This window comes from Natrix helvetica (genome assembly GCF_964273705.1).
Source record: "Natrix helvetica genome assembly, chromosome: Z".
Lineage (NCBI taxonomy): Eukaryota > Metazoa > Chordata > Lepidosauria > Squamata > Natricidae > Natrix > Natrix helvetica.
Genome location: NC_138554.1, coordinates 25,402,845 through 25,509,181, shown reverse-complemented (window position 1 = coordinate 25,509,181; position 106,337 = coordinate 25,402,845). Strand labels below are relative to the sequence as shown.

Below are 106,337 nucleotides of genomic sequence, written 5' to 3'. Positions count from 1 at the left end.
AGTTGTGGGTGTTTCATCCCTGGAGGTTTTTAAGAAAAGATTGGAGAGCCATTTGTCTGGAATAGAATAGGGTAGCGATGGCGAACCTTTTTTGGCTCGCGTGCCACAAGTGGGGGGAGCGCAGGGGGTCATGTGCAGGCGTGCCACACCCGTAATGCAATGTGTGACCCCCCCAGTGCGCATGCGCGCACAACAGGCACGACCCCCATTTTTACATGCTTTTTTCACCCTCCCCAGGCTCCAGAGGATTTATAGGAGCCTGGGGAGGGCGAAAAGAGCCTCCCCCACCCCCCAGAGGCCCCCCAGAGGCTTCAGGTACTGTTTGGAGGCTTCCCTGAAGCCTACAGAACGCTTAAAATGACCCTCCAAGCAAACCGGAAGTGACCCCCATTTTTACATGCTTTTTTCACCCTCCCCAGGCTCCAGAGGCTTTATAGGAGCCTGGGAAGGGCGAAAAGAGCCTCCCCCAAACCGGAAGTGACTTCCGGTTTGCTCGGAGGGTCGTTTTGAGCGCTCCGAAGGCTTCAGGGAAGCCTCCGGACGGTCCCTGAAGCCTCTGGAGGGCCTCTGGGGGGTGGGGGAGGCTCTTTTCACCCTCCCCAGGCTCCTATAAAGCCTCTGGAGCCTGGTGAGGGGGTAAAAATGGCTTTTAAAAATGGTGAACTCAGCTGGCCAACGCCTCGCGTGCCCTGACAAATGGCTCCGTGTGCCACCTGTGGCATGCGTGCCATAGGTTCGCCATCACTGGAATAGGGTCTGCTGCTTGAATTAGAAGACATTGAGGATCCCTTCCAACTCTGTTATTCTATGTTCTATAAAAAGTAAGGATTCAAATTAAGATCAACTCTTGGTGGAAACACAGTTTTCTTGACAAAAAGTGCTGTTTTTCACCTCTAAATGCTTGGTCCTTCTATATTTATTTATTTTATTTATTTAGTTTGGCGAACATGTACAAGATATCAGGTATTAGTATGAACATGGCTATGAACAAGGAAATGAGTACAAATAAATGGGGACAGTAGGATAGGGATGGTAGGCACGGTGGTGCACTTATGCACTCCTCCTTTACGGACCTCTTAGGAAAAGGGTGAGGTCCCAGGCATTTGCAAGGCAACCTACTTCGGAAAGAGATTGTCCTTCTGGTGCATGAGACCCAGGAGGGTCAATTAAATATCACCCACACCGCGTGGGCTATGATATGAAAGGAGGGGAGCTGGAGATGTAGTTTCTTCAAATCAGTCTCCTGTTCCCATCACGGTAGCACCTCTTGTCCCAGAAAACATTCAAGAACTTTTTCAATTCATGTAGAAGCATTTAAGTATGCTCTGACATCAGTTCTGGGTCTTTGTTTTTTCAAACAAATGTTTTATGGATTTCACACATTGCTAAATGCCCTGAATCTGTTGGAGTAGGCAATCTACGAGAATGACCAAAGAATGGACAGATGGACAGCTTGTCTTTGTTATTGTCTTGCAGGATTTTGCCACTTTCCAGTTGAGAGTACAACCCTGGATTTCCTAGTGGTGTACCATCAAAGTACTAATAGAGTGCATGCTGCTTTAGCTTACCAAGCTTGGCTAGACGAAGTTACCTGAGCTGAAAAGTGGCTTTCTATGCCAACCTTCTAACACTGTAATTGGTTTCTTTTTCTATTGCTTTCCTAACCCCATTCTGCCTTCTGCCTTTGCATGCCCTTCCCATCAATCGAAATAGCTCGCTGGTGGAATCTGCCTTGTAAAAGTGAAGGGGCCAATACGGACAGCTCGATTTGACACATGAGGAGGAGGAGAGTATGGCAAGAGACCATTTGGAATGGAGAAATTCACCTGGTGGCCACATGGGAAGCTTGTGGGTGCCATTATTGGATCCGCAAGGAAAATACAAAGGTTTTCAAGAAATAACTTCATGGGAAAGAAAGCATCATTTGAGAGGTATTTGAATGGATAATAATAGGATAGGAAGGAAGGGCCAAGCCTGAGGAAGAAAGCCCTGAGAGTTAGTTCTGACCAGGAGAAGGAAGTGCATAACGAGACCTATCTGTTCTGATCCAGGCTTCCCAAGAGCATGAAGCAACCTCCTTGTCTCAACAAAAATCCTTTTTATTAATTTACCATGAATTCTGCTCATTCACATCCAGCAAAGTCTTTCAAGGGAGGATTTACAGACACAGACCTCATCTGGCTTGGAGAGCTGACAGGTCGATATCTGCAAAACTTGGCAAGGGGTCTCAGAGAGTCACGAACCAATTAAGCGAAGTAATTGCCTCCTGCAAACTCCACTCCCCTTTTGCTCCTCTTTTATGTCCTCTGGGAGGGGTCATTCATCGTCCATCTATGGCCTTACTCCCAAGTCGACCCCTGTTCTTTAGCTGTTCCCTTCGTTTGGCAACTGTGCAGGCGTACACTGATAACAGATGTTTGTCTGCCTCACTGATGTCTGACTCTGAAGGCAGCTGATAAATGGCATATGGCTCTGGCCCCCTCTCTGCCTCCGACACAGAGCTCTCATCAGCCTTCCCCAGACTCCAGGACTGGCCCATGTTCCTACCCAAACTCCTCATTGTCCGAATCTGCTGCCAGCTCCATTGGCCACAACACTCTTTTATTCACACAATGCACCCAACTGCCTGGGCTGCTTTAACTGCGAAACAAAATGGTTTTTTTTAAAAATAGCAAACATGTCCTTTAAATAAAATAAATACTTCATAATTCTTTTTGTCATTAGCTCTTTTATTATTAGATTATTGACATCATGACTCCCAGGAAGAAAATTGTGAAATAACAATGAAGATGGGAAATGTGGAAGACACGGCAGCTGTTCTTAGAACCATCTGGACTCAGAACCCGGACTTCTGAAAGGAATCTGACCTGAGCTTCTTCTAACGTGGTGTCCTCCATGAAGATAGGCCTACAATTCTTGAGAATCCACAAAGTCCCTACTGGCTGGGGACTATGGAGATAGCTGCTGCTGATTACTCATAGCTGTTGGCCCATCCTACCTGGGAATCCTGGGAGTTGTCGTTTCAACCCATCCAGAAGTTAACTGAAGTGTGAATTTGAGAATTCCAGAATGCCTGGGGAACTTTTGATGCCAAAGCACCACCCAGAGGTCCAACTCAAGACTCAGTTCTCCTTTGGGGAAAATTTTGGTGACTCTACTGAGAGGGCAATCAAGGTTTGGGCGAGGTAGTAAGTGCTCATGTACAGGACACGGGAAAGAGGATGGGGGGTGCAGAATTTGTAATGGCCAACCAACAGATCAGACACGATGAAGATCAAGCTGCCCGCCGAAGCCATCCCTTTGGAGCAAGACAGTGCACGCCAGGTCATGACCCCGAGGAGGCCAGAATAAAACAGCACGGCCCACATGTAGAAACCTGACAAACAGGGCAGCAGGATCACCACGTAACCCACAGCCGCGAGTCCCTGGATGACCAGGAAGGTGAGAGGTTGAAGGGGAGCCAGACCAAAGGCTGCGATGTAGCAGAGGTGGCAGATGGCAAAGGCACCCATTCCTGTAAAGGGGACAAAAGGCAAACCAATAACAACAGCCACATGGGCCACCTTGCTCCATCAAGATCAGCCACTGCCAGTTCAGTCATTCTGGCAGCCTCCTCTGGCTTATGACTTCAGATGCACTGGATTATTCTATAATTGCAGCTTGCTAAGCCAAGAAAAGGCACTCTGAATATGACCTACAAAATTGCCTCGTTCAGTCCTGGCCTATTGTCTACCTTCTGTCCCTAATTTGGTGCCTAAGTGCTCTTTTCAACAGGGAAAGAAAAGATACAGGCACAGCAGGGCTAAAAGGTAGCTACGTTTATTCCTGATAAATATTTAATGTCTTACTCTCTAATGCATGCTCCGAAAAAGAAGAGCATGACATAGGCGGCCCTGTTTCTTGACGGCTGTATTATTACATGTGTTTTGGGGGTCTCACTTTCTTCTTCCCCCTTGAATGAAAGCTGCCGGACAAAATGGAGTATTGTGGCAAAATCCTAAGACAATCGACTCATCTTTCATTTACATTCATTTTTTGATCAACAGAAGCTGTTTGTGGCCTCTTCAAACCCTCAGTTTACCCTGTTAATATTTTAGGGGTGGGACTGGCCAGGGGGCACATTTCCAAAGAATTAGATTGCAACCCACCTGTCATATTTATCTCTAAGACTGTTCAGAGGTATTCTTGGCAATAAAGATGATATTTTAGGCGTAGGAATGCTTTTAACGGTACAGGTAGTCCTCAACTTATGACCATTCATTTTACAACTGTTCATGGCGCTAAAGTGACTTGCAATTAGGACTTGGACCTGCAAGCAGTACTCACACTTACAACCATCATGGCATCCCTGCAGTTGTGTGATTACAATTCTGGTAATTTAACAGAACAGAACAGAGTTGGAGGGGAACTTGGAGGTCTTCTAATCCAACCTGTTGCTTAGGAAACCCCAATTTGCAACCGGGTTGTATTTATGAGAGTTGGCACATCCCAGGGTCATCTGGTTGCCATTTGTGACCCTCCCAAGGGGCTTCTATCAAGCAAATTCAATGGGGGAATCTATTTGCTTAACAACTGTGGCATAAAAGTTATAAAATCAAGTGCAATTGAATGGACTGCATTGCTTAGGGATGGAAGTTCACAGCTGTAGTCATAAGATGAGGACTACCTCTATCCTTTTAACATCAGGTGGGGCAGAGAGTTTAGTGGTAACCAAGGGAGTTATCTGTGGCACCGGATTAAAACCCATAAACTCCCTTGGACAGTATTAAAAGTATCCATCAGAAAGTACCCTTGATGTCCTTCTCGATCTATTAATATAGAGCAAACAATGCCAAAGAGCTACTACTGAGAATTTATACATTTCCCTTCCATTAATGAGATATTCATCTCTAAAGGAAAGTAGGCCTGGCTTTACCATAATTTCAATAGATGAAATTCATGTACAATATTTATTTCTATGTGTGTTCATAATTTGTTTTTGTTTTTTTAAACTGATGATTTCTTGTTTCATCTTAATCCACAGATTGGGATTTTTCAAGGTATAGATAAAGGTTTCCCTCGCACATATGTGCTAGTTGTTCCCGACTTTAGGGGACGGTGCTCATCTTCATTTCAAAGCCAAAGAGCCAGCACCATTCGAAGACCTCTCCATTGTCATATGCTGGCATGACTAAATGCCAAAGGCACACAGAACGCTGTTACCTTCCCACCAAAGGTGCTTCCTATTTTTCTACTTGCATTTTTATGTGCTTTCGAACTGCTAGGTTGGCAGAAGCTGGGACAAATAACAGGAGATCACTCTGTTACACAGTGCTAGGGATTTGAACCGCCAAACTTCCGACCTTCTGATCGACAAGCTCGGCGATTTAGCCACTAAGCCACCGCATCCCTATCTCAAGGTATAAGGCAAGCTAAATCCCCTTGCTTGTTTCTGCAAGAATGAGATCACCGTTTCCCAATCTGGTACTTTCCAGCTCTGCCAGATCCCAGGATCCATAATGTTCAACCACTTCAAAGATAATCAAGCCTCAAATTGTGAGAGCTGGATTGGATGTGCTACTGTATTAACGTTGTCTTCCAGTTTAGGTGATTGTAAAGAACAACGAGGAGATATACAACTATTCAAACCTGTCCTGGGCATTGTCACCCTCCAAATTTCCTCCCAGATGTTTTATTTATTTATTTTGGAAAATTTTTATAGCTACCTACTTGCTCATGGGGACTGTGTTGCAATAAATATATCTTTAGATTTTTATCCCTTCTCACGGTACTTGTGATATGCATTTAGCTGGCTCCCTCGTGTGACGGGAATTGGTATTAGACATGACAAAATGCAAATTACAGGTAGCCCTTTACTTATGACAGCAACTGAGCCCAAAATTTTCATTACTAAATAAGACAGCTGTTAAATTAATTTTACCCCATTTTACGACCTTGCTTGCCAGAGTTGTTAAGTGAATCAGTGCAGGTGTTAAGTTAGTAACTGGGTTATTAAGCGAATCTGGCTTCCCCATTGATTTTGCTTGCCAGAACGTCGCAAAAGGTGATCACATGACCCCGGGACACTGTAGCCATCATAAATGCACCCAGTTGTGAAGTGTTTGCAGCGATCTTTAGCTTTCTTTTTAAAGTGGTATTTCTCATCTTCTTCCAACACAACTGTTGCTCTGGAAATTTTCTAGACATGCTTCCCTAAGGATGTTGTTGACAGTGGGTTCAAGAGTTGGAACCCAGTGGGGCTTGACGTCGCAACGACATGACATGCAAACTTGGGGCTCCAGGATTGCTGTCGATATCTCTGTTGCTGGACGATCCTTTTGGATCTAAACCGTTCTGAAGGAACGGTGATAGAGAAGAGCATGTCCCGCTGATCTCAGGGACATCGCAAAGTCCCTGATCGATCCAGGAGAAAGCTCTTTTTGCTGGCTACAAGAGAAGCAGTCAAAATGGCTGCAGAAGGTTGGGACAGTCCCCTGAAATGGAAGCAGAACAGGAGAAACAGTGTGTCAAAATGGTGAGAAAAATCCTTATTATTAGAGAAGAGAAAACCCAAAAGACTTAGTTAAAATAAAATTGAAGACAGAAGGAAGTAAACGGCGAATTAATACTGGTTTAAAACTATCATGTTACCTTTTTCACTTTAATTTTGTTTGTTTTCTATGGATGGACTTTTTACAAATGCCTTTTACTTTTAAACTGGACTGGTCTTTTTTTCCCCTTCTTCCTCTATACTTCTTCCATTTTTTATATTTGTGGATTAAAAGTTTCTTTACTCGCAAGGCTCAGCTGGATCGTAATCTTTAAACATTTTTTTCTTCTGTTCTAGAGTTTGGAGTTTAGAAAGAGAGGCAAAAATAGAGGGAAAGAATGTAACACTGCCATCTAGAGGCTAGAGGCTTGGTAATATCTGATAATACAAAGCTATTGGCTTTGTTTACTGAAAGGGCCAGTGGCTATACAGGTGTTTCTTTGAAGGAAAGAGAAAGCTTTGACCTGAAAAACTTTACTGAATTTGTTTGAAACCCAGCAAAAGACTTGGATGTTTTAGTGGCAGTGTCTTTAACCTGGAAAAATGGCCCAATATGAAGAAGAAAGGGGACTAACATTGCAAAGAATTATGCTAGAAATTCAAAAAGTCTTAATAATCACAGAGAGAGTAGAAAAGAGACTTGAAATTATAGATCAAAATACAGAAAGTACGGAGGGAAGAGTTGAGAATACTTATAAAACAACGATGAAATTTGAGGACAGAGTTCAAAAAACCACAGAGACATATGAAAGTGATAAGAAAATTATTGAAACTGACAGCAAATCGAGAGTGGAGGGAAATGATAAGTGCGAAATACGGAAAGAAGAGATCGATGAACTGGAACTCTATCTCAGATGTCAAAATATAGATGAAGAAAGGGGGGGAAATTTGGCAGAAACAATAAGAGTAATTTCAGCAGAAGCATCAGCGATAACCAAAGTCAAGCTGATGAACGGAACAGATAGAAGGTTTCGAATCTTTATAAGATATGCAACGAATAACAAGTTGTCAAGAGAAGTCCACATAAGACTTACCAAGAAAACACTTAGAATACAGATTCTACATATGGCAAGAGATATTGGACTGCACTATTTCTGGAAGAATACAGGATGATGAAATGAAATGTTACAATAAAATTTAGTTAAATGTATTTAAATTTTGAGTACTATGTATAAGACAAAGTAATAATAGCTGTAGCCAAATAAATGATTAATAATGATAATAAAGCATCTACATATACTAGATTGATAATATGAAATTTTATACAAACTGTAAATGAGGATGATGGAGATGATGTTGAAAAACCTTTTTATAAAAGATAAATAATTCTATATAGAATAGAATATAAAGATGTAATATCATTGGATGATTTCAGGATGATGTAATGAAGTGCCATAATATAAATTTATTTCAAATTTAACATGTTTCATATAAAAAGGATGTGATAATAGCTATGCTTAATGGATGTTTAACAATTATAACAATTTGTATACATGTATATTGAATTGATGATACCAATAATGGAAAAAACATGGAATTGAAAATTATTAGAGAATGTTATCAATGCTAAAATAATAGAATGATTTAGAATAGGATATAAAAAATCTTTATTATTGGATATATTGAAGATGATATAATGAATCATTATAATATAAATGGATACATATTTAGAATACCTTGTTTAAAATGCAGAAACAATAGTGATAAGCAAACAAATGAAGTATAATAAGAATGTATACAAAGATATTTGATTGACAATATGTGAATTTTGATAAAGCTCAAGTGATGACTATGGAAAGGACGCAGAAAGACCTTGTAACCAATCGACACACTGTATGCTGTTGAAGAGGTTTTTATGTTATATGTGTTGTGTGTTTGTGTTTATTTGAAAATAAAAAAAATATTTAAAAAAAAGAGTTAGAACCTGACCAGCTCCTTTTGAACCCTTCAGTCTCCTGCAGATGTGCTCCTGCCCTGCATACTGCCCTCCATGACCATGTTGGCTTAGCTTGCAGGAGGGACCAGGCATCTTGACTTCCCCAGAGACATCTTCCCCCATAATGCCTGTCCGCCGTTTCCCAAAGCATCTGTCAGGCAGGCAACTTACATATCCTTCTTTAGCACAGTCAACATACTGAATCTGTGTTTAGAAATCAGTGTTTATGCTTTTGAGAGAACATTGGCCCTGGGCTGCATGGAAAGTCACTTCAAACTGGAAAAGAAATGTGCATTCTGCCCAGTGGTTTTTTTCTACCGGTTTTGTAGGCGTGGCTTTGTGGCTGTGGTTTTGTGGGCATGGTTTTGTGGGTGTGGCTTTGTGGGCAGGGCAGGGGAAGGTTACTGCAAAATCCCCATTCCCTCCCCACCCCACTAACCTGCTTTCCAGCTCCGTTCTCTTGTGCAGGGCAACAAAATAAGATCAGCTGGGAGCCAACGGGGCAGAGCCAGCCTATTTGCCGGTTCTCTGAACTACTCAAAATTTCCGCTACTGGTTCTCCAGAACTGTCAGAATTGGCTGAATACCACTTCTGATTCTGCCATTTCTATCCCCAGTGAGTGCATTAGATTTCCCCCCCTCTTCAGACAGGACCTTTACTGAGCCACATTGTACCTTTTGTTCTTTTCATCACTTTCTGGGATGTGTGTGTGTGTGGATATTGCCTTTGTGTCTAAGCACAGCTACGTGCATCTCTGCCAAAGTACAGCTGTGTATTTGTTTGCAATAGTTAATTCTGAGGTTCACTGTTCATTGATTGCTTCCTCCTCCAGATCTATGACCTGCTAATCAGGTTGCTTTAGGACCTGTGCTTAATGCACTTTGAGAAAAGCACTACACCCATGTTCAGAAATGGCCCAATGGACAGGTAATGGGGTGGAACAACTCCCCATCTGCAATCTGTTAGTTGGGGAATTTAAGCTGGCTAAGCATTCAGATAAATTCATCTGGCTCTGCTTCACCAGATTAAGGAGAGTGACAACTGACAGTTTTCCCTTTGAGCAGGGAAGTAAAACCAGGGAAAACCCACAATTCCTTTGCTTAACTTGTCCTGCATTAAAGCAGTACCTTTTGCTGTCCTAATTATCAAGATAAAAATGGCAATGAAGGCAACATTATTTATTATTAGATTTTTATCCTGCCCTTTTAATATATATATAAGTGAAGGCATGCCTAATATTCCTTCTTCCTCCATACCTTTGGGAGGGGTTGGGTTGAGTAAGTGAGTGGCTGGCCCAAAGTCCCCCAACCAGCTGGCTTTCATGCCTAAGGCAGGACTAGAATTCCCAGACTCCTGGTTTCTTGGCCAGGACCTTAACCGCTAGACTAAATTGGCTCTCTTGATGCCAGTATATCTTTTCTGCCAGATCATGGATTGGAGAAAAGCACTTGATTGTGTGTCTATGGCTGTTCTCTCAGTAGATCCAGGCTTTGAAGCTGGATATTTATGTTCTGGGTTGTCTTTGACAACTTTGACAACAATGCTAACAAACATAAATTATGTATAAGTACACACATAGACACATCTAAAATAAATACCAGCACCAACCAGCATACAGGAATGATGGTTCTCTAGATGTTATTGAATTGCAGTTCCCAGTGACCAGTATAGACTATGGCAGGGATATCCAAACTTGGGAACTTTAAGACTTGTGGACTTCAACTCCCAGAATTCCCAGACAGCACAGCTGGCTGGGGAATTCTGGGAGTTAAAGTCCACAAGTCTTAAAGTTCCCAGGTTTGGACACCCCTGGACTATGTGGAAAGGTGATGGAATCTATAGGTCAGCAATAGTATATCTACAGGACCATGGGTTGTCCATCTCTGAGGGAGATTATTCAAACAACAGGTAGAATGAAAAATAGCAGACAATCATCACAAGTGAGTAATAAATAAATAATAGGTGGACAAAATACCACATCCAGTCTAAACAACTGGCTCATAAACTATAATGCAATACTATGTGTGCTTACTTTTCAACTACCAACTTGGAAAATAAGGAATTGTACCCATACAAAGCAATGGCCGTTCTGATTTGGTGATTAAAGCTATTGAAATGATTAAAACCAGCCCCAAATTTTAGCCTAGATACTTCCCAACAGTGTCATCAACCTTCAAACACCATACCTGCAAGGAAGAACTCTGGCCATACCAAGCAGGCATCTCCCACACATGCGAACAAGAGACCAATGAAAATCCACCGGGAATACAGTTTGAGGTTGCCTCCATTTTTGGACTGAATGGCCACAAAGAACGCCAGGGAGAACGTGGGGAGGCACTTCACGGCAGTGCTCTTCAAGCTGGGCTCAGGGAGCGAAAGAACGAAATAGATGGTGCAGGAGACCACAAATGGCAGGAGCCTAAGCAGCATAGTTCTCTTCTAAGATAGGACAAATGGAAAGAGGGAGAAAGAAGAAAAAAGAAATGAAAAAAAAAAACACAACACATACTGTTTTGTTGCATTCTCAATTTGCTTTGCTGGAATGAGAAATGTCTGCAGTGCATGGTTAAAAAAGCATCAAGATGGCAGCTTCAACAGTGCGATAAGAGCTTCACCTGTTTGTAAATGCACATTGTGACACATATTCCAAATGGGTGACACTTTGATCCTACTGTCCTGTTGCCATCTTGACTTTTATCTACCATTCCCTGTAGACCAGTGGTGGGTTTCAATTTTTTTTAGAACCTCTTCTGTAGGTGTGGCTTGCTTTCTGGGAGTGGCTTGCTGGCCATGTGACCAGGTGGGAGTGGCTTGGCAGTCATGTGACTGGGTGGACATGGCCAACTTGTAAATTGTGGTGAAACTCACTTAACAATGCTCTTGCTTAGCAACCAAAATGTTGGCTCAGAAACTCTGGCACTTGAAGCACGCAAGTCTTAAAGCTGTCAAGTTACAAATCCTTGCACCCCTAACCCTTTCGAAAAAAAATTCCAGGGGTGTTCAAACTTGACAGCTTTAAGACTTGTGGACTTCAACTCCCAGAATTCCTTCTCCAGTCATGTTGGCTCAGGAACTCTGGCATTGAAGTGTGCAAGTCTTAAAGCTTTCAGGTTACAAGACCCTTGCACCCCTAATCCCCCCCAAAAAACCCCCAGGGGTGTTCAAATTTGACAGCTTTTAGATTTTAGATAGGACTCTTAAAGGTGGGCGGGGTGATTGGTGAGCCAGCCAATCAGTGAGTGGCGGGTGGGGCAAGCGTGGTGCGGACGGGCGGGGGGAGGGAGGGAGCTGGAACCTGTTCTAAATGGCACGGTAGATTTGTGGATATAGAAATAGAAGAGGTTAGAACTGGTAGGAACCCACCCCTGCTCTGGACAAGAAAAAGATTAAAACTAAGCAATGATACCCCAAAACTAGAATTTTGTGAGTGGTGGGCACCAGCCTAAATGGAATATTGTGGACATCATTATATTTCATAATGCTTTATAAAGATTGTTCTTAACAATTAATATTATTAATTATTCCCTCTCTTCTCTTTTTCTCTTCCACTATTTTTTTCCACAGCTGGAATCTCAACTAGCGGTGTGGAATTTCAACATACCTTGCCCTAAATTAGGCCACACTCATTATTCTGGGTGTTCACAAATTTTAAAGAAAAATCATGGGAATGGACCAGTTGTACTGGTTCATCTGCTTACTAGCATTTAGAAGCATCTACTCAAACATGCTAATAACCAAGCAGAAAGGGCAACTCAATTAATTGTATGATAAATTTGATACCATTACATATGTTATTTATCTTAATCAGACTCACAGTTGAGGTAATTATAGGATTTGTTCCCATTATTGTTATTTTAAAATTATTTGGATAACTGGTGAAATTAAATATAAGTTTTAATTAGTGTAGGCTGCTAGATGAACAAGAATTCACATCATGAGACAAAACATTGCATTTATTACACTAATTATGTTAATCCAAAATAAAGACATTCACATCTAACTAACTTGCCAAAACAAATTCCACCTTGGGTGCCATTACAAAGAATGGCTTGTCAATTGTAGTTACCCAATTTGCTTCATAATAGGAAAAAGATGTCTATTTTATCTGATGACCTGTTTGTTTATTTATAATTCATATTTCTTAATCTCCCATTTTCCTTGGATAGAATTCTGATCAACTCCATTCAGAAGGAAAGGTTAGTTCTGTGTCAGTAAATATTTCTAAATAAATGAAGGCAAATATAATGTTGCAAGATCCAGTCTAGATTGATTGACCCAAATGGGATCCTACAACATTTCTAAACTTTACTGATTACCCAAATGATTCTAAATAAATTTCTAGCTTAGTAGATCAGGAGAAGGCTGTGAACAGAATCTGTATGGACTTTTGAAAAAGTACCTTGTGACATTTTCCTTAGTAGAGTAGTAAAATATGGGCTAGATTGTATCACTGTTAAATGGACCCACAATTAGTTGGATGACCGCATCCGAAGAATTCCTTAATGACACCACTTAAACTGGAGGGTAGTGATGGGCAGAGTTTATGTTCAATGTTTTTATCAATGACTTGAATGAAAGAGTTCAGGGGACAGTTTCCATAGTAGCTAGTATTTTGCTACTAAGTTAGAAACTCTGCCTAAGGAGGAGATAAAGTTAGTGTGCAGTTTGTTTCTGAAAATGGAGTCTCCTATTAATTGCAGCATGCCTATTCAAGTGTCCATAAACAGCCTCTTTGATCATCCTTTTGAGAATTTCACCTTATGTGCTTTAGTCTTCGAGCTAGCAGTCCTGTGGTTCCCCCCCCCCTTTTTGAAAGCTGGGATAACTCTTGACCTTTCCATATCTTCAGTGATCTCATCAATCCTTCAGAAATTCTCAAAGATTACCAAAATTATTCTGTGATGATCTTTAATAGTTGCTTCTGAGATGTAATCCACCTGGCCCAGGAGACTTACGGAGACCTGGTTGGGCCATGAGGGGTGTGTGCCCCTTAGCGAACTATGCCCACCAGGCTTCCGGGCGTTTCACCAGCCGAGAGCCCAGGGCAGGGGCGGGGGGGCGGCGGTGGTTATCAGGGAAAGTCTCAGACCTCAGGAGGTCACTGTGCTTCAGATAGGCGGGTGTGAGTCCCTCTTTGTGAAGTGGGGCCTTGGAGCTCAGGTGGGCCTTTTTGTTACATACCTGTCTCCCTGCTATGTTTCATCGGCCCTGCCGGAGCTGCTGGATGTATTAGCTGGATTGGCGGTTGATTTCCCCAGGCTCATGGTCCTGGGGGATTTCAATCTGCCTTCCATTGGCGAGACATCCGAGTCAGCTTGGGAGTTCATAGCTTCCATGACAGCTATGGACCTAACTCAGTTAATTCAAGACCCCACCCATAACAGGGGACACACGCTCGACCTGATTTTTGTCTCTGGGCAGTGGATGAATGATCTAGATTTAGGGGATATTTCTATTCAACCCTTGTCATGGTCTGATCATTTCCTCATCAGGCTTGACTTCCATACTGCTACCCCTCGCTGCAGGGAGGCGGAACCGACTAGATGGTTCCGCCCCAGGCACCTGATGGACCCTGAAAAGTTCCTGATGGAGCTTGGGACTTTTCCTGAATCCCTTGCTCACAACCCGACCGAAGCCCTAGTGGAAGCCTGGGATAGGGCTACCGCTGGGGCTTTGGATCGTGTTGTGCCTTTGCGGCCTCTGACCCAGTGTCGATCCCGGATGGCTCCCTGGTTTACCGAGGAGCTCCGGGAGCTGAAATGCTGGAAAAGACGCCTAGAGAGTGGCTGGAGGGCCAGCCGGTCCGGATCTGATCGAACACTAGTAAGAATTCATATTAAATCCTACTTAGAAGCGGCGATAGAAGCGGCAAAACGGCAATATTTTTCCGCTCTTATCGCGTCTGCAGATAACTGCCCAGCCGCCCTATTTAGGGTGACCCGCTCCTTACTTAACCAAGGAACTGGGGAAGACCCCTTGCAGGGTAGGGCTGAAGAATTTGTTCAGTATCTGCAGGATAAAATCGCTCAGATCCGGACAGGCTTGGACTCTGACTGGGTATTTTCGGGCGAGCCGACGGGGATGAATCTTGAGGAGACAATCTGGGATGCGTTTGACCCTGCGACCCCCGAAGGCATGGACAGGATTATGGGGAGACTCAGTGCTGCCACTTGTGTGCTGGACCCGTGTCCCTCTTGGTTAGTTTCGGCTTCCCGGGAGGTGACACGAGGCTGGCTCCAGGCGATTACCAACGCTTCATTGAGAGAGGGGTTCTTTCCCAACACCTTGAAGCAGGCGGTGGTGAGGCCCCTCCTCAAGAAGCCTTCCCTGGACCCAGCTTCTTTAGCCAACTATCGTCCGGTCTCCAACCTTCTCTTTGTAGCAAAGGTTGTCGAGAGTGTGGTAGCACGTCAGCTTCCCCAGTACCTGGATGAAGCTGTCTACCTGGATCCGTTTCAGTCGGGTTTCAGGCCCGGGTACAGCACGGAGACGGCATTGGTCGCGTTGGTCGATGATCTCTGGTGGGCCCGGGACAGGGGCTGTTCCTCTGTCCTGGTCCTATTAGACCTCTCGGCGGCTTTCGATACCATCGACCATGGTATCCTACTGCGACAACTCGGGGGGTTGGGAGTGGGGGGCACCGTTTTACGGTGGTTCTCCTCCTACCTGTCAGATCGGTCGCAGTTTGTGTTGACTGGAGGGCAGAGATCGACCCCCAGGCACGTCACTTGTGGGGTGCCCCAGGGGTCGGTTCTCTCACCCCTCCTCTTCAACATATACATGAAACCGCTGGGCGAGATCATCCGTGGTTTTGGGGTACGGTATCTATCATCAATATGCTGATGATACCCAACTTTTCATCTCTACCCCAAACCACCCAAACGATGCCCTCGACGTGATGTCCCGATGCCTGGAGGCTGTGCAGATCTGGATGGGGAGGAACAGGCTCAAGCTCAATCTCTCCAAGACTGAGTGGCATCTTGTTCCATCTTTGACGATAGGGGGAGAAATTTTAGCCCCCTCAGAGAAGGCTCGCAATCTGGGAGTCCTCCTGGATATGCGGCTTAGTTTAGAAGAACACCTGACGGCCGTGATCAGGGGAGCCTTTTACCAGGTTCGCCTGGTACGTCAGTTGCGCCCCTTCCTGGATCGGGATGCTCTGTGCACAGTCACTCATGCCCTTGTCCTTTCTCGCCTGGACTACTGCAATGCTCTCTACATGGGGCTGCCCTTGAAGAGCACCCGGAGGCTTCAGCTGGTCCAGAATGCGGCCGCGCGGGTTGTCATGGGGGTACCTAGGTGCTCCCATGTTACAGCCCTTTTAGGCGGCCTGCACTGGTTGCCGGTTGTTTTCTGGGTGCAATTCAAGGTATCAATTATGACCTTTAAAGCACTCCATGGCTTAGGCCCAGGGTACCTGCGAGACCACCTACTGCCACCAGTAGCCTCCCACCGTCCAGTACGATCCCACAGAGTTGGCCTCCTCAGGGTGCCATCGGCCAGGCAGTGTCAGCTGGTGACCCCCAGGGGGAGAGCCTTCTCTGTGGGAGCGCCTTCCCTCTGGAATGAGCTCCCCCCGGAGCTTCGCATAATCCCTGACCTCCGGTCCTTCCGACGCGCCCTAAAAAGTTGGCTTTTCCAGCAAGCCGGCCTGGCCTGTTAATTTTAATTTTAACTTATTTTAAATGTATTGTTTTTTTAAAAAAAAATCGGTTTGTTTTTCTTGGATATGGATTTAATCTTTTTTAACTTTTGGGATGTGTGTTTTTTAATGTTGTACGCCGCCCTGAGTCCTTTTGGAGAAGGGCGGCATATAAATCCAAATAAACCAAACCAAACCAAACCAAACTTAAATTAACTAAATTCTTATCCCCTTCTTATAAGTTCCAAGCTGCAGTTCTTTTATTCTGCCAGTGGCATACTGATCATTGGTTTAGGGATTTCATTTATTTCCAGAGAAGTCCAACCCAAAAGAGGAGGTAATAAATTCTGCTTTTTTACCCATCACCCTGATTCACCATTTTTCTCCTTGAAAAAGGAACAATTCAAATGTTTAATCTACTTTAAGTCATTGTTCTTACTATATTATTTTAAAGTTTTGTTTCTGTTTAAACTTACTTTAAGGAGTTTGAGTATATAAGGTATGTTACTTGATTGGGATGGTCTTTCTACTCTATCCCATGAAATAAATAAAATTCAAATCTTATATGAACAAGAGGCAGTTTAGTAACTTCCCCTGCCTCCTTGTAGAAAAGTTGGCTTGCACCCAGGTCAAATAGATGAAAATCCATACTAAAGTTAGTTAGATGATATGACAGGCTCACTGAACTTTGCAGAATTTCAGACAAAACTACCCACTTAAGAAACACTACAGACTGAACCTAGGACTTCTTGAGCTTTTGCACACTGTACCCTTGTTCTATGATCCATTCAGATCAGAATTACAGAGGTGGAAGGGACCTTTGGAGGTCTTCTAGTTCCCCAATGTTTCCAGCTTTTCAGACCAGCGGTGTGTGTGTGTGTATGTTCGTGCAAGTGGCTGGCAAGCACATGCGTGTGTGCACGGCTCCATTTCCACAAGTAGCATGCATATGTGCCTGCCGATCATGCAAATGGAGTGCATTGCAAGTGCTTGCCCGCTGCTCGCACAAGTGAGGATGAGCACATGTGGACTTGCTGGCTTTTCCATGGCCTAGTTGCAAACCCCTCATGCCCACTAGCAGGCTGTGGCCCATAGGTGGGGACCCCTGTTCTAATCCAACCCCCTTTTCAAGCAGGAGACCCTACCATTCCAGACAAGTGGCTGTCTGGTCTCTTCTTAAATTCCTCCAGCGATGAAGCACCCAGAATTTATGAAGGCCACTTGTTCCACTGCTTAATTGTTCTCACTGTTAGGAAGTTTCTCCTTAGCTCTAGGTTGCTTCTTTCCTTGATTAGTTTCCATCCATTGTTTCATGTCTTTCTTTCAGGTGCTTTGGAAAAATAGGTTGATCCCCCTTTTCTTTGTGGCAGCCCTTCAAATATTGGAATATTGCTATTATGTTATTCCTAGTCCATATTTTCACTAGACTAGACATACCCAATTCCTACAACCATTCCTCATATGCTTTATCCTTCAGCCTCTTCATCATCTTTGATAATTAGAGGTGTGGCTGATGAAGACTTAAAGTCACTGGGTATAAGTTGTGTGTCTATATAAAGTTGTTAAATAAGTAAGTAAGTAAGTAAGTAAGTAAGTAAGTCAAGTCAAGTCAAGTCAAGTCAAGTCAGTCAGTCAGTTTCTTTTATGGAAAGTGGCTCCGAGATTCATACAGACTTCAACCTTTCTGCTTGGATGGAACTGATAACCAGATTATATATTAAAGAATGTTTTTTATGCTTAGATCATTCAGAGGCAATTCTATTATGCCAGCACAGAATATGGATACCCCACAGTCAGTGTTCAGTGAAGAATGCTAATTACTCATCTCCTTTATAATGTATTAATTCATTACATTGGGTAGAGCTGTTTCTGAAGTGGCATTATGAGAATAGGACTCTGGGAGGAAACAGTGGGCTCTGTTTATCAGCATTGGGGTCTATAGATGTGAGAGAGTTAGTTTTATCATATCTTGAAGAACAGAATTTTATTTTTTTCTTAATTCCTATAGCAACTCTTGTAAACTTCACACCCATCTCAACAAATGACCCAGGGTGGAATGCATCATGAAGAATACAATAAAAATACAATTAAAACAATACAAAATAAATCGATATGATCACTGAATAAAACTATTACTATGGATGTTAATATAGCCAAATAAACGAGGTCTTTAAGACACTCAGGACTCTGAGTTTAGGTCTGTAACTAGATCTTCACAGCCTTACAAAAAGCCATCAGGGTCATCCTATAATTTATTGAAAAGAGAGGGGAAAAGAGGGGAACATCTTCAGAAATCTGGGAAATCTAAAACTTAAAATGACTTAACTTCAATAAATTGCAGTTGCAAAACAACGTAATGTTTCAAAATTGAATTCTCTACTATAAGCTTGCATTGTTCTGCACCCATTTTCGGAATACTGCCTTTAGCAACAGAAAATGTTCCTCCCAGCCAAATAGGAAATGCACAGCAAGCGTCCACATTCATTCTCTGGATGTGGATCTCAGATGGATGCAAAGAGGTTTTTCCAGATCTTTCTGATCCAAACCAAGAGACCCCAATGTCCTGATTCTCCTTGAAGGAAAGTCCCGAAGGTGCTTTTTTCAAGGGGCAAATGGACTTTCTCGTCTTTTCTTTGAAGACATTTCGCTTCTCCTCCAAGAAGCTTCTTTAGCTCTGACTGGATGGTAGGGAATAGAAGGGTTTATATGGATGAAACGTGAGATGAGAAAGTCCAGTTGCCTCTGGGCCTTTGGGACAATCACGACTGGGATGATTGAGAATCTCCATAGACCTTAATCGAAAGATATGCAGGAGAAAAGCTACCTGAGATGAGAAAGGATTCCCAGCCTTCTCACAATCCCATGCAGACAACTACCTGGAATCATGTACCCCAGTTTCCCCTTCCTCCATGGTGAGATACAGAAAGAGCTTCTTACATTGCCAGCAACTTTCCTCCTGTATTGTGCATCTAACTCCAGGATATCCATGGCTTCCACGATATTCAGAAATGCCGCTGGGTTTCAGAGGCCTATTACAGTTGCACCTTGCACTGGTGGACTTTCATCTTCCACACGGCAAGGCCCCAAACGGATAGCAAGACGCTCAATTCTCCTCGCCCTCTCTGTGCTTGTTATGACATTGGCAAGGTCAATCTTTCTTTGGCACAGTGTAAACTTGATGGGGCTTTTTTGAGAGACTAAGGGGATAAAAGGAGTTTGCTGGAATATAACTGGGGTGTCCATAGCAATTTCTCTAGCTACAGAAGGGGTGGGTCTCGGTAAATAATATTCTGATGGTGTTTGGGTTCTTGATAATTTATCACTCTGCATGTATCTGAAAAGCTGAGCTTGCTTGTTTTCTTGCAGATGTTTCATTGCCAAACTAGGTAACATAAACAGGACAGAGAGACAGAGAGACAGTGTCAGAAGAATAGTTTGGGGTTCCAACTCGAGCCAGGGGTGCACAAGAATGAATAAAAATGAGATCCAGACAAGTTGTGAGGAAAGAAGTCATTTTTATTCCTAAAAGCAAATAGCAAAAGCAAAAGGTTTGCCTTTAGGAGCAGTTGCAGAAAAATGGAATACAGCAACAAAGTTTTATAGGGCTTGTCCAGGGTGTGGAAGTGTCTACGTCAGGGGCGACAAACTCGATTTCATTGAGGGCCTCATCAGGGTTGTGTTTGACCTTAGGGAAGTGTGGTAGGCCTGGCCAGGGTGGGCGTGGCCAGCTCAACGTCACTTGTGTTGGGAGTGCCTGTGGTGGCCCAAGCACTCTGCCAGCGAAAACATGATCCCAAGCTCCGTTTTCTGCTGCGATGCCCTCCTGCAATCCTCTGCCAGAGAAAACATGGCTTGGGAGGACTGCAAGCGACCGCAGGCCACATCTAAGTACCCCATGGGCCGGATCCAGCCCCCAGGCCTTGAGTTTAACACCCTGGTCTTCATGCTGACTTACTTGGGGGGTGTACTTTGAGTAAAATATTTCCCCATTTGGTATTTTTACTTGATTAATTTAATTTCAGCTTAACTGTCAATAATCGAGACTCTTGATTCTTAGCCCTTTGTGGATCCTGTTAATGTTTTAAGGGAAGATGGAAACAGTATAAACAATAAAAATATATTTTGATATAAACCTTATCACGATAGATAGATAGATAGAGATAGATAGAAAGAAAAAGAAAGAAGGAAAGAAAGAAAGAATAGTTTACTTGTTAATTATTTACTTACAAATGGAGAAAAGTTTTAGAGACCTTCCAAAGGATGGTCAGCACTGACGGGACTCAAGTGGGTCTTCCATGTTTCTCCTGATTTGTCTTCCATCCAGTTTCTGCTCAAACTCTCAGTTCTTTCTTTCTTTTAACTTTTCAAAGTGTTTGAATGAATTCCAGAGTTCAGTTGCTTTTGAACTCAGCATTTTATTTTCCCAGATGGAGGGAAAAAAAGGCCACAGCTTTTAAACAATGAAACCAGCATTAAATCTGGAGAGTCGTGGCCTCCAATCCCTGGATTTTTACCCAGAGGCCGAGTCTTAATAGCTTCTCTGTGTGTGCACCCGCAGAGCTCAACTATTAATCTCCAGGGGGAGACACACCTCAGGGCAGGGCGGCTTTTCAATCTCATACTCCCTGAGAATATTCCCTGAATTCTCAGCTCACCTGCTCCCTAAACAAATTCTCCAGGCCATTCTGGAAGATGAGCTCCCAACACTTCTGAAGAACACTAGGTGAAGAAACCTCATCTCAATGCAACAGTAGATGATGACTGAATGAGGTAGAGCCAAGGAGCTGAAATAACAAACAAATGAGTAATATTGGGTGGCAAATGCCATATCCCTTTGATCTAGTTGATTGCTTATTGCTTATGAAATATTATAATTAGTTTTTTTCAGGCCTTCATATTTGTGCTCTTGAATTTTACTTGATTGGTTAGTTTGTTAACTGTAATGAATGTTTACTGTTGCTATAAAAATAACCTTGTATCTTATCACTATTTATCTTGAAAAATACCTTTTAAGTCAAACCGCATGCAATGTTGTAAGTAAGCTTATTTCTACTTCTCATTTAAAGTGCTGAGTGGAGTGGAAACATCTTATAGCAACTTTTGGGGGGAACCAATATTTATTATAGTTTATGATCAATCATACCCCAAAGAGTTTATTATCTATCTGTCTTATCTGTCTGTCTGTCTGTCTGTCTGTCTGTCTGTCTGTCTGTCTGTCTGTCTATCTATCTATCTATCTATCTATCTATCTATCTATCTATCTATCTATCTATCTATCTATCTATCTATCATCTATCTATCTATCATCTATCTATCTATCATCTATCATCTATCTATCTATCTATCATCTATCTATCTATCTATCTATCTATCTATCTATCTATCTATCTATCTATCATCTATCTGTAGATAAAGACGTAGACAGACATAGATATGCAGAGATAGGGATATATAACTACACGTACACACACACACATACACACAAATAGAGATGGGATTTTATAATGCAAATAGCATGTGTTTAAATACAAGAAAACAGAAAGGAAACGTGAAGGAGGGAACTAAACTAATAATGCAAACAATAATTCAAAAATGGCAATTTCCCTTTTCTTTCCATTGCTAGTTACTTAAATCTCAATTATTCAAGTTAATTATTTACCCTTAATGAGCTTCTTTTTGTATGCTGAAAACTGCTAAACACAGTGCAGCAATGATATTTGAGATGTTGGAATTCCAATCTGTGAACAGCAGAATGACATTACAGGCAGTGGAAGGACACTTGGAATCCCACATTGGGCAAACAGTCGTAAGTGTGAAAAACGGTCATAAGTAACTTTTTAAAGTGCTGTTGTAACTTTGAATTGTTACTAAACAAACTGTAGTAAGTTGAGGATCATCTGTATTTGTATTTGCTTTTTACTTTTGTATTTTATATTTGGATAAACCAATAAAATACTTTAAAAAAGACTGCCTTTTATCATAACCATTGTGACAAAAGGGACCTTAGAGAAGCACACGATCAATTGTGTCTCCTGTTTCTCATGCCAAGAACATCAGCTTTAGGCACAGTAGTTGCAAAGAGAGACATTAATGCTTTTCTGTCAGCTTTGGGCATCAATTCCCAATAGTCCCAGCCTGAATGGACAATAGAAAGGAATTCTGGGACCTTTAGACCAAAATACCAGGCAATCTTTCTTTGATACCAGCTCCAGGCTGCCAAAATCTAGTGTCCATAGGTGACTGTTTAAATTGTTGATATTTTCAGTATCTCTTTATCATCCTTTGGATTTCTGCAATGCAAGAAATTATCACCACCGAGCTTCTTTTAATACTGCTCTGTAACTCCCAAAATAGGATACCTATCTCAAAAGATCTCACCCAAGCTTGGATTCACCATGAATACCTTTCTGATGCTTCAGATTCAAAGACCAGTTTAATTCCACACATGTGAGATTTCACACTGAGAACCAGTTTGGTCTAGTGGTTAAGGCACCAGGATCAAAGCCAGGAGAATACAATACAATACAATAGCAGAGTTGGAAGGGACCTTGGAGGTCTTCTAGTCCAACCCCCTGCCTAGGCAGAAAACCCTATACCAGTGATGGTGAACCTATGGCACGCGTGCCAGAGGTGGCACACGGAGCCATTTGTCAGGGCACGCAAGGCCAGCTGAGTCCACCGTTTTTAAAAGCCATTTTTTCGCCCTCCCCAGGCTCCAGAGGCTTTATAGGAGCCTGGGGAGGGCGAAAAGAGCCTCCCCCCCCCGAGGCTCTCTGGAGGCTTCAGGGATGGTCCGGAGGCTTCCCTGACGCCTTCGGAATGCTTAAAATGACCCTCCGAGCAAACCGGAACGCTCCGAAGGCATCAGGGAAGCCTCCGGACTGTCCCTGAAGCCTTCGGAACGCTTAAAACGACCCTCCGAGCAAACCGGAAGTGACTTCCGGTTTGCTCGGAGGGTCTTTTTGAGTGCTCCGAAGGCGTCAGGAAAGCCTCCAGACGGTCCCTGAAGCCTTCGGAACTCTTAAAACAACACTTGTGGCACGTGAGCCAAAAAAGGTTCGCCATCGCTGCCCTATACCATTTCAGACAAATGGCCAGTGGCGTAGCGTGGGTTGTCAGCACCCGGGGCAAGGCAAGTAATTTGCGCCCCCTAAAGCGAGGGCGGCCCAACTGCAGCTGCCCCTGGGTCGGCATCAGTCAAGTGAGGCTCTCCATGCTGGCCTCCTGCCTTCCTCCCGAGGAGGAGCTCGAAGGGCAGCGGGAAAAGGCTTGACTGAAGGGAAGCAGGTGCCGCGGGGGTGGGAGGCGCACCGGGGGCTTCGGGAAGGCGCCGGCTTCCCGGGGCGCTCCAGGCGGAGCGGGAGGACGCGGTGGTGTTGCAGCGGCGGGCAGACGGAGCGCAGCGCCGCTCTCCGGCTCCCGCGGGGGCGGCGCGGCGGGTCCGCTGGGAGGTAGGCGGTGCCCAGGAGGGGCCTGGGTGGGCCAGGGCCAGGGAGCTTAGTTCGCGGGCCGAGCCGGGCGTGGAAAGAGACGGCCACAGTCCGGCAAACGGCGGCGCAGGGCGAGTCAGGGCGCCCCCCCAGATGTTGCGCCCGGTGCGGCCGGCCCCCCCTGCACCCCCCACGCTACGCCACTGCAAATGGCTATCCAACATCTTCTTAAAGACTTCCAGGGTTGGGGCATTCACAACTTCTGGAGGCAAGCTGTTCCACTGATTAATTGTTCTAACTGTCAGGAAATTTCTCCTCAGTTCTAAGTTGCTTCTCTCCTTGATTAGTTTCCACCCATTTCTTCTTGTTCTACCCTCAGGTGCCTTGGAGAATAGTTTGACTCCCTCTTCTTTGTGGCAACCCCTGAGATATTAGAACACTGCTATCATGTCTCCCCTAGTCCTTCTTTTCATTAAACTAGACATACCCAGTTCCTGCAAGAGAATGTGAATTCTAGTCCTGCCTTAGGCATGAAAACCAGCTGGGTGACTATGGGCCACTTACTTTCTGTCAACCCACAATGCCAAAGTTGAGCAATGGGCAGGTTGGCCAATTCCTGTTGCAACCAATTTTATTAATCACATTTATATGGCTGCTCCTCCCCATGTAATGTGCAACAATTAAATCTTATTAGAAGACTCAGCCTTTGCTAACTATGATAGCTACAAGAACATTGCTGAAAGCAACAGAAAATTTAAATTAAAAGTCTGCTCTTATGGAAGAGAATATTTGTAGCTCAGGGTTGAATTGTGGGGTCTTTGATGCTCTCAGAGCTTGATGGTTTTCTTGCAGATGTTTTATTAGCCTCTTAGGCAACATTGTCAGAGTTAGAAGGGAGTGGGCTTTGTACTCAGTTTATGTACTATTGCGATTGCCCTGTCGGTGGCAGAGTTGGAATGTGGTTTTGATTAGACTTTAATTAATCAAGGAACTACCAACACAGATAACCAAGGTAACAATAAACAACAGCGTAATCAAGGAAACACTAAGACCCCTCCCATCAACACCAACAAGCCAAACCATTAGTATATAAAATGGGAGCAAATCCCTCTCCCTTCTAGCATTGATGATGTTACTCAGTTTGGTAATGAAACATCTGCAAGAAACACAACCAAGCTCAGAGAGCATCCAGAGAGCACCCACAATCTACTCTTAGCTAGAACAGAACATAGAACTTATATTTTGCCAGTTTTGGTCATTCAGGACCCTGTGAATCTCTGCACTTTGCCTGGCACCAACACTTTGTTAAATCGCTGCATCCTTCCAAATGTCAAGAAGCACCAAACCTTTGCTTGAATGCTGGGCCCTACTCAAAAATGAAAGGGAGCTTTTACATTCCCACTATACTGAAGGTAAGAGAAAAAAACAAGGGTGGCCCTTGCATTAAAAAATAGAGGAAAGATGCTAGAAGGGGCTCTCTAACATATCTCTCTCTCTCCTTTCAAGTAAATGCATCTTGAGACGTACCTTGAGCATTCTCCTGTTTGGTGAGTAGTGAGGGCACTTCTCCCATGAAAGTGCTCTCTTGGAAACATTATACACAGAAGAGGGGTGCACTATCTTCTTCTGTGGAAATGGTTCTTCTGTCCGTTTTCAACATACTGCAATGAGAAATTGCCTGAATGGAGACACTGTTCAAAACAGGATGCTAGTAGATCCCATTAGACAGAGGCAGCCTCGAGCATTTGGTCACAGGAAGCTTAGTTATTCAGATTGCAAGAGGTGTATGTCTGTTTCTTGCTGGAACAGTTGATGAAATATTTCTCATCAGGTTCCCATATAATTCAACCATCTCTGAACATGATGTTCTACTTAACAGGGTAGGAAAATGTTTTGTTTCGCCACATATAAACATGTGTCTTGGGCTACACCTATAATTTTCAGATCTGGGGAGGATGCTAGCCCGTTTTGTGGTGCAATGTTGGTCAAATAATCCCTAAAAGAGAACAGCCAAGACAACAACAACCACAATGACATTCTAAACCATAATCTATAGGTTAGCCAACCAATCATTGGCCACCATCGTTTATTAAAGAAGCAGTTTACATCAAACTGGTAGGAAAGGATTGGTTTTGTCCTGCCAAAGAGAAACAACACTCATTGCTCAACCAATATCGAGAAGGCGGCTAATGACCTCAATCAATAGAGCAGGCTGATCTCTGCTAAGGCAAACTTAGGAAATCCACTGAAAAACCAATTTTGTGTTTTATTTGCATTTAAAGGCTACGTCACAACTTTCCTTCAGCTTTTCAAACATTCAAAGTGCAAGTTCTTTTCATCAACTCCAGCCTTTTCCAAACTAGACCTTCCCAGCCTTCTTTGACCAACCCCACACAATCCCCCCCAAAAAACTAGTTTTGTAAGGGGGATATTAAATATTTATTAAAAGCAACCCTCCAAGCTCCATCTTGGCTTACCATCCATCTCTAAAAATAAATTAACTAACCCAAACATTGTAATAAAAAATCTTACCATTGTCCAAGTGGATCCTCACAGATAATGAATCAACAATTATACTCCTCACTGGCTGCCTAGACTTTGGTTGGTGTCTCAAAAACAAACAGGAATGGACTTCAGAACTGATGGTGTACATGTCAAATGCCTGCTTCTGGCACGAGCATAACTACATTACGTTGGATATTGTTGAGAAATTTCTGTCAAAACTTAAGTAATTCAAAGCAGACACAAAAACGTTCAACAAAAATCCAGGCACAATTCAGATGAATATTAATGCAAGACAGACATCAGTGAAAACTTTATTTTAAAAAAAAAGTGCTTTCAGCACCTTGAGGGTGAAATGTGTTTGAACCAACTGGTAATTTGTTTTGTAATTAAAGAAAATGTGCATTTTCATCAAAACTGCCTGAACTCCAACTGTCTGGGAAGATGGGTGCCTTTATTGATTTTACTTTATGCCAGTTCTGATGTCTGCTTCTCATTTCCTCGGTGTAAATATATGCATCTCTTTTAACCAAATAGTACGGAAAATCACATGTATTTCAATTTAAACACCTAATGAATGCACTACTGAATCCAAGCCTTTTCTCCCTTGATATAAATGTATTTATAAATACTTGTGCTGCAAAGGTGCTCAGATCTTAGAGAGGATCGTGGAATATAAATAAACACATTGTCTTTTCTTTTGGATCTTCAGAGCCTGCCACACTTAGTGCTGTGGGGAAGTGAGAGGGGGTGGATTGCATGAAGTTGGTAGAGGTATTTAGCCATAACATTCTTTTCTCTGAGAGTTAATGACCTTCAACCTGCACTTGGGAGGCATCTCCAATATAATATCGCTAATAAAATGGAACTTTGAAAAACTGCCTGCCTCGGAGTCTTTTTTTGGTTGGTGGTGTTACTTGGAACCCTGACACATATTTTTTTTAAAAAAATACAAGCTAAATAATTTAATCCATAGCTTTCTTCCTAGTTAATCTATTCGTTCACCTTCCAGGCGGTTATTCTTGCCTGGATTAAATCTCAGTTTATTAGATGGTGAATCGCTGTACTAATTTCAAATATCAATATTTCCATTATTCAATTTGCATCATGAAAACACAGGTGACACCGTATCTTAAATCCAAGATCCTTTCATTTGAAATTTAATGTTGAGATTAAATAATGTGAAAGCTTCATGGGGTATCTATAGAGTTCAACTGCAATGTGGAAAATCATAGCTTTCTGAAAATAGCTGTCCAGATATGTAGAACAATTGAAACATTGTAAACTTGAGCACAAAATTAGAGAAATGAGACTATGGAGAACACTAGACTTTTCCGGTCATACACTTTTGAGATGTGGTAGGACTACGGCAAACAAGGATTCGCACAATAAGGATTGTTGTAACTAAAAGATAATTAAATATAAGTTAACATATTTAAAATATTGGTAGGATGAAGCTAAGTATATATAGAACCTTTTAGAAGGAGAATATGTGAGGTGCATGTTGCCTGCCATTTTATGTAGTAGCTCAATTGAATAGCAGTAACTACTGAACAGCAAGGACTCTAATTACTTGATAGTCACCAACAGATGAATGGGAAATGAATATTTGATTATAAATAAGGATAAAAATCAAATGAGAAAATATAAAAAATGGAGGGGGAATTTGAAATATAATCTTAAGGAGGAAATAACTGAGACTATATGAAGAGAATTAAAAATTGGGGGGGTGTAATGATGTATAACTATGTAATATTATTATGAGGAAACCTGAATTTAGCCCACACTTTGGCCAAAAAAGTATAATTTGGAGAGGGGGGATAACAATGAAATTGCTAAATATGTATACCTTTAAAAGTAGAATGTATGTTTAAATCGTTAATATTAAAGATGTTTATTGAAATGTAATTATTAATACCATCAATATTAAATGAAGTTTGCCCAGACGCTGACATACACCATACAAACGAAGCAGAGAGAATGGAAGAAGAGAAAGGGAGAGGAGGAAGAGGGGGGTTGGGAGGGAGCAGGGGGGAGGAAAAGAGTAGGAGAGAGGGGAGGAGTGGAAAGAAGAGAGGGGAGAATGAGAGAGGAAGAAGTAGAGAAGAGAGGGACAGTAGAGGAAAGACAGGAGGTAGGGTGGAAGAGAGAGGGAGAGGAAGCAGGATGGCGGTGGATAAGGTATAATATGGTGTATGGAAAGCAGAAGAGCAAAATGATAGTTGCTGTGGGTTGATGGTAACAGGAACTGACATAATATGGAATAATACAAAATAATGCTGGTTAAAATGTAATGGTTACCCGTGGTTACTTGTATGATTTTTTTTAAACCCCCCCCCCCCAAAAAAAGTATTCTCACAATAGGATTTCCCAAAACCATGTTATCCAGAAATTTTAGACATCTGGAGAGCCAATACTTGGGAAAGGAACAGTTAACAATATTAGAAAACCAGATTTTGTATAATTCTAGCAACAGTAATCTCAATATTGCATTGAACTGCATCCAGTTGCAAAAATCAGGCCAATGGAAGTGGAAGGCTACACTCTTTGGAGATTAAGGGGTTAAGATAAATTCTTGACTTACTCTTAGCAATTGTTCAAAATTACGATCAATCCCAAAACAGGGACTTATAGCCCAGATTCTAAGTTCCAATGGTCACCCAACCCCCTCCTGCGGCCATGTGACTTCTACAACCATTGATTTGCCAGTGTTCATTTAACAACTAGGGCAGCCCTGTTACTATCACTGTTTGCTTAATGACTGCTGCATAAAAGGTTGTAAAACTGAGTCAGTCATATGACCGACCCATTTTATGACTGTTGTAATTTATAGTCGGCTTACAACTCAAGGACTACAGGTAATCCTCGTCTGATGACAAGTGAGCCCAAAATTTATGTTACTAAGTGAGAAATTTGATAGGTGAATTTTGCCCCCTTTGATGACTTTTCTTGCCACGTTAAGTGAATCACTGCAGTTGCTGAATTGGTAATATAGTTGTTAAGTGAATTTGGCTTCCCCACTGACTTCGCTTGTCAGGAGGTAGCAAAGATGGTCTCATGACTCCAGGACACTGCAACCGTCATAAATGTGAGTCAGTTATCAAGCATCTGAATGTAAATCATATGACCATGTGGGTGCTGCAACATTTAAAAATGTGAAAAATGGTCATCACTTTTTTCAGTGTCGTAACTTTGAATAGTCACTAAACGAACTGTGGTAAGTCGAGAACTACCTGTACTTGTACAAGAATAGCTGGGGGAAAAGGTGCCGACTAAACCGAAAACTGCAGACAACTGGTGTCTATAGGCGCCCAGCTACTAACCATTCCAAATACCTTGAAAGTTACTTTTCAGTATTCATTCATTATTTACAAGTTTCATTTACAACTTTTGATTTTCTGGATTTCTATTGATTAGACTTTGCATGCAACCGAATAAATTCTATTGTGGTTTGTGTCATTTGCACAAAGATATCATTATGCCAACGATATTTCCAAATATAATGAGATGGAAAGATAAAGACCAACCCAATAAATTAAGGGCGACAATGGTTAAATTGCCCAATCCTCTATCACAGGCATTTACTTCAAAAGCCACTGTTTGTTTCTGATAATGATACAGGCAAATAAGCCTTGTTGCATCACAGTTTCTGTTGCAAGTGCAGGAGAAACGTTTATCTCATAAATGTTCTTGGTAATAAAAATGATGACAGCCAGCCAACAAATGATAAGAACTGGAAAAACATGATGGCTCCATTATCATACAGAACAAGAAAAAGACATACAGCTTCCTGTACATTTAAGATATGCACACAATCTAGAAAGACATTTTTAAGAGGGAAATGCTGAATATAGATAGTTCATAACTCGGTAGATATTGATAGTATCTCTAAGCCCAGACTTCACCCCAGTCAAGCAATTTTAAATTCTTTCAAGTCCCAACTTGGTTCACAGTAAAAATGACTTCCGCTGAGCTGAACTAAGATGGCTTTCCAACACATCTTGCAGTTTATCTTTGGACTTGAGAAAGGGGAAGGAAGTCAAATTACTTAAATGGCATTTTTGTATGTTTAAAAACGGAATTTAAAAAATCTTGATTGACTGGAAAAAAGGATGCAGGATTGAACTCAGGCGAAGTGCTTCAAGCATATTAAGCCATAACTGCATCAAAATATCAGGGAAGAATGTCTCAAAGATAAAATTAAAAACCTTTCAACTGATACAAGGTAAACAATTGCTCTAATTCTGCTGCTGTTGTTTTTAAAACTAGTCTTTGTAATCTGCTGCATAATTTAATGCTGTCTATTTGGATTTTAAACAGAGTTTTAAAAAATGCGCCTTTTACATTTTGCATTATTTTCAGAGTTGCATTATTTTTGCCCAAGCCCTTAGCACAAGTGTGGCATAAATCTAAAACAGTGTTTCTCAAACTTGGCGACTTTAAGTCCTGTGGACTTCAACTCCCAGAATCCCCCAGCCAGCATAGCTGGCTGGGGAATTCTGGGAGTTGAAGTCCACAGGACTTAAAGTCGCCAAGTTTGAGAAACACTGATCTAAAACATCAAGAATATTCTGAGTGGAAAGGCAGAAATGTGTAAATTCTTTTACATTAAAATATTTCAAATTTAAACTTAGAAAACATTTGCCTGGTAGAAGTTGCCATTTTGTTTTCAATTACACAGAAATTAAACATTGATGTCACTTACCTTGCTATGTAATATAATACATCATTAATAACGTGATCCATAAATTTCCTAGAAGCTCTGCCCACAGTGCAAGACCTTAATTTCACCATAACTGCTCTTTCACTGCTTTCTGAAAACTATCCATATGGACAAAATAAATAAGATTCAATTTCATTTGTAAATGGAGGCTTTCCCATAGATTGGCAGTAGCAGACTTTTGAATCCGTGGCTAAAACATAAACAAAGTTTAATGAGGGTACACTCTAGACCCAGTTCATTCATTTAAGGTTCAACTTCAATATTTAACCGGACTGTTTTGCTCCAATTATTAAACAAATTATTATTTGTCTCCGTTTCAGGATGAATTGGGGGGAAATGGGGGGAGGGAGTCTATTGATTATGCAACAAAATGGGAAGAAACTATTTGATTTATTACAGTATTGCACATTATTTACTTGGAGATCATGGAGGCTGGTGGTTAGGGAGCTCATCCCCCTCCCTAGCATCTGAAGTCAGTTTTAGTGGTTGCTTACTGGTAGATAGTATTTTCCCCCTCCCTCAGTTGTCTCAATGTTGAGGTTCAGGAGACTTATCATGTCCCCAAATTGGGGAAAGCTGCTATTTACACAAATCCCATCCTATTCTTTTCCAGACAATCTGACAGAATTGACACAACCTTATCTAACCTACAATATCTCCACTTTATCCTCAATAATAGTTTTAGTTGAGGGAGATGGACCTGAAATGGGTAAAATGGAAGAATAGTAGTCTTGCCATAACTGCTCCAAATCTGAGTATTTTCTCTAAATATTCCCTCCAGGCTATAAAAACACTTGAAATTGGCCCAACACACTCTCCATCACTTTAGTAGAATTCTTCTAAATTTAAGTCTGGCTTCAATTCTGTTTCTAGCAACCAGATTTTTATAATAGACGTTTTTTAAAAAGCAGCTTTTATATGTTTGTGCACTATACGACTCCTTGCCACACCATACAGTTGGAGAGAACAATCTTCTCATTAAAGGAAGGTATTTTCTTGCATAGAGATCAAGATATTTTGGGAAAAGCTGCATACTGTAGGTAAAGACTTAATACAGTGGTACCTTGATACTCAACTTCTTTAAAAATCAAATTTGGTACTCAATGCATTTTGATGCAAACAGTTTATCCGGTACTTGTTTGGTACTCCATGACAAGCCAGAACTTGGGAGTCAGCTGCCATATAACTCATTATATTATTCCTTATCATAAAAAAAGTTTGATAGCCATCATTTTTGGTACTCATTGAGCCTCCCAAAATCAATTAACAATGAGTACCAAGGTACCACTGTAATCCTCAGCATCTCCAGACTCTTGTCCAAACTCTGTAAAGTTAGTGCTGAGCAGTTTTCTGGACTTGCCACCAACCAGATATTAGGGCTGAAATTCTTAAAATCCCAACACTTCCAGGAAGCATTATGTTGGGGAAGGTTGACCAAGGTCAAATAGAATGGAACAAAATGGACCATTTGCCAGTCTGCATAATCACTTCTATCCTTCAGAGACTACAACTTAAAAAAAGCGAAGCTTTCATAGTACAACATGTGACACCACCACTGAGTGCAAAGTGGTATAGCCATCATGTTGTAGTACACATAAAACACAAGAAAAATAAGAGAGGAAAAACTCAGGTGAGACAGTGGACTCAGAAGCCAAAAATGTGCTATGTAGGAAGAACAAAACTAAGAAACAATTATGGCCATAGAATCTCTTTATTCAAACAGAACACATACATACATACATACATACACACACACTCACGCACACAGGGAAAAAGAAAACAAAACAAAATGGCATGACGCAGACAACGCGAAAGGCCACTTCTCTCCTTTGTGATTTTAAGAGCTTCATGAAATATTGCCACTTATATTGAGGGATGAGAGAAGGGGGAGACAGGAGGGGGTACAAATCTACTATCTGCAAGTACAGAGAGGGCGGAAGAGTATTGTGTGTTTACTTCTTACACAAGAATATTTCCCATCACAACTTCTCATTCTACGCCAGATATTCAGACACTGGCCTCTGCAAAAGCCAGGTTCAATCTTTGTCTCACTTCCTTTCTCCCCTATCAAGAGAGCAGGCTGACATAAGATCCTCCTCCGTTTCTTGGTTGAGTTTTGTCATGCTCTTGGCCAACTTGGTAGGCAGGGGGCAAAGATGGCATAGTGATTTTGATTGTTTGATTGCTTTCAAAAGTTACAGAAAGTCCAGGAGATCAGAGATGGGAGGGGAAAAAACCAACATAATTCTGGGATTAGGGAGGAGATAATTCTGTTTTCTAGGAGTCACACAAGAGAATTATAATTTAATGGGGTAAGGACTGAAAATGGAGACTTTTGATCATCATCATTAAAAAATGGCATAACGAGGACACTTCGGAGCAAATCTTGCAGAAAGGAAGTCTGTAATTCAGGTCTACAAGGGCAGTTTGAGTCTTGCGTATTACAAAGTGTAGAATTCTCAGTAGGAACACAAGAAATGGCAGCAGTTTTTCAAGAATCAAAGAACTGCACCCACAATTCAGAACTTTCTTTTGTTTCTTAGTGGGGGAGAAAGAAGAGGAAGTTTAAATTACATTTTAGGAATGTGCTGTAGATATATAAGAAAACTCCTGTAAAATGGATTCTGGGCTGTGATGGGGAGATATGGTAGGCAATTACTTAAGTATGGACACAGAATAGGCCAATATTCAAAGATTAAGGCTTATCTGTTACAGCACGGCTGGTAATTTACCAACAACACTGAAATGGGGCAGGAGGGGGGCACTGTCAATAAGTACTAACAAAACAGTGGTACAGAATTCCCTGCTATGCCTCTTAAAAATGAATTCTCCAAGGACAAAATAAGTCACTTGGGGCCGACCTCTAAGATTCCCTCACTTCTTAACTGAAAGGAAGTGATGACAGAATCTAGCGGTTTCTCCTTCTACAAATGCAGCTGGTACTGTGGGAAAGATCTCCTTTTTCACTGGTTACAAAATGGTGTTTAAACACTACAGGAAAAAAATGGCTGGAAAGATCAGTATCCAATGTGAAGAGAATGAGAAGAGGACTGACAACCAAGTGAGTGGTGACTCTGCTTGGGAGGGGATGAAATAGGAAGAATCAAGATGAAAACTTTTAGAGGTTCCAATTCAGGATTCACAAATGGTCATAAAGAGGTTTGAAGTCCTACTGAGCAAATCGGTGGAAGATTCCAAGTTAACAATGGGCAGTTCTGGTGAGGTGTTGCTAATATTGTTTGGAAAACAGATCAGAAAAGTCTTCTCTGCTTTCTCATGTGGGCTACCCAGTAAGTTCTCTTGAGGGGATTAGCTAAAATGTCGTGGGGGTGGAGGTATGGGGGAGGCAGCGGATCTAGCACTAAAATGCAAAACAGGGTTCTATCCTAATAGGAAAACGAGACTGTGTGTCTCACTACTTCCATCTCACATGCTGCTGTCCTAACCTTTACAGTTAGCAAAGCCCATTATGCCTGTTTGAAGCAAGCCCATTTTGATTATCCTGTGTGATGCTTCCAGTAGTCACGCTTACCTCCCCTTGGATCAAATGTGTAGATGAAAAAAAATGTGCTCAGAAGCGGGACATTCAAGGGTCATGAGAAAGGGAGTTCCTTGATGGGTTTTCTCCCCGCCCACCTAGCACTACCCCCCATCAGAAGACTTCTGATATGATTCAAGCATCAATTTTAATTGCATCAAAGACAGGTTTACTCAGTGCAGCAGTGTGTATGAATGCATATTGAGGAGAGGGAATGCAGGGGGAGAGGCCTTGGGCCAAAGGTTGCTGCCCCTTGCCGAAGTAAGGGGGGGGGGAAACACCGTTGCTGGGATTCGCCAAACAATGTGTCAGAAGGGGGACGATGTTGCGGCCCTCGTACACACATCCATTTCTCTCACAGGTGCTTGTTGGAACCAGACTCTTCAGTGATTGCTTGGGGGGGTGGAGGGGGAGATAGGGAGAGAGGGCTGGGCCCTTTCGTTGCCCCTTGCTGCTTTCTCTTCTGCCCCCCGCCTGCCCATAGGGGTGAAGGCACCGGAAGGACTGAGGGCAGTCCCTGGCAAAATAGACTTGATTGAGCAAGCAGCCGTGGTTCTTTCCCAGTGACGAGACCCACTGAGTGCCTTTATCTGGGGAGGAATAAAAAGAGAGAAAAGTTAGTTTTTTTGCCTCTGATTTCATAGAAAGTCATACAAACAAAATAGGAGACTGTGACACAATCCGGACATTTTGCATCTGAATGTCAACCTGCATTCTCCAAAATAAGCTTCAAGTTCTAATAACCTCAGCATATTTTTGTAAAGCAAGCAGCAGCTATGGGCAGACCAGATGAGTGAACTAAGAGGACTGCCAAATCAACACAAAAGGAAAGATGGCCAAGGCTGGAGAACAGGGTCAAACGGCACAGAGAGCATTTTGCTTCAATTATTAGAAATTAAGATAAAGATTTATGTAGGGCAATGGAAATCCCATCTTGGTTAATGGAGTCTTTATGGAGTTTTCCTGCTTGACCTCAAAGACTCCACTAAGTGTGCCCAACCTAATGTAATTCACAATTGTTCATTATGACCTTTAATGGCTAGGGTCCCCCCCCCCTTTTTAAATCAAGTTAACAAACTGCTAAGAAAGATAGGTAGTCCTCAACTGGACCACTCATTTAGTGACTGTTTGAAGTTATGATAGTGCCAAAAAAAATGACTTACAACCAGTCGTTGTTTAGTGGTGGGATCCCAAATCTTTTGCTACCAATTCTATAAGAGTGCGCTGTGTGCGCACTCACGGTTTGCATGCACAGCACTCAAAGACCACCCTTGGTGTCAGCACTGGTGAGCCGAGCTGTTTTTTTAGCTCAGCTGAGGCGTGGCAATCTGCTCTGCTGCCTGAATCAGCTGAGCTAAAAACAAGGAAATTTATATGACAGGGAACAACAGGGGTGGGAGGTCGGGACTAACCAGAGGTGGTATTTGCCGGTTCTCCGAACTACTCAAAATTTCCACCAGCGGTTTACCTGAACAGGTCCAAATCAGCTGAATACCACCTCTGTCCTTGTTGCTTATGACTGTCACACCATCCTAGGGTCATGTGATTGCAATTTGTGACTTTTCCAGGTAGATTCTGACAAGCAAAGTCAATGGCGGGAAGCCAGATTCACTTAACAACCAGGGCAAAAAAGATTATAAAATTGGATACTGTCATAATAGCAGCTGTTTTATAACTAAGCAATAGTGCTTCGTGGCAGAGATTCTCATCCAAATTGTGGTTGTTAAGTTGAGGGCTATGCAACTGTACACAGTTGTGGAGGCAACTCATAAAAGAACTATAATGACCAGGAAGGGAATATTTCTCTAATAGATAAAAAGTCTTAATTTTATAATCATTATTTTAAGAAAAGTATAAACAAATGATGAGAACCATAACATCTTGGTCTTAAGGAGATCCAAAGTCTCAGAAGTATCATCCAATGAAATAATTTGTAGTAGGATTTTAAAAGATGGAAAGAAAAACACTTGGTTGTTTCCACAGGTAGTTTTTAAAAGGAAAATGGAAATTACTGGTTTCACCGCTAGTAAACACTGCTAGAAAAGAAATGCCATTAAAAATTACCTATCTCAATTATATAAACATGTGATTGTTTATCCTCCTCAGAGACTACTTTTTATGACTGAATTATTTTCTGACCAAATAAAGGTAGTCCTTGATTTATAACAGTTCACCTAGTGACCCTTCGAAGTTTCAACGGCACTGAAAAAAGTGACTTTCGGCCATTTCCCACACTTACGACCATTGTAGCATCCCCATGGTTATGTGATTTACATTAAGATGTTTGAAAACTGACTCACATTTATGACGGATGCCGTGTTCCTGGATTATGTGATCATCTTTTGCCATCTTTTGCCAAGCAAAGTCAATGGGGAAGCCAGAGTCATTTAACAACAGGATTACTAATTTAACTGCACTGATCCACTTAAGAAATGTGGCAAGAAAAGCTATAAAATGGGGCAAAACTCATTTAAAAAAATTCTCCCTTAGCAACATAAAGTTTGGGCTCAATTGTGGTCATAGGTTACCTGAGGACTACCTGTAGCAGTGACACAACCTCCAGAAGAAGAAGAAAAATGGGAATGTCACTCTCAGGGATTTAATACTAGGGATTTTCAAGATAATAGTAAGTCTTGTTATATATTGGTCATTTCCTACCAAAATGTCAATATTTGCATGCTTATGTTGGTACTGAATAATACTTTCGTATGCCTATCTTTGTAAAACTATTGTTTTATATTTGTCAAAACAAAAATCATAGATTGCACTTGGGCCCAACTTTATATAAAAAAAGGTTCTACTGCTGAGAAAATCCTATTTTCATCATTCTGCAGAACTATCAGATTTCAGACTCTGGCTCCAATTATGGAAGTGATTCTGCAGCTCATTGTAACATCATTAAATCAGACACTGATCTCTCTAATCCTCCTAGTTTTGCATTTCCCAATTTAATTACAGTGCCTCTGTAAGTGACTGAGAATACAATACTAAGAGCTTTGTATTTTTCAGTTTCTTTACCAGCTTGGTGATCTGAAATATGTTATGCAATGAATATTTCATGCAGAAATCTCTGTTGAGATCTCACAGAATTTGTTGGTTATTGGGCATGTGAAAGGACTGGCTTTCTCATCACTTGCTGTTTGCTGCAAAACCAGAACTAAAAGAAGCAGAATTTCTGATTCACAATAATTATTGTGGTTTTTTTTAAGCTTCAAAAGCAGTAGGGAAAAAAAATAAAAATTGTAGGATTAGGGGAAAGAGACAGGAGTGAGTTTGCATCCACATTATAGTATTCTGTGCTTAAAGACTTCCAGAAAACCTTGCCTAATAGCCTGTTTCCAACTACATCTAACCTTCACTCTCGCTGCCTTATAATGAATAATTTGAGATTTGTCTTCTTGCAACTATTAAATTCCTCTTATGTGACTTAATCCCAACCCCCTACAATATTTTACCTGGCTGCCGATTGCTGCTGTTGCTCTATCTGTGGGTTGCTGTGCTCAGGTTGTGGAGTTTCTGTTGTCCCTGGAAGTGGCTGGGTGGAATCAGAGGTAGATGGGGGAGGTTCTTTTGTGCTGTTGAAGAAGGTGGGGAAAAGACAGGGGGGAAAAATACTACTTTAGCACCTTGATGTGGATTACTTTTATATTCATAGTCCCAAACAGGGATTATAGGAAAACAATACAGAAAATCATAGGTCTGAGGAAGGCACCCCATCGAAAAGTGGCAGTTTTTCTTCTTTTCGTTTTAATGCCTGCAATTTCATGTTTTTAATTTTTTTTTAAATCAGTCTCTCTCAAGTTGCCTATTCCCCAGCTCTTCATTTTGCCATGGTCGTCGGTTCTGTGTTCCAGAGTTGTTTTTAGTCTAGTGTTTTCTCCCGCCGCCCCCCCAACATCTCAGCCTAACCTGCTTTCTTGTTTCTTGGATTTCCTGTTGATCCAAGATTGTTTCACAATCTTACCTGGCTACTGTTGTCATGATAGAAGAGTTTGGTGGGTTTCTCTCTTCTGGAGGCCCTGTGTCTGGGGTGGGAGGATCCTGTGGAACACTAGAGACTGCTATAAAAAAGAAAAAGAAAAAAAAGAAGAAGAGACCAACCAATCAGACCTAGATAAGAGGTGGGAAATACATGCTCTGTTATAGAGGAAAATGACAGTTCCAGAAGGAAAACCAAGCATTACCCAGCTATCATCTATCCCAAACCTTCATTTCCACAGTGTTAATATTTCTGAAGCTTTAAGGGTACAGTAATTGTTTGCCCTGTCCCCACTTGCTTCCTCCCTTATTCATATGGATTAGCCCAGGGGAGCTAATTGTGTGTTATGTCCTAGCCTCGGAGTCGTGGCTTCGTCTCCGAAGCTTGCCATTGGTTGAGACGTGTCTGTGTGCCAGAGTGGGAGAGTCTCTGTTCCCTGATTGGCTAACCGCAGGACTGCCTGCATATAAATTGCTGTCAAGCAGGAACTGTTCTTTATTTTGGGTTCTGAGTTGCTGTTGTGTTAGCTGTTTAATAAAGCCATGTTAGTCGGGTCTTGCCTCATCTCAGTCATTGCCACCCATCGAATATAATACTGGTGACAAGGGTGGGATCCTGCTGAGGCGTAGGAAGAGTCACGTAAGGCAGACTTTCATTGTTATACAAGGCTCCCTGCTAATCGCTGAGGCAATCTCCTCAGATCGTGTCTCCCTCAGAATGGCCACTTTGAGCAACTTCGCCCTGTTTGAGCCAGCGTTAGAGTCCTGGGAGGCTTACATTGATCGTTTTGAATGCTTCCTCAAGGCAAACCATCTGGCTAATTTGCCCAGTGAGGGAAAGAGGGCTCAGTGCCTGAACGCTTGTGGACGTGAGATGTTCGGAACAGCCAGGGCTTTGGCTGCCCCGCAATCAGTCCAGTCTCTTTCATGGGAGACCCTGTTGATGAAACTGCAGAACCATTATGCCGCAGCTCCGTCTCGCATAGCTAGGCGCTATGCGTTCCAGCAAAGGCTTCAGAAGGGGTGACCGATTCAAGGCTGCGCCATTGTTTGCTGGCCCGTTCTGAGCTCAACCTGCAAGCGGCGTTGGATGAGGCTCGCGCCTCTGAAATGTCCAACGAGTCCTCCGCCGAGATTGAGAGGGGTCAAGCCGCAGCGGGGCCCGCGTTATCATCTACTAAAACTGTGTCTATTCATCACGGGGAGGTGGATGACCATTCTTCGTCCGATGCCGATGAGGCTGAGGTTGACCGCCTCAAAACAGCAGGTGGCGGTGCGGTGCGATCACCGAAAAAATTACCTCAGAGCCATTGTGCTGGTTGTGGCGGCAACCATGCCCGTGCCTGGTGTCGTTTCAAATCAGCTATTTGCCACAAGTGTGGAAAGAAGGGACATTTAGCTAAGGTGTGCCGCGCATCCTCCTCCCCCCCTCAGGGTCAACCAGCTGACCGATCATATAACTGCAAGCTAAAGCCACAGTCTTATCACACGTCAGAGGACTGTTTCGCAATTTTCCGCGAACAGTGGCAGGCCGTTCTGCTGACCAGCCAGGCCTATGCAACGTCGGGAAAGATGATTTACCTCAGCGTCCAGCTCGAGGGCAAGCCCTGCCGCATGGAGGTGGACACCGGCTCCTCCAAGTCTATTGTCTCCTGGTTCACTAACAAGTGTTTGGTGCCTTCCTTAGCCAAGAAATGCTTGTCACCTTGTTTTATGAAGTTGCGGGACTATCAGGGAAACTATATCCCAGTAGTTGGCAGTGGCCAGTTCCAAGTGGTCACTCCAAGTTTTAAGGGCAGGCTTCCTCTCATCGTCGTCCAGGGCAACCTTCCCAGTCTACTAGGCTTAGACTGGTTTGATGCCCTGGGCCTCAGCATTGCTGGCGTACATGCAATGGCAGGCCATGATCAGTTCGAAGGCCTGATGAAGGAGTTTGCTGCAGTTTTTGATGGGTCATTAGGTAACTATAAGAGAACCCCCATTAGTTTTAATTTGGGCCCTCAGATCGTTCCCATCCGTCTCAAGCCCAGAAGGGTCCCCCTGGCCCTGGGGCTGAAAGTGGACGCTGAACTAGACAAATTGCTTGCCCAAGGAGTCTTAGAGCCCGTAGATTACTCCAAATGGGAAATCCCCATCATGATTCGGCTGAAATCCGATGGCTCTATTAGATTATGTGGAGATTTTAAATGTACCATAAATAGGGGTCTCCAATCCAATCCCTACCCCGTCCCTGTAGTACAGGAACTGCTAGTGACTCTTCAAAAATTTGTGGATTCCAATTGCTATTAGCTATAAAGATAGTGAATACAGAATGGTAGTCCAGCAACATGTGGGGAATTAAGGATGATCTAAATTTGCAGTAATTCACAGGTGGATGGGCTGTAGGTTGAAGATTCAAGGAAGCTTTTGGGAACACAAGGCTAAGAGACTTCTCCTGGTCATGCTTGTCAAGGCCATGGGAGTTGACCATTCAAAGATGCAGAAGAAGAGGTAAGCAGGAGCAGTGAGAGAGACAGGTAATAAAGGATCAGAATGATGGATTTGGATAAGGTAGGTGAACTCCCTACCAAGATACAAAACCAATTGTATTCCACAGGATAGGCATGTCATTCGTACAGCTTAATTAGCTTAACCAACTGTTGCAGCTCTGGGTTTCTCAAGAGCAAAATATTACACACAAACAACACAAATTTTTGGAATCTAAAGGTTATAAATTGCTTACAATAGAGAAAGCTACGTTTTATACATACATACATACATACATACATACATACATACATACATACATACATATATATATATGTGTATGTGTGTGTGTGTGTGTTGTAATTGTACTGATAAATAAATAAAGGGAGACTAGGATAGATCTATTTCGAGCTAATTAGCTCTCATCAGCTAGCCATTCCCTTACTGGGATTAGAATCCCAGTAAGGGTATGGCTAGCTGATGAGAGCTAATTAGCTCGAAATAGATCTATCCTAGTCTCCCTTTATTTATTTATCAGTACAATTACAACACAAATATAAAAAGGCAACAGTAAAAATAAAAATATGGTTTTCTGCCTGCATGGTCTTTGTGATAGGCCGAAGGACAGAAAGAGGGAGTAGTGACCTTCCTCCCATATTTAGTCATACCAGGGGTTGTAACATAAATACATACATACATACATACATACATACATACATACATACATACATTATATATATTATATATATATATATATTATATAATGAAATGGTCCTAGGAGTTTCTACAAAATGGATCCACTTGATGTGGCATGTTGCTGCTCCCTTACTTGTGAAGACCATTTTCAGAGGGAACAGATACTTGGCAGGGTTGAATATACAGTTGCAAGAAAAAGTATGTGAACCCCTTGGGATTACGTGAAGTTTTGCATGAATTGGTCATAAAATGTGCTCTGAACTTCATCTAAGTCACAACAATAGAAAAACACAGTCTGCTGAAAATAATACTACACAAACATTAGATGTTGCCATGGTTTAATTGAACATAACATGTAAACATTCACAGCGCAGGGAGGAAAAAGTATGTGAGCCCCTAGCCTAATGACCCCTCCAAGAGCTAATTGGAGCCAGGAGTGAGCCAACCTTGACTCCAGTCAGTGTGATGATATTGGATGTGTTGCTGACAGCTGTCCTGCCCTTTAAAAACACACACCTGTTTTGGGTTTATTGGTTTCAAGTAGCACTGTCTGATGTGAACCATGCCTCGCAGAAAAGAGCTCTCAGAAGACCTATGATCAAGAATTGTTGACTTGCATGAAGCTGGAAAGGGTTACAAAAGTATCTCCAAAAGCCTTGATGTTCATGTGTCCATGGTAAGACAGACTGTCTACAAATGGAGAAAGTTTAGCACTGTTGCTACTCTCCCTAGGCGTGGACGTCCTGTAAAAATGACTGCAAGAGCACAGCGCAGAATGCTCCAGGAGGTAAAGAAGAATCCTAGAATGTCAGCTAAAGACCTACAGAAATCTCTGGCACATGCTAACATTTTTGTTGACACATCTACAATAAGGAAAACATTAAACAAGAATGGAGTACATGGGAGGACACCACGGAGGAAGCCATTGCTGTCCAAAAAAAATATTGCAGCATGTTTGAAGTTTGCAAAAGAGCACCTGGATGTTCCACAGCACTACTGGCAAAATATACTGTGGATAGATAAAACCAAAATTGAGTTGTTTGGGAAAAACACACAACACTATGTGTGGAGAAAAAAAGGCACAGCACACCAACATCAAAACCTCATCCCCACTGTAAAACATGGCAGAGGGAGCATCATGGTTTGGGGCTCAGGGCCTGGACGGATTGTTGTCATTGATGGGAAAATGAATTCCAGAGTTTATCAAGACATTTTGCAGGAAAACCTACGACCATCTGTCTGCCAACTGAAGCTCCGCAGAGGATGGGTGATGCAACAGGATAATGACCCAAAGCATACAAGTAATTCAACAAAAAAAAAATGGCTTCAACAGCACAGAATACGCCTTCTGGAGTGGTCCAGTCAGAGTCCTGACCTCAACCCGAATGAAATGCTGTGGCATGACTTTAAGAGAGCGATTCACACCAGACATCCCAAGAATATTACTACACTGAAACAGTTTTGTGAAGAGGAGTTCCAAAATTACTCCAGATTGTTGTGCAAGACTGATCTGCAACTACAGGAAATGTTTGGTTGAGGTTATTGCTGCCAAAGGAGGGTCAACCAGTTATTAAGTCTAATGGTTCACATACTTTTTCCTCCCTGAACTGTGAATGTTTACATGTTATGTTCAATTAAACCATGGCAACATCTAATGTTTGTGTAGTATTATTTTCAGCAGACTGTGTTTTTCTATTGTTGTGACTTAGATGACGTTCAGAGCACATTTTATGACCAATTCATGCAAAACTCCACGTAATCCCAAGGGGTTCACATAGTTTTTCTTGCAACTGTAAATATGGGGGTCTATATGTGTGCAGGAAAAGAAATGGTGGAGCTGAAAGACTGGGAAAGGCCAAGATGGTCTTCAGGAAGGCAAAGCTATTGTCTTGCCCTCCTGTGGTAGCTGCCAGAATGGAAGGATGAACAAGGCAAAGAAGAAGGAGGAAGAAATAGTTCCCATGTTTTTGGGTCCAAGCCTTGTGGGGGGGAGGGCAAGGCTCCTTCTGATAGGCTGCTACATAGGAACTGTTCTGGATGCCACACCTTGTCCGTACCATTGCCAGGAAGCAAGGAATCCACTCAGCATTGGGGAGTATCAGCCCAGAGAAATGCCACCATTATGGCTGACACTCTATCAACAGAATGAGAAATTATAGGAGACATTTTATATTAAGACATCACCTCTGGGCCACCATACCTAGGGCTTAAGTGCATATGGTTCATTTCCATTATATTTGTATTAACTAACTTTCTGCATCAACTTGCAGAAATTACATGTGCAATTTTTATTAGAATGCACAAAGAGCTGTGCTGAATATAATCCAGGTTTCAGTTTACACAGCGATCAATGGAAGCCCACAAATCAGCCACAGACCACATCAGAAAATCAACTCTACAGGAAGGCTAAAGCTACTTTTTTTGAGATCAGTTATAACAAAAAAAATTTGAGTCTGATTGTGCTATACATCCCCTTCTTTGTTGTATGTCAGCGAAATAGGGAGGCATCTCCCGGATTGTTATCTTGCTGTTCTAGACTTAAAAATTGTTTCAGCCTAGATAACAGATCCTGAATATTTCTGACAAAATAGTTTTCCTTACTCTCTACACATTTTTATTCTCCACCACAACTAATATGCAAGGGCATATAGTATTTGATGCTGGAGGTAATATTATGATTAGCAACTGTTGGAAACTTTATACCCAGTAGCAGTCTAAATTGCCAACTAAGTTTACATTTGTGGTAACAAATTCCATGGTGTCATTATGCTGTATGTGAAGAAAACAATATTTGTTAACATCTGTTCAGATCTTCCCAACCTTTATCTTAGTTAGATTATTCCATAGTTTTAGTATTATGGAAGATGGCATCAATTTTCTCAAAACTTCTTAAGCACACCCTCCCTGGACTCACTACAACTTTTGCACACACACCCTGGAGGCAATTTTTCATAAACTGAAGTCTCTAAACGAAAATCTTCCTGAATATTTCTCTACTTTTGTGTTGTTGTTTTGCCTTTTCCAGCTCTGCTGACAGAAGAATTTAAAAAAGAAAACCCTGCAGTGTTGATTTGTACAAAAGCAATATGATAGGTTGAGTGAATATCACTGCTGCCTTTGCTCAGATTCTTATTCTCCTGAGATTGTTAGCTTTGACCACTTCAATTTCTGCCTTTATATTTATCCCTTTCAAAATATGAACTGAAAATTCATACACTCATTTCTGTCCCAGCATGTATGTACTTTTCAGTAGTTTTTTATAAATAAATCACATTGACTTTGGACACAATAAAACAGTTTCTGAAAATCAGTGATGCTCACCTTCTACTTGGGATCCATTATTCTGTGCCACTTCCTGAGAGAGGCTGGCTGGCTCTGTGAGCACTTTAGAAGAACTAGCAAAACAAAATAATAATTGACAAAATTACCATCAGTCAATTGCAAAATATTTTACTTGGAAGAGCTTATATCCTAAGATGATGCCTTTAATATTATTAACCAAAACATCTGTCTTATCCCTTCTCCTTGGGAAGGACTTGATGGGTAGATACAAATGTCGAATCTAAGTATCTAGCTGACTCTGTGACCAAACAACAATGTCCTGAAAACCGATCTGGTGAAGCTTCTTGTATGAGAAGCAAAACATCGTCAAAGGAAAACAAGAAAGTCCAGTTGCCTCTTGAAAAAGCACCTCTGGGACAACCATGACTCAGTTGACCGAGAATCCCCACAGACAACCAAATCAGTAAAAAGTCCAAAAATCCCTTCCTTGGCTGCTTTCAATTGACTGTGTAGACTGCAACGTGAGTTCCTGAATTTGTTATTTCTCCTCCAAGCTCCTCTTCTCATCACTTCCAATTCTGTTTGCCTTGGACCCTAACTCTACCCCCTACCTGTAGCAGAAAGAGCAAAATCTGATCAATGGCAACATTCAGCTTCCAGTGCACTTCTTGATTCTATCACCAAAACTTGATGGCAAAATGATGTTGCCCAGCATCTAGTGTGTGATGGTGGTGGTGGTGAAGAAATGGGATAATTTAAGCCCCTGTAAGATTTATCCATGTTACCCTTTAACATCAATTATGCTTCCAACATAGGTTCACAGAATTGCCTGAAAGCCCCATCCCTGAAAGATATGGCCCCAGAAGTCTAATTGATGTTCCCTTCAGTCCCCAAATGACTAAGCATTTAATCACCCCAAAGCCTCACCTCTCTTGCTGTTCAGAGGGTTCTGGAAAGGAGGCCCAATTCTCATCTTTGCCAGAGCAGGAGCCACCTGAGTTAGGTTGGTCCCACACTGCTGCTCCCGTATCAGCTGCCACCAGTTGTGAGGGTTTCGTAGACTTTGAGGACAGATCAGATCTGTCTGCCCAGCTAGGATCTAGGAAAGACCACATTTGCATAAGAGATACTTATCTGGTGCTAGAATGACTACAGAGATAACTAGCTCTATTTCATGTTCTCGTAACTGTTATAATAGTCTCTCCCAATCTATTGCTCACCAAATGTGCTGGGTTAACATAGCTCAATATCCAAAGTTATTAGGATTATTGGATGGAAATGTTGGGACTTGAAGTCTCAACACATCAGGGGAGCAGCTGGTTGAGGAAAGCTGGGTACAATCCTAGCATAACTGCTGGTTTCTCTTTGGCATAATGAAAATGAAGGTTTCCCCAATTGAGTTACATGTAAGTAAAAGTATATGGATACAGGTTAGGATGAAAGGCCAAATCAAACCAAGTTTGTTCTAAAATCCAGGTTTTGTCTTGAACGTGTAACCATGAATTTCTGTGCTTTAATAGTTTCTTGACTCTCAAGATGCCAAAAATAGAAGGCATATTTCAAAAGAAGAGTTTCAAATAACACAATTATGTGCAAATAACCAACAAACTAGGCTATTTGGCAAGATCTTGGTATAAATCAAATCTTGGTGCAATGTGGGAAAAGAGGCATTTTTTAAATTCAGCATTTCCTTACATTGTTATACATTCTTCGATTATACCAATAATGTCCAGAGATTGAGAAGAAGATAATCAGAACTAATCCAGCTCACCTTTTTTCAACAAAAGAATCAATTATTTTTACGCCAAGAGTTTTACTTTCAAGAAAATGATTTCCTAGCCATGAAATAAATAAAGGTGAAAAAAATGTGGTACTCTTGTTGCTAAATGTCAATTCCCAGCAATCCTGGGGAAACATGACCAAAGAGGAGGAAGCTGGGAGCTTAAGTTCAACAATATCTTTGGGGTTATTTGACAATAGGTACTATGGAGAAAACATCACTTTGGTAGTTTTTCAAGGAATGTTATGATTTTTCTTTTACTTCGCCATAATGTCATTTCTCCTCTAATACCACTGGTATTAGATCCAGTTGTCCCTCCTTTTTTCATTTGTATAATGTACTCATGAGTATTGCATAAGAAGCAGGTAGCTATAACTGGGTAAACTTGGAACTTTTGCTCCCAAGAATTTTAAACCAGAATTAAGTTACATTCCTGATGAAGGAGAAGACTAAAATAGAGAAAGCTACAGTTCTAAGGATTCAACTAGAAGACTGCAAATCAGCAGATCTGCATGGAAGAATATGTGAGAATGAAGCTCTCTGCCACTGCCAAGTATATGTCTTATGTCTTAAATAACAGCATCTACAGCCGAAGAAAGTCAGAGCTATTGACAGAAGAATCCCTGAAATTGTAAGAGCCAAGTAGCTTGTTTGGCTAGGACAATACTCCTTGAAAGTAATGTAAAATTGTAACTCTCAGCAAAAGTGAACTATTCAAAAAAACCAACAACAACCCAAACCTGGATATTTTCTACAAAATTATCTGGCAAAAATATTTCAAAACCTAGATTTATTTATTAAATTTTTATGCCACTCATATTTCCTATAAGTCTAATCCAAGTTGAAACACACTTTATTAATGACAAGCATGTTACTTTATTCAATGTAGAATAATGCTTATTTCAGAATCCATTTTTAAAGGCGATAAATGCTATTTCATTCTTGTTCCTACATATTACACCATGGACTGCTCCTGTTTAGTTTTTTCCCTCTATTCCATTAGGTCTCATTACCAAAATAAGCACCAGAGTTTCGAATCAGAAAAATGATTGTTGGTGGCAGCAACATCAGGAACAATCTTACCTTACTTCCTAGAGGAGTTTATGTCCCATTATTAAAGGATGCTCAAACAAGCAGATACCGGCTTGCCTCTGTTTCACCCCTTATTAACCAACCCCAACAACCCAATCTCTGAATTCTGACCTCCTAAAGTCCTTTCCGCTTCCATTTGTTCACCACAGCCATTACTGACAGGGACGGCCTCTCCATCTCCCCCACCAGGATCCTCTTCCTCACCCCCTTCACCTTCTGAGTCTTCACTATCTTCACTATCTGTGCTACCAAGTCTTCTGTAAAAGGGTGAGAAAATCAGATAAAATAAGTTATTTCATACTTGTGATAAGCTGAGGGCATATACCAATCCAGCATCTGATTTTAAAAAAATAAACAGTTTAATGGTTAGATGGCCTAGACATTGGTATTTGAACATAGATCTTTTAAACATTTATATTTTATTGTGTTCTACTAATCTAGGTGAAATGTTAATAATATATATTGCCAGTCCATGTATAAGATACCAAACGCTGAATAAATAAATTCCATACTTGCCTATAACCAGCCCTACTCCAGTGGACTCCCTTTTCTGCAGCTTCACATCACAATATAATGTGTTTAATTTGGTGTTGGATTAATATATGTGAGCCAGTCTGCTAAGGCTTGCTCAACAAATTGTGGCTTAATACAATGTATAAATATAGCCATAGAAGCAAACTACTGGTCCATTTAACGGAGTATAAGGTACCAATTTCCTCCTCCAAAGACCACAAAAAGAGGCTTTAAGCAATTAGAAGTGCTGATAATGGTAGTATCATTACATTATCAATCCCAATCTCAATCTCAATCTGTATTTTAAATATATTATCGTCCAGAAGATCGGCTTAAGATACAGAAGGATCTTGACAGACTTGAACATTGGGTGTTATCTAACGAAATGAAATTGAACGGTAAAAAAAGTAAGGTTCTCCATTTAGGCAAGAAAAACAAAATGCACAGGTACAGTATATGTGGTACCTCGCTCAATAGTAGTATCTGTGAGAGGGATCTTGGAGTCCTAGTGGACAACCACTTAAATATGAGCCAGCGGTGTGCAGCAGCTGCCAAAAAAGCCAACACAGTTCTAGGCTGCATAAACAGAGGAATAGAATCAAGATCACAGGAAGTGTTAATACCACTTTATAATGTCTTGGTAAGGCCACACCTGGAATACTGCATTCAGTTTTGGTCACCACAATGTAAAAAAGATGTTGAGACTCTAGAGTGCAGAGAAGAGGAATAAAAATGATTTGGGGACTGGAGGCTAAAACACATGAAGAACTATTGCAGGAACTGGGTATGTCTAGTCTAATGAAAAGAAAGACTAGGAGAGACATGATAGCAGTGTTCTAATATCTCAGGGGCTGCCACAAAGAAGAGTGAGTCAAGCTATTCTCCAAAGCACCTGAGGGTAGGACAAGAAGCAATGGGTGGAAATAATCAGAGAGAGAAGCAACCTAGAACTAAGGAGAAATTTCTTGGCAGAACAATTAATCAGAGGAACAACGTGCCTCCAGAGGTTGTAAATGCTCCAACACTGGAAGTTTTTAAGAAGAGATTAGATAACCATTTGTCTGAAGTGGTATAGGGTTTCCTGCCTGAGTAGGGGGTAAGACTAGAAGACCTCCAAGTCCCTTCCAACGTTGATTCTATTCTGTTCTACTCTACTCTACTCTACTCTACTCAACTCTACTCTAATGACCCTTGGAGCCCAAATTGATTCTGAAAATGCATTCCCTAGATATAAATATAAAATATATTTATTTATTAAACAAATTTATATGGCTGCCCAAACTCACAAACAGGTGACTCCGGCAGTGTACAACATTAAAAATAAACCCGCCCACCCCCACGGTAACAGCAGGTTGCATGTCACCGCTATAGCTAATAGAGAAGAAAGAATAATCTAACACAAAGATTTAAATGCTTCAGATTATTACAGAAGGTCTACAGGATTAACCAACACAATTCAAGAAAACAGCCATAATAGGAAATTCTGGAGCCAAGCATTACACAATTGTGGCTGACAGCAAAGAGCGGCCCCAAAAGATTATTGCATGTGACAACAGTGGCATCAGAGGAAGTATTATCAGATGTAGAAAAAAGCTCAAAGGAGAGTTTAAAAATTAAATCATCTCCTTTCAGTGACACAAATTCCATTTTAAAATAGGAAGCAACAAGCACTATATTTATCAGATTAGGCATACTTGAGAAGGGGAAAAATGGCTTCCAAAACCAAATGTCTATTTTTGCTTTTTGTTTTTGAATGGGGAGAATTTTCAAGGGAGGAAAGATATGCAGTTGAGAGTAATAAGAGCTAAAAGTCTGGACCTTGAACAGAGAAGCTGATACTGCACACTGAATCATCTTCAGCTTCAATTTCATGGCTACTAAGAATAGTCTTATGTATTATTAAGCACTTTAAGCTATGCTAAAACACTATTCATGTCATCCGGTCTAGCTTTATTTGCTCATTCCCATTTTGTAGAAGAGGGCAGCTGACAAGGCCCCAGCATGCAAGAATGTGTGACAGGACCCGAGAAGCACTCTTCGGGCCTCGTCTAAATATGACCTACAGTTTACTGGTAAACATGATAAAGGAGGCTTTCCCTCTGCTTGATTAATAAGGGAGACAGAGAGACAGAATGGAAAGAACATCCCTGTAAAATGGAAACCTCTTGTGGAAAACCTTCAAGGATCCAGGGAAGAAGGCTGCCTGCATGTGCCTCTCACACCCCCAACAAGTCTAAAATGTATTATCTTAGTATACATTATTTTTATCTAGTTCGCATCCGTTTGATTTCGTTTTGCATGATTCTTCACCCAGTCTAATCAAAGGCTGGGGATAAAAGGATTGACCTAAAGAGGCAAAACATATTCATAAAATGAGATTGTGCATGCAAGGCAATGGAACAACAGGGAAGAAACCATCAAGGCATATGTATTTCATGCAAGATAAAACAGGAGAAACATGCTCTAGCTTAAGATAGAAATAAGGAAGATGATTTAACCACAATAAACCAAGCAAAGTTGTGACTCTTTGAAAATAAAAGCATGAATTATTTACCAGAAGACATGTATTCAAGAAAGGAAAAAAAGAAAGGGGGGAACCCTTGGTCCAAAGTGTGCTGATGGAAGCTAATACAATAGATTCTCCCCTACCTGACTGTCATAGATGGTGAGGTACCCGAAGTGATAGTTCTCTCCTTCTCCTGCCAGATGTCATCCCCATCAGAGCCATCAGCCTCTTCATCATCGTCAAATTGCTGAATTCGCTCTTTGTAGCAGATGTCAAAAAGGTTGGCATTGGGCTGCAGAGGATTGGAGAGAAGACAGATCAGAGCAGTGGCCAAATGTAGAAAGGATAATAGATAGTTGTCTTTGTTGCTGTCCTCACTTTAACATCTATTAAATGACTATTTGAAGTTACGACGGTGCTGAACAAATGGCAGTTATGACCGGTCTTCAAAGTTACAGCCGCTGAAACCCTCCCCCCCTCCAAATCACTGAATCATTGCTGCCTTTTTCTGTGACCTTGGCTGATGTTTGCCATCCTCTTCCTCCCGCTGCTGGTTAAGGCCCTGCACAATGCAGATAGCCACCAACATCCTCTGTGGAACCGCTGCCTGTGCTGCCACCCTGTCTCCTTAGTCCTGCTATCTTTTCCCAAGCTGGGCCCAGTGAGCAACCTTCTTCAGCAGATGAGGCTCCACTGCATCAGGACCAGGCGTGTCCTGAGAGATCATGCCTTCACACAGTGAATGGATCCTGGACCAGCAGTGGGAGGAGCAAGACAGCACAGGTCAGCTGGGGATGGCAGGCGGTAGAACACCTGGAGGAGTGCAAGGCGGCCAAAAGGACAGAGATAAGGGGGAGACAGATAGGGGAGGGGAGTTCAACAAGAGTGCACCTGAGTAGTGTAGTCTCACCTACCAGAGGGAGCTACCCAGAACCAGTTGGGGAGGAAACAATGGGACAGATTCAGAAAATTTGCGCATGGCAGAAGAACTGTGAGGTCATAGTTGTCCCAAAGGTGTTTATTTCAAGAGGCAGCTGGACTTTCTTGTTTTTTCTTTGAAGACATTTTATCCAAGAAGCTTCTTCAGCTCTGATTGGATGATGGGGAATGGGAGGATTTATATTCCTTGCAGTCAGCTCGTCATTTGCATTCTTTTAAAGAGGTTTATCTGGGTCCTTATGGTCACCTGAGTAGTGCAAATGGGTGTGGACAAGGAAGTCCAGCTACCTCCTAAAAAAGCACCTTTGGGACAACCATGACTTCGATGACTGAGAATCTCCATAAACTATGAAGTCTTTGCTTAATGACTGCAATCGGGATTGTTGTTGCTGAGCAGCAAAGTCACATGACATTTCATCTAACAATGGCTTCGTTTAGCAATGGAAATCCCAATCCAAATTAGGCTTGTTAGGGGAGGACAATGTGCATGTTTTTATCCTGCCTTTTAAATTTAAAAACAAAGTGGCAAACATGATTGGTATCTATTCCTCCTGTTTTTCCCCTCAACAAACAACCCTGTGAGGTAAGTCAAGGAATGACACTTACACTGTCATCATCTGCATTCAGCGAGAAGGTGATGTTGGCCGTTTTGTCAAAGGGAGCACTGAAACAACAACACAAAAAGGTGAAAACCATAGTGAAGATCAGAAATCAGGATTACATTGTAAAATGGGAACAGTACAAGTCTAGTTTGGGGGGGAAAGAATGAAAGAAGGGTTCATGTGCTGTGCTCAAATGGGAATTTATCCCCCTTCTTTTTCCTAAAATCTTTACTAAAATTCCCATTTCCAAAGTACTTTAGGGAGAGTTGAAACCATTCTACATAAATCAGTAGTAACTATCTCTGTAATGCAAAGGAAACAAAGTATCCTGTCAAAGGTCACTAAAACAATACAGCTAATAGAGAAAGGATAGTTTTCAGTTTAGTTTGTGATTTCATCTTAGCTACATTTCTGCTATGTGGATTCTTTCCGCTACTCCTAATATCAGCATTCAACAGACAGAGTCTCCCTCCTAAGCAGGATTCTCATATATTTCACTGTCATTTCAGAAAACTCTTTCTTGTTAATATATTATCTGTCTTCCTGCTACAAATTTAAACTGGCAGCCCCTTTTCCATATGGGCCACAGATTTACAGGAGTGTTTTTAGTTTTTCATTTTCTATATGCAGTTTTCAGTACTACACAATGCATTTCAAACGCTGTTTACCAACTGCCTTGCACTAGGTTCAATTTTTATTCTTTATTTTCGATGTATATACATTAAAAAGTTTACTATATTAGCTTTATTTTAGAATTGTGCATTGACTTGTGAAGGCTATTGCTTATATTAAGAAACATTTTAATAAAGTAAAAATGAAATCTCCTTTGAGTTGAGGAATGGATATGATTGACCACTACGTTCTTCTGGAAACTCTTTTTTTACTTTGCAACCTAGTCTAAATTCTGGGATTTCCTTGTGGTCTCTCATTTATCCAGGTCTGACCCTGCTTAGCTTATTGAGAGAAGCCAAGGTTAGCATAGTGTGGCCACCTGTCATTGAAAGGGAAGCTGTTCAACAGATGCCACAGAACAGAGTCATACACAAGCCCTAAGAAAGTGGCTACTGAGCGCAAACCATGTTCTGTCTTGTCTGAAAAGCATTTGAACCGGCTTTCCAAGTCACATACCAACCACTGCTACATTTTGATCAGTTTAACTTAATTTCTCAAGAAGCAGATGGAAATGCCCCAAGATATTGCAAAGCCTGGTATCTGTGTAAAATACTTCTGAGCTTTCATATACCGATTCCCCAGATGAAATCTTTGTATTTGTTTGAGTTGATGCATATATGGAGATGGTGTCTGTGTGTGTGTGGTGTGTACGTACACAGTATATCAGAAGTAAATACATCCCTTTACATTTTGTAAATATTGAAGTATATCTTTTCATGTGACAACACTGAAGAAATGACATTTGGCTTCAATGTAAAGTAGTGAGTATACAGCTTACATAACAGTGCAAACGTGCTGTCCCCTCAAAATATTGAGCCCTGTATGGTTGGAGCACTGCAGACTGACCCTCCTCCTCCTTCAACCTCTGCAGCAATGCTGGCAGCACTCATACATCTATTTCCCAAAGCCAACCTCTGGATATGACGCTGAGTATGAGCACTCAGCTCCTTTGGTCAACCATGGCAAGGCCTGTTCTGAGAGGAACCTGTCCTATTAAACCACCATATGGTCTTGGCCACCGTGCGGCAGGTCAGTTTCAGGGTCTGGGCAATCTCCTTGTAGCCTAGGCCAGTGATAAGATTTCTAGGAGCCTGGGGAGGGCAAACACCACCACCCCCGGGAGGAAAGCAGCCCAACACGCAAACTGGAAGTACGTTCCCAAAGTTCCAGTTTGCGCGTTGGATTGTTTTTCGCTTTAGGGAAGCCTCTGGAGGGCAAAAAATGACCGAAAATAAATCCAAAGTCAGCTGGCCAGCACGCGCATGCGCGCTGGAGCCGACAGGGCAAAGCCTCGCGTGCCCTAACAAATGGCTCCGTGTGCCATCCGTGGCACGTGTGCCGTAAGTTCACCATCACGTGCCTAGGCCATCTTTGTGAAGAGCAACAATTCATTTTTTCAGATCCTCAGAGAGTTCATTGCCATGAGATGCCATGTTGAACTTCCAGTGACCAGTATGAGAGTGATAACACAAAATTTAACACACCTGCTGCCCCTTCACACCTGAGACCTTGTAACGCTAATGAGTCACATGACACCAGGGGTGGGAAACGACTACTTGGGCCCCATTCGGACATTATCACTTGGGGGTGTACTCACTTTTGTTTCCAACAGTTTAGGCATTAATGGCTGTGTGTTGCCATTAATGGCTGTTATTTTGAGGGGACAGCACATTTACACTGTTATACAAGCTGTATAATCACTACTTTATATTGTAGCTAAGTGTCATTTCTTCATGTTGTCACATGAAAAGATAAATATTTACAAAATGTGAGGGGGTGTATTCACTTCTGTGATATACTGTACACACACACACACACACACACACACATCTCCATACAAGCATCAACTCAAACAAATGTATGTATGTATATGTATGTGTGTGTGTATATATGTATATATGTGTCCATGTGTGTGTGTGTGTGTTTTCATAGATTTTCACGGGTGTAGGTATGCTGGTCTCGTTGTATTCAGATCTTTTCCCGTGTGTATGTGTTTTGTTGGCCTCATCTTTGTACTTAAAAAAGAGCAGCGCATTAGGCATTTACCTTTTCAACCGTTGAAAGTGAGCGCTGCAGGCCACATAGGCAGAAAAAGAGAATGAAAAAGGAGAGAAAGAGAGGCAGACACATGAGGTCAGGAGGCTTGGAGAAAGGAAAACAAACTGCCTGGGGATGGACTGAGGTGCCTGCCAATAACGTCTCCAACTCCCCCTCTTTCAATAATTAGGTCACCCAGGTCAAACATCCTGCTGGAACTGCCTTAACAAAACAGACTGGCGAAATTGGAATGACTGGACAGCCTTGGCTAAGAACATCAAATATTCAGTTGCTAACAAGACTTGAGAAATCAAGACAACCTCCTCTTTTCCAGGCAAGGCTCTGTCATTTGGCAAGCTGAGCAAAGCAAGCTAGGATCCAGAGCCTCTGGGATGGAGGCTTCAATTCAATAAAATCAAATTTCCAAATAAAATCAAATTTCCAAATATCAAATCATTCTGGCTTCCAAAACTTTAAAGGAAACCTCTCTGCCTGCTTGTGGACTTTCTCAAAGCAATTATTTGCCCATAGGAAAGTCTTTAATCTATTCAAATAAAGCTCCTGTTATGTTCTTATAAGACATAAATAAAACATATTCCCCCTTTCAGAGTGATCAAGAAACACGAAGATTTCATGAAATGGAATCTTGTCTGTGCAAAGGCAAAAATAGAAGCATCACTACTCATGTAATCTAAATCCTCTCACATTCTCAAAAGAAGCCAAGCAAATACTAGCTTATGGGTCTCAATGAGGTGGAATGGACACTGAGGTAGCTTTCCCCAGATAAGGTTTTCCCAGGTATTTTTTTTATCTAACTGCTATTATTGTTATTAGGGTGCTAGGCTTCTGATTGAAACGACAGCAGTTCCAGGTTTGAGACCCAAGGACCATGTGACAGGGTGAGCGTCTGTCTCCGCCTCAGCTCTCGCCAACCTAGCAGTTTGAAAGCATGCAAATATGAGTAGATAAATAGGTACTACTTCAGAGCAAAAATAACAACATTCTGTGACATCATGCTGGCCACATGACTGAGGAAATGTCTTTGGACAGCGCTGGCTCAATGTCTTTGAAATGGAAAGGAGCATCGCCTCCTGTAATCGACGTCTAGCAGAGTAAACATTAGTGCACTAAAATCTGCAGGAGTTCCTTTATTTTTTTAAAAAACATCCTTAAAATGAAATTATAGGCCCTATGGTTTCCAGCATGTCAGCTGGGACACAGGTTCCAAGAAAGGCATCTTTTTTGGCATACAATAAGCTCTTTGCTCTGTCAGGCTTTTAAATGAAATGTTAAAGAATTCATTTAATTTAAAAAAATTACAAAGCAAAGTGCCGGTTGTGAACATTCACTATTTCCATGAATGTGTCTGGGTCACAAATGGACTCCATGACTTAAATCCGTATTTTGTAAATAATTATGCTCTCGACTATTTTGGGACTGGAATAACTCCTCTCCAGCAGCTGCATTCTTATAGTGTCTGCAACATATTCTTAAAATGGCATTTGCAAATCCAAAAACTGGGGATCCAGTTATAGCTCAAAATGTCAGGATGGTCCAGATGAGGATTGCTGATCTAACATCTCCAATGGGTTATTTACTGGGACTAATGACCAAATAAGCAAGATGCAAGACTATGCATCTTTGTAATTCTATGACAAATGGCCAGGCAAAAGCACATGCAAATCAAATGCTCCTGAAATGTTATTCGGTAAATAATCTAATTCTCATAAATGAACATACAACTGAATTATAGGAAACTATAATCAGCAGAGATTAAGACCAGGCAGATGTCCCTTTGCAGACACAGACCAAAGGAACATAATTTAATATGTGGGGCTTTAGAAACCCTTAGTCTTGCTTCTGGAGCCTGCTTAAAAGCATGCTTCCTTTCCAGAGTAGACAAAAATCAGCAGTGCCATGCTATTGTCCTCACAGGAGGCAATTCTCAGCCAGCGAAGAGCATGTTAAAAGAAGCCTAGAAACAGGGCATGGAGAAAAGCAAGAGAGAATGTGAGCAGATCACTAACTTGACATTCTCTTCCTGCTCGCCAAATTCTTCGTCATGAAAACCAAAGTGGTCAATGAATGAAGTCATCTGTTGCATTTGGTAACCTACGAAAGCCTATAAAAAAGTAATAATAGGAAATAATCATGAATGATAAATAGCTCAAAAGGGAACAGTGATGTGAGAATTTTATTAATAAAATGTATATAGCCTGTTGCAAGTCAAAACAGATTATTAGGTCTTGATGCAGCTAAGAACGTATGGAAATTATTTTGTCTGAATATATTTATATACTTTCCAATAGATCCTAACAGATAACATCTGGCTTGGACTCATTTCAAATAGCAACAATTGAACCTGAGCACAAGATGTAAAGATTAAAAAGAAACATAAAAATAAAACATAATGACTGGGCTATTGCTGGCTTTTCTTCTTTTGTATAGTTTTATATTGGTGTGTGCGTGCTATTTTATTTGGGAATTGCTTTTATAATATTTTATTGTATGGCTTGTTACTATGATTTTCTATGTGCTCAGAATCTGATTGTATACAATTACTACATTAAAGAACAGAATACAAAGATTTTGTATCCAAAGAGGGGTGATGATTATGCTGAGAAATGTGGGAAGCAGGATAAATATCTTTTTCCAGAAACTTTCTGCTGGAACACATGTTGCTGTCTCCAAGGTGGGCGCTGCTGCTTACGTAAGCATTCTACTTTCATAACACAGATGGAACATTCCTCTGAAAGGGGAGAGGCATTTGTCAGAGGAACGAAAGATTCTGCATGGACGCCAGCCAGAAAGGAACATACCAAAATATAGAATCTAGAAGTATTGATCTCTCAGGTTACAGATATGATGTTATTGAGATGTTGATTATTTACTTAATTACAGCATATGTCTGGAGAAGAAAAGAAAGAGGAACTGGGGAACAACTACAAGGACTTTTGGAGCAAGCAATACTTCTTTAGGCACCTAGCCACAGAGCTAAAAATATTGCCCTTGGTTCTTGAATAAACAAGCACATGGCAGACAGGTGATTAGTGGGTATGGAGTACAAATGCCTCCTGATAGGAATGGACAAGGCCACTTGCCTGCTGTAGAACAGCCTCCTGAGGGAAGCTGAACTCCTTGAGATCGTTCTCATCATCATCGCTTGATGAGTGGAGATTGTGCATGTTAACCTGAAGAAGAAAAGAGTAATTAGCTACAGGGTTCTTTCTGAAAGGCTAGTGAATATAAAGCAAAGATTATTTACCCATTTTTCAAGATATGCCTTAAAAGAAGCTCTAATTCTCTGCATATTGAATTCTCAGCAAAGACCCAGATCCTCAGATTAGCTGAACAAGCCCCCCCCCTTTTCTAAACAATGCTCCCTACCCCTGGTCATCTGTGTCTTTGACTCTGGGTTCTAGCTTCTCAGTCACTAAGGGCTATTTTGAACGGGACAGTATGACAAAGATGCCAGGAACCCAGGGCTGAAACTGTGATAGCTGCAGCTGACTTAAATTACTGATCCTCTGGCTATATAGGAAATACAATGCATTCTTAGAAATAAGAACACGAAGTTCACTTGTAAATTCCTAAAGATCACTAGCCAAGCTGAGCCATTTCGAGAAATCCACTGCTAAAACTTGTGACAGAATTAAAAGTTTAAACCTAAAGCATGTGGAAGGTAAAATTACTAGGAAATGCTTCTCTCCATGAAGAGAAGATAGATGTCTATCTCTGGTGGAATGGTTTTCATAACTCTGCCAGAGATTTTATATAGAACCAAGTCTAGAACACAATAATAAGCATAAAAAAGGAAAAACTGACTAGATCCACAGTGTTCTTCTTATTGGTTTCTGATAAAGATCCCGAGACAAATTTTTCCCATTGTTCTTGGTCTTCTTCAGGCATCTCTGAAAATCAGAAAATGTAAGTAGCCTAAAGCTGGGGAATGGAAGGAGAAGATAAATAAATAGATTGAAGAATGATCTAGTCCAGAGCTCCCTAACCTTTGTGGACTGAGGGGTGGGACGGAAGAGGGGATAGTTCTATGTTTGGCCAGCAAGCGACACATACGCATTTCCATTTGTGTGAGTGAAGGGCATGCATGGCTGCTGCTCACACAAATGAAGTGCACACCCACTCACACACGTTGCTTGCACAATTGAGGATGCGCACATATGCTCACCTGCCACTTCCGCGCCCTGGTTCCCAAAAGGCTCATGGCTCAGTAGTGGGCCATGGCCCGGGAGTTGGGTACTCCTGAGCTAGTCCATAGGATGCAAAAACACTGAGATGTCAGAAGAAATATCAGCTGTGTTTCATAGTAATTAGAGGACAGACAGCCTCAAATAAATTAGTATTCTTTTTCAATGAGGAAACCTTTTCCTTGTTTAAGGAACACAGCCAGATAGATCCTTTCATAAAATCATGACATATTTTAACCTTGATTTATTGACAAAACCTTTGTACCTTAGTTCATGTAGAACATTAAGCCAAAATCAAAAAGTCATCAGTGTGAAGCCTGTCACCTGTGGTTAACAGGTATTTTGGATACATAGTTTAAGATGGGAGGTTTTTTGGCTAACAGAAAGTATAGATATACAGGTGAAACTCGAAAAATTAGAATATTGTGCAAAAGTTCATTTATTTCAGTAATGCAACTTAAAAGGTGAAACTAATATATGAGATAAGACTCATTACATGCAAAGCAAGATAGTTCAAGCCGTGATTTGTCATAATTGTGATGATTATGGTGTACAGCTCATGAAATCCCCAAATCCACCATCTCAGAAAATTAGATTATTACATGCAATCAATAAAACAAGGATTGTACATAGAACAATATCGGATCTCTGAAAAGTATAAGCATGCATATGTACTCAGTACTTGGTATGAGCCCCATTTGCAGCAATTACTGCCTCAATGTGGCGTGGCATGGAAGCTACCAGCCTGTGGCACTGCTGAGGTGTTATGGAAGGATGCTTCAATAGCGGCCTTCAGCTCTTCTGCATTGTTCGGTCTCATGTCTCTCATCTTTCTCTTGGCAATGCCCCATAGATTCTCTATGGGGTTCAGATCAAGCAAGTTTGCTGGCCAATCAAGCACAGTAATCCCACGGTCATTGAACCAGGTTTTGGTGCTTTTGGTAGTGTGGGCAGCTGGAAAATGAAGTCACCATCCCTATAAAGCTCATCTGCGTGAGGAAGCATGAAGTGCTCCAAAATCTCCTGGTAGACGGCTGTCCTCTTTTCTGATGAGAGCAACTTTTGCCAAAAGCACCAAAAACTGGTTCAACGACTGTGGGATTACTGTGCTTGATTGGCCTCTCCATTCTTCCTCCATACTCTGGGTCCTTGGTTTCCAAATGAGATGCAAAGGTTGCTCTCATCAGAAAAGAGAACTTTGGACCACTGAGCAAGAGGACTTTGGACCACTGTGCTTCATTAAGACCAGGGTCAACGCAGCCGTCTACCAGGAGATTTTGGAATACTTCATGCTTTCTTCCGCAGATGAGCTTCATGGGGATGCTGACTTCATTTTCCAGCTGCCCACACTGCCAAAAGCACCAAAACCTGGTTCAATGACTGTGAGATTACTGTGCTTGATTGGCCTCTCCATTCTTCCTCCATACTCTGGGTCCTTGGTTTCCAAATGAGATGCAAAGGTTGCTCTCATCAGAAAAGAGAACTTTGGACCACTGAGCAAGAGGACTTTGGACCACTGTGCTTCATTAAGACCAGGGTCAACGCAGCCGTCTACCAGGAGATTTTGGAATACTTCATGCTTTCTTCCGCAGATGAGCTTCATGGGGATGCTGACTTCATTTTCCAGCTGCCCACACTGCCAAAAGCACCAAAACCTGGTTCAATGACTGTGAGATTACTGTGCTTGATTGGCCAGCAAACTCGCCTGACTTGAAGAGCATTGCCAAGAGAAAGATGAGAGACATGAGACCGAACAATGCAGAAGAGCTGAAGGCCGCTATTGAAGCATCCTGGTCTTCCATAACACCTCAGTAGTGCCACAGGCTGATAGCTTCCATGCCACGCCGCATTGAGGCAGTAATTGCTGCAAAAGGGGCCCAAACCAAGTACTGAATACATATGCATGCTTATACTTTTCAGAGGTCAGATATTGTTCTATGTACAATCCTTGTTTTATTGATTGCATGTAATATTCTAATTTTCTGATATGGTGGATATGGGGATTTCATGAGCTGTACGCCATAATCATCACAATTATGACAAATCATGGCTTGAACTATCTTGCTTTGCATGTAATGAGTCTTATCTCATATATTAGTTTCACCTTTTAAGTTGCATTACTGAAATAAATGAACGTTTGCACAATATTCTAATTTTTCGAGTTTCACCTGTATATTTAGGTACTAACTCTAGCTTCAGCCAGTAAATAATTGTGCAGCAATTTGCAAATTCATATCAAGTGGAACTATGAAAAATAACTATTAATCAAGCCCACTATCAGGGGATTCTGGAGTTGTAGTCCTTCCTATAAAGTTGAAGAAAATTCATTTGGGTTAATTGATGCATTTCTCCCCTCTAAATGTTTTGGTCAATTTGGTCAGTTGCTATAAGCAATTTTCCCAAATTCAAAACTGCACATATATATATATATATATGAACAAAGAGAACATTTGCAGAATTATATGCATGCAGTAATTTAATCTAGCCTTTGAAGATGTAAAACTATAGAACACAAAATATTAACCATATTTTGCCCTATTACTGTCTCTACCTCAGCTGAAAACTTCCTCTCTTAGTAGTAGATTTTACTTCCATGCCAGACACATGCCTGAAAACTTTAACGGGAACCCATATTTTTCCCGTCCCAAAAGGCAGGAACCGAACTCCTATAAAGTTTCCAAAAGCATCTAATAAAGGATCTTTAGCTAGTCTTGAAAAAGAAACATAATCTTCACCCCCTGAAGATGCCCCTCACATTACCTTTTATGAGCTGCTTGATGAGAATTGAGTGAGGCCACTTCTCAGAACCTTGAGCTAAGGCGTTGGCAATCCGGGTGAGGTGCCCCATGTAGCCCTTGCGTCTTCCCCCATCCAATCTGTAGGAGAAGACAGAGGGCATGGAGGTTGGTGGTTGCTGTGGGTATGACTTGCATAAGTTGAAAAAAGAAATAAGCAAATAACAAGAGGAAAAGAGACTTCGGTGCTTCTATGGAGCTCATGAGTGAAGCTATTCCGATTAGTCTGCATGCAGGGAAGAGAATAGAACTTCCAGATAACACTTCAATGCCCAGCAACTCCAGCCAACAGGGCCAATTTGAAAGATGCTGGAAAATACAGTTCGGCTCTATCTGGAGAATAACAAATGAAACTTGTTTTGTGAAGAAAGAAAAGAAGCCAGTAAATACCTCCATGAAAACCATGAGTAGAAGAGACTAGGCAACAGGGGCCTGAAGCATGAGGGAAGGAGCAAAGAAGGATCAAGATATGGAAGAAGGCCTTGGGATTCTTTCCGAAGGAAGAGGAAGGAGAGAGGAGAAATATCTAACCAGGACGCTTAAACTTTCACCATAACTACTTACTGAGACTGCTCATTCTCCTCCCAGGCAGATAAAATTCTTTGGATTAAGCGACATTTCTGCAGCAACTACGAGGAGAAAATACGAGACAACTGATAAAATACCTGCTAATTACAGACACCAATGCTCACCCCTCAATAAAAGACTAGAGGGGTCTTATGTGGCTATTTTTTAAAAAAATTCTAGTGCTCATCACTTTAATGCAAAAGTCTAAGCTGAGAATGGTGGTGGTGGTTTCTGCCCAAAGACAAAAAGGAAGACTCCCGAGAGCAGTTGTTAACCACTTCCTTAGATACTTCTTCCAGCTTAAAAGGCCAGGCATTCAGTTCTCCAACACAAGAGAACATTTATACCTCAGATTTGAACTGTGGTGTCGTTGGTGCTGTCTTGAGCTTGGTTGTTTTCTTGCAGATGTTTCATTATCATCAGTGCTAGAATGTCAGTTGGTCTTACCTGAACTGCATGTCTCAAAGCTGGCGTGGGAGGAGTCACATGTGGGTATTAACACAGCCCATTTGCCCGGAGACTAAGGTAAATTTGAGGCCACTCCCTCTACTTCCTCCTTCTGACTCCCCAGATTAACCGATGGTCCAGTCCAAGAAGAGCCTGGGAAGGAAGGGAACAGGAAAAAAGACAACAATTCCCTCCCCCAGGCCTGACTGACCAATAACTAACCTCCTCAGGCTCCCATGCGCAGGAGCGCACAAAACGGGCGGGAAGTGACTCCTTCCACACCGGCTTCGAGATATGCAGTTCAGGTAAGACCAACTGACAGTCTCCGAAGCAAGGCATGGGAGGAGTCACATGTGGGACATACCAAAGCTAGATGTCCATGGGAGAGAATCATTGGGTGGGAGCCCCCCGAGTGTCCAGCACTCCCTGGAGAACCCTCCTACCAAATGATGCCTCTGCAGAGGCAGAGGTATCCAGACGGTAATGGCTAATGAAGGGGGAGGGCGAGGCTGAAGCGGACGCCGTGCAGATGTCCTCAAGGGGTGCCTGGATAGCTCAGGCTGCAGAGGTTGCCGCACTCCTGGTGGAGTGTGTGGTGATGCCCTCTGGAATCGGAATCCCACGTGCCTCATAGGTCTTAGTGGTAGCTAATCTAATCCACCTACTGATGGTGGCGGGTGATACCTTCGCCCCCCTGGTAGAAGCCTGGGAGGAGACGAAAAGCGCCTCCGACCTCCTGAAGGCAGCAGTGTGTTTGAGGTATATACGCAGTGCCCTACGCACGTCTAGGCAGTGCCAGGACCTTTCCCTTTCTCTAAAAGGTGCTGGACAGAAGTCCGGGAGCACCACCTCCTGAGCCCTATGGAAGGGGGTGTTGACCTTGGGAAGGAAAGCAGGGTCGAGTCTGAAAACCACCCTGTTATCGTGGAAGGTGCACAGATCCGCCCTGGCGGATAAGGCATTGATCTCAGACACCCGCCTAGCTGAGGTGATGGCTACCAGGAAGACTGCCTTGAGTGTTAGAAGCTGGAGCGTTACCTCCCTCAGAGGCTCGAAGGGTGCCTCCGTAAGGGCCTGGAGCACTGTAGGAAGGTCCCAGGTGGGAAAACAATGGATCACCAGGGGGCAAAGATTAGCAGCCCCTCTAAGAAACTTCTTTATGACAGGGTGTTGGGACAAGGGTCTAGAACCCACCCACCCCATGACTGTGACCAAAGCTGAGACCTGCCTTTTGAGGGTACTGGGAGCTAGATCTTTCTCTAGACCATCCTGGAGGAACTCCAGCACCTGTGGTGCTGATGTTCGAGGTCGGATCTACCTGGGCCGACCTGCACCAGATTACAAAGGAACTCCAGGTCACATCGTAGATGCGTGTGGTGGACTTCCTTCTGGAGGCTCACTGGTTTTGATTATCCTGGCTGAGGACTGGGCCTCCCTCAGCTGCTCCCGCTCAAGCATCAAGCAATTAGTTGGAACCACTCTGGATCTGGATGATCCAGACTCCCCTGGTGCAGAGCTACCTCTTCCCTGGGAATCCTCCAATGAGGTAGTACTGACAGACCCACTAGGTCCGCAAACCAGGGACGCTGGGGCCAGTGGGGCACTATCAGAATGACTTCTGCCCTCTCTAGCACTAGCTTCCTCAGAACCCTGGGAAGGAAAAGAAGGAGAGGGAAGGCATAAAGGAGGCCTGAAGGCCATCTGCAGCAAAGGGCGTTGACGTCCATCGCTCGAGCAGGGAACTACGAGATGAACCTCGGAACCTGGGCGTTCAACAGGGTGGCAGAGAGATCCACTGTCGGCCGACTGAACCACTGACAAATCCGCTCGAAGATGCTGGGATGCAGCTGCCACTCCCCGTGGTCCACTGTCTCCCTGCTGAGCCAGTCTGCCTGTCAGTTGTCTCGAAAGGGATGCTTATTAGTCTGTTGGTACCTATATCTGTCCCTAGAGTAGTGCCTATCCCCGTCTGGAGTATCTCAGCTGTTGGAAGTCCTGCTCGGGGGGGTCAAAAGGAGGACCTCCTGGGGTAAGGCGTAGGGCGTTGGTCAGAGCGCTTAGTCGTGGAAGGGAAGATCTTGCGCTTGTTCTTATCCTCGATAAGAATAGGGTCAAGGGAGGCTCCGAACAGCTTGTCTCCTGTGTATTCCGCCCCCACCAAATGTCACTTTGCCCGGGACTTTGCTTGCCAATTACGCAGCCAGAGAAGGTGCCTGGAAGCCACTGAAGAAGATAGAGCCCTGGAAGAATACTTGACCGCATCCAGTGTAGCGTCAGCTGAAAGCTGAGTGGCCGTCTTGCAATAGTCGCACGTCAGAAGCGGGGGTTCTATCACGAAGTTGCTCCAGCCAAAGCAGAGTGGACTTGTTGAAAAATGAAGCAGCAGCAGTCGCCCTGATTGCCCACGTTATGGCCTGAAAGGTCTTGAGCAGAACCAGTTCCACCTTCTTATCTTCTGCCTTCAGGCAGTTGGAGATATCACCAGTCACCACCGTGGAAACGGAGGCCAGGCCAGCCACCGGGACATCTGTATCTTGAACCTGCAGTGCTCGGGCAAAGGTTGTGTTAAGATTGTAAAATCTGCGATTGTTACTGCCTGGGGTAGGAAAAGAACGTTGGTCCTTACCTGAACGTTTCTTTTCGGTAGACAAGAGGGAGAGGCGACTCCTGGGATATTCTCACAGCCTGATTGGTTCAGAAGACTGAGGGAAATCTCTTTTAACCTTTTTCTTCCCCTGTGGTTACCAGTTCCTTGAAGCCACATGAGTAGAAGCATACTGTCAAACAGATAACAGACAAGGGGACAACCTCCTCCCAGCCCCTTACCCCGACTAATTACCAACTATGTCTTAATAGGGGTGGGATGTTGCCCCTCCCTCTCGTCTACCGAAAAGAAACGTTAAGGACCAACGTTCTTTTTCTGGTAGACTCGAGGGAGGGGCGACTCCTGGGACGTACCCAAGCTCAGTCCCTGGAAGGGAAACTAAGACTCAGGAGGAGGGGTGACCGCTACCTGCTGTAGAACCCTACAGCCAAAAGACGCCTTGGCCGATGCAAAGGCATCCAGCCGGTAGTGGCAAATAAAGGGAGTCAGGGAGGCCCAAGTGGCCGCCCGGTAAATGTCTTCGAACGGAACCCTTGTGGCCCACGCTGCTGTAGTAGCGGCACACCATGTGGAACGGGCCGTGATTCCCAAGGGGGGAGGCCGGCCCGAGGACTCGTAGGCTGTAGAGATGGCCTGTCGTAACCACCTGCCAATGGTGGCTGAGGAAACTCTGGCTCCTAGGGAGCCCGGTTGGAATGAAATGAAGAGGGCCTCAGATCTACGGAAGGAAGACGTGCGTCGTAGATAAATGTGCAAAGAGTGACGCACTTCCAGCCTGTGTCAAAGTCGTTCCCTCTCATGGGAAGGGGCCGGACAAAAATTGGGGAGGATGACTTCTTGCACTCAATGGAAGGGCAAATTGACCTTAGGGAGAAATGTAGGATCCAACCTCAGGACCACTCTATCCTGGTGAAACTGGCAGAGGTCATCCTTAGATTACAGAGCCCCTAACTTGGAGACGCACCTGGCCAAAGTCACAACGACAAGGAATGCCACCTTGAGAGAAAGAAATCTAAGGTGAACTGTGCGCAAGTGCTCAAAGGGAGCCCCTGTCAGCGCCCTAAATATAAGCGGATGTCTCTCCGCCCAGGAGCCGAGTTTCGGTGCCTCCAGCCAAAGGGCTCTGGAGTGATTCCCCCCTTGGCAGTTTATGTGGGCCTTTATGGCCACATTGTCTATCAACAGGAGAACATGACAGCCCTCTATTGTGTCTCTGAACTGTTGGAGAGCCAGCCTGGTGGCCTTAAACTCCAGCCACTTATAGTGTGGTGAAGGTCCAACCGAATCAAACCGCCATGCACCATCTCAGAGTCCATGAGCGCTCCCCAACCGAACAGGCTCGCGTCTGTAGTGATGGTCACTCGATCTGGCTCCCAGAACTCCGATCCGTGTTGAAGAGCTGGGGACAGCCATCATTGCAGAGATAGCCGCACATCCGCTGGCAGATAGATGAATCGCGTGGAGTTGCTCAGGTGTTTTCACTGGAACGGGATGAGGGCCCACTGCAGAGTCCGTGAATGAAGCCATGCCTAGGGACGATCCCTAGGCACGATACCATCTTGCCCAAGAGGCGGGACAAGGTCAGGATGGAAACTAACTGCCTTGCGCAAACCTGCCTTGCCAGGGCTCGGAGGTTGACCAGCCGGTCTAAGGGTAGACAAACCACGCCCTCTATGGAATCTAGCACCGCCCCCAATGTAAGATCCTTGTTGTGGGCAAGAGGTGGCTTTTGAGAAAGTTGACAGAAACCCCAGGATCTGCAAGGTTCGGATGGTCAGCTGGAGGTCGAGAACGGCCCGAGCATAAGAGGTGGCCTGCACAAACACGTCGTCGAAGTAACATTGTAGTCTCACTGGGACCGAGAGCAGGTGAGCCACCAATGCCACCAGGACCTTCATGAATGTGCGCGGGGCTGAGGACAACCCAAAGGGGAGGGCCCTGTATTGGAAATGGAGCCCGTTGTGGGAGAAGCGGAGGAACCTGCGATGAGTGGGAAGGATTGGGATATGGAGATAGACTTGTCAGTCCACTGATGCTAGGAAGTCCCCCCACCTGATACCCTGCAGAATGGACCTGAGGGAGGACATCTTGAAGCGCCTGTACACCAGATAACAGTTGAGGTGCTTGAGGTCCAGTTTGGCTCTCCAGCCCCCAGAGCTCTTTGAAACGAGAAGGTTGGTATAATGACCCAGCTGTGTTCCATCTCTGGGACCGGTTCTACCGACTGGATGTCCAGCAGATGTTGAATGGCTAGGGACATCTGATGATGGCGTTCCAGATCCCGGGATGGTTCTGAAGAAAGGTTCTGAAGAACATCGGGGGCATGGAGAGGAACTCCAGGCGGAGTCCGTTCCTGATCGTGGACCGAACCCAGGCATCTGAAGTCACGCAATCCCACAGATCTGCAAACAGTTCCAGGCGGCCTCCTATGGGAATGCTCGGATTGGCGACATTTCCCATTGCAGAAAGGGCGGCCGCCCCACTCCTCGAAAGAAAGGAGTGGGGCGAATGCTGGCTGGGGAATTCTGGGAGTTGAAGTCTGGACATCTTCAAATTGTCAAGGTTGAGAAACACTGCCCTAGATGAACCCTCCAATGGGTCCTCAACCACCTCCTTAGAGCCATTAGGAGACGGGAGGGGAAGGAGAAATTTCCAGGCCGGATTGCCTGCGTGCCCAATGGGAGAGATAGAAGGGGAAGAAGGACTGAATCCCCTAGGGGGAGAAGCAGAATGAGCAGATTCCGGTCTTAAAGGAGACGTAGATCTGGAAGGAGAAGACGACTTATTGGCTTGGGCCTACTGTTCTGCCCTAGCAATCACTCTTTCCAGAGCCTTCTGGCGCCTAGTCTCATCCCTCCGCGTTGTTCTGGAGGGCCGCTGGGCCATTGTAGGCTTGACTTCCCTCTCCTCGGGCACGTTCTGGGCACCCTCCCGGGGGCCACTGAAGTGGACTGCCTGCTCTCTGCCATGGAGCCACTCACATGTTCTGGGGGTGCTGCTGCCCAAAGTCACCAGCCGGTGCAAGGGCCTTGCGGGAGGAAGGATTAGGCTGCCGAGGCTAAGCTTGTCGGCCCGACCTGGCCGCGATGCAAACGGTAATGTTAGGGGCTACAAATGGCCGCTTCCACGTGCGTGTCTCCAAAATGGCCACTCCACGTGTGTGGGTTCAAAATGGCCACCGGAAGTCTCCACGCGCTGCAAACGGCTTTCTTTCTTTAGCCACGGCTCGAAAAGACTTGCCGCAGCTCATTGCGACCAGGCACGGCTTGTAAAGCTGAATTAATAGCCCGCCGCCTGATCGTTGCCTCTGGCCAGCAGCCCTTCCTGTGGAGCTGCAAAAAGGAGCCTACACCCTCACAGTTCCAGGGATCAGTCAGAGCTCCCGAAGAACACAGGAAGAGAGCGGAGCCAATTTGCTCTCCCCCGGCTTGCTGCGAGATGGAGAACCCTGTCTCTGCAAAAAAGCAGGTCAGACAATTTGGAATTTAGAATAGCCAATATATACAATCTATTCAATTTTAATATTACTCACTCACTCTGGGAACTCAAACACAGTGCTTGGACCAAAGACTGAGAGGAACTGGGAACCACAGGGAAAGAAGGAGTTTAAAAGAGATTTCCCTCAGTTTTCTGGACCAATCAGGCTCTTAGAATATCCCAGGAGTCACCCCTTCCTCGAGTCTACCAGAAAACGTGCCAGGTTTGGCCCACTGAGATTTGAGCACCTCCATAAATAAATCTGGAGTCGGAATCTCTCCCTTTTCAACCTGTGGCTTATAAAAAGGCCCCATCTTGGTCCCCCCACTGGAGGTGGAGGCAGTAGCAACTTGAGAAGGAGCTGGGGTGGTATCCAGATCTGCAGTGGCCTTGCCTTACAAAGTAGGGAACCAAACAAGGCGGGAGGAAACAAGCCAGTGATGGCAGAGGTCTCTGGAATCTGGGAATCTTCGTCCTCAGAGAAACCAACATCCTTCTGCCCCTCTTCCTCCAAGCCAGACCCCTCACTAGCTGTTGAAGGGAAATCCGATCTGTGCTCTCTAGCTGCAGAATATTGGGGTTGGTCTGGATGACCTCGTGGGGTACCACGAGAAGATTTTCGTCTAGAGGCTTGAAATTGAGGCTGCATGCCCGATGATATGCCCTGAGCAATGGCACGGGCAATAATTCTGAAAACCTTCAGAAAGCTCTGGATAAGCTGGCATGAGGCTAGGAGGCTCTGCAGATTGAGCAGTCAAGCGTGGCCTGGAGGAACCAGCTGCCATGCGGCCAAAGGGGTCACCCCAGTGTCCTGAAGACTAAGCAGGAGACAGAGGAGGGGATAGGGGGCTAGCTTCCTTCGCAGAGCCACAGGGGGAACCTGGAGAACCCAGTTGGACCTCTGGTAAGGGTAAAGGCCTGAGAGGAGAGCGTGTCCTGAATGGGGCTTATTTCCTCTCTAATTCTCCTGCCAGCCGCTCTGGTAATGTGGGACTCCTTGCTAGGTGCTCTCTTCCTAGCCGATTTAGAGGTGGCCTTCTTCAAGGTAGACCTCCCCCATCGCCTCTACTTACAGTCTCTGCCTTCCCACCTCCTCTCACTCTGTTGACCGGCCTGGGCTTCTGCGCACAGTCCAGAGCTCCTTCGGACCGGCGCTATCCGTAGCCGTGCCACTGATCCGCGGCCTGAAGAAGCCAGCCCACCCTCGAACCGAAGGGGACCTCCCCAGATAACCAGCGGAACACAGACCCAAAGAAATCCTATTCTAACCCTGGTGTTGGTTCTGGGCGCTTGCAGCGGCTGAAATCAAGCGCGCCAATCTCCGTGCCCCTCCACGTGTGTCCCAAGATGGCCATCGTCCAAAATGGCGACAGCCAACTACGTGGTCCAATGCTGAGCCGGCTCCAACCGAGCTGCTCTTTCAGGAGCCTCCAGAGCGTTCCGTGACCCCCTCTGATGGATCCAGGGGTCGCGTGGTACAGCCCCCTCCGGTGCGCGGCCTGGATCCTTCCCTTAAACTGCCCAGCGGCTTACGGGCTCCCCTGCAGTGCAGCAAGCCCGGCTTGTGCAAAGGAAAAGAAAGTAAACAGCACAGAGATCCAAGGGAGAGAGGTGAGAGGAATCACAAGTGGAAAAAAACTAAAAGACCAAATTTAAAACAATAAAAACCTCTGAAGCCAAATAGAGAGTCAGAAAAGTATTCCTTCTGGGCCGAAGACTGAGGTTAATCTGGGGAGTCAGGAGGAGGAAGTAGAGGGGGTGGCCTCAAATTTACCCCGGTCTCCGGGCAAATGGGCCATGTTAATACCCACATGTTGACTCCTCCCACGCCTCATTTCGGAGACGGGAGTGAGGTTTGCATCATTGATGATATTACCTAGTTGGATAATGAAACTGCAAGAAAACAATCAAACTCAGACAGCACCAAGGACAACTCAACCCCCTCCTCTTCTTGTTATTATTTCAAAGTTGTCTCACCCCCTTTATACTTACTGTATATGGTTCCTTTCAGAGCCCATGAAATAATCCTAACCTTCAAATTATCTCTTTTCAATTTCCAAACATCAGGATTCAGGACCAAAGCAGAGTACTGCTTCTCTCATCAATGATACAGAAGGACCTTGAAACCACAGATGACCCACATAACTTACATGTTGGATGACTGGACTCTCTGGGCGGGGCTCTGAGTGGTTCTCTATTGTTTCATCTCCAACAAGAGGGCTGAAAATGTTGCTAAGACAGGCCTCTATCTGGGCATGCAAGAAGTTGTTGTAGGTATACTTGAAATAGAGATCCTGACGGAGAGAGGCAAAAGGATAGAATAGCAGGTCTTTATTTATGCTTTTCAACCAATGCCCCCAATTATTGTAGTATCAGTTATTCCCTCAGACATGGCTCACTGGCAATAGGTGTTATGTGTTCAGTGATTTGTATTTTTATTGAACCATGATGCAGTTTTAAATCATCTTGTAAAATGGGTACTCAATGGTACTCAATGGGTACCAGAACCCTAGCAGTTTCAAAAAAAACTGAGATGCTCTCAGTTTTAATGGAGGCAGCTCCTGAAATGTAATTGATTGGGTAGCTATATCAGAAATTTAATAGACAAATCTATGCATAATTTGATTCTGTCTCATCAAATAAACATTTTGGAAATTTATATTAAAATGTTGTTCTTAGATGGCTATTTTGGTTTGGTTTTTTAAAGGTTTTTTTTTAGCCCATAGTTGTCTTTTCATATACAACTCAAGGTGAGAGATATACCAATATTCCTGCATTAGGCTGAGTGTTGTGCCTGGGCCCAAAGTCACCCAGGTAGTTTTGTTTGTTTGTCTGTCTGTCTGTCTGTCTCTGTCTGTCTGTCTCTGTCTCTCTCTCAATATATTTAACAATTAGATAATCTGTTGGATGGGTATACATTACAACTATTTTTAACAAAATGTTTCTGATGCTGTATATTTTTAAAAATTGCATTTAAAAAAAATCCAGCCTCGTGGATTTAGGTATTAACAGTAAATTGATGGTGTCCAACTGTTACTTTTCGCTCCCGGTTGCTCAAATGACACTGTGGCAGTACTGTCTCAGTGTCTGCAAATTGTATGGGTGAGGAGAAAGAGGCTGAGGTTCAAACCTAGGAAGACTGGAAGACTGTGGATTTGGGGAGCACAGGATCCTGAAGATCACCTACCTACCTTACTCACCTGCCTGCCTACCTACCTGAACCTAAATGTAATTTAGGGAGCCTCTTGGACTACTAAAAAATAAAGCTGCTGACACTTGTAGTTAGGAGGTTCTTTGCATGATTCCATATTATGCATCAGTTGCACATGATCCTGGATTGGGAGGCCCTGCCCTTGGACACTCATGCCTTGGCAACCTTACATTTGGATTACTGCAATGAAGTCAAGGCTCTAGTTCCCTCTGCACAGGTCCAGGATTGTTGAAGTACTATCTATTTCTATTTCCTCCATAATATCAGAAAAGCTAACACATTCTATGTCCCATCTATTAAATACTGCCATTCTATAGCATCCAGGAAGTATGCCTTCTCTCTTGCTGTGTCTGCTCTGTGGAATGGCAGGTGCCCCATCTTGCCCCCAAGTCTTGAATGGCTTGTATCTTGATTACTTTAAGGCAATCCTTGAAGACCTGGTTGTTCCCTTCAGCATCGATGAATGAGCCAACGGTATTTACTAATTGTGATTATGAAATGAATTTTGACTGAGATATCATAGGTGTTTTATACACTATATATATTCTGTCATTTCTTTTTCTTTTCTGGATATTTTTATTAGAATTTTTACAATTATTTTTAATGTTACGACTGTCCAGATTGTTTGGTAACCATATAAATTGAATTACATTAATAATTTTGATATGTCAGTATATATAAGAAGATATTACAGGTAGCCCTCACTTATTGACTGCAATTAGGTTTGACAATTCCATTGCTAAGCAGTGTGTTCACTAAGTGCAATGTCACATGACCGCACTGATTTATGTCAATTCCAGCTGCGGTCGTTAAGAGAATCACCACGGGTCATTAAGTGGGACATCATTTGACTTCAAACTCGCTACTTCCTGCTGGCTTCCCATCGTCTTTGCTTGTTAGAAGCTAGCCGAGAGAGAGTCACAAATGGCAACCACATAACTTTGGGATGCTGCAACCATCCAAAACATGTGACAGTTGCCAAGCCCCTTAAATCATGATCATGTGACTGTGAGCATGCAGTCTGCAATGGTTGCAATTTTCAGGACCAGCTGTCTCATTTTTCATTGCTGTCATAACTTTGAAGATGAGTGGTCAGTACTGGGATTGATTCTGAGCTGGCTCACTTTTCTGTATATGTCCCACAAATGTCTCTCACAAGCCAAGCATGGCCCTTGAGCTGCAGAATGTTACACAGCCTTGCCTTTTGCCTCCTCGCACAAAGGAAGAGTGCAGCAAACTACTTATAGATTTTACTGCACTGTAACTTTTAAAAGGCAGCCAAATACTGATCAGACAGAAATCCCAGCAAAGAGGCAGTATTGATAACTCACCAACATAGTGTCAAGGGCTCCAAGTTCAATGATCTCGTCCCGCAGTGCTGGGTTGTTTGTACCCAATGAGCTGGCCAGCAGCTTCACTACATGCAGACGAGTGTTTCCTAAAGGAGGGTCCAGGACCCCCCAGGTAGTCTGCAGGGCTTCTTTCTGTTAGAGAAAAGTATGTTTTTTAAATAAAAAAAGAATATCTTGCATGTAGCCTCCTGCCCCCACCCATCCCCCCTCAACCTCTAATATTCCAAAACTTGAACAGGCAAGGCCAAAACTTTTCTCTTGGAGAAATAGGGAGAGGCAGTTAAAAGATAAAATAGAAGGCCTTGCACAATTTAAAATCTTGCTCCAACACTTTTAAAGACTTCCAGCTCCACTACTACGGTACCTTCCAACATTTCTTCCTATTTCCAAACTAATGATTCTTCCCTAAGAACATACATAGATTTTTTTTTTAAAAAAAATACAAAATTCATTTCCAGCATTTTTCATTGCTTAGCCATATGTTCTTTCTTATGGTAAGTTCAGCAAGTGCTAAACTTACTCATTACTAATTCCCAAGCAGCTATTCTCAAATGCCTTGATGAAGCTAAACTCCCCAACCCTTGGACTTTGTAGTCCTTTTCTATGGCAACGCATTGTAGGTTCCATGAGGGAGACAGGGGAATCCTTCTGCAACCAACATTCTGGAACACTTAAAATGCCATTGGCACTGCTACTTCCTTCCCTGCTGTTTCATTTGTACTCTAACCTTGCCTATACACATCCGTTGGCATGACTCCTACTAACCTTTGGTGGATCGAGGAGCAGCCGGTGAAGCTCCCTGAGACGCTGTTTGATGGCGTGCAGAGTGCCCAAACTGGCCTGGCTGGAAGCCACTTCACAGTTGGGAGCAGTCATCTCCATCTGCCCTTCCATATTGCAATAAAAGCCCCCTATGCCACCCAACTCGCTCCTGTAAGGAAGATCAAAGGATGCACACATTACAGTGATACACCCTCACTGTCCACCTTTCTTGCTAAGGAAATGTAAACTCTTTGATGCAAATCAAATGTACCAAGGGAACTATTCTGCACTCCCGTTCAAGAATCACTTTGAAGGAAAGACACTGGAACAGCCAAATCCCTAACTTATGTGGTGGGAGTTACAGATGCTATGAACAAGAAACTGTGCAGCAGATAAACAAAAAGATGAGCAACAGTTTCTAAAGTCATGGTTGTTTGCAGAGCCTTATTCCAGTTACTATAGCTTTCACTGGCTGAGGATTTCTGCTGATAGGAATCACCAGATATTAATAATTTTAAAAATGAAAAACATGACCATCAGGATATAACATTGCTACCAACTATATAAATTTGTTGAGGAATATTTCATATAATTCTACTAAGCATTTTGGCTCTATATTTCTCCTCTAAATGTAGCAAATATTTGCTCTCACAGCTCTCATTTACGGCATACCTGGGTCTTCGTGGTTCCAGCAGGGTCAGCAAGACCTGGATCCCATTGACTATGACAGATTCGTTCTGTTCTCCATCCAGCATATTGCTCAGCAGCTGCTCAATTGTCTCCTGTCTGAATGCATGGGGAATGGGAATTGTTTTTACTAAACTGCCCCATGATATTAGACCTGGCTATTCTATTTTTCATCTTTGCATATGCCACAATGATTTAGGCATACCACATAAAAAGAGGGAAAATAAAAAAGCAACAAAATGTGATTATTTCTTTTACTTAGGAATTGAAGAAAATAGAGGAAGCTCAAGAGAGAATATTTTATTACTAGCCATGTGGTAATCCTTGGTCTTGACTCTGAACTATGTAGCAACATCAACTTTCACATGTAAGGTGAGGACCCTGAAAACCTTCTGAGCTCCAAGATTCTGAAATAATATTCTGTGCAGATGCTTTATACTTGAGCATAACTCTGAGCAAAAGAAATATCTAATGGGAAAAGGGCCCAATGATCATGTCAAATGATATTCCCGGTAACCCATATTCATCTCTCCTCCCCTCTGCTCCCCCTCCCAAGTATTCTCAAAAGGCTAACAAACCAGAAGCTTGCATTCCTGCCCTATAATTAAAGCTTTGTTGTATCTTGCCACTAATCTGACATTTTAAAATATAGGGGAATGAATCTAATTAACTGAACAAAATTTGTGAAAATTAGTTACTTTAAATCTAGCTTGTGTCTTGGCCTGGCCCGTTTCCATAGCCTAGTCTTAATTCCTCTTTGGATTGAGGCCAGTAAAAAGCCATATATGACCTTCAACTTGAAAAAGGCTGTGCAGTCCAGCTCTGTAATGTTGTGAACATAACTTTTCCACTAAGAAATATTTCATCAGAAATATGAAGCAAAGAATTGTGGGGTGGGGTGGGGGGTATCATTCAACTATACAAGCTCTCCATAACTGCAGAATGACTGTGAAGGTTTTTTGGGCTGGCCTGAAGTATCTTCAAGCAACTTATCAGTGTGTTACGTGATAAAATTGCTATGTCATAATTATGAAAACACCTTCCTGATGAAGATTGAACTAACTCTTCTTTTTGCCACTGAAACAATTACAAAATCCATTTCCCTAGCATTAACTATTTTTAAACCTACATTATTTACTAAACTTGTTACATCTGATTATTTCAGGTAATTTTGACTATTTCTCCCTTTTGTTAACATTTGATATTGTTCTATATAGCTTGCCTCATTATCTCAGCAGATGAGGAGTGTTTTCAAATAATCTTAAAGAAACCAAGAACCTTAAGGAGTGATCTCGAATAATATTAACAGCCAAACATGAAATCCAACTGCAGGGATCCGTCAGATCTAAGCAGAGGTCCCCAGGTCCTGGTCCAGGGACCAGCACTGGTCTGTGGCATGTCAGAAACAAACGAAGCCACATCTGAAGGCAGAGTAAGAAACCATGCTCCCTACGGTCCATGGAAAAACCTCTCTCCACAGAACCAGGTCCTTGGTGCCCAAAAGGTTGGGGGCCGCTGGTCAAAGACCAAGATGTGTTATATTTCAATACCAATAGAGGCATTTTTACAACAGGAGAGGGGCACAGCATGCAGGGTCAAAAAACAAAGCTGGGAGCTTTTCATTAAGAAAAAATACTGGCTGAGTAAGACACCACCACTCAGTTTTCATTTGACAAATACAATGGTATTGTATTCTTTGAGTTAGTTCAAAGCCTGAATATACAATATGTGGGTTTTTTTAAAGCCTTGTGTATAATTCTCAGAGGTCTTCTGCAGTTGCCAATAAGCTAAAAGTGTTGATGTGACAGATGGGAGAAGATATTAAATGCAGGGGAAGTAATCATATTAACTATATTTAATGGAATATATTAAATCAAATTTAGTTAGGCAAACTGTTCACTTTTGTGACTGCAGTCCTGGCAACCCAATGAATCAAAAAAGGATGTGTACCACTGAATACAGGTTCCCTCATTCACTCATAACCTGTGCTCTGTTGGGTAACGTTTCATAGATATTTTCTTACCTAAACAGAGAAATAGAATGACCAAGGATGGGCAAAACAGAAGCAACTTCTGACTTCCTGCTGGCTCCTCCATTAACTTTCCTTGTGGGAATCTGGCAGGGAGCACAGGATATCTTCCCTTCCCCTCCCACCACGCAGATAAATGACTGCTGCTGGGTGGGGGAAGGAACAAGGGATTGTGAGATTGGCTGGGAAACTGACACGAAATGTTAAAAATGAAGATCATATGACCTCAGCAGCAGCACAGCAGTCCTGAAACAGCCACAACTTTCCCAAATTACATTCCCTTGAGTGTCAGGGATCTAGGATTTTGGACATACTCTTTACATTATAAAAGCTGTTGTCCTATGATGCACCATTTCATTCAATTAAAGGTCACAACAAGAGCTTTAGTACTATATAGATAGCAGTCATATTAAAAATGAGGTCAATGCCTGTGAAAAAGGCCCCCCTTCCTAAACCAGCCTCGGCTCCATCTTCTTCTGTCTCAAGTCCTGTTCCCCAACAAACACAACTATCTTCCTTCTTACAACCTAAAGCCTCCGAGAGGGAACATCAGTCTCAAGAAATGTTTCATCAAATGTTCCAGACACTCTTAAAGGGACATGACAAAATAAAAAAGCAGTTGGTGGACTTAAAGGAAGAACTCAGAGAAAATCAACAACAGACTTTACAAAATAGCCAGAAAATAAATGCCCTGGAGGAGGGTGCTGTGGGGATGGGAGAAGAGGTGAAGGCTTTACAAAAAAAAAAATCTTGGGTTTGAGAACTTTATGGAAAAAATGGAATTTGAAAGGATGTCTTTCTTTCTTAGATTTCAAAATATACCTGAAATGGAGGGTGAAGATTTAAGGGAGACTATGATAACAATGTTAGCAGATTATATTAAAAGAGATAAACAACAGTTAGGGTGGGATATTGATCTGATATATAGAATCAACTCAGCATATGCTAGAACACACAATGTTCCAAGGGAAGTTCATGTTAATTTTTTTAGAAAGACTACAAGAGATGAGATTCTAGGGGCTCAAAGGAGGGAACCTTTAAGATATAAGGACAAAGAAATAACCATTTTGAAACAGATACCAAAAAGAATAAGAGATAAGAGGAAGAAATTCTTCTTTCTAACTAAAAAATTGTATGAAAAAAATATCTGGTTCAGATGGGTAATTCCAGAAGGCTTCCTGATTTTCTGGGAGGGTGGTAGAGTGAGAATTAATACAGTGGTGGAGGCAGAAGCCTTCATGGAAAAACACAAGAACCTTCTAGACGAAACAAGAGACAGTGCACAAGATATGAAGGGGGGAGGAGCCATGGCTCAGCCAACAGACAGGGGAGAGGAGGCAGCAATGAGACTTAGGTCACAGAAATGAATTAAAAGTATATTGCAATTGTTAATATAATGAAATGGTTAGAAGTGATATAAAGTATGATTGAAGATGTTAAAGAAATTGAAGTAAACTTAAACTGCCAATATGTACGTAATAATGATATTCTGATATATATAAAATAAGAGAGAGATGTAAGATCCCGGGGAAACACCACCACCCGTATGATGTAGCTGTCAAAATTTTTCTCCACACTTATGTACCCTTTTCCCCAAAATATTTGTAAAAACCAATAAAACTTTTTTTAAAAAAAAATGAGGTGAATTTTGATAAACAGGCATTCCTTCTTTCAAATTCATTGCAGCGTTAGAGAGTGACACTTATTTCTAACCTAAGGGCAATGGTGCCTCTTTTGTTCCCTGCTGCCGGTGCTTAGCACTCACTTCTCAAGCGTGGCCAGTAACTGGTCCGGCTCAGGACTATCCTGGATTTGGATCATCTGTTCACGGCTCAGCCGGATAATGTCACACAAAGACTGTGAAGCATTGGAATGTTGCTGGGAAGAGGGGACAAGAAAAAAGAAGCCTCATAAAGATCAGGAACAGCTCCTCAATATACCAGAACTAGAGTGAAGCAATTGCTTGTTTCAGTTTTCCTCTACTGTTGTTGGCCAGTAGAAAACAATTCAATGGCAGGATGAGCACTCCACACAATTTATATACAAACAAGTATTTCTATAGTTGTAATTGCTACTTACATTGTCATCTTTTGAAGGGTGAATCATCCCAATGAGCCTCTGAACAATTTTCTCCTCATTAAGCCACTTGGGATGATGAAAACAAAAGAATTGTAAGAGTAAAGAAAGATGTCTCAGTTCTAGTCAACTTATACATTGAAACTTATTCAGGGACAAATGTAATTCCAATGATACCATCCTCTCCCCAAAATTCTACCATTGAACTATGTTTACTGGTGTAACAATAAAAAAAAACTTCATAATAAAATTTGAATAGTGAAAAGGGTCAAAAGAAATGGAATGGAATTGTTAAAAAATAATTATCAAGATTTCAAAAGATTCAAGTGGTGGTTATTCTAGATAAATAGGTTAAAAAGTATTCACTGACTTTAAAGCCTTTATCCCTAATCCTTGATGGGCAGGAAATGGTTCTTACTTGGCAAAGATGCAACATAACACTGTGATACCTATAATAATCCATTTAAGCCTTTTAAATGGCTATTGCTCATAAGAAAGAAAAATAGGGCATGACAGAGTTATAATATGGTTTGGCTTGACTAACACACCAGATTTTTTATTTAATTATTTACCTCCACAGAAAAAGGAAACAATACCATTTCATAACTGGTTATCACATTTCTAGACAAACTGACCAAAATAATAAAGGCGATATAGAAAACTATACTGCTTGCTCTTCCAAGAATGCCTACAGCTGGATTCTTACATTGAATACATCTTGTCTGAGCTGTGATTGCTCCACACAGGTTAGGAGTCGCAGCAGGAGGTCCATGATGGCTGAGGTACCAATGTGATGTAGCAGCAGGTTGACAAAATCATCCTTCTTACGCAAGAAGGCAACTATCTGGAAAAGAACAAACAAATTAGGGTTGAGGGAAAGGGTGAAAAGCAACTCTGGAAACAAATGGCTGTACAAATGTCTATCCTCAATATGGGAGTGGAATAGTCAATTCCCCCACCAGGGAAAGAAAATACGTATTACATACAGCCGAGTCTTTAGTTGATTTTTTAACAATCCTGCATAGGAACGGGCCATGCCGCATATCAGCCTAATCATGAAGTCCACATTTTTGCAACCCTTGGGTAGTATAATTGTTAACTGTGATTAGGTATCCCCAGGTTCAAATTCCTACTCAGTCATGAAGTTCAAATGAGTCACCGCTGTGACTCACTAGCATACAGAAATGTTATAAAGATAAACGGGATATACTTCCTTAAGGGATGGGCAGGATAAAACAAATACCATAGCAGCTAGATTACAGAGAATCTCCATTTTGAAATATTACCTTGTTTCACAAATTAGTCAATCATATGCTTTAAGAAACTTGGTCATTTGATAATAATCCAATAATTATTCTCAATAAAAATATTTGTTACTAAAATATATTGTATTATTTTTACATGATAATGTTTTAGGAAGTTAGCTTTTCATATAGGAGCTATATTTACACTAACGAAGATCCATTAAATAATTGGTTCAATAAACTCAAGGTTGACTGAGCTTTCCATCCTTCTGAGGTGGGTAAAATGAGGACCCAAATTGTTGGGGGCAATATGCTGACTCTGTAAACCACTTAGAGAAGGCTATAAAAAACTGTAAAGCAGTATATAAGTCTGCTATTGCTATACCAGCTTGGCTAGGTAGCTGCCTCTAACTGACCTTCAATGAACTTGAAAAGTTAATCCATTGTAACCTGGTTAGTATTTTAAAGGAGAACATAAGAAGAACTCAACCAGCCCAAGAAGTTAAAAGTGTATCCTGAAAGACGACAATAACAAACTGCTTCCATACTGTGTCAAGAAAGCTAGGTGAACACATCCATGAAGGCACCATGAGATGATACTACTTCAGTGGAGTCTTTGCCTTTTGTGTGTATGAATGAACAAACTAGAAACAAACTTCATATGATTAGTGATGAAGGGAGTTAGCAATCATGATTAAGTTGTATTTCTTTATTTAGTGGTCCAGGCCTTTAAGACATTACCTGATCAGTCTTACGGTTGATAAGAATCCCCATAACCTTGCTGAAGAAGCTGGCCAACAGAGGGTTGAGGATTCCACCAGTCTGAAGGAAGCCATAGAGACGTCGCAGAAGAGATTCATCCTCACCCAGTGCATCATTTATCTGTGTGACGTCCGATGTCAAGATTTCACAAGAAACACTTGGATATCTAAAAAAGGGGAGGTTTTAAAAAGCAGATGTAGACCAAACCCTGCTGCACAAAAAACGGTATCTCTCCTAAGTTTGACTACTGATTGAAGTTGACGAAGATGACAAATGATCTGCACAGTAAAATATTAACATAATCTATTCAGAAAGTGATATTCTGTGTTTCTAATTTACATTCTTGTCTAAGGTAGACTCCATAGTATATTGGCATTTCCTTAATCTGTTCAGTTTATTGCAAATCTGTTAAAGGGTGGCAGTGGGATATTTGCAGAGCATCATATATTCATCAATTATCCAATACAAGTGTCACCACTTTTCTTTGAATTCCAATGATAGTTAATATAAAATTATAGTAAGAAACTACTTTGAAGTTTTGATTAACAACCATGTGTGATAATAAATTAATAAAAATTATATAATTATCATCTGTAATAATTATCATGTGCCAGTAATAAAAATTTATGGGAACGTATAATTGAAAAGGAGTAGGTTAAGATACTGTATTGTGGAATTTAAAAACGCAAATTGACACAAATTGAACAGATTTAATTATGGTTGGGGGGAAAGGGGGTGGATAATTGACGTGACAATCTCAGGGGATAAAGAAAACAAAAAATTGGAGAAATTCACAAAGTATCAAAATCTGAAAATCAAATCTGAAAGATTATGGCACAAACCAATCAATAAACATTAATTGTTTATTTATTTATAAATTTTAATTGCTACCTATCTCACCATGAAGACACTTGTTGCTGGAACACTGAGTGCCATACCAAAAAATCTTGGATGGCACTTAGAAGATCTGCACATTGACAAAATTTCCATCTGTTAATTGTAAAAGCTGTGCTGTTTGGATTTGCACTTATACTAAAACTGATAGATTCTAACATCCTAGGTCAGCGATGGCGAACCTTTTTTGGCTCGCGTACCACAAGTGGGGGGAGCGCAGGAGGGTCGTGTGCGGGTGTGCCGCACGCATAATGCAATGCGCAACCCCCCAGTGCGCATGCGCTCACAACGAGCGACCCCCCCCATTTTTACATGCTTTTTTCGCCCTCCCCAGGCTCCAGAGGCTTTATAGGAGCCTGGGGAGGGTGAAAAGAGCTTCCCCCGCCCCCCCGGAGGGTTGTTTTAAGCGTTCCGAAGGCTTCAGGGAAGCCTCTGGACGGTCCCTGAAGCCTCCGGAGGCCCTCTGGGAGGGCGGAGGTGGCTCTTTTCGCCCTCCCCAGGCTCCTATAAAGCCTCTGGAGCCTGGGGAGGGCAAAAAATGGCTTTTAAAAGGTGAACTCAGCTGGCCAGTGCGCGCATGCGTACTGGCCAGCGCCTCGCGTGCCCTGACAAATGGCTCCGCGTGCCATCTGTGGCACATGTGCCATAGGTTCGCCATCACTGTCCTAGGTTCTTCAGAAGAATTTGATACATATGAATGAAAACAGCAGCTAAAGAACTGCTGCATATATAAGAAAAACGATAAAAGAAACTAAATTGTTCTGGGACTTTAGAATTCAAATTGATAGCCATCTGCCACATAACATCCCAGATTTAACAACTATCAATGAGAAAGATAAAAAAGTCTGGATAAGCGACATGGGAGTACTTGAAGACAGCAAAATAAAACATGCAAACAGAAATAGAATGACTGTGGCAAAAGAAAGCAAAGGTAGTACCAATAAATAATAGGCACTTTGGGTGTACCACTGTAACATTATTGGCATTGACAAAATCACTATCAGTCAATTACAAAAGGCAGCTTTACTCAGTACAGCTTATGTCCTGGAACAATATATTTAACACCATCAAAAATCCACATCTGCCTATCCCAGGTCCTTCGGATGGACTTGATAAGTAGATAAAAATGCCAAATCCAGCCTGACCATCTGGCTGAGTGTGTGACCAACAACAATAATTAAAAAATCCAATAAATATACAAGTAGTCCTCAACTGATAGCTACAATGGGGCCCAAAACCTATGTTACTAAGTGAGAAATTTGTTAAGTGAGTTTTGCCCCATTTTGCGACCTTTCTTGCCACAGTTGTTAAGTGAATCACAGCAGTTGTTAAGTTAGTAATACAGCTGTTAAGTAAATCTTGTTTCAACATTCACTTTGCTTGTCAGGTCACAAAAGCGGATTGCGTGACTTTAGGACACCACATCCATTACAAATGTGAGTCAGTTGCCAAGCATCCGAATTTTGATCATGTGACCATCAGGATGCTGCAAAATGGTCATAAGTGTTAGAAACAGTCATAAGTCACATTTTTCAGTGCCATTGTAACTTTAAAAGGTCACTAAATGAACTGTTGTAAATCGAGCACAACCTGTAGAATTGAGACATGGCAAGGAAAATTATTACATGGCCAGTACAAAAAAAAAAATAGTAGGCAAAGCAAATTAAGAACCAGACTTGGCAATGCCTAAAAGCAGCAAAGAAGAGACAAAGGGCCTAATTCTGGCTGCACAAGACCAAGCCTTAAGAAATGTACAGGTTGTCCTCGACCTACAAGAGTTCTTTTAATGACTGTGTGAAGTTATAATGGTATTTTAAAAAAAGTAACTTATGATCGTTTTTCATGCTTATGAACTGTTGCAGCATTCACGTGGGCACATGATCACAATTCAGATACTTGGCTACTGACTCATGTTTATGACGGTTGCAGTGTCCCCAGGATCATGTGAGAACCTTTTGTGACTTTCTGACAAACAAAGTCAATGGGGAAGCCAGATTTACTTAACAATTGTGTTACCAATTTAACAACTGCAGCGATTCACTTAACTGTAGCAAGAAAAGTTGTAAATTGGAGCAAAACTCACTTAACAAATGTCTCACTTAGCAACAGAAATTTTGGGCTCAATTGTGGTTATAAATTGAGAACTACCAAAGTCAGAATTGAGAAGACCGCAACAGGAAATAAATGCCACCTCTACAAAGAAGCTGAAGAAACAGTGGACCAACAACCTGATTAGCTGCTGCAAGATCATTCAGTCTGACCAAAAACAACAGTAGGACAAGGAGCAACAATGGTGCGCTGGAATATTTGAAAGAAATAACATTTGTCTGCAAGCAAGAATTGGTGGGAAACACAAAATAGACAAAGTAATAGAAAATAAAGAAACTAACTGTTCTGAGATTTTAGAATTCAAACAGATAGGTGCCTGCCACATAACATCCCAGACTTAATAATTGTTGATATATAAGACAAAAAAATCTGGATAGTGGACAAAGCAGTATCTAGAGAAAGCAAAAGGGAAGAGAAAGAACTAAAGAAAGTAACAAAATACAAAATAGAAGTAGAAAGACTGTGGCAAAAGAAAGCAAAAATAGTATCAACAGTAATAGGTTGTAATAATTGCCTTGGGTGCAATCCCAGAATAACTGGAGCAGCACTTGCACACCATCAGCATTGACGAATCACCATCGGCCAATTGCAAAAGGCAGCTTTACTTGGAAACTGCCTACATCCTGTGACGATATCTTTAGTATTAAAGCCACAATGCCTGTCTATTTAAGGTCTTTGAAAAGGACTCAATAGGTGAATAAAAATACCAAATCGAGTCTAAACATCTGGCAGTGCAACCATTCATAATAATAATGGATGCCATACCAAGAAATCTTGAATGACACTTTAAAAATCTGAGTGTTGACAAAAATTCCATGTGTCCATTACAAAAGGTTGTGCATATACTATGCCAATACATTACAACATCCTAGGATCTTGGAAAAAAACCTTAATGCATATGAAAGCCAACACCAACTAAAGAACTGGCAACTGTGGCTTTATACTTTTGGTCTACGCAATAATTAATAGGTGGATAAAAATACCAAATCCAATCTAAATATCCAGGCTGACTGTGGAACCAATCATAATATATTAAACTTGTATGCCACCTGATTCTGAAAGACTCTGTCATGAAAAGTCAGAGCATATAATAAACATAAGATTCATATATAATTTTGCTGCAAAATTAAGGATCTATGTTTATTTTCTGCTGCTGTGCTATTTTAGTGCTTACTCATTCAAGGCATGGTTAGAATAACCATGGGTGGAAAGGCTGATGGAGATCTTTCACCCCCAGGCAACCGCCCATCATTTCTAGAATTATCTAGTTATTCTGTATACTGAACTTTTACTAGGAAAGAGTAAGCACTCTTCCTATGGCATCTGGGATCTTTTTTCCCCCATTTAATTTAACTTCAAATTATGTTTTCCTAATTGCTGTTACATTACTCTCATTGTGTATATTCAAAAGCTCCATTGGTTTTGTTTTGTTATTGCACCTAGCATTCTCTCATTTTACACACAGAACATGGTTAAGTAGAAGGTTTGACCACTGACCTTTATTTTCCACACTGGTTTTGTTCACAAGTTACAGCTGAATGAATCAGCCAAGTGACCTATCTCCATATGCTAGTAGCACATGATTGCAGGTAATTCAATTAGTTCAGTAGAAATTTATTCTGTTTTTCCAGCCACCACTTCACTACCCACTTCATGGCATGTTAGAGATGGGCAGGGAGGAGTCTAGTGTAGTATCATTTAGATCAAAACTGCTATGGACAGGAAGATAGAAATATATCCATCCTCACCCATTTATGCTCCTTTTATACCTTCCTGCACGATGATGATGTGGAAATGAAAACCAGAACAGCTGGTACTTAGAACAGCCCCATTTTTATAGACAGCTCTTAGTATAATATTCCAGTTAAACATGCTACTTCCCCCCCTTTGTGCCCATTAGCTAAGTATTTGTGTGGAGAGGATGCAAAAATATGATTATCCACAACAGAATTGGGAAAGATGAATCTGACACATAAATCTCCCTGGTTCTGGACATTTTGAAGATTACGTCTCCTTGAGGTTTGAAGATCTACTTACTTGTAGCGCACTCTTTCATCCACATCTCCAGGGGGCTCCTCAGTCACACAGGTGACTAGAGCTTCCATATGTTCTGGCTGTACCAGGAAGTCTACAAGTTTTCGGTTGACTACCTTGCATTCCTGCAATACATCTTCCTCATCCAAAAGTTCAAAAAGGGTCACATTCCCACGCTCCAAAAGTGTGTCAATATGAGAAGTTGTGTGGAGATCAAACTTCCAGAACATGGCTTCCTAAAGAAAGTAGGAAAAGAGCAAAAGCTCAGTCACTAAAAGGAGAAGAGTAGATAGATGTATATACACGTTATAATTATTCAATTATAATTATGTGCATTTCTATCCATGTACATATTCATCCATGCTAAACAAGTTTTTCCACATAAAATTGTACAACAGCTATTTCAGCTACAAAGAGTATTTGTACAAAGGGCCAAGCACAAAGTTTCTTCTGTTTAAAAACTATATTATGGACCCAGACTAAGAGGAAGAACAAAAGGTCACAGCTGAAAATACTAAGTAATATTGTGGGATTATGATCTTGCTATGGGGGTGGGGGTTAAGATTAATTAGGAAAAATTAAGACATGAAACAAATGGTTAGCATATCCTACAGTGATGTGTAAAGGTACATAATAAGAATTTTAGGAATTATGAGTTTCACAAACTTAGTAGACCCTAACAAAGTAGCATCAAACCCATGTTTGATTAAATACTAATATAATCCACACATGAAACAAAAAGACCAATCTCAAATGGCAAAAGGAATCTCACCAGTTACACAAGAAGGCAGTCAACCCTATCAAGTGATCAAAACATTCCAGCAGACTAAAACTAAGCTACTATAGATGGAGGATCAATAGGATGTATGTAAGGAATGGCGAGCTTTTGGAGAGTTGTAATCTAAACATTTTAACAAGGATGTTAGTAAAATTAGGTAAAACTGGTCTAGAAAGCTGTTATCAGAAATTTGCATACAAGTTTCCAATGTGAAATTACTTTATTGAGATTGATCATTCTAGGAGAGGCTACTTGTACACATTATATGGTTATTTGCACCAATTATTCCATAATTGAGTTGTCCAACTTAGTTTAATGCTCCAAAATGTATCCTAACATAACCCTCTTAACCTCAACAAAATAACTGTCCTAAGGAGATTATAGGGAATGCATTGATTCCAGGAGCAAAAAATCCAATGTGTTCTAAGCCATTAGCTCCTAATTTGAATTTAGTACACAAAATACACTGTAATTTATACAACAGTGTACATTGATGTCATTTGATTTTGCTTTAGGATACTGTTTATTTGGTATCTTTCCACAAGAGAATCTAGAGCAGTGATTCTCAACCTTCCTAATGCCACGACCATTTAATACAGTTCCTCATGTTGTGGTGACCCCAAACCATAAAATTATTTTGTTTTCTGTATTTTTTTGAAAATATGTGTTTTCCAATGGTCTTAGGTGACCCCTGTGAAAGGGTTGTTTGACCCCCAAAGAGGTCCCAAACCACTGATCTAGAGGTTCTAGCATTGAAGGTAGGTGGAATATCTGCATGGTTCATATGTGAAGATATATAGACTGGTCTAGCAATCTTACATGGGCCTTGAAATAAGCAAAGTTGTCCTCACATGTTTAAAGCCAGAAGCAGGGTATATAAATCATGCAGCAGTGATGAGAGCTACTATTCCCAAATCACACTAGGAAACCAGTTCATTCTTGAAGTTGCCAGGAGCTGGTCAATCTACTCAGAACCTAGCTATTGTTGTTGAAAGAATTATTTGCCTCAGAACTGAGGTTTTTTTGACATGTCACTCTATCTGAAGAATTACTGCAATCCACCATGACAGAGTAGTTAGAGAGCAGCAGATTGGGCAACTTTCCTCCCTTCTTCTTAAACCATGCTTATGACAAAACCGGCTCCTCAGTCACATTACAAATTGCAAGCTTAATCAAGAAGCGGAGAATAAATGTGGCAGAACAACAGTGCAATTGAATTTGCCTATAAGGCATAGTTCTTCTCTCTCTTCTCCACCCCTGCTCCCTTGCATTGGGTAAACTTTGGTGAGTGAGATAGATCACATTTATGCTTGCAAGATTCCCTAGCTACAACTATAATTCAAAGTGGCAAAAGTTCTCTGTACTGCTGAGGTGGGGAAGAGAGCGAAAGAAACCTAGAGAAAAACAAACAGTAACTTGGTGATGCCCCGCTTCCCTTTTAACTCTGTTGCCACCACAACTGCAAAGGCCAGAAGTTTTCATCTAGTATCCAGGCAACCTCTATACAAGACTTGTGCAATACAGCAGAGCAGTTTTCAGAAACTACCAACATAGAAGGGCAGGAAATCAGAAAGAAGGGAGGAAAAAGTAAAGACAGGATCGGTGAGATGGTATGCTTTATTTTACAGGGCCTAAGCTTAGGAATTTCCACAGCCACAGAAGGTTTTTCTCTTTGCTTTTTTTTTTAAAAAAAATTGCTTTAACTTAAAATAAACATACAGGCTAAGCAAATGGCTGACATAAAAACAAAAAAAAAATTATCCAGGCAATAATGGAAGTTTTACAGATTACAGCAGAAATAGTTTTGCAAGGCAATGTATCTATCTTACATACAGGTAGTCCTTAATTTAAAAGCATACGTTTAACAATGGTTCAAAGTTACCATTGGAAAAAACTGTCCTCGAAGTTACGATCATGGTCATATGGTTGCAATCTGGCCACTTGGCAACTGACTCACTTTTACTACGGTTGCGGCACCTTATAGCATGGAATTGCAGTTTGCGTCCTTCCCAGTTACCTCCGACAAGCAAATTCAATTGAGAAGCTGGATTCGCTTAACAACTGTGTGATTCGTTTAACAACTTCATAATTCGTTTAACAAACACAGTGATTTGCTTAGTGACCACAGTGAAAATGCTTTTAAAACTGGATATGGTCACATGGTAATTTGCTTAACGACCACATTGCTTAGGGATCAAAATTCTGCTCCCAATTAGGACACTTAAGGCATGGCATTTTGATTTTCTTAAGCATATAGTGATTTACACTGCTATCTTCATGTAGATTCAGCGGTTTAGTCATATAAAAAGCATGAAGAATAAACACACTTTTATAAGGCCTTGAAGACCTGGTTTTGTCAATGGGCCTGGAGAACCCAGAGTGGGATGGAGTTCATCAAGTGGCTTGTTCAATTGCTTGTTGTTGTTGTTGTTAGTGTGAGTGTCTAATTGCTTTTACTCTGTTTATATTGGGTATTTAACTTTTTTGTAAGCTGCCTAGAGTTATTGAAAGTGAGTGGGTGGCCATATCTCTAAATAAATAAATAAATTTTCATCCCAAAACAAAACAAGTCCTGGTTGTCAGAGTTCCATCTAAGCTCTTTATCAAAACTTCTACCGAAAAGCTGGATTGGTTTGCAAGAGATGCGCCATCTGGATCACGAGGGGCAAGGCATTCCATTATAGCGGGGGGGGGGGGGGAAGAGATACTGAAGCTGCTTGATGCCAGATTGAATTCCAGGCATCAGACTCATGCTCGTAAAAACCAGGTTTTCTCCAATTTGTTACATTTCTTAGCTTGACAGCAGAGAAAACATATCACATCTACCAAGAGCCCTATGGAGCTAAACAAATGATTTTTAAAAACAGAAAGGCAAGGAAAAGTTCTGAAATTAATAGCCCAAACTCTTGTATCAAAGGGAACATTCCAGTCCTGAAAATGTAGTAATTCTGAAAGGTCACATTTGATGATACTTGCTCAGAGGAGCTGGAAAGAAGCTCCATTAATTTAAGGCCAAAGCTGCTTACGTGCAAGCCTCACATGTAACTTAACAAATAAGAGATTTGCTCTCTTTAATTCCCGCTTCATCAGAGGCTTATTTGAAAATGAAAGCAAATGTTTAAAAATAAATCTTTGTGCAAAAATTGATTTAATGGTTTTCAGAAATCCCTGGTGATTTGCAAAATGGTTTTGAAAAATCCCCAGTGATTTGCAAATAAAATCTCTTCTGACACTAGGGAGGAGATTAGAAGCAACTGCAGAGTTGAAGAGCAAAAGATTAAAGTAGATTTTATGCACTTAAATCCTTAAAGATATTTAGAACAGGAAAAGCACCACAATGGTGCAGAACCCTTTGTTATAAGGTTAACAACCCACTTTTATTCAACCCACTTGGATTGCTAGAAAGCTGTGGAGGTTAACGGTATTAGCTCTGATATAAATGGACTATTAAATTGGTGTGCTTTCAAACTTATCCCCAACATTGCTAATACTATCACATAATTTCCTATAATTTTAGTATCCTTTGAGGAAGTTGGCATAATATATTATCTAATTTTTCTATAAGTGCTAATGAAAGTGAAACAAAATAATGAAATTAAACATAAGCCAACTGTGTTTATAGTTCCAGTTTTCCAATAAGGTCAACCAATCTGTAATCCAATTAACACTCTCATTGTTTAACAAAGTATGAAGGTCATTACGACTCATTTAAGCTTCAGCAATCAGAAGTATAGGCTGTTGGTGGGTGGGGCTCTCTCACCTTAATCTTGCCTGTTTCAAATGCACCAGCAGTGGCATGAAAACCATCAGATGGAAGCTGGTATTTGGTTCTTCCTGCTCCACAACAATAGCAAGGAGGCAAAGATTAGGAATGTAAGGACAGTGGAGCAGAAAACCTTCTACTAGTGAAACTACCTCAACTATGTGCTTCCAGAAATACCGTATTTTACTGGATTGCCATCTCTTGACATAACAGTTTATTCTTATTAATCAAGCTGAATCCTAAGACTAAAATGCTAAAACAGAGGTCCCCAAACTTGGCAACTTTAAGACTTGCAGACTTCAATAGGCATAGCTGGCTGGAGAATTCTGGGAGTTGAAGTCCACAAGTCTTAAAGTTGCCAAGTTTGAAGACCTCTGTGCTAAAACAAAGGGACAGCAGTCATTAGAACATCTGAAATAGAAGGAGAAACACTTGGAATTATTTTAAATTTTCTGAACAATCATATTCTTAAATTATGTAACACATTTTTATATAGCCATTACATACAGAAGAGAATAACAGAGTATGGAGGTCTTCTAGTTCAACCCCCTGCTTAGGCAGCAAACCCTCTACCATTTCAGACAAATGGTTGTCCAATCTCTAAAAAAATTACAGTGTTGGCACATTCACGATTTCTGGAGAAAAGTTGTTCCACTGATTAATTGTTCTAACTGTCAGGAAATTTCTCCTTATTCTAAGGTTGCTTCTCTCCTTCATTAGTTTCCATCCATTGCTTCTTCTCCTGCCTTCAGGTGCTTTGGAGAATAGTTGACTCCCTCTTTGTGGCAATTCCTGAGATATTGAAATACTAATATCATATCACCCCTAGTCCTTCTTTTCATTAAACTAAGACATACCCATCCAGATTCGGTCTCAGATTTTTCTCCACAGCTTCATGATTGCTGTCTTGCCAGGATTCAGCTAAAGCTTGTTGGGTCCCATCCAGACACCTATAGCTACCAGGCACTGAGAAAAGACAGCCAGCATTGCTTGGATCACTGGGATGGAGATGTAAAACTGTGAATCATCAGCATGTTGATGTCATCTCATCCCTTGGTGTCAGATGATCTTGCCCAGTGGTTTCAAGTAGATGTTTAAAAGGAGCAGAGAGAGTATTAAGCCCTGTGGCACCCCACAAAGAAGTGGCCTCTCATTGCCTGCTAATGTCAATTGGGACTGGCCTTGGAGAAAAGAATTGAGCCAGCACCATACTGTGCCATCCAGCCCCTAATCCCATAGATGTCCCTAAAGCAGTGGTTCTCAACCTGTGGGTCGGGACCCCTTCGGGAGTCAAACGACCCTTTCACAGGGGTCACCTAAGACCATCGGAAAACACATATTTTCGATGGTCTTAGAACTAAGACACTAATTTTATGGTTGGGGGGGGGGTCACCACAACATGAGAAACTGTATTAAAGGGTCGCGGCATTGGGAAGGATGAGAACCACTGCCCTAAGGATACCATGGTCAGTAGTATCAAAAGGTGCTGAGAAGTCAAGGAAAGCAAGAATGGATGCACTAGCCACATTTTGTTCTTGCCAGAGATCATCCATAAATGCAACCAATGCTCCTTCTGTCCCACCAAAGTAGGTTCCACTACCAAAGTCATTATAATACAGTAAAAACAATTTTTTTAGCAACAACGTGTCACTAACATACACCATTAACATTCATATAGTATAATCAACACATTTCCCTTCAATTATGTAAATGCATAGACATAAGGAATTTGATGAATTCAAATGATGGCATTCTAACTCTATTTTCTCACTGAAAACAGCAATATTTTAATGATGGTCTCAAAGGGTTTAGTGTGAATCAAGCTAGATACAATTCTATAGCAGATGATATGCATGGCTTGTTATTCGTTTACACATTGCCAAATTAATTTTCCAGCTTCATATGTAATTTCTAAGCAAAATAAACCCAACTAAGAGTTGCTTGACAGTGAGAAGAGTGCCAAATAAATTTAATAAATAAATGATACGATTTTTTTTTTTGCATTATATGATTTTAAATCTCATTGATGAGATTGGGGGATATGTCACAGCAGATGAGTGGCTCTTAGTTAACTTGGAGAGGCCGAATCTGAATAAATGAAAGTCCACCAGGAAATGGAATGAAATGTCAAAACATGCTAAAGAAAACAATGACAAATCACTTTGTGGTTATTGTGAAAAAAACCCTATTGTTTTCAGGTCTTCAGCTCATCTAGAAGGGATTTTTAAAAACTTTTTGATGAATAAGGTTCAAAATAAATATATCTCACAAAGACAACCTCTATCCATGGAGATACCACATAGAAGTATAAAAACAAAGCTCTGCATATAGTTTACAATTAAAAGAAAATATGACAAATCCACTCTGAATTATTCTAAACCAACTTGGGGCATTTCAGGAATCTACAAGGGCACTAATTTAAAGAAGAATTGTTTAAATAAAGTATGGACTCATGTTTACAAATGCTAGAAATGGTCTAAGTTAGAAAATATGGAAAGTCAACATTTAAGACAAATTCGAATAACTATTCCTGTCCATCTTACTTATTATCTTGATGTTCTGACTGATAACAATTAAAAAGTTAGTATCTTAATCGTTTGAAAATATGTTCAACTTTCCTTATCAATACCAATGAAAGAAAACAGTAGTTATCTACAATATTTTATACCCCAGCAGTTCTTTGGTGGCTTACAAGTTACAATTCATGTTTAACCACAACCACAAGATCATCAAATGTCAAATGCCTTTTCAAAGCAAAAAGTCAAGAGTGCCAGTAGAAATTTAAAACTCATTAAAACCATAGAAACTAGCAAGTCTGGTCATTATGCAAACAGGAAAGAATGTTTTATCATTACTCCTCTGATACAACCACTAATCTCATTTCATATAAAGAGAGGCAAAACAACTCTATAAAATCTTAAGAACCAGGCAGGTTCAAATTATTATTTTGCGAGATTTTAAGATAACAGCTAGAATTTACCTGAAGCAACAACATAGTACAGAAGTACTGACATCATTAAAACTTTCATTGCATCAGTCAGTCACAGGAATGCAGTAAATTGAGAGGTCAGACTATTGTTTCTCAACCTTGGCATCTTCCTAATATGTAGACTTCAAATCCTAGAACTCTCCAGTCAATATAGCTATTGCTGAGGATTCTGGGAATTGAAGTCAGTATATCTAATAACTCAAGTTTGAGAAACACTGGGTTAAACTAAGGAATTTTCAATATATTTGAAAGATATTGACAGAGTTGGGGTGAAGAGGCGAGAACAATAAATAATTCTAAACTGTTAAGGCACTATGTTCACTACAGATAACACAAATAATTAATCATGTATCTTAATAGAAAAGTCTATACTTTTATATTTTTCTCAGTTCAACTCTTTTTATTGTAAGGACTACTTATGGTTATAACTTTAACATCTTTTCAAAGAAGTTTAAAAAATTAAGTAAAAAATATTTTTAAAAAACCTGATAAAAATAATAAAAACTGCAGTTTAAGAATTATGGAGAGCTTCTGTCATTCTTCTGCATATAATTACAGGAAAAAAAGGCAAGAGACAACTCCAGTTTAAAATTTTAGTAACATATCTGTTTCTGGAGAACAGCACAAATCCTTAAACTTCACTTCCCTGGGTTCAATCCTTGCATTCAGTTATAAGTCGTTTGCCTGCTACAATGTGTTGAACTCTCAAGATTTTGAGAGAAGATCTACATGCTACTGATACAAATTAATTCGATATTAAACAAATCAGTTTTGTGATATGCTCAGCAATGCAACAAATAAATGCAGGCAAATAAAACAATTGACCAAACACTGTAGTGTTGCCAATAAAACCTGTCCCACTATTCGATTAGAATTTTAATCTCAGTAGTAATTATTTGATCTTCAAAATACATTTAATCAAACTGACAGTTTAAAATGTACTAGTATATTATGTACCGAGTTTTAGATTCAAGCTTGTATCATTATACCTCACATTAAAAAGTGTTTTATACTTTGCTGTTCTGCACAAGATGGAGTTTAAATACTATCCTACAGCCTCTAAATATCAGTCAATAAAACTCAATCAGAAATGGTAAAAATACACAATGCAAGCAAGAGCTTTTGTACAAGCTTAGTTTTGTACGTCATTCTCTATACATGCTTCATTCTGAAAAAGAAAGCAAAGCAATAGTGTCTAAGGTGTGGCATGGTAGAAAGCCAAACTAGAAATTTTGCTGAATAGTTTAGCATTTTTCAAAAGACTACAGCAGCCAGATATTGCTTTTTAAAATTAAATACAGTCAAGATTTCTGAAAATCAATTAATGAATTCTATTTTCAAAACTTTATTTACAAAAAATAGAAACAAATCATATCTCACAAAATTGCATGATGGTTATCATGGTTTAAGATACATACGTGTGTGTGTGTGTATGTGTGTGTGTGTACAACTACACTTAACACTAAAATAAGCAATCTGATACCTCCAGATACTCTGAGATAATATACCTATAAACCACAACCATCCTGACCAGCAGTCCAAAAGATGTTTTTTCAAAAGGCAACTGGGCTTTGTTTTTTCTTGAAGATGTTTTGCTTCTCATCCAAGAAGCTTCTTCAGTTCTCCAGAGCTGAAGAAACTATTTAGATGAGAAGTGAAATATTTTTAAGGAAAAACAAAGAAAATCCAGTTGCCTTTTGAAATAAGCATATTTTGGAAAACCATGATCTGGATGACTGAGAATCTCCATAATCATCCTGCAGTTCAGCAATTGGGTATTATGTGGGCAGTTTGAAACATTTGGATGGCATCAAGTTGCCTCTTCCTGCTCTATACAACACACACACACACACACACACACTTTAAAGTAGACGAAAATATAATTATTCATATTTAAATTGATTTATATTTTACCCAAAAACAGATTTACACATCTCATTCATATGGCTCATATAAATGCCATAAAAAAAGTAACAGTAGTTTTGCTAATATTCACCCATAACTATACAGTGATGTCCAAATAATCCTCCATCCCCTTCCCTCTCTATTAGCAGGATCAGCCAGGGTCACTTGCACAACTTCACTGGAACTTGGCCACTGAGTCACAATCTCTTAATGAGCTCTTTGTAAGTAGCAGGCCCAAAGGCCTGTCAGCATGGTCATAAAAACAGGCACCAAAGTTCAGATGAGGTAAAAGTGAAAGCAATTTGTACTGGTTTCAAATTTACCAAACTCTGGAGCAGGCATCAGTCACGCAACATGACAGTTAAAGAACTATATGACTGGTCATAGGTAACTCTCTAAACAGTATGTCAAAAACTAGGATGTGTGCAGAACTCTAAAGTAGAACAGGCAGAATACTGGGAACTGAAAAAGAACTGAGATCACATACAAGTGGACAAATTATGGCTTTTACAATGTACGACTCCCTGCCGGATGATTAAAAGAGTGGGAAACCTGTTGCCTCTGCTTTAATTTCATGGTGCTTCCAGATGCTAAAGGTCTTTCCTTGTTTTCCAGATGATTCCCTTGGGAACTGCACAGAGAAAACTTTTGTTTTCTTATGTGCAATAAAATGTACCAATGCTTGACTCTGCCCAGAGTTGGCCTGGCCACATTTCAGCAGCAGCAGAAGGATTTTCTCCATGAATTAAAAAAAAAATAGAAGAGGGGTTCATCATGGGGTCGTCAACTAAATCTGGTGCTATAAAGATAACGGTCAATATTGACCAACTTTCTGGGGAAAACAAGAGGCAGGCGAATGGAAAAGATCATATTTAGTCTATTAATAGGATTAACAAGTATCTACACCATTACAATAGAAGCCTTCTCACTGGTAGGATCCAAGTTATGAAATTATTTTCCCAGTCATTTTTACCTGGCTCTTATGATAGCTTATGGGCATCAGGTGAGGCCCATCCATTTTTAATATTTCCTTTCTCTTGATTGGCTATGGTGCACTCTAATTAAATAGTGCTGGTGACGTCTCGCCTGGACTACTGCAATGCTCTCTACATGGGGCTTCCCTTGGGACGCATCCGGAGACTGCAGCTAGTTCAGAACGCAGCCGCGCGGGTTATTATGGGAAGTACACGTTACTCCCACGTAACACCTCTCCTGCACGAGCTGCACTGGCTACCTGTGGCCTTTCGGGTGCGTTTCAAGGTATTGATCACCATCTTTAAAGCGCTCCATGGCAGTGGACCTAGTTACCTGCAGGATCGCATCCTACCACACACGTCCCTGCGACCTATCCGCTCACACAGAGAGGGGCTCCTCCTGGTGCCGTCTGCTAGTCAATGCCAGCGGGCGACACCTAGGAGTAGATCCTTCTCTGTGATGGGCCCAACCCTCTGGAATGACCTCCCCCCTGACATTCGAACTACCACCGACCTCCGTTCCTTCCGGCAAAAGTTAAAGACTCACCTATTTCAATCAGCTGGCCTGGCACTTTCTTAGTTTTACCTCCCCGGGATTTATTCATTTTAATTGGGTTTGGGGTTTTAAAAAGTTTTTAATATACTATATACTATATTTAATATTTATTATTCTATGTACAGTCTTGCAACCTCCTCCACCTACGTATTTAATTATTTAACTGTTTTGTATGTATTTTATAACGTATTTTAGTGACTGTACACCGCCCCGAGTCCCTTCCGGGAGAGGGGGCGGTCTATAAATATGAATAATAAATAAATAATAAATAAAGTTCATTGTTTCATCTTTCTCTGATCTGTCATTTTTTAATGCAATGCTTTTTAATCTGTTTTATTTAGAAAGACTTCAAGGGATTTGTTAAAAAGCAGGGATGCATTAAATTAACTATATGAATTTGGGCAAGACTTATTGCTAAACTTTTACAATGCCTACTAAGACCAATATCTCAAATTGTCTACAAGAATACTTACTGTATTTTTCGGACTATAAGATGCACTGGAGTATAAGACGCACCAAGATTTTGAAGAGGCAAATTTAAAACAAAAAGTTTTTGCCCTCCCTGGCCCCCAAGAGCATTCTGCAGGGCTCCCAAGCCCTCTGCATGCCCTGTTTTGTGTGAAAAAGGGGCATGCAGAGAATTTGAGAGGCCTGCAAAGTGCTCCTGGGGGCCAGGAAGGGCAAAAATGTGACGCCTGGGGGGGAGGGGAAAATGGGCCCATTTTTAGCAAAAACGGGGCATGCATAGGGTATGGGAGGCCTGCAGAGTGCTTTTGGGGGCTTGGGAGGGCAAAACCAGCCCTATTTGTGAAAAACAGGCCCATTTTTCACTCATTTTTGCCCTTCCCAGTCGCCAGGAGCACTTTGCAGGCCTCCCAAACCCTCTTCACATCCTTTTTTGTGGGGCGGTGTTTTGGGAGGCCAAAAATGATGTACTCAGTGTATAAGACGCACCCAGATTTTCACCGTCTTTTGGGGGAGGGAAAGGTGCATCTTATACTCCCCCCTAAATACAGTATCTCCCGTAGACATCCTCATTCTTTCATATCATCACAATTATCATTAGTATTATCTTATTTTATACTGATTTAACTATTAGTTAGTTAGTTAGTTAATCTTTCAGTCAACTCAAAGTGGTGGATGGACCTAATACCCCTATTTTCCCCACAACAACACTGTGATGTGGAGTTGAGCTGAGAATGTGACTGACCTAAAATCATCCAGCTTGGCTTCATGCCCAAGGGAGTCCTAGAAGTCATTGTCATCTGGTTTCTAGGCCAGCAACTTAACCATCTCATTGCTATATTTAATACCCCCTTCCTCACATAAACGGTTACAAAATTTTATATTTTGGTTTCAAGGCTTTCTATCTTTACCACCCAAGACATTCTACACCCACACTAAAGTAGTGGGAACATTAAAAGAAATCAAGAAGACCATTGACCTCAGGATGCTAAAAGGCTATAACAAGCAATGTATACAGTACATCGATACCAGAGAGTAGTTACAAAGCTAGAGATATAACCTTTCAACAGGAACTCTTGCCCAGCCGCAAGTAACGATTTCTCAGAACAAAAAAAGAATTGAAGAGCCAATGAGAAGACTGCTAAAAATGAGTTGTGTGTTTTTGAAAGGTTGAATTTAGCAACTACACCAAAGATCTAAGACAGATATACACAGTTCTACTGACCTAGTGCAAATGCTGCTTTTAAATTTGTGAGATACTACCATGCTTCTGCTCTATTTTTACCCAGTATGCTGCCCCCAGCATAATCCATCTGTTTCAGCCCAGCTATGAAGTGGGCACACATCATGTCATGTTCTTACTCAAACTATTTACAAGTATGCTCAGAGAATTATAGCCCAAGATGTACTAGGACCAAGATCACAATTTTCTCCTCAAAAAGAGCAACAAACTTGCCACATTCTCTAACAGGAAGCTTATATTTCAGAATATTAAACAAAAAAAAAGCATTTAACATGTGAGGAAGAATCTTACTCTCTCAAACAAATTGGTGTTGACAATACCTAGAAGGCCTCATAGTACAATAAATGATGGCATGAGGCATAAAAAAATGTAAGCTGTAGATCCTTTCCAAGGGAAAATTCAAGAGCTTTAGAAATGAGATCAAAATATGTAATCCACAAACATTTATACTTGTCTACAACATATATTTATATTAACTACTTTGGGGACCCTGGCAACCCTGCATGAGGAAACTTGTTTTCTTCCAAATTGCAAAACATTTCCCAGACTGTTTGTTGGGAAACTTTACTCCTAGACTTTTTTATTTAAAAAATCCACTTGCCATTGGGAAATGATGAGCAAGCAGACTGCATCCCAACTCCGGAGAAAGGAAGGGAGATAATTTGAGTTGTTGTACTATCATAGCTGCTGCCATTTGCATTTTTAAATTAGCAGGAAGCCTGGAAATTATTTGGCTCTCTGTGGCCAAAGTGGAGAAATGTAGAGCCAAATTTCGAAGGAGGAAAGACAGAAGGTAATGTTGGTTACCATAGCTTAAACACACTTAGTTGGAAGCATTAGCTTATGAAGCACACATTCTCTCCTTCTGCCAGGGGAAAAATATTGCCAGGCTTTCTTTACCTCTACAGGTCAGCTAACACTTGTGCATTCCTATTAGTCACTAGTAGCAACCAGGCTAGTATTTATTGACAAGCCTTTGAGTTCACAAAGTACTGTCTACATCAATTATTACCTTTTAGCAAACTACAATTTAAAGAAATGCAGACTTTACTGATTCTTCGGTTATATGCATAATTCCCTAAAACTATTTTTCATCCGCATTTATCAATTTCATTACTCTTACTGGTATACTAAGAGCTCTTACTTTTATTAAAAAAACTACCCTTATTTAATCTTCATTAGTCTAGCCCTGAATACTCACTTCTTATATTTAGAACAAGGGGTATTCCCCCACCCCCAAGGCCACTTGTTAACCTGGAAAGTTAAGTTTTTGAATAGCAAAATGAATCCGCTAATCTCTCAAGCTCTGCTTTCCTTTGCTGCCACAGATCTCTACTTTATGGCTAGTAACCTACATTCTGCAATGCATTCCTTTTCCAAGAAAGCAAAGCTTAGTCTATATTTATACTGTAGACTTTCTAAATTTCAAAGGCCAAAAAGAGAGACAGAGAGCCAGGAATCTGAGCCCCCATAGTAATGCAAGGCAAAGATAAGTGGTAATTTCAGCTTGGAGCAATCTATGCTATGCAGTCAAACTAAGGCTCTCTTACCAAGTTAGCTAATCCTATTTTCTCTGGGAGAAAAACCTTTCAATCTTCCATTTAAAAAAAAGATGTCATAAATTTCCCCCATATGTCATGGAAAAGTCACTTGAACTTTGCAATATGAATGAGGATCTCCTTTCACAGGAGCTACATATAAATTTATTAAAGAGCAGTAAAACTCTTCTTTTGAGGTTATTTACAATAGTAGAGTTCCTCATATCTAGTCTATGTGCAGAAAGATAATATTCTCTCTGCTCAGTCAAGTATAACAAATGCATGACTCCTTCTTTAGACCAATGCTTCTATAGAAAACATGTAAGGAATCGAAATACCTGGCTGTCTGGTCAAAAAGTATTAGAAGAAAAGCTTTGTTGAAATGTCAAGTCTTCCATTTCAATTGCTTTCTTATGTGCTGATTGTTAGCAGTGGGGTTAAATTTATGCCTCTTCTTGCCAAAACTTGTCAAAGCAATCTGCAGCTGTATATCTTCTAGATTTAACTATGATTGCCAAAGCAGCTTGAATCTTTAAAATAGGACAAACTATGAATAATAATAATCTCTATGGCTTATTTTTGTTTGGCCCTCTTTCAGATAAGAAAGATTTACACTTTCTTAAAGTTTAAATAAGACACAGCAGACAGATTGCTGTGATCCCTTTCTTTTGGTTAATAGCAGACAGATCAATGGAAAGGAGGAGCTGCATCACAGATCAGTTTGTCTACATTTTAATGCCCCCAATGGACAGCAGCCAAAGTACTGTAAAACACATTGCACATTCTCTCATTATCAGTTTTAAAGTACGAAAAAAGAACAAAATACAAGGCACCCAGGGATCTTTAGTGAATTCTACAAACAAGCTAAGCATGAACTCAATTTGCTTTCAAGTTAGCTCTGAAGATTAAAGTTCTTGTGGTGAAAATCAGTTTTCCCCCTTCTTTGGGTTCACTTCTCAGTTTAGAGCAAACTCTTTGCATTAGGAAATAAAATGTTTAGTTTAGGACCATGAAAATATAAGCACTGTATAACCATTTAGTTAGCTGCAGCAGTTTGTCTCAACATGTATCTGATATCATGAAATTATATTCATGTTTATAAATCATTTGTAAATTGGCCTTGTAATATATTTGTCAATATACATTTCCAATATACATTACTTTCATGAATCATCACTTTCTGCTTTTATTGTCAGAAAATGAACGAAGAAAATATCAGATCCATAGTAAATGTGACATGCCCTATGAATTAAAATGCATATACTAATAGATATCAGCTTTTCTGAATTGCTCCTTAAAAGTTCACAAAAAAATAGGCATTTGCCAATAACTTTTTAAAAAGAAGTCTACATTTTACTTTTGTGTACAGTGCATGTGGTTTAACAAATCAAAAGATTCAATATTTGCCAAATGAAATACCAAATTTATTATTTTTTCTTGATTTTCATAATGTAAAACTACATTTTTGGAGAAAATGACAAAAATTGATCTAATCTTTCAACTTCCAAACAGCAAAACAAGTTCACCTACCGTTACGCTGAAACAGATCAAAAAGGGAAACACATTAAATCAATAGTATACTGTCTGATTATTCTTAAAATATGAAAATTTTCTTTAAAGACTTCAACTAAAGTGGAACACCCATTGAAGCTGTCTAGACTTGGACAAATGTTTAAACTTTTATTATCTTTAATATTAATTGAAAAGGCCCAACTCTTAAAAGAGACAGAAGACAGCTTCTATCCACGAATAAGATGAAGAATTGTTATTTACCCGACTTACCAAATACAGTACAACATATCACAATTACTGATTATTCAGAGTCACCAAGCAAATATCATGTGTGCAGTTTGATCAGAGTTCAATTTATCCCTTAATATACTTTAACCTTTCTAGTGTGTACAAAAGGTAGTTAAAGGATGTTATATAATAAAGATTGAAGTTTCCTTCTCCACTGGCATGTGACAATTCTAAGCTGTGTGAGTGATTCTGAGGAGTATACAAGGCATCAATTATTTTATACAACACAGGTAACATCTACAATGTGTCCCCAGTGAACATTTTAATTAGGAATTAAGGTGAAACAATTTGGAAGAAAAATGCATATGAAAATGTGAACTGTGCATGCTGGGGCACTTTTTCTCAGCTAATGAAACCCAAAATAGTGCAGCTATTTAAATACATATCAGACCCATCATCCCACCCACTCAGAAGTTGTCATTCTCACCAAAAGACACAAAAATGGAGAGCTCAAAATTTTCTGACATCTGTTCCTCTTCGTTGCAAGCTTCATTTATTTAAGTATAGATACAAGCACACCATTTAGGCACCGCTTTGCTAGGGATGCCTAAATGGTGTGTTAATTAATCACTGTTTTGTAAATCCTACCCCTCCGCTCAAATCCATTTCAATTCTGTCAACAGGACAGGGCAGGCGCATATATTCAAGTTTACAGTTTTCGAGACTTGCGTCCACAAAACTTTCGGAGGAAATGGACTGAGGGGTTGAGGTGGGTGAAGGAGCGGTACTACTTAATTTTAAAAGATCAAAAAAGGCTGCTACGATGCTGGGGACCGAAAACCTGACGACGCCCCCCCCCCCGTTCCCCTTCACGGCGGACGAAGCGTCGCTTTCCTGGCGGGTGGGGGGAAGGTATAGAAAAGGGGGACGGATGGCGGTGCTTGCGGGGGAGCAGCGAAAGGAAAGCCGGATTGTTACCTGAGGGAGAGAAGGGAGGAGGGCCCAGGAAGGACTCCTCACAGGCGGAAAGAGGGAAGACAACGCGCACAAACGGAGCGTGGTGTGGTGTGTGTGTGTGTGTGTGTGTGTGTCTGTGAGGGGGAAGATACTGAGGGGGGCAAGAAGAGGGGGAGGGTCTCCAACAGGGTTCTCTAAAATGGCGGCAGCTTCTTTTCCCACAGGGCTCCCACTTCTCTCTCTCTCTCTCCCCCTCCTCTCTTAGGCACGGTCCTTCTCCCCCTTCCCTTCTCCTCACCCTCAAGGTCCACCGCGCTCACCGGCCACGAGCCTTCCTGCCCTTTTCCTTCGCTGGCGGAGGAAATGGGAAAGAAGCTCGCTCACTCGCAGCTTTTTTTTTTTTACCCCTTTCCCTTGCCTTCACCGCCACGATCCCAGAAGCCACCGCGCGCGCCTCCAGCGGCCCACTTGCCATTTCCTCCTCCGGATAAACCCCGCCCCTTACACCTTTCCTTCCGCTCGGTCCTTCTTTGCTGGTTCCTGCTGTTCTACCTTGTCTTCCGCACGCTCTTCCTTTCCCTTCTCACTGATACCACACTTACCACCCACCCCCACCCCCACCAGCTCGCACTCGCTTCCCCGGCTCCTCCCATTTGGCTTCAAGGGAGGGAAGGGGGGGGAAAACCGCGAGCAGCGCAGGCGCCGTCTGAAGCCTGCCTACACTGCGCGTGCGCGGGATGAGAATGGGGCTGTTTTGTTCTGCGTTCCCCCCCCATCTTTTTTTTCTGATCTGATTTAAATTTGATTCCCAAGTTGGCACATGTGTATTCACTGGCTTTATTCTTATTGCTATTTCTTTTAAGCAAGTTTTATTGGCGAGTCATTGAAATACTTTACCCCATTTATTCGTGCCGATTTCCGGTGTTCATGTCCATGTCTTACACCTGTTATCTCGTATATGTTTGACAAACTAAATAAAATTTTATCACCATCATCATTTTAGTCATTGTCTTTAGCCGTCCACTGCAGGATGAAGGTCTCTTCCGTATGCTTCCAACTTGTATTTTTTAGTAAAATATGCGTACCTCCCGTCGGACTCTGCGTGTTCTACAATCGCGGTTTCAACTATCAATCACACGGGCTGCTGTATCGCTGCCATTTCGTGATCTTTTTGCCTTGTGCCCATTTTCGTGTCCTTACCGCAATTTATACACGCGGTTTCTTGAAGCTTTCTCGTTCACAAATATACTGATCCCATCATAACCATGGTTTTTTAAAATTTTATCACAAATATACTGATCCCATCATAACCGTGTTTTTATTTTATTTTATTTTATTTCGCCTGCAAACCTAATACTCTGCTAACCACACACTAATGTTTTCCTTATACAGCTCAGAGCTATCCCGGTAATCTGTTTTTCATGAGTACTGACTTAAACTAGGTTCCTGGTGCATTAAAAACAAAATAACTGAAAAGATCATATATTGCAAATTGTTTTCCTCCCTGTTGAAGACACAGCAGGGGATGTTTCTTAACCAGGGATTACACCAGCCTAACAGCTCTGTCATGAATGTAAGCAATTCTGTGGTGGTTGATCCAAGCATAACACTGCATCCAGGATGCTGAGCCAGCTGTGATTTCATGAATCTGAGGGAGCTCATTGTCAAAGAAAAGTAGGTCAGTGTTTTGTGGGTCACCTGGGATAATAGAGACCCAACCTTAACTAGATGGTGTCTCCCTATAGTGTTGCAACAATCTGGCAGCTGGGAGTTGATGGATTAAGTATAGGAACCCTCCCCCTAAATGTTATTTTTGTTAGGGTGCATGGTTTGGATAAGGAAAAAATTGTTATTGATTTAAAGGCCTGCAAATTGTACAAGTTATTATTTTGTACTAAGCCATTGGTTCAAAAACCAAAATAACTGAGTTTATACAACTTGCTCTAACCCAACAAGTTACATCATGGCTGAGACCTACATATACAAACATGTTGACAACTTTACTTTGAACATAAGATCCACTGAAACTGCCGATATTAAGCCGTTGTCATATTTTGTGCTCAAAGTATTCCATTAAGTACAAAATGACTAGAAAATAAGAAAGGAAGTTCCGAAAATAGAACCTATCTTAGTGGAATTCTCCTTTCTTAAAACATGTACAGATAGTCCTTGACTTAGAACCATTCATTTAACAAATATTTGAAGTTACAGCAGCACTGAAAAAGTGACCTATGATCGGTCCTCACACTTACAACCGTTGCAACATACCCATGGTCAGATGATCAAAATTTGGGAGCTTTGCAACGGCATGCATTTATGCTGGTTGCAGCATCCCAGGGTCATGTGATCATCATCTGTGACTTCCAGCTAGCTTCCAAGAAGAAAAGTCAAAGTGGGGGAAGCTGGATTCACATAAGCATCTGCAGTGATGCACTTAATAACTACAGGAAAAAAAAAAGGTTGTAAAACAACTCACTTAATAAGCTGCCTTGCTTAGCAATGGAATTCCTGGTCCCAATTGAGATGATAAATCAAGGACTATCTCTATGTTATAATGGCAGAGTAGTTCTTTCTTGATAATGCAGTTAAGTGTACATATATCTGTATTTTTATATACAAATTTATAGAAGTGTAGATGAAACTCGAAAAATTAGAATATCGTGCAAAAGTTAATTTATTTCAGTAATGCAACTTAAAAGGTGAAACTAATATATGAGATAAGACTCATTACATGCAAAGCAAGATAGTTCAAGCCGTGATTTGTCATAATTGTGATGATTATGGCGTACAGCTCATGAAATCCCTAAATCCACCATCTCAGAAAATTAGATTATTACATGCAATCAATAAAACAAGGATTGCACATAGAACAATATCGGACCTCTGAAAAGTATAAGCATGCATATGTACTCAGTACTTGGTTTGGATCCCTTTTGCAGCAATTACTGCCTCAATGCAGCGTGGCATGGAAGCTATCAGCCTGTGGCACTGCTGAGGTGTTATGGAAGACCAGGATGCTTCCATAACGGCCTTCAGCTCTTCTGCATTGTTCGGTCCCATGTCTCTCATCTTTCTCTTGGCAATGCCCCATAGATTCTCTATGGGGTTCAGATCAAGTGAGTTTGCTGGCTAATCAAGCACAGTAATTCCACAGTCATTGAACCAGGTTTTGGTGCTTTTGGTAGTGTGGGCAGCTGGAAAATGAAGTCAGCATCCCCATAAATCTCATCTGCAGAAGAAAGCATGAAGCGCTCCAAAGTCTCCTGGTAGACGGTTGTCCTCTTTTCTGGTGAGAGCAACTTTTGCCAA

The 106,337-nt window shown here is 41.5% G+C and overlaps 2 protein-coding genes across 14 annotated transcripts; both read right to left on the bottom strand.

Annotated features, from left to right (window-relative positions):
• Nucleotides 1–2,728: 2,728 nt before the first annotated feature.
• On the bottom strand, nt 2,729–26,154 carry TMEM86B (transmembrane protein 86B). Of its 6 annotated transcripts, XM_081933672.1 has the most exons (5): nt 26,071–26,146; nt 25,066–25,199; nt 20,764–20,892; nt 10,653–10,905; nt 2,729–3,514 (listed from the first exon to the last, which is right to left on the bottom strand). In XM_081933672.1, exons 4-5 carry the CDS (start codon nt 10,894–10,896, stop codon nt 3,123–3,125), a joined length of 636 nt encoding a protein of 211 aa, XP_081789798.1. In that variant the 5' UTR covers nt 10,897–10,905; nt 20,764–20,892; nt 25,066–25,199; nt 26,071–26,146; the 3' UTR covers nt 2,729–3,122. The 6 variants fall into 6 exon arrangements, with proteins under 6 accessions (XP_081789798.1, XP_081789795.1, XP_081789796.1 ...); XM_081933669.1 differs by lacking the exon at nt 20,764–20,892; XM_081933670.1 differs by lacking the exon at nt 20,764–20,892 and having other exon boundaries at nt 25,066–25,338; nt 26,071–26,120.
• An 8,276-nt stretch (nt 26,155–34,430) lies between these two features.
• Nucleotides 34,431–103,599, bottom strand: PPP6R1 (protein phosphatase 6 regulatory subunit 1; the record flags this gene model as incomplete). 8 transcript variants are annotated; one of them, XM_081970962.1, is made up of 23 exons in its annotated part: nt 103,581–103,599; nt 86,124–86,356; nt 81,063–81,249; nt 79,784–79,921; nt 79,081–79,146; nt 78,767–78,879; nt 74,958–75,071; nt 74,289–74,454; nt 73,503–73,655; nt 71,111–71,254; nt 62,429–62,493; nt 61,830–61,945; nt 58,690–58,775; nt 57,966–58,055; nt 56,892–56,986; nt 52,160–52,217; nt 50,758–50,906; nt 47,707–47,852; nt 45,651–45,822; nt 44,763–44,836; nt 38,266–38,362; nt 37,757–37,876; nt 34,431–34,891 (listed from the first exon to the last, which is right to left on the bottom strand). In XM_081970962.1, the coding sequence occupies exons 2-23, from the start codon at nt 86,348–86,350 to the stop codon at nt 34,888–34,890; spliced, it is 2,580 nt and encodes an 859-aa protein (XP_081827088.1). In that variant the 5' UTR covers nt 86,351–86,356; nt 103,581–103,599. The 8 variants fall into 8 exon arrangements, with proteins under 8 accessions (XP_081827088.1, XP_081827085.1, XP_081827086.1 ...); XM_081970959.1 differs by lacking the exon at nt 103,581–103,599 and adding an exon at nt 103,434–103,562; XM_081970960.1 differs by lacking the exon at nt 103,581–103,599 and adding an exon at nt 103,534–103,553.
• Between the last annotated feature and the right edge of the window lie 2,738 nt (nt 103,600–106,337).

Excerpts from the sequence above, each read along its gene's own strand:
- TMEM86B (XM_081933669.1), bottom strand. Across the intron at positions 3,515-10,652 it reads GCCAGAGTTCTTCCTTGCAG|GAATGGGTGCCTTTGCCATC; the intron begins GTATGGTGTTTG and ends TCCCCTTTACAG.